The sequence below is a fragment of the Fringilla coelebs genome, assembly GCF_963513975.1.
Source record: "Fringilla coelebs genome assembly, chromosome: 28".
In the NCBI taxonomy this organism is placed as follows: domain Eukaryota; kingdom Metazoa; phylum Chordata; class Aves; order Passeriformes; family Fringillidae; genus Fringilla; species Fringilla coelebs.
The window spans coordinates 6,827,903-6,928,917 of NC_140054.1; the positions used below are offsets into that span (position 1 = coordinate 6,827,903).

The window sequence follows — 101,015 nt, forward strand, 5'->3', positions numbered from 1 at the left end:
ACAGCGCTGTGCCCCTGCAAGGACGGGAGCAAGGGGCCCGTCTGGTGGCAGGACGCGCACAGCAGCCGCCCGTCCTGCTGGCACAGGCTCCCAGGGGCAGGACAGACCCGTGGAAGGGCAGTGAACACCCTGCCATGCCTGGGGAATGGCAGGTGGCTCTGGGCTGTGTTCCAGGGGCGTCCCACACGCCTCCCAGGATGAGGTGCTGCTCCTGTGTGACTCAAGCCAGTCCTGTGTCCGTGGATTGCCCACTGGATATCAAACCCCTTATTTACCCCTTGTCCTGATAAAGTTGCTGGTGGGATGACCCTAAGATTTGGCATCGGTCACACCAAGCCACAAACTTCAGTGAGCTCTGGGAGTGGGGTAAACCATATAGACTGAGTCCCCCTGCACACCCCCTGAGCCCCCCGGATCCTGTGGGATCCCCCTGCACCCTGTCAGAGCCTCCCCAACCCTGCCTGAGCCCCCCGGATCCTGTGTGATCCCCCTGCACCCTCTCAGAGCCTCCCCAGCCCTGCCTGAGCCCCCCGCATCCTGTGTGATCCCCCTGCACCCTGTCAGAGCCTCCCCAGCCCTGCCTGAGCCCCCCGCATCCTCTCCGAGCCCCCCTGGAGCTGGTCCAGGCTCTGTCCCGGCTCTGTCCCGGCTCTGCCACACTGTCCTCCCACACAGCTGGGTTGGAGTGGGATCCTTCCCATCTCTCCAGAGCCTTCCTCCTCCTCCTCCTGCTCGCCCTGCAGTTAGCCCTCCCGGGTTAGCCCTCTTTCCCCTGTGGCAGTGAGTCCGGCCTCCCTTCTCCCTTCAGCGTTCTCACGGGGGCGGCGGGGCTGGTGCAGGCTGGGGACCCGCTCCCCGGCGGTGTCACCCTCAACTTGTCACCTCCTGACTCATCCTGAGAGGGAAGGAAGCCGGGCTGACCCCAGCTCGAGGGGTGCCCCACAGATCCATCCACGCACCCACCCGAATGCGGCTTGGGGCGTTCTGCGGCTCATCCCGCACCTCCCGCGCCCCGCAGGGCCCGCGTTGCTCCATCCCCGTCCGCGGGGCCCTGCCGGGACACGCCGAGCCCGGGGTGCCCGTCCCCCACAGGCACCACCCGGTGCCGGTTCCTTCCCTCCTCCTTCCCTCCCGACCGCCGCATTGGCTCCGCCGGGTTTCGCCGCCGCCGGCTCCAGCTTAAAGCCGCCGAGCCGGGGCCGGGGAGCCGGGTCGGGATGGGAGCTCTCCGCTGGCTCGTGGCCTCGGCTCTCTGCATCGCCGCCCGGGGTGAGTGTGAGCCCCAGCCCGGCGCTGCCAGCGCTGGGCGCAGCCCGGGCCGGGGAGGGAGGCGCGGGCACCCCGGCAGATCTCCTCCGCTGAGCTGCAGGGGAGGTCGGAGCCTGGGGAAGTGGTTTTACTGCTCGTTGGGCCCAACATTTGCAGTTCCTCCAAGACACAGCTGAGATGGGCGGCAAAGAGGGCAGGCGCCTTGAGGGCTTGGTGGGGCTGGGGGTGTGAAAATAAAACTAAATTGAGGCTTTAACCTAAGGGTTTTAACCCAACAAGGCAGGACAGACAAGTGTGAGGGGGCAGGGGTGGCAGGGCAGCCGTGGCCCCGTGAGACACCCCGTTCTGGGTGCTGATAAAGCCGAGCAGGGCTGGGAGGTGGCTGCACCCGTCGCTGCCTGGCGTGTGATGGGTACCGTGGCACAGCCTGGGCTGCTGCTGGGGGTCTGCTCGCCCCCGCCTACCCAGTGTCGGGGGGCAGGGCTGCTCCCGGCCCTCCCGGGTCTGGGTCCGGGCAGGTGCTGCCGCTCGCTCCCGGCGAGGAGGAAGATGCTGAGGGAGGGAAGGGCTCGTTCCCAGCAGTTGTGTTGGCGTGGGGTTGCGCAAGCTGGGAGCCCGGGGGGAGGCTGGGGAGGTCACTGGAAGATGCCAGGCAGAACTGGTAAGGTCCCTGGCACCCCTCCACCATGCCCTGTGTGTGGGGACAACGTGGCTGGGTCCCGCCTTGGAAATATTCTAGGCCAGGGCCACCAGTGCTGGGGGTGATACTGGGGCATCACCCCAAGAGTCACCCAGAAACTGGGGTTCCCTGGGAGTGCAACAGCGCAGGGCTTGCCGCGGTGTCACGGCAGGTTGTGGCAGGGTGTCAGTGCCTCAGTGTCCCTTGGATGTGCCTTTGGATGAGCTCGGGAAGCTATTTTGGCAAAGGAGGGAAGCCCCAGGCTGCAGGGAAGGGGGGCACTGGCTTGGCAGCCTCCCATCCCCATCTCAGCTGGGGGGACACACACAGCCCCCTCACCCTGCCCTCCCTGCCTTTCAGGACAGGACTATGGGCTCTCCCGCCCACCCCCCCAGTTCGGCTCCATCTACCATGTCCGAGGTAAGGGCACCCCCAGCCCTGGGCAGGGCAGCAGAGGATGTTCAGCACGGGTCAGAGCAGGCTGTCCCAGTGCCAAACTGGGGCACGCTCCCACAGCCGGGTGCTCTTCCTGACCCATCACCCATGGGGCTCTGTCTTGGTCAGCTGTGGGTCTGCAGGCGCTGGGGGGCTCAGGGAGGGATGTTGGGGTGCTGAGGCTTTGGGGCTGAGCTGTGTCCTGTGCAGGGGTCATTAAGCTGCCCTACGCCGAGATTGAGGAGCCCTTTGAAGCCTGGTACAACCTGACGGGGAACAAGAGCCGGATCCAGTACTACGGAGGTAAGAGGGGGCACCCAGCTGCGCCCACCCTGCGCCAGCAGGACTCTGTGCCTCAGTTTCCCCTTCCCTGGCACAGGGCAGGTGATAACCTACCAGCTGGCAGCGGTGAAGCCCTATGGGATGAGGTACAAGATCACGCCAGAGACTACCGAGAAGGAGGTGAACACCAGGAAGTGCTTCCAGCTGCCCGGCTCCAAAGAGGACGTGGTCACTGCTCAGAGCGTCTTCCCCAGCATGAAGGGCTTTAAGGTGGGAAACCTCAGAGCTGAGACAGGCCCTGCCTCCCAAAGCATCTCCAGGCTGAGGGAGGGGGTGCTGGGAGACGCTCCTCTCTGTCCGAGGGCTGCAGGCTGCTGGCACCGGCCAGGACATGTCCCCACACCCCAGGGTGCAGGGAGGGTCACTTCCCCACCCGGATCGGGGCCGGACTCCTGGCTCCTTTCCCAACTCCAGCAGCCGTGTTGGGACGTGTCACATCCCACACAAACGCTGGCATTTCAGCATGGTTTGGGCAAGCCTCTGCATGGCAACTCAGCTCCTTCTGGCCCCAGCCTGCGTCAGGGCTGGGCACAGCATGTGAGCAGTGGGGACAGCAGGTTGTCACTGAGCTGGACACATGCCTGCAGGGCGAGAGCTTGGAAACACACAGGAAAAACCTGAAATCTTTTCAGGTTTTTGGAGAAATGGTGCAGCCAGACTCCCTGCTATGGGTGCACAGATTGCTGTGCACAATGGAATGTCCCCAGGGCACCACTGAGCCAGACAGGGGGTTCTGCCCTGTGTTGCACCCCATATCCTTGCCCCAATTTCCATCACACGCATGGCTGTGGGCTAATGGCCCTGGAGCCACTGGATCCAGCCAGAGAGCACTGGGCTGTGCAAAGGGGCTGGCCAGGTAGCAGGTGGCCTGGGGAGGTTGGGGTCCCCTCCCTGAGGCCCTGTCCCCCCCAGTTCCTGCGGGAGGAGTACTACGAGGGCCGGTACTGCGCCGTGTGGCAGAACGTCACCCGCTGGGCGCAGAAGAAGAACGTCTACACCCTGTGGGTGACCAACTCCAGCTGTGGGGTGGCCCCCGTGCACTATGAGATGCGGGGGTACAACAGCCTGCTGGGCTCCCACTACGACAAGTATGAAATCGCCTACACGGACTTCGACAACAGCTACCCTCCCTCCGTCTTCGACCTCCCCGTCAATGGTGAGCCAGGGAGGGACCCCCATCCTGTCTGTGGGGCTCGGGCTGACAGGGTCCTTCCTCTCTTTGGTCCCCAGAGACCAAGTGTGGGGTGCTGCCGGGGAATGTGGCGGAGCACCGCGTGCTGGCAAACCCCATGGAGGACCTGGTGGGCCAGCACCAGCCCTGGGCACACCGGGTTTTCCACGAGTACCGCCGGCAGATGGGGCGGCGCTACGGCTCCGCGCGGGAGCTGGAGCACAGGCAGAGCATCTTCGTGCACAACATGAGGTACAGCTGGGGGGACGAGGACCCTCTGGGGGTGCTGTCACACCGAGGGGGCAGCGGCAGGGCCAGCTGGCGCTGTCTCCACCGCGGTGGCAGGTTTGTGCACTCGCGGAACCGCGCCGCGCTCTCCTACTCGCTGTCCCTGAACCACCTGGCCGACCGCACGCCGCAGGAGCTGGCAGCCCTGCGGGGCCGCCGCCGCAGCGGGACCCCCAACCACGGGCTGCCCTTCCCCACGGAGCTCTACGCCGGCATCATCCTGCCCGAGAGCCTGGACTGGCGCATGTACGGTACGCGTGGGGTCAGGGGGACAGCAGGGTGCTTCGGCAGCAAGTGCTCCTCACCCAGACCTGCACTCAGTCCCACAGAGCTCCCCTGCTCCCCATCACTAGGCTGAGGAGCCCGTGGGACTGTGCTGTCACTTGGGGGCACATCTGTGAGGTTGGTGAGGCACTGGAACAGGCCGTACAGAGAACCCAGGGCTGTCCAAGGCCAGACTGGGCAGGGCTTGGAGCAACCTGGGACAGTGCCTTTGACTAAAGGCAGCTGGGTCAGCACTTGGCCCTGAATTCACTCTGGTGCCCCAGGGACAGATGTGCCATCTGAAGCAAAACCTGGCTTCACCCGTGTCCCCATCAGCTGGGAGTGACACCCCCAGAGCTTGACCCTAGCCAAGGGGTCCCAGGTTTGCTAGTGCATTTGCTCACTTCTCAGTTAGCACCGAGATCTAGCTGTGCTGCCTCTGAACCTCAACTCCTGCCTCAGTTTCCCTTCCACCTGCCTCCATCCCTGGGTGTCAACCCAGTTTCTCCTGCCCTGCCCTGTTGTCCCCAGGCGCTGTCACCCCTGTGAAGGATCAGGCTGTCTGTGGGTCGTGCTGGAGCTTTGCTACAACGGGAGCCATGGAAGGTGCCCTCTTCCTCAAGGTGGGAGCAGGGCTGTGCCCCACGGTGCGGATGGGAGCCTGCAGGGGGCCTGTCCCCATCCCTGGGCTGTGTCCCCCTGCAGACCGGCGTGCTGACCCCCCTGTCCCAGCAAGTCCTCATTGACTGCTCCTGGGGCTTTGGGAACTACGCCTGCGACGGGGGCGAGGAGTGGCGAGCGTACGAGTGGATCAAAAAGCACGGGGGCATTGCCAGCACCGAGTCCTATGGTACCTACAAGGGGCAGGTGAGGGGGCCCTTGTCCCTGGTGGCCTTCCCAACATCTTGGGGCTTTTAAGCCATGGTGGGGCTGACCTTGATGTGTCAGAGGCACTAAGAGGCTCTTGAGATGAGGATGTCACCTTGTCCCCAAGGCACCAGGCTTCTGTGGTTCACAGTACTGTCAAAGCCAAGCCCCAGGGCTCATCCAGGCTGTTTTGTCACCGTGTTCCTCAGTTTCTCTTCTTGCAAAACAGGGACAAGGCTCCTCCATCTGTGCGTGGTGCCATGAGTCACTCCATGCCCCGGGGTACCCAGGGACAGAGCAAAGCTGCCTGGGGATGGGGATGTGGCAGCAAGATGCAGGCAACAGCCCTCCAGGGCTTTGTGTGCAGAGCCAGCTCCCCGCCTTCTGTCCTTGAGCTACTGGGAACACATCCCCAGCACCCTGGGCTTGGGAGGACAGTGGGGTCAGAGCCAGGATGCTCCCACAGCCCAAATTCCAGATCAGCGCCTGCATCCACAGGGTCAGGCAGGAAGGCAGGGTCCCAGCGAGGGATCCTGGGGGTGCTGATGACAGTGTGTGTCCCCTGGCTCTGCAGAATGGCTTGTGCCACTACAACCAGTCTGAGATGCTGGCCAAGATCACGGGTTACGTCAACGTCACCTCGGGCAATGTCACAGCAGTCAAAGCTGCCATCTACAAGCACGGCCCCGTGGCCGTCAGCATCGACGCCTCGCACAAATCCTTCTCCTTCTACTCCAACGGCATCTACTACGAGCCCAAGTGCGGTGAGACAAGCAGCACTCAGGGCATGGCAGTCCTGGGTGCCCAGGGAGATGCCAGAGCACCTGGGAACCAGCTTTTTGGTCAAGGGAGGGGTGGAGGGGATGAGCCCTGAAGCCCTCTGCAGCACTGGGGGTAGCCCTGGGAGCAGGGATGCTGTCTGGACTGAGATGTCCTCTGGACAGGGATCTTCTCCAGGCAGGGATGGTCTCCAGAAAGGACTGGTCTCTGTAAAGGGAGTCTCTCTGGACAAGGATGGTCCCCAGAGAGATATTCCCCAGACAGGGTGCTCTTCAATGAGCCCCTCGCCTGTCCTTCCCTGCAGACAACACGCCGGGGTCGCTGGACCACGCTGTGCTGGCTGTGGGCTACGGGGTCCTGCAGGGAGAGACTTACTGGCTCATCAAGAACTCCTGGTCCACATACTGGGGCAACGACGGCTACATCCTCATGGCCATGAAGGACAACAACTGTGGGGTGGCCACCGAGGCCACCTACCCCATCCTGGCCTGAGCCACCCTGGCTCTGCAGGGAGAGCCCTGGGCGGCATTCTCAGCACTCAGCCCTGGACCAGGCCCTTCAGTGGAACCATCAGGAAGCTGGGACACAATGGGACAGCCCTGTTCAGTGCTGGACGCAGGGCAGGATGGGGACTCAGCACTGGGCTTGCCAATAAAGACACTGGAAAAATACTGGATGGCTTCTACGGGAGGGATTCGATTGCTGCCCACACAGCTGTGCCCCCTGTGCCCCAGGGACACATCCTGTACAGATCCCTGTCCCCAGCCTGGTTTTCCTGGTCCTGTGGGACCCTAGGGGCCTCCTGGGGAGGGGACAATCCCACCTGGTAGAGCCAGCTGGCTCTCACAGCCAGTCCCAGACACCCGGGGCAAGGGGAGCGGCTCTTCCAGCTCTGAGGTGGAGCACAAACAACCCCAGGGATTTCTGCTGAGATGAGAAATTCCTGGCGTGGGGTGTTGGGGAGGGGGAAGCCTCCACCCTGTGTCCCACTGCCAGAGGGCCTGCTGTGGCTGTGGGGGGAATCTTTGTCACCAGGGTGTTTGCCAGTGCCACCAGCCAGGCCCCTTCACTCCTGGGGCTGCTCCCCTTGGCACCGTGGCTGTGGTTCAGCTGGGCTCTCATTTTGGGCTCAAGCCATCCTGGAGAGCAGGATCAGAGCGCAGGGATACTAAAACAGGGTGGGAAGTTCTCCCTGCCCTGATCCTGGTAGTCTCCCACCTTTTTGTGTGGGGTGCACAGGAGGTCTTGGGGTGCTCCTGAGCTGGTCACACCCCAGAGCTGTCATGCTTCTTCCATCTTTTCTTGCTCCAGAGCTCCACCCCAAAACCTCACAGCCATGGAGAAGCCTCACCACGAGCCAAGGGTCTGGTGCTGTTCCTGGGGTGCCCAGGCCACAGGTCAGCACAGTTCTGAGGGTTCGTTGTGGGGGTTCTGGTGCCATTGTGGTGATGTCCACCCTGGAGCTGGGTGGGCAGCTGCAGTGGGCAGCCCAGGGCTCCCAGTGAGAGCTGCTGGCACTTCCAGGCTCTGCTTCCCGATTCAAGAGCCCAGGTAGGAGCAGCCAGCTGGGAAGGGAACCTAGAAGAAGGGAATGTCACCCCTGACTTGTAGCTGCATCTGCATAGGCTCTACCTCCCCCCAAATGGGGTTTTGATAGTTGAGAAGGGGCATCCCCCACAGCTACACCCCAATTTTGTACATCAAACCACGGGCAGCACCCAGGGAGCTGCACTTCCCTCCAGGTGACACAACTGCTCTCCTCACTGGTGGCAGGTCATCATATTCCCTTGTTTTCTTTCACTTGTTCACCTGCTTATTTGACAATTTGCTGATTGTTGAAGGGGTCTTTAATCATTCCCAGCAGGGAGGCTGGCTGGAATTCATGTCTGGGAGAGGAATGATCACGGCACAGGAATAATGTGGTTTATTCCGTGGGAGTCCAGGTCTCCAGATCTTTGATTCTCTTGACTGCAGTCAATAAAACATGCTTTGACTTTCAGGGAACCGTGACTTTCAGGCTGCCTTTGGATAGTAGATGTCCTGAATTTGCTGCTGAACACAGAGGTGCCTTCGAGAGCTGCAAGTTTTGTATCCCCAGGAAGCATTTACTGAAATTCTGCATTCATGGCATTAGGCACATTGCAGTCCTGAGCGTGGGTAGTTCAGATGGCTGGGAACTTAAAAAACTATCTATTTATTATATTTGAAAGAGGAAAAAAATAAGAAAGGACATACCTGAAGGGAGGTTTGCTGTTTGCAGAGCCAGATGTAGGTTCTGGCTCCCAGCCCAGCTGAGCTGTGACCTCCAGACTTCCCTGGACACCCAAAGCTCAGAGCGGCTCCAAGTTTTGCAGAGCACAGCAAAGCACAGGCACTCTGAACCCTGCTATTTATTGGAAGCAAAGCTGGCCTGAAGCTCTGCCTTTAAGGTTTCCTTTGGGAGAGGCACCTTGCAGGAAACTCCCCAAATTTGATACATTGGTGGGGAAATACTAACCGAGGTTGGTGTTTAATGGAGTGAGCAGTGTTCAGAGTGGGAGCTGAGAGGATTTAGGACCCACCTTCCACATCCCACCTTGAGAACCCCATCTCCTCCTCAGTCTGTGGGGTGGTGAGATAAGCTGACACAGGGATGATCCTTTCTCCTCCTGCCCTGCATCAGCTCAGCCCTGGGATGGGGATGGCAACCTTGGGGTGATCTTAGCTCCATGCTGGGCTCTAACCCACCCACCCGAGGCCAGGCAGGACGTGGGGAGTGAGGCAAGACAGAGGTCACCACCACAAGCAGCTCCTGGGAGGAACTCTATTTCCAGTGAAACAGCTCCTCTGTGAGCGAGAGCATCCAGATCGGTGGGATCAATCTGTCCACACATCCAGAAACTCAGGGTGGGCCGAGTTTGCCAAGCTGAATTATTCTCCAAGGAAGGGCGGCTGGGATTTCATCTGGGTTTGGTTTCTCGCCCTGCCCTCGGCTGTCCTGGATACGGCATTTCCCTCCGGAGGCAGCTGCAGACCTCTGTGCAGCAATGCCAGGTGGCCAGAAAATGTGCTCCAGCCCAAAATCTGGCTGCCTTTCCCTGCTGGATGAATTATCTGTGAAAACCTCTCACGGCTTGCACAAAACAAGGTAATTATTCAGCAGGCGGGGGATACGCAGAGCCAGAGTATGAAATTATTATCTGTTAGTGATTTACAGAGAGCCACAGACGGTGTCAAGGAACAGCAGCTGAATCAAACTTGCTTTGGCAACCTCGTGGCTCCCAAATGCTCCAGGCGACCCAGAGGGGCTGATGGAGAGCTCACAGCCCTCCTGTGCCAGCAGAAGGGGTCCTGGGGGTCTCTGTCTGCCAGGGCAGAGCCAGGTGCTCCATAACGGGGAAGGACGTGCTTTACATAAAACCCTGACATCTCAGGATGGCAAAGACCATGACCCAGGGGGGACTTTTGCTGTCTCACACAGTAACCAGAGGTTTTTGGGGCACAAATAGAAGGTGTCCCTGCCCATGGCAGGGCATTAGGGAGAGAAAATCTTTGCAATTCCTTCTAGCCCAAACCATTCCACGGTGAAAGGGTGCATTTGATAGATCTGAGCAGCCTTCTAAACTCTGAAGGCTTGAAACTGCTTTGCTGCCAGTGTGGCTCTGCTGGAAAATCACCGAGGCAGGGGCTTTCCAAGCGTTTCTTCTCACACTTCCTTCAGTAGCAGCTTTACTAACTCTCTTCCTCAGCCAAATGCTTCTCCCTTGGCACCCGTGGCTGCTCTGGCAGGTTTGTTGTTCACATTCTCAAACCATTCCTTCTCCTTCAGCCCCAGCTATTCACCACTCCATACCCCCCCGATCTTTAGGTTTTAATTGACAGGATAAGGGGGAATGGATTCAAACTAGAAGAGGGGAGGGTTAGATTTTATGTTGGGAAAAAAATCTTCCCTGCGATGGTGGTGAGGCTCTGGCACAGGGTGCCCAGAGCAGCTGTGATTGCCTTACCCCTGCAAGCGTCCCAGGCCAGGCTGGACAGGGCTGGGAGCGCCTGGGACAGCGGGAGGTGTCCCTGCCATGGCAGGGGCGGTGGTCTTTGGGGTCCCTTCCAACTCAAACCTTTCCGGATTCCATGATTTACTGTACCAGAGCGCGGGCGGCGCTGCCCCCCTCCAGGTGCGCTGTCAAAGCCCCAAATCTGAGCGCGCCCAGTCCCGCACCTCCTCCTCCCGCAGAGCCTCCCCCGAGCAGCCCCCGAGCAGCCAGGAGGGGTTTGTTCGCCGGCACCCACAGCTCTGCCTCCTGCTTCCCACCGACGGACATTTCCCAATCACAGCCCGGAATCCAGCACAATGCAACTCGTGTCATGAAATTAAGAATTTCTCCTACACACAGCACATTTGCCCGGTGATTAAAACGAGTCCCCGAGGTAGCCAAGCGCAGCAGAATTCCGGTTCATTATGCACACCCACGCAGCCGAGCTGAAAACCCAAGACACTCCCCCAGTCCTTGGGAAAGCCTGAGCAGCTCAGATTTCAGCTTCACCACTTTCACCAGCCAGGACCGGGAATACTCTGTCATCTGGTGTAGGAAAAAAGGTAAGGACAGAAGTTTCCCAAAGATTTCAAGGTATCCCTTAAGGTCTCAGAAAGAGGGAAGGCTGTAGGAGCACAGGAACATCGAGCAAATGGAGCAGATCACACAACTGTGAGCAGTTGCTGCCTTTTGCTCATTCGATCTTGGATTTAGAATGAACTTTTAACACCAAAATGCCTTAATTCCCCCCATTTCTCAAAGCACCTGTTCTGTGTCACGTTGTACAAAACGACAGCTACTTGATGAAAATACTTGGCGCAATTATTGCATGTGTGCAGCGTATGATCTGTCCTTCCTGCAGCAGCTTGAGTCCAGCCTCATTCCCAGAATGAGACGGGGCCAAATCTCTTCCCTATTCCCACCCGGAGCTCTCCCAAGCTGCGGTGTAGGCACAGGGAGCTGCAGTTTGCTCCGACCGCGCTGCCCACGAGGGGCAGATCCAGCTGTGAACTCAGCCATGGCTGTGCCTGGTGGGTGAGCAGCTGCAGCTGCTGCAGTCACAGGAAAGAGGAAGCTGGTTCACATGAAGGTTTTCCTTTCCCCGCAGACACAACCTCCTGCCTCTCTCTCAAGCCTCCACCCACAGTATTCCCACTGCCCCTGCCCCGCTGGTGTCTCCAGCCCTCCCTGGAGTGGGTGGCTCTGCTCCTTTTCACCTCCATCTCAAGGCAGAGACGCCTTCTCCTCCTCCTCCTACTCTTCCTCCCACATTCCTCTGCTCCCTTCCTTCCTTCCGGCAGTGCTGACCCTCCTTACCCACCTCCACAGAGCAGCAGCTCCTCTCCCCAGCCCAGCCTAGGCCAGCTCCCACCCTCCTCCTCAGCCATGGATCTCCCTTTCACCTGGTTCTGCTTTCCGCTTCCCCCTGCCCTCAGCTCTTTCCTTGACCCAGCTCGGCTCAGCTCACCCAGCCCTGCTTAGCCCAGCTCGGCTCAGCCCCTTCTACCAGCACTGGCCAGGCTCGGTTCAGCCCCATCGACCCTGGCCTAGCCCAGCTCAGCCCAGCACAGCTTCTTTTCCCAGCCTTGGCCCACTTCAGCCCTGTCCAGCCCAGGTTCCTTGTCCACGTCCATCCCAGGCTCTCCGGCCCGGTCCATGTCCAGCCCTGTCCATCCCAGACTGTCCGGAACGGTCCATGTCCAGCCCTGTCCATCCCAGGCTCTCCGGCCCGGTCCATGTCCGGTCCATGTCCAGCCCTGTCCATCCCAGGCTCTCTGGCCCGGTCCGGTCCGGTCCATGTCCAGCCCTGTCCATCCCAGGCTCTCTGGCCCGGTCCGGCCCGGTCCATGTCCAGCCCTGTCCATCCCAGGCTGTCCGGCCCGGTCCATGTCCGGTCCATGTCCAGCCCTGTCCATCCCAGGCCCTGTCCGGCCCGGTCCATGTCCGGTCCATGTCCAGCCCTGTCCATCCCAGGCTCTCCGGCCCGGTCCATGTCCGGTCCATGTCCAGCCCTGTCCATCCCAGGCCCTGTCCGGCCCGGTCCATGTCCGGTCCATGTCCAGCCCTGTCCATCCCAGGCTCTCTGGCCCAGTCCATGTCCGGTCCATGTCCAGCCCTGTCCATCCCAGGCTCTCTGGCCCGGTCCATGTCCGGTCCATGTCCAGCCCTGTCCATCCCAGGCTCCCCGGCCCCGTCCGGCCCCGCCTCCCCGGCCCCGCCGGTGCCCCGCCCCTTCTCCAGTCCCCGCCCCCTTCTCCACTCGCGATCTCGCGCGACCTCCCCCGCGCGCCGCGTCACGCGGGGCCGAGAGGCTGCGTCACGGCGCTCCCCGTGACGTTAACGCTTCCCCGGCGCGCCCCGCCCCGCGACTGTGAGTGACGGCACGCTAACCAATGAAAAGCGGCTGAGGCGTGAATGATGCGGCGCGCGGCCAATGGGTGGCGGGAGGGGGCGGTGCCGCGCGGGCCGGGCGGGAGGGCGGGCGGGCCGCGCCTGTCAGCGGGGCGGCGGGATGGCGGCGCTGTACGCCTGCACCAAGTGCCACCAGCGCTTCCCCTTCGAGGCGCTCAGCCAGGGCCAGCAGCTCTGCAAGGTCCAGAAGAGGAGCTGGGGGCGGGCTGTGAGGGGGCTGTGCGGGGAGGTCTGCGAGGGAGCTTATGGGGGCTAATGTGGGAGGAGGCTGATAGGAGAGGAGTCTGAGGGGCGCTCTGAGGGAGATGGGGGGTGATCTGTGAGGAGATCTGTGGGGTGTGGTCTGTGAGAGGTTTTGGGGGGTCTGAGGGGTAAAGGGCCTCCTGGAGCATTGTTTGTGAGGGAGAGCAAGTAAGGGAGTGTTTTTAAGGGGTCTGGAGGCTCTTAGAGAAACTGAGGATAACTGGAGAGCTGTTTGTGGGGAGATTCTGGGAGTATTTATGAAGAGTGGGGCCTTGAGGTGTCTGTTTGGGGTCTGTGTGTGAGCAGTGGGAGGGTGTGGATGAGGCCCGGGAGCTTTGGGGAGGTTTTGAGGGACTGGAGCATGGGGCAAAAACCCAGGGGCTGTTAGGGGGACGTGCTGAAGGGCTCTTTAGGGGAGCTGATTGTCAGGGGGACCTGGGGGCACCGAAGGCGCTTTGGAGGTGCTGGAGTGCGAGTCACGGGGTTGTTGTGAGGAATAGAGGGGAGGTGGGAGCTGTTCCTGAGCAAAGGCCTGGGAGGATCTGGGGACCTCTCTAGGAGGTCTGATGGTGTCCTGAAAGAGTAAGGTGGGTTTTGGAGACAGCCCGACGGGGTGTGGAAGAACAAGATCGGGGTGGAATAGAGAACATGGGGCAGGAACTGGAGTAGCGTGGGATCACTGAGGCTGGGACAAGGCAGGTGAACGTAAGGGAATCTGGGGAAGCTGGGATGAGAGTAGAGCATGGCCAGATGTACAGGGGACTGGTGAATACCTGAGGCAGAGCTGTGTTCCTGCCCTGGGAGCTGGGCTGCCCCGTGACCCTGCTCTGTGGGTGTGAGGCACAGTGAGCCCTGGCTCACCTGTGACACATGGCATTCCCAGCACCCTTCCTCTTCTCTCAGCATGACTGTACAGGGAAAGAACGTTTGCAAGTGTGTGGATGTGGTGGGAGTGGAGGGCAGCAGGAGATCTGGGGTTTGGGGAGCAGCACTGGACCTCATGAAACACCTTTGTTGTTGCAGGAGTGCCGGATTGCTCATCCCATTGTTAAATGCACTTACTGCAGGACTGAATTCCAGCAGGAAAGGTAAATGCTTGCTGAGCTGGGGAGATCCAGGTTTCACACCTTGGGTCACACCATGGAGCTGTAATGCTTCCACACCTTCGGTGACTGAGCCTTAACCTCTAGATTGTTGCTGTGGAGGACTTGGGAGACCTTTGGCCACCTCCAAAGATCTGCTGGGCGAATTGGAGTGTCTGTAGTGCACTTGGATTACACTTTTTGCTTGGATTTATTTTCCAGTCTGAGCTCAGATGCATCTTCCCATGAGTTTTCCTCTCGCCTGATGTCTGATATCCAGCATTTATTTCCTGCTCTGTGTCCTTTAGCTGGGCTCATGTCTTTTTGCATTTTGACAAGTTGTGTAGCTGTCAGAGGGAGGATTGGTAAACCCAGGGCTGTGTGTGGCCGTTGTGTGAGGTGTTCCTTCCTGTGTTTGTTGGACAAATATACCTCTGCCCTCTCCTGCCATGACCTCCAGAGTGGAGCCTTCCCTGATGCTGAATCACTCATGCTGCCAATTAGTCAGTGATCAAACCCTGTGTTTGTATGGACAAAAACTGGGTGTCATCTGGGGATGTCTTAATTAAAAGACACCTCCTAGTAATTTTTGGCGATTTATCCTCAGCCAGATGAGGATAGGAAAAGGATTTTGGTGTCTGAGTCGCTAGAGAGGTTGAATCCAGCCTCACCACCAGAGACAGAGCCAAGGGGAGGCTGGGAGCCTAAGCAGGGATCCTGGGATCTGAGCCAGGCTTTCTAGACACAGAGGTTTAATTTCTGTTGAAATGGTTAATAGAATGATCTGTCCTTCTTCACAGCAAAACCAACACGATATGCAAGAAGTGCGCTCAGAACGTGAAGCTCTATGGCACAGTAAGTGAGGGGGGCTCAGCCTCCCCAGCCTCTCTTCCTTTTATCTCTCTTGTCCTTATCCTGCTGAAATCTCAGAACAGTTTATGGACTGGCTCAGCTGTAAGAGCATGACTGGTCAATAATATGGGTCACTCAAGCATAAAGCTGTGACTTTTTCTATTTTCTTAGCACAAAAAGAGCTTTGCGTCGTTTGAGGCCAGGAAATTATCTGTTTGATACCCAGTAGAAACAAGATTGTGCTTCAACAGACTGAGATTGCTGCAGGAAGCAATGATAAGTCTTTATTTCCTGCTTGTCTGAAACTGAAATAGAGATTTTGATTGGTTCTATTTTGTTGTTTTTTCTAAAGATTTCACAGCACTTGATAAATGGTCTGAGTGCCATGGCTAAATACACTTAGCTGGAGACCAGGGATCCAAATGGAGTTTTGTCTCTTGGATCAGCATTATACTCTGTGTAGAATAAGGAAATAAAAGTTTGAAATTATGGGGAGAATGGGAATGAGCAGTGTACTATTGTAGTTAGAAGGCTGTAGCAGTTGTTCTTATTTTTTAAAGCCAAAACCCTGCCAGTACTGCAACATCATAGCAGCGTTTATTGGAAACAAGTGCCAGCGTTGCACCAACTCAGAGAAGAAGTATGGCCCTCCTCACTCGTGTGAGCAGTGCAAGCAGCAGTGTGCATTCGACCGGAAGGATGACAGGAAGAAGGTCAGTATTTCTGTTAAAGAAGGCAGGAAAGGTAAAAGGGCTGTTCACAGTGGTCCTCTGTCCATCTTCTTTACATCTTCTGCAGCATTTCTGACAGGACAAGGAGGAAAGGCTTCCTGCTGCCAGATGGAATACTGGGAAGACATTCCTCCCATGAGGGTGGGGAGGCCCTGGCACAGGGTATCCAGAGAAGCTGTGGGTGCCCCCTCCCTGGACGTGTCCAAGGCTAGGCTCGAGTGGGAGGTGTCCCTGCCCATGACAGGGGGTGGGACTGGGTGGGGTTTAAGGTCGCTTTCAACTCAAAACATTCCATGATCCACGTCTCTTGGTTATGAAGTGTTTTCTAGAGTTGAGCTTTGCTCTGGTTTAGAGCTGTTTAATCTTTGAACCCCTGTGTTCCTCTGCCAGATCTTCTAAGAAAGACCTCTTGAATTTGGCTCAAGGCCTGGCAGGGGAGCAGAGAACTCTGAATGAAGTGTGAGGTTGCTATTTGGGGAGAGGGATGGGGAGTGATAGTTGTTCCGTGGCCTGAGGAGCTACAAGTGTCGTACCTCCACCAGGAAACCCCTTCCATGGCTTCTGTACACCCTTTGCTCAAACACCCTTAGTGCTGTGTAGGAGGTGTGTCTTCTCGAGGCATACTGTAAACATGTGTTGTTTGGAATGCTGCAGCCATAATCGGGGCCCTGCTGAGCCTCCTGGAGCAGACACCCCTGCTGTTTTGGTCTCCAGTGACTGCCTGTCCATTCAGAGGATTCTTTTTGAGTCTCTGCTTATTCATATGTAACCCTAAGCTTAAAAGTGTTTCTTGTCTTTTCTGTATTTGCTTTGTGGGCACGAAAAAAGACCAAAACTTCTTTCTGTCTCCCCTTCCAGGTGGATGGAAAGCTGCTGTGCTGGTTGTGCACCCTGTCCTATAAACGAGTCCTGCAGAAGACCAAAGAGCAGTGCAAACACCTGAGCAGTTCCTCCCGAGGCAGCCTGCAGGAGAAGGAGCAGTTCAGTAGGCTCAGCAGTGGCAGCCACTATAACAGGTAACCTTGGGAGAGGTTTGGACAGGGTCTGAGTTCAGGACAGTCTGGCTAAGTCACGCTTTGCTTGTTTGCATACCTCACTGTGCTGGTTCAGCCTTGTGCTTCTTAGTGATACAACTTACTGAACTTGTACACTATGAAAGCAAAGTTGCATTTGTAAAATTTAATGATTAAAATGCAGGTTTTAAGCAGGAGTTTTTCACCTACATGCTGCTCTGACTCATTGTTTTCTGTTTATTTTTAGTCTACAGCTACTCTTCAAGGAATAATTTTTTTTATCGTTATAGCACTGGGAAATACTGTTTTAATAGGATCAAAGTGGGTGGGAATATTTATCTGCCTCTCTGTCTTAGACTGAAAGTCATTCAGGTTCTGACATGCAATTTCCTCCTTTTTCTAGCCAGAAAACCTTATCCACGTCTTCCATTCAGAACGAAATCCCAAAGAAGAAAGCCAAGTTTGATGCCATATCTGCCAATGGTGACAGGTGAGCCTGTTACATGGGGAAATGGTGGGTGGGGGGTTTGTTTATATAAGTCAGAGTTGTGTGTGAATAACAGGAAGCTCTTATGCTAGAGCAGGGGCCTTGGGCTTTGAGACCTTGAGGGGCTGCCCTAGAACCTGGCAGGCCAGTGCTACCTGGAATCTAGACATAGATTTGAAGAGGAAAAAAATACTGAGCACCTGTACCTGCTTGGATGGAGCAGGATCGAGGTGATGTTGGCTGAGCTCCCCAACAGTCAGGAAAACTGCAGCCAGACCAACTGTATCATCTCTTCTGCAGCCACAGGGAGAGAGGGGCTGGTGAGGTCCGCAGGTTTTGTGCTTTGAGGTCTGTCAGACTGATCTGCACGGAGAGCCTCAGAGGACAGGAGAACATCCAGACCCACTTCCCATGTCCCCTCCTGCTTTTGGGGCTGAGACAAGCAATCAAACAGCTTTGCTTGAACGGTTGTGGACTCCCCATCCTGGAGGTGTTCCAGGCCAGGTTGGGTCATGAAGCAACTTGGTCTAGTGGAAGGGTCCCTTCCCATGGCAAGGGGATGGAACAAGATGCTCTTTAAGATTCATTCCAGCCCAAACCATTCTATGGTCCTCTGATTCTAGGAAAGCATCAACCCCCTTCTGTTGTCACACTTGATGCTGGATCATGTTGATGCCGGCCGCCTGTGCAGCAGAATAGGAGTCACTAGCAGAAACAGGAGATTGAGATGGATTTGTGTTTTTATGGTCTTGTGCATGCATATTTTCATTCCTGCCTTTCCTCTCTGATTCTCAGCGTTCCTTCCTCTCCCGAGATGCTTTGCCCCCTTATCCAGAGGGCCCCGTCCACGTTGGCGCAGTGGGCTGCTTCCCAACAGACTCTCGGGGCCCACCATTGTCCTGTTGCTCAAGGCATTGACATCCTGAAGTGAGATCACCTATTGTTTTCTCCCCTCCCTCCCTGGGAACTGCCTCCTACATGGGAACTCTCCCTCTCAACGCATCTCTTTCTAAACAGCAGGGATTTGGGAGCATGGACCAGAGCACAGTTAGTGCCAAAGGGTTTGTTAAAGACACTGGTAATTAATTAATCACTACCTGCCTTCAGTGTCTCTGAGATCCCAGATCTCTCCTATAGATGCTGTTGACACCTTGTCACTGTAAAATGCTCCCGTGGGAAATGCCTGTCCCTGGAAGTGTTCATGGCCAGGTTGGATGGGGCTAGGACAACCTCATCTAGTGGAAGGTGACACTGCCCATGTCAGGGGCAGAGCGAGATGAGCTTTAAGGTCCTTTTGACCCAAACCATTCTGGGATTCTATGATTCTGTGAAATAGAACTTTAATAATTTTATAGGGCAGTGGCACCCACAGAGTGGTCTGAAAGACCTTTTATCATCTGAGCAGCATTTTCAGTTAAAAGCTGGAAAAGTTTAAGGGCTAATTGTGACTAAGGAGCTGTGGCTGAGTGTGGAGGGGTTATAATTCCATTGCCTTCAGTACTGGTGGAGCCAGAGGAGAGAATGGAAACAGGGCCCTGGTAGAACTGGTGCAGCCCGTCAGTACTGGTGCAGCTTTCCCTCAGAGAGGCCTCTGCTCTGGGCTGTAGGACAGCACCAGCTGTTTTTATCTCCTCATTAAATCCTGGGCTGAGATGTCACAAATTGTTGTAACAGCCCTGCTGGCCGGAAAACACCCAAAAAGCAAAATGACCTGTGCTCTGTGTTGGTCAGCTGTGTGTTTGGAAAGCAGGAGCATGTATTGCAGGAATCAAGGGCCTTCCTTTTGCTCTCATGTCAGATATTGTCAGTCTGGCTCCTGCCAAGGCTGAAGGCCTTGCCACAGGCTTTTTTTGATGAGTTCCAGTAACAAACCAAGTGTAAATTTAGCAACTGAAGAGCCTCAGCGACATGCAGCAGAAAAGGCAAGCTGCAGCTGCCTTAAATAGACAAATGGCTGCATGTCTTGAGAGGAATAGTAATGAGGGTTCCTTAAGTGTGGGTTTGGCGTGGCTGAGGGTTCTTTTATGAGAGTGAGCCCCCAAATCCCTCCCCTTTATACAACTACCAGATTGTCCTTCCCAGAGTCATGTTGTTGTCTGGGACACAGCCTGAGCATGGAGTTAAGGTCTGCTGCAGCACAAGAGTGTTTGCAGCAGCAGCAGCAGCAGCAGCAGCAGAGTCTGGAGTAAACTGATTCAACCAGCACCTCCTCCCTGCTGAGATCAGTCCCAACATCCTGTACCCTGGCTCCAGCCAAACCTCTGGTGTAGCTCTCAACTGGGCAAAATTTGGGCATGTTTGAGCTCAGTTGACTTTGGCAACACCTTCAGTCAGGGTCCAGCTTCTCTGAAATTACTGCTTCTTCTTGGATATGGTAGAAATTCCTTTACTGTGTTGTACTGAATTCCCTGTTTACATATTTCAGGGTGGTTGTTGCTCACAATGGCTATGATATGCGGACAGGGTGATTTCCAGCAGTCATTTAAAGGGTGTTGAATGGTTTGTTCTGGATGAGTTCCGGGAGGAGCAAACAGTTCTCTCGCTGCTGCACTGGGAGTAGTTTTCTCTCCCAGTGACTCGCAGCACATCTTGCAGCAGACCTGGCCTTACTAATCCTTCTGTGCTGCCAGTGCCCCCTGGTCTTGTGCTGCCCAGCACACCAGCTTTACCTCCAGCCCCTGCAGCTCTGCTGGTCCTAACTGGGGCAGTCTTGGTGTCCCCATCATCTTGTGCCAATGCTGGCAAAGTGTTTTTGTGCTGCAGACTCTGCAGATGAGCACACTGCAGTCCTTTCTCCTGTCACTGCAGACAAGGTGCTAAATTGTGCTTGTAACAGCAGGCAGTGACAGCACTGCTGGCAGGGGGAGGGCAGCGGTGCCTCAGGATGCTCAGCAGTGAAGTTCATTTGTAAAAGATTCTTATTTGCATAGGAAAGTCCTGGCATAGTTTAAAGCTCTGTGACTTGGGCTGTACTGCACTGAGTGGAGGATGTTTTTTTCATAGAATCCCATGGTTTGGGTTGGAAGGGACCTTAAAGCTCATCTCATTCTGCCCCTTTCCATAGACAGGGACCACTTCCAACATCCCAGGTTGCTCCAAGCCCCGTTCAATCTGGCCTTGGACCCTTGCAGGGATCCAGGGGCAGCTACAGCTGCTCTGGGTAAACTCTGCCAGGGCTTTACCACCCTCACAGGGAAGAATTCCTTCCCAAGGAGTCTGTCCCTCCCTTCTGGCAGTGGGAAGCCATTCCCCCTTGTCTTGGCACTTCAGGCCCTTTTCCCAAGTCCCTCTCCAGCTGTCCTGGAGCCCCTTTAGGCTCTGGAATAGGCTCTAATAGGGAATAGGGAGGCAGGTGCCTTGGGAACAGCTCAGTTTTTGTCTTCTGTCTCTGCTGAAAACAATAGGAGCTCATAATTTCCCTTTAATTAGCGGTGTGCCTTTTAGGCTGTTTAGACATGGAGAGCTCATGTCCCCCTGACCTATCCCAAGGGGCTGGATCTTGAGTTTATTTGTAGAGGAAATGGCTTCTTTTTTTTTTTTTTTTTTTTGTTAGTTGTTTTAATTCTTGATCTGTTTGTTAAAGGAAAGGACTGACTTGTGTTTGGCAGTTTTCCTTCAAATTTTGGAGTCTTGGGCTGCTTCTGTGACATGTGGTTTAAGACAGAGGAACCTGTTCCCCTCTGGTGGATGCAGGAGCCCCAGGGATGGGTGCTCTGTGCAAGGCTGGTGGCCCTCCTGTCCCTTCCTTCTCCCCACTGGGTGGCAGGGCTGGCTCTCACCTTCCTGGCTTTGCAACATGCTGGGCAGCAGCAGTTGCCAGGCAGGGAATTTTTCATGCTGGAGCTGCTCAGGGAAATGTGGACATCCCCTGGCACTCTTTATCACCCCAGGGCATGGCAGGAGGGAAGCTGCCTGGGCAAAGGAATGATGTGTCTAGGGATTGTTTTCAGCCAGAGGGAATTAGTGAGGAAGCCTTTCTTTTCCCTATGCTGTTGTTGTTGGTTTTTTTTTGAATTTATTTCTCTCCTCCCCAGCATATTTGCACTGAGTGGGAAATTAAAGCTGCTGTTAATAATGTGTTTGCACACAGAAAGGTGCTGGAGCACACACCATCATCCTGTACAGCTTCCACTTGGGAAAACTACTGGGAAAGTTTTAAAATGGAATTGTTCTGTGCTAGTGTGTGGGTATGAACCTCTCTGCCTAGCACAGAGCTGGATCCAGTATGCCCAGAGAGCTGCCACATCTTAGTGTGTACTCTGCTGTCAGCATGTTTTAGCCATGCAGGGCTCCTCTGCTCCAGGCTGTGTCCTGCAGACCCTCAGTTCTGAGTTTTCCTCTGCCAGGTTTTCTCTCCCAGTGCCTCAGGGCCATCCTCTGACTCTCAGATCTGGGGAGCTGCCTCTGCTTGGTTTCCCTCTGTAGATCCCCAGCACAGTGGGAAGCGAGCCTTTTCCCCTGCCACATCCTTACTAATGAGTCCTGTCAAAGCAGGCTTTAGTGCTTTTAATTAGAAAATGGATAATTTCCAGGTGCTAGAGGAGACCCCATGTGAAGTGAGCAGCAAGTACTCTCTGCCTTAGGGTACAGGTTGGGGACTGGAAGCTCAGAGGTAGAAACATCCTTGAGAGAGGCAGAATTTTGGGTTGAGACCATGCTTTCCCCACTCTGCTGCAACTCCCAGCTTTAAAGCTGAGTGTTGACCTACTCTGGAGGCTTTTAAAAAAAGTCAGCTTTGGGTGACCCTGACTATTTATTTTTATTTATCTGATAACAGCCAGACTTGAAGTAATCTTCTAGGTGAAGTTTTGTTGTCTTATTACTGTTAAATTTTTATACAGCAGTTTCAGGTGAAAGTGGCTGGGAGGGTGCTGCCCACTTAGTACAAGGAGATAAAAATCAGCTTTAGGGATGGAACAGAAGGCAGGGAAAAATCAGGTGGGCTCCCCTGGGCCTTGTGGCTGCAGCTTGTTATATCTTATGGTCTGCCATATTCCCATAGCACAGGACTGCATGTGCCTGCCTGGGTCACTGGTGTCTCCTAGGGAGGTTTGTGGTTTACCAGTGCAGCAGTGACTCATGCACAGATAGCTCTGCTGATGGTTGCTTAGATTTAGAGTACCTGGTGGTGTACAGGTGATATGCTCAGCTATTTCTGTCTTCCTGGAGAGTTTTTCCTACTCTGGAATAATGAAGCTTTTCCCTAAATTGCTTTATCATGGCAGAATCATATTACAAGGTCCAGTATATTTTTTACCCCTTTTCCTTGCTCAGAAAAAATTAGCTGTTTCCTTTTGGTCTGTTTGTTGAACTTGGAGGTTATTTGTTTCTCTTTCATGTCCCCTCCTTGCCAGAATGTTTGTTTACATTCAGTGGGAAGTTTTGCAGTGCATCCAAGGACTGCTTGTGAGCAAAGAGATTTCCAAAGGGACGCATAAAGTTTAATTATCTCTCTGATTGCTGTCTTCAGCTCTCTGGTTTGAAAAAGGATCATGAATGATCATGAAATTATTTCCATTCTCCTTTGAGAGCATCTGTGGGAGTTTCCCTGCCTAGTGAAGAGGAGGGTTTTGTTGAGGGCCTCTCCCTGTTCTTTGGTGCAGTTTTTCTCCGGACCTCGCCCTGGACTCCCCTGGCACCGACCACTTTGTCATCATTGCCCAGCTGAAGGAGGAAGTGGCTACTTTAAAAAAGATGCTTCACCAGAAGGATCAGATGATTTTGGAGAAGGAGAAGAAGGTACAGTCCTTGGCTTGCTTCCTCCCAGCAGACTGACATGTTCTCACAGATCACACTCTGACACAGCCTGGCTTTTTATCTTGGGGTTAACATGTCTAGCTGTTTCCAGGCTGCCTCCTTTCCAACACCAAAGAGGCCCTCTGGACCCACACAAGGGATCTCATTTCATAAAGGGTCATTTCCTGACCACTTTCTTGGAGACCTCTGTGTGTGGGCAAGACTGGGAATAAACATGCTGCTGCTTGGAGAAATGCAGTGCTGGCCCTTGCTGTTGCTCTGTGCTCTCAGTGACACAGTTCTGGTCTCATTGCAGTCCCTCAGCACTGCCAGCATGTCTGTCACCTCAGCCTGTCCCACTTACCTTCTGTAGAGACACTTTCCATGGCAGGGGGGTCTGTGGTGAGGGCAGTTGTTGCCTCTTCCAGCTCACTTGCTCCTTCCTGGTTTCTGCACAGATCACGGAGCTGAAAGCCGACCTGCAGTACCAGGAATCACAGATGAGGGCAAAGATGAACCAAATGGAGAAGACACACAAGGAGGTCATGGAGCAGTTACAGGTGACAGCATTGTCAGTTTAATTTGCTGACTGTGTTGTATCCAGGAGTGACTGAGGACATTCCTGAGCTGTGTCCAGGAGGGACTGAGGATACTCCTGATCAGAACACCCTGTGAGCTACTGCACACAGAGCTCTGCTAATGTTTCTCAACCCTGTCCTACAGTCTCTGTGCTGCCAGGCAAGCTTCTCCTCAGCTCTGCATTGCATCCCAACCACCATTTACGCCTACCTTGCTGCTCTCTACTCAGGCTCACACTTACTGTGTTGTAAAGTGCTGTGTTGTGTCCCTTATGGACTGGACAGGAGCCATCAGACTCATTTTACTTATTGCTAAAATCAGGTTTGAACCTGTTTCTCCAGTCTGCAGAACCTTTGTCAGCTCCCTGAGCCTCTAAATCACCTCCCTGTGTTTTGTGTGAGCAGTAACCAGAGAGAACAAAGGAACAATTGGCAGTTCTTTTCACCCTATATCTCTAGTCCGAATAAAGAAGTCCCTGAGCTGATGGAAGCAGGGAGAGCAGGATTCTTGTCGTGGCTGTGGAAACACAGCAGACTATCAGCATGAATAGCTTGAGCCACCAAAGGGATCGGGTCAAAGGGGAAGAAATCAGACACAGAAATGAACTTTGCACCGTTTAATTACTTTGGGTATATAAAGATCTAAAGCCCCAGCAATGAGAGGTAGGAGGGGATGATACAAAAGGCCTCTGTTGCCTCTGAAGAAACAGCCCCTCCTCCGTCCACACCCACTCTGGGGAAGTATCCCAGTGGAAGGCAGGCTCCAGGCCCCCAGCTGCTCTCAGAGTGCTGGTGCCTGCGAGAATCCCTTCACAGGGCACGTGGAATGTTGGGATGTGGTGTGGAGAGGGCTGGTTGTGCTGTTTCTGAAGGTAAAGGAGCATCAGATCCAGGAGCAGGTGTGGCCCAGCCACCTCCCTCTCTTGGGGCTTTCCATGTCTGTGCTCAGATCAGGCTGGGATTGCCCTGAACTCTCTGGTGTCCAGATGTTTTATTTCTGCTGGTATTGGTTGAGTCTCTGGAAATCTTTTTCAATGACTGCAGAATCAAAGTTCAGATCCTCTCAGTGTATTGTAGGTGCTTTGAACTGTTCATGTGATTAGTTTTTGAACAGTTTCATGGGTTCTATCATTTTGTCTTTGTCTTTTCCTGTGGGGCTGGGATGGGAGAGCCCTCTCTACCAGGTTAGAGGTGAGCTCAACATCTGCCCCCCTTTCCAGCTGTGTGCAGAATGTCAGCAGCTTCTGCACCAGGATCCCAAGAGCTAATGATGATCCATGCCACTAAATACCCATTTCCCCATTTGCAGGCCAAGAACAGAGAACTCCTGAAGCAAGCAGCTGCCCTGTCAAAAGGCAAAAAGCCTGAGAAGTCAGGAGCAATAACCTCCCCTTAAAGCCAAGCCCCCAGCCTGGGAGCTTTCCCCAGCACTAGCCGAGGAGTGTGGGAGGCCTGCAGGATCGCTGGAAGCCCAAACCTCTGTCTTGTGGACTCCATGGGATTCCTGGTGCGTGTTACCTTCTGATAGCATGCTTGAGTGTGGCCAGTTTCAGTCCATGGGGAGAGGTCCCAGCCTTCCTAAATCCCCCCTGAAGTACTGTTTTCTGGAAGAAATCTTTTCCTAACCAGTTGCTACCACTGCCAGCCCTTTCCATGAGCAAACAGGAACCTGCTGCATTAGTGGCTCCTTGCTGGTTCCCAGCCTGCTGCTGTGAGGGAATTGCCATGGCCAGTTGTTCTGCAGATAAAATGGGAGCTGCATGTGGTGGGAGCTGGATTTTTTTTCCCTTGAACTGTTCCCTTGAACTGTTCCTTCTTCAAAAGAGAGCTGAGAACTCACCAGCCCAACAGGTGTTCCTGGAAGGTTGTGCCACTGCTGACAACAGTTGATCCAGCTTTTTGAAGATGCTTCCAAAATGGGGGCCATGTATTTATCTTGGAAGAGTTTTGTGTTTTGGTTTGGTTTTTTCTTATTTTCTCTGTCAACTTGGCAAACCAAACTGCCTGGTTTTGTGTTTCCTTGTTTTTCTGATCAGAGCTTCTGGGTTGGGAGCCAAAGTGGAATGATACAGCCCCCAACCCACCCAGAATTCCCCCCACCCCCCTAGCGCCCTGGTTATGTGGTGACCTCTGGGATTTTGATGATTTCTGCAGCTTGGTGCGATCAAGTGTCTCTTACTCCATTTCTTTACACAGAGAGTTCAAGGCTCGGATATTCCCTCTCTTCCCCCTTTCCCTGCCCCTTCCAGATGCAGGGGCCAGGTTGGCTCCAGAAAAGCACTTACTCAGGCAGCAACCCGAGCCAGGGAGTGTTTTTTGGGACACTCCACGGATTTTTCTCACTGCTGATTCCAAACCAGCAGGATCAAAGGGCTATGAGAGTTCCCTGTACCAGGGATGTGCTGCCCCAAAACAGCACAGCTGCCACTGACCCTTACAGCCAGACCAGCCGGGCTAGGTCCCCCCAGGCACCTCTTTTGGGGTGATGGTGGTGGATAAAAAGCACTTGGAGGGGGAGCACCACACAACTCCGGGCTGGCAGGAGCTCCTCAACATCCCGACCACCAGTCAGGGAGTGGAGAAACATCTCAGGGCTTGGAGACCCCCGACAGGGGCTGGAGGTAGGTAAGAGAACTCATGCTTTTGCTGCAGGGCGGCTGCTCCGTCAGGGCTTTGATGAAGCTTTTAACTAGAGCTTGTGATTACTTCTTTCATCCTTTTGTTTCTTATTTGTTACTAAAGCTGATTTTACTCAAAGGCACTTTTTTGGGATGATGTTGGCTTCTGGCATGGAAGGAGCACATTTCATCGGACACTGCCATGGGTTTGTTTTTGGTTTTTATAAGAGACTTTTGATGTGAAAACAAGCAAAACCAGAAATTGTTACACTTTGCTTGAGTGTGGCAAAAACTCACCCAGTTTTATACTTTTAGAAAATGAAGTGCATTGGTGGGAGTTTTTTTAACTGTGGGCTTTGCTTTTTTCCTCCCCTCAACATAAATAAAAGAGGGAGAAAGGCCCTGTAAATACTGTTCAGTAGGGTTTTTAATCGTGGTAAATTGCTCCTGCCGTTGCATAGCTGATTTGTAGCACCAACATCGTTACTTTGTATGTTTGTAATGATGAGATTTTCAAGGGATGCTTTGATTTGTACAAATGACACCTGTAAAAGTGGTTTAAAAAAATCCTCATCTGTGACTGATAATTTGTTTGCTTTGAAAAGGGAAAAAAAACCAAAACAACCAAAGTACCTCTCCCTGCCTGGAGCTGATTTATCTCCTGCTCTAGGGCTGGGAGTTTGGGGAATGAGACAATATTTTCCCGTTGTTTGCTTTGCTCCTACTTTTTTTTCTATCTTTAAATCCTCCCATCAAGCCTGTTGCTAGGATCCTGGTTACTTGGTTGCATCCAGCTTCCCAGGACCCATCCGGCTGTATCTGAGGAGATGTATTCCTGATCTTGGCAAGGGGATACAACTGGCACAGACAGAGGGACCTGCTCCTTTGGCATGGAGGTTTTCCCTTTTCCCATGAGATTTCCATGAAGAAAATTTTGCTGCCTCTCATCTTTTTCCAAGGAAATCTCCAGAGATCTGGGAGTCTAAAAGGATTTTAGCTTTGGCTGTTTTCCTTATTCATATCCAGTCTCCTTGACCACATGGAGCATGCTGATCTTCGAGCAGAGCATGTAAAGAAAGGAGACACTGAAACAATATTCCATGTCTTACCTGCCCCAGGTGTTCCCTCAGAGTGTCCCTGTATGGTCTCTGCTGCTTCCCTTCCTTCTCAGAATTTGGGCCGCCCAAAATTACCAGCTGGTGAAAAAGGCAGGAGTTGTCCCCAGCCAACCTCCCTCCAAGGTAATACATCTTGAGCAATTGGCCTTCCCTTGCTGTTCAGCTTTCCTGGAGCACCAGACTTGTCCAGTCAGCAGGATGGTAACCAGGGCACTGTCAATCCCAAAATAATTACCCACTGTTGCTTGTTTTTATGTCCCTGGAGAGATTTAAAAGCCATGTGGATATGGCACTTGGGGACATGGGTTAGTGGTGGCCTTGGCCGTGCTGGGGCAATAGTTAAACTCGATGATCTTAGAATGCTTTTCTGAACAGAACACTTCCATGATTCTCTGGGGTGCTGAAGCTGTTTTGCACTGGCCAGCATGGCCTGCTCCTGGCTCCCAGCCTGGGAGGGTGGCTGCTTCCTGCAGCAGGCTGCTGTGACAGGAGGGAGATGCTGCTGACAGCCCGAGCCAGCTGCTGTATGAGCAGGAGCATCAGGAGCCCCCTGGGGACTCGTGCTTGCCAGGTGGGCTGACCTGGGGTGAGGAACAGATGGGGGATCCTGTGCTGCCCCAAAACCTAGAGCTCTGTGCCCACCCAGCTTGGCCCCTCCTAGCCCTGCTCGACATGCTGGAGTTGTCTGTGGGACAAATGTCCTCTTGGCACAGCCCTTCGTGTCTTCTGATGGGATATTTTTATATTAAATATTTGGCAGCATCTCCAGCCCATCTCTCCAGCTGGATCATTGCCTGATGCACACCCACAGCCCTGTCCCTCTAATATCCAGAGCTTTTTGGGGAGCAGAAAGGGCAGAACAGAGGCAGCCTCCCTCTCTCTGCCACCCCCGGTTTGCTTGCTCTGTGTTGCCTTTACTGATGCAAAGGAAGAGATGTGTTTTCTCCTCCAGGCTGTTGCATTCAGCCAAGGCAAACACAGAGCTCATGGCCTCAGGTGGAACTGCAGAGTCATCCTGGAATGGTTTAGGTTAGAAGAGACCTTAAAGCTCATCTTGTTCCACCCCCTGCCATGGGCAGGGACACCTTCCACTAGATCAGGTTGCTCCAAGCTCTGTCCAGCCTGGCCTTAGACACTTGCAGCCACAGCTTCTCTGGGCAGCCCCAGGGCTCTGCTTGTGCCCCTGTCCTGCAGCTCTGTGGGGTGTGACAGTGCCAAAGGAGCAGGTGACAGAGCTGGACTGGGTTGACAGAGGCTAAACCAGCACCTCTGACTCCTGGTCAGTGAGGGGCCGTGTTCCCTTGGATCAGGTACAATGAAGCCCCCAGAGTGTGCCTCTGAAATGACACAAATGGAAATACAGAAGTGGAAACCTTGAGGTTGCCAGAGGCACTCAGACTCCACAGCCTCAGTACAGAGCTGTGTTTGCAAAACACCCTAAAAATAGCCCCAGGAAGGGACAAGGACAAGGAGCAATGCCCAGGGACGTTTCTGACTGGCTGTGCCCTCCTCCGTGCAGAGGCTGGGCTGTGGGCTGTGCTGAGGGTGGCTGTTCCAGCCGGGGGCTGTGCTGATGGTGGCTGCAGTGCCAAGGAGCTCTGAGGTTCCCCTGCTGGCAGGAGCTCAGCCCGGAGCCAGAGGAGGCTGTTGCCAGGAGAATCCTGAGTTGTTTGTGCAGTGACTCCTGTTTGCTGGACTTGTCTGTGCTGGGCTATCAGGCAGCACCAGTGCTGTGTCTGGGACAGCCCATGGTTGTGAGGGTGGATTTTTATCCTTTCTTTTTACCTTTTTTTTTTCTCCTGTACCTTTGGAAAAACACCGAACCCAGTAAAAGAGTCAGAGAATCCCAGATCATTTTGGTTGGAAGAGATCTTAAAGCTCATCTCATTCTGCCCCCCTCCGATGAGCACTGTCACCATCCCAGGCTGCTCCCAGCCCTGCCCAGCCTGGCCTTGGATACTTGCAGGGATCCAGGGGCAGCCACAGCTTCTCTGGGCACCCTGTGCCAGGGCCTGCCCACCATCACAGGGAAGGATTCCTTCCCAATATCCCATCTATCCCTCCCTTCTGGCAGGAGGAAGCCATTTCCCCTTATCCTGGCACTTCAGGCCCTTTTCCCAAGTCCCTCTCCAGCTGTCCTGGAGCCCCTTTAGGCTCTGGAATAGGCTCTAAGGTTTCCCCGGAGCCTTCTCCAAGCCGAACACCTTCAGCTCTCCCTTTCTCCAGTGCAGAGGGTCTCCAGCCCTCTTTGGAGCATTTTGGTCTCCTCTGGGCTGCCTCCAGCAGTTCCATATGCTTGTGATGGCCCTGCCCGGAGCTGGGGCCAGCTGAGCGGCGCAGAGGTGTTCGCTCGGGGGGTTTCCCTTTGGCCCCAGGACGCGTTTCCAGCGCTCCCAGTGCGGGGTCGGGGAAGCGCGGCCGGCTCTGGGTAGACCTGATGGCTGCTTGCTGGCCACGCCCTGTATTGTCATTGGTCTGATTGTTGCCGGGTGGTCACGCCCGCAAGCTCCCATTGGTCGAGGCGGCCCGGGGGCGTGTCCCCGGCCCGTGCTATGTAGGTGTGGCGGGCGCGGGGTCCCGGGGTCGCTGCGGAGCGCGGGGGGGACCGGGGGGATCGGGGCTGTCCCGGGCTGTCCCGGGCTGTCCCCACCGCCCAGCCCCACCCTGATGCTGGTCGCCGGCTCGCCGTGCAGCCCCGCGGGGTCGGAGGAGCACCGGGGCTGCGGGGCCCGGCGGGGCGGCCAGGTAAGGGCTCCCGGGCTGTATCGCCCCGTCCCCGGGCGCACACGGATGCAGCCCGCACGGGTGTCCCCCGGAGAGGCGCTGCGGTGTGCCCCGCTGCCCGCCCCGCCCGGCTGCAGGGAGGGGAGGAGCCGGGACATGTCCAGAAAGCGGCCGAGACAGGAGCAGCCCTTTGGCTGCACACGGGTGCTCCAACCCTGAGGAGTGTGGGGCAGAAAGGGCCCGAGCCCCGTGCTTGGAGCAGGGGCAGCCCTGCGAGCGTGGGGGAAAATCGTGATGTTTTGTGGCATTTTGTGCCCAGGCAGGGGTTAGTGGGACCCCGGAGGAGGCCGTAGGCACTGTGCCGTGGCTGTGCTGCTCCTGATCCCCAGTGCCGTCCTGTGCCCCGTTTCTCCCTGCTGTCCCATGGCGGTGCTGCCCCACGCTCGGGAGCGGTGTCACAGCTGGCTGTCCCGGTGTGTCACACGCGTCCGGCAGCGCAGCAACATCCCAGCCCGGTTTCATCAGGCGCGGCCAGCCTGACGCAGAGGGTGTGAGGACACGGCCCCGCGGCCCGTGCCGGTGTCTGCCTGAGTCACCCCTTCCGGTGACGCCGACGGGGATGTTCCGTGGCTCCGGTGACTCCCGGCTGTGCCTTCCTTCCTAGGAAAGAGGAACCGAGGCCGCCCGGGAGCTGGCGAGGGGCCCCAGCACCTTCATTCCCCTGGGAGAGGTAAAGCCATGAGGATTGGCTTGGGTGGGGGTCTCCTCCCTGCTGGGGTCTCCTTCACCCTTCCCAAACCCCCGATTCCTAGTGCCTGGTCGGGGTGAGATGCTGCGGATGGAGTGGAGAGGGGTCACCCAGCCCAAGCGGATCCTTGTGGCATTGTAGGGGGTCGTTCTGGAGATTAGGGGAACAGCTGTATTTCACCCTGCTGTTTGCTTGCCCTGCCTGTGCCTCAGTTTCCCCACTCAGCCAGATACCTCTGTGATGCAAAGACCCATACCCTTGCCCTGCCTGACCCCAACATTCTGCCCTGACATCCCCAGGGCACCTGAGCCCTATCTCAGCGCCCACATTCACTCCTCCAGATGTTCCTCCTCAGGCAGAGATAGCGCCGTGGTTTCGTCACTGCGCTGGGGGCTGACCCCCCTCTCCTGCCCTGCACTGCAGAGCCCAAACAAACAAGCCAGCCCACAGGCTGAGCTGGACGGGCTGTGTGGGTTCTGTCATGGAGACCCCCAAGCCCCCTGTGCCCCCCGGGGCTGGCGGTGGGGACACGGGCAGCGGGGGCCCTCGGCGGTGCCCATTCCGGAGGCAGGGCGCTTCCAGTGAGGTGAGGATCCAACCTTGGTGCTCTTGGGCTCCTAGGTCCTGCTTGTTGGGGGGGTCTCCATTTAGGTTAGGGGAGGTTGGAAAGAGTGGGGGCCTACAGCTGACAGTCCCTCACTTCCCTCCTCTCCTCCTTCTGCAGATCCCACAGGAAGGCGGGGAGAGCAGCCTGCACCAGCTCCTCAAGGCCTTCGTCTCAGCAGGCAGGGTGGACCACGTCGCCATGGTCATGGGGCTGCACCCCCAGTACCTCAGCAGCTTCTGGAAGACCCAGTACCTCCTGCTGCGCATGGACGGGCCCCTGCCCTACCACAAGCGCCACTACATCGCCATCATGGTGAGCAGCAGGGCCCTGGGGCGGTGGGGACACAGGGGCTGTGTGGGGTCCCAGCACTGCTGCTCAGGAGGCATTTGGGACCCCACAGATAGGACCCTTTCTGATCTGACATCCCAAACCCCTTTGGGGCTGGTGCCCACCCAGGGTAACCCAACACCCTCCCTCCAGGACCCCTGGGGACTGGCACTGACAGTGGGGGGGGAAATCCCCCTGTCTGGAACTCCTGTCTCCAGGGAGAATCCTCCAAGAGGGATGTGGGATGAGTGGGCTCCCTGCCTGGGCCTCTTCAGGGGCTTGTATCAGGGTGGGGGCCCCCAGGCAGGGCTGGGGCTCACTGCTGGCTCTCCCTGCAGGCAGCAGCCCGGCACCGGTGCTCCTACCTGGTGGGGTTGCACATGGGGGAGTTCCTGCAGGTGGGTGGCAACCCTGCATGGCTGCGGGGGCTGCACTGTGCCCCCCAAAAACTCCGGAACCTCAATGAGATCAACAAGCTGCTGGCACACCGGCCCTGGCTCGTCACCAAGGAGCACATCGAGGTGAGAGCTGATGCTGCCAGCACAGATCCCCCCAAAACACACTGATTGATCCCGGGGGTCACCTCCTGTGTGCACAGCCCCCAGGTTTAACCCTTTCAGGGCGGAGGGAGGCAGTGGGATGGGAAGGGGTGACTTGCCACTCACGGGTCTATGGAGACCCCAGCAGGGAGGAGACCCCCACCCAAGCCAATCCTCATGGCTTTATCTCTCCCAGGGGAATGAAGGTGCTGGGGCCCCTCGCCAGCTCCCGGGCGGCCTCGGTTCCTCTTTCCTAGGAAGGAAGGAAGGGCTGTGGGGGGCGTGCAGCTGAGGGCTGGGGGTCTCTCCAACCCCTGCTGTGTGTCACAGGCTCTGCTGAGGCCGGGGCAGGACAGCTGGTCACTGGCAGAGCTGGTGCAGGCGCTGGTGCTCCTCACCCACTACCACTCGCTGGCATCCTTTGTCTTCGGCTGCGGCATCAGACCCGAGGAGGAGCAGGACGTGGGGAGCAACTGCTGGGCCCCCTCACCCCACAGCAACAGCAGCCCTGCCTCTGGGGATAGCATGGGGGGCTCTGGGGTAAGAGGGGCTTTGCCTTGCAGGGGTGTCAGTGTACCCTGGGATGTTTTATGGGGCGGCCCCTGGAAATCACAAATTGGCTTGGATTGGAAGGGACCTTAAAGCCTTGTTCTACCCCCTGCCATGGGCAGGGACACCTCCTACTAGCCCAGGCTGCTCCAAGCCCTGTCCAGCCTGGCCCTTAGTACTTCCAGGGATGGGCCAGCCACGGTTTCTCTGGGCAAACTCTGCCAGGGCCTCCCCACCATCACAGGGAAGGATTCCTTCCTAATATCCCATCTATCCCTGCCTTCGGGCAGTGTAAGCCATTCCCCCTTGTCCTGTCCCTCCAGGCTCTTGTTCCAAGTCCCTCTCAAGCTCTCCTGGAGCCCCTTTAGGCACAGGAAGGGGCTCTAAGGTCTCCCTGGAGCCCTCTCTTCTCCAGGCTGAACACCCCCATCTCTCCCAGTCTTGTCTCCAGAGTAGAGGGGACCAGCTTTTGGAGAATCTCTGTGGCCTCTTTTGGGAACAGCTGATCCTTTAGAGCCATGCAGTACTTCCCACATCCTTCACAGGACTTCCCCCTCCTCCCTTTGGGGGCCTGGGGATGGGCTGTGGGGGCTGCTGGAATCTGGGCAGGACCAACCCAGAGGGAGATGCCCAGGGGTTCCGTGCTAGCAGATCTGGGGTTGGGGGTCCCTCTGGTCGACCAGGGGCAGGTTTGACCCTGCCCTGTGCTTCCCCAGGTCACAGATGCTGTGCAGGAGGTGGAGGTGCTGATGGAGAGGATGAAGCTGCTGCAGGAAAACCAGCTGGAGGAGGAAGGAGTCACACAGGAGGAGATGGCAACGCGCTTCGAGCTGGAGAAGACAGAGAGTTTGCTGGTCCCTTCCTCAGGTGAGGAGGTGCAGGGGGCAACTGTCTGGGGGCAGGAGGTCCCTGTGGGCCAGGGGAGCCCAAAGGGGGGAAAGGAACCAGAATCTGGCCTGAGGGAGAGCAGGATCAGCTCCCCAGTGCAGTGCTGACTCCATCTGGGCTCATGGCCACTGCGTTGGTGCCTTGTAGATATTTTGGATCCCTCCCTGCAGTCCAACATCCGCTGCTTCCTGGAGGACCCTGAATTCGGATACAAAGACTTCACACGGAGAGGGGAGCAGGCCCCCCCCACCTTCCGTGCGCAGGTGGGTGCTCAGCAGTGGCTCAGCTCCTGTTTATATTGGGGTTGTTCCCAGGATTGTGGACAGTTCAGGTCACCTGTCCTGGCTATGTTCCCTCCCATTGGCAGAGCCTGAAACGAGGAATAAAGTCCTTGACTCAGGATAAACCAAATTTAGCAAAAAATCCAGACCATCAGTGTGTTACCAACACCTTTCTCATTCCAAATCCAAGACACAGCACTGGAACAGCAACTGAGAAGAAATTAACTCCACCCTTCCTGTAACCAGGACAAAGGGACTCCACTTTTCCCCACCAACCCCCTACCCTAGCATCCTTTCTCCACCAGGATTACACCTGGGAGGACCACGGCTACTCGCTGATCAACCGCCTGTACCCAGACGTGGGGCAGCTCCTGGATGAGAAGTTCCAGGTGGTTTACAACCTGACCTACAACACCATTGCCATGCACTGCGGCGTGGACACCTCCGTGCTGCGCCGAGCCATCTGGAACTACGTCCACTGCGTCTTCGGCATCCGGTGCGCGCCCAAAGCCTGGCTGGGCTTTCTGCTCTGCCTTGGGAAGGGCCAGGAGCAGGTCCAGTCACTTGGTCTGGGTCAGAGCGCTGCCGCTGCTGCTTCCCTAAGGCAAAGTGGTGCTGGTGGCGGGCTTGGCTGAGGTTCAGAACAACCCTGGGAAAGGAGAATTTAGTACCAAGTTACAATAAGGGTGGTGAGGCTCTGGCAGAGTGTGCCCAAAGGGATGGTGGAATCCTGATCCCTGGAAGTGTCCAAGGCCAGGCTGGGCAGGGCTTGGAGCAGCCTGGGACAGTGGGAGGTGTTGCTATCCATGGCAATGGTGGGACTGGCTGGGCTGTAAGGTCCCTTCCCACCCAAACCATTCTGGATTCTATGAATGCACAAGGCTTGTGTCTGCAGTAACACACCCTGCTCTCTCCAGCTATGATGACTACGACTACGGGGAGGTGAACCAGCTCCTGGAGCGCAACTTAAAGGTCTACATCAAGACAGTGGCCTGCTACCCGGAGAGGACAACCAAGCAGATCTACGCGCAGTTTTGGAGGCACTTCAAGCACTCGGAGAAGGTGCTGCCCCGTCCCTCCCCCTGCAGGGTGCTCGGGGTGCTGACCCTGTGCCTGACCCCCTGTGCTCTCCCCGTAGGTGCACATCAACCTGCTCCTGCTGGAGGCACGCATGCAGGCGGCTCTGCTCTACGCCCTCAGGGCTGTCACCCGCTACATGACCTGACCTGAGCTGCTCCTGCTCCTGCTCCTGCTCCTGCTCCTGCTCCTGCTCCTGCTCCTGCTCCTGCTCCTGTTCCTGCCCTGGCTGTGCAGGAAAGGCCAGGGGCAGGTGGAACCCCGGAAATTCAGCTGGAGTATTGTCTCCCTGCTTCACGGGCTTAGAGCTGTGGAAGTAAAGTGGGAGCTTCCCTGTGCTTTCTCCCAGGAGAGGGGAGCCCCCAGGAAGCTGTTGGTGCTGGGAAGACCCCCAAGTGCTGCCCTGGGCTTGACAGACCTGCAAGGGCTCTGCTGCTCCGTGCCTTTTTGGGGTTGGCCAGAGCAAAGCCAGACTGGGAGGTCTGTGGCTGCAGTGCTGGTGTCACACCCCTGTGACGTGTCCTGGCACAAAGGCTGCCACTGAAGAAGACTGTTCCCCTGCCAGAGATGGCAAGGGATATCATGGGCTTCATCCCTGCTTTTTGGGTCCTGCTGTGCTGGGAGACATAGCTGCTGGTGGGGGTGCTGCCCAGGTACCCCCTCCCCACCTTTCTGCCTCATCCCCTGCAGTTTGGGATGTGAAGTGCCTTTAACCTAAGTGCCAGGGCAGGAGCAGGGAAAGGATAGGAATACCTGAGTGTGTTTTACACCTTTTTGCATTGTTTTCCAACCACTGGCACATCTCCACTGCCTCGGCTTTGGTGGCTGAGGTGGGGAGCTGTGCTGGGGCATGAGGCTCCCTCAGCCCCTCTCCTGCTGTGAGGGTGGCAGGGTGGGATGGGCTGGCCATGGCTTCATCCAGACATGCCAGAGCATTCCCAGCAGCACCTGGAGGTGCCTCCTGGGAGCAGCATCCAGGACCAGCAACATTGCCACCCTTGGTTTGGCTGTAGAATGATAGCTCCAGTTAAGTTATTTCTATTTTTTTTTAAATGTATTAACTCCTGACTAGGCATGGAAATGCCTCTGTAACTTTGCTATTTAATCTTGTTTGAAAAAAATAAAATAATTATTTTTCAATCCTTTTTGCTTTTTCACTTTCCCCTTGGTCAGCGAGGGGCTGTTGTGTATGGCAGGTGTAGAGTGCAGGGGTCCTGCTGCCCTGGGAGTACCCAGGAGCATCCCCGAGCTGTCCAAGGGAGGATATGGGAGGTCTGAGTACGCCCCACTCGCCTGAGGGGCATGGGTTTGACTTCAGTAAACTCTCCTTGAGCTGACTGCTTCAGAACTTCCTGGCTGTGGCACCTTCCTGGGAAGCCAGGATGAAGGCACAACACTCATCCCACTGCGTGTGTCCCACGGGCTGCTCTGCCCCTCTGCAGTGGGGCTGGGGGGGCAAAGCAGAACACACCAAGCCCACGATGTGGAGCCCAGCACGTATCAGGGTGTGGGCAGGAGCCCCTGGGAGCTGCTGATAAGATCCCTGGGGAGGGCCAGCGCTGCAGGGAAGGCGCTTCCCGAGGAGGCAGATCCTGGCCCTGGGGCTGCCCCGCTGAGCCCGGGGAGGGCAGAGGGGCTGGGAGCGGGACCTGGTGAGAGTTTGCTGGGGATGCGCGGGGCAGAGTCTCCCTTTTGGGGGAAAGAGGATTGAGGGCAGCTTTTTGAGGAGGCAGGAGGACAGGGCTCCCTGGGCTTTGCTGGTTGTGCAGAGTTCCTGGTGGAGATAAGAGCAGAGCCCCCACAAAGTGCTGCTCTTTCAGGGTGTCACCCTGTAGCCCCAGAGGACACCTGGATCCGCTGCATGGGCTGAAATGGATAATCACAGAGCCCATCTCGAAACCCAAAGCCTCACCGCACATTCCTAGCAACCCCCACCCAAAGCCCGACAACCCCACCCACGCCCTGACCCCAAAATCTCATGCTCCCACCCCAAACCCCCATCACCAGTCACTACCTGGCCTTAGAGCCTCCCTCCAACCTCTCCCAGCACCTCATCATCCTCCTGACCCCAAAGCGTCGCTCCAAACGCCCCCAACCCCAAATCCCCGTGTCCCACCCGGTCCGGGGGGCGTGTCCTCCCCTATCGGGGGGCGTGTTCGCCCGTCCCGGGGGGCGTGTTCGCCCATCCCGGGGAGGCGTGTCCTCCCGTCCCGGGGGCGTGTCCTCCCGTCCCGGGGGGGCGTGTTCGCCCATCCCGGGGAGGCGTGTCCTCTCGTCCCGGGGAGGCGTGTCCTCCCGTCCTAGGCGTGTCCGCGTCCCCCGCACTACATTTCCCGGCATGCCCCGCGTTCCGCTTCCGGCGGCGCGTCCCGGCAGCAGCGGCGGCGGCGGCGGCAGCAGCGGCAGGGGCAGGTGAGGGCGGGCGGGGGCCCGGGAGCGCCGGCACGGCGGGGCAGCCGCGGGCCCGGATAGCCCCGGCCCGGAGAACCGCGGCTCGGCCCTGCCCAGCCCCATGCCCGGCGGCAGTGCTGCGGGCCGGGGGCGCTCACGGAGGGGAAGCGGGGCGCCCCGGGGATGCCGCGGAAGGGCCGGGGCTGTGCGGGCACCGCGCCGGGGGCGCCCGGGGAGCGGCTCCAGGGAGTCGGCTCGCGGGTCAAACGCAGCCGCTTGCTGGCTCTGAAGCAAGAAGTGGAGTGCGCTGCTGTCCTCCGAAGGGCGATTCGGGAACCCTGAGCGGCTTGGGCTGGCACTCCGGTAAAACCCGGGCTTGGTACCTGCTGCCCTCCCGTGCCTTGCCGGGAGTGTTTCCAGCTTCCCCAAAGTTCCCTCTGAGGCAGCCCCGTTGGTATTTCTTTGTTTGATCTCTCCTGCCTTGATGTTGACTGAAATTTGAAACGTCCCCGTTGTGCTTTCTGGCTTAATTGTTCTTTCCCTCTGTTTGCACGCAGATGAATTATTTACCTCTGTGCCTTGCATTGGGTTGTATTTGTCCAGGTGGAGGTGGGTGAGGGCTTGGTGCCCTTCTCTGGCGCTGAAATGCTGCAAAAAAAGTAAATGAAGTGAGACGGTGCTCAGCTGAGGCCGAAATAAACTATAAAGTTTCTTAAGCTTTAGGATGTTTAAATGCTGCTTCTGCAAGCCTAGAAAGAGAAGTGGGAGTCAAGGAATCCCAGAATGACTTGAGTTTGAAGCGACCTTAAAGCTGCTCCTGTTTTCCCACTGCCCCAGGCTGCTCCCAGCCCTGTCCAGCCTGGCCTTGGGCACAGCCAGGGATCCAGGGGCATCCCTGAGTACCCTGTGCCAGGGCCTGCCCACCCTCACAGGGAAGGATTCCTTCCCAATATTCATCTAAATCTCCTTGTTGTGTTTAAAACTGTTCCAATCGTCCTATCACTTTCTGCCTGTATAAAAAGTCACTCTCCTTCTGGTTAGAATCTTCCTTCAAGTATTGGAAAGGTGTAGTGAGATTTCCCAGGAGCCTTCTCCTTGCAATTGCTTCTTTATTGCTTAAAGAAACCTGGAATTGTACAGGCATGAGTGCTAAAGTTTTGTGATGCTCCTGTTTTTTAAAAGCAGCGGGGAAGGGGATGGATGAAGTTTCCACAGCCCACTCTTGGTGGGTAAAGGATGTTCAGCTGAGTTAGTTTGATGTGCTGCAGAAGATGCAAGGGAGTGTAACTGGATTCCTCTCTCTCCCTGCTGGGATTTCCTCCAGATTGCCTGGTGCTCTTCAGGCAGACCTTTTAAATTAATCCAAACTGCTTTTAAGAGTCAACAGCACCTAAAATCGGCAACTTACATGGTTTAAATTCCTTTTTGTGAAGGAAAGGGTGAAATAGAGCCAAAATGAGGCCGATTGTGAGGGATGGGGCTGTCACAGTTACGCCAACTGAAGCTGAGTATCTGGACAGTGATGGTAACAAAACCCCTTTCTCATTCAGAGTAGTTTAAACCTGTTCTTGCCAACAGTGCTGGGAATGACTCTGCTGTTCTGTCCCAAATCAAGGTGGTTTCAAACGTGCCAGTGTGTTCCTTCCCAGGTGATACTTCGTTATCTGATAATGTATCAGAGTGTTTTTGCAAGGAGCATTTTCTTGATTACCAAGGACTAAGCTGTGTCTGAGGCACAGGGCATACCCACTCCCTGGGAGATGGAGTGGGAGTCCTGTTGGGAGCATGAGGCAGTGCCACAAACAAGGGGAATGTGATTGCATCCTTGTTTTCATGCTGGATCAGTGATTATACAGCCTTCTACTTCATTCAGTCACTGGTTAATTTAATTTCCAGTTCAATTTGCTAACAGTTTTGAGAGCCAAATAATTTGTATTTAAACAAATGGCTTCTATTTTGATCAAATTTCATTGTGTTTGGCATGTGTTGGAGCATTCTATGTATTAAAAATTGCTGAGACTCTGGTTCCTGCAGGTTTATTAGCTGGTGATGAATATTTAGTTACAAGCTGTACGAAACCTGTGTGTGTGGGGGGCTTAAAACAGAACTGGGTTTTTTCTGGCTGGTCTCAGTGATACCATGAGTGAAGAAAGCTGCAAATATCCTTGGGATCATTTGGATTACCTCAAAATATGTCATTTTCCAGGCAAAACCGGAACTTTGGGCTGCAGGGAAGCTGGTAGGGCTGTTGGGGGCAAAGACATCATCTTGTTCCTGCATCCATTAAGGTGGGAGTGGAGATACTCCAGGTCATTCATAATCAGTTCCCTAATTCTCTTTTGCAGTGATTTTCTGCATGCAAATGCCATGTGGATTTATTTTTCTGAGTGTGAGAATGCTTTTATTTTTTGCTGGCAAGTTTGGAGCCTGTGGAAAACTAATGGATGTGCAACTGTGGCAGAGCTGGGCCTGGGCTTTGTGTCGAGGGGAAAAAAGCCCTTTCAGAGATCTATTTTTATCAGTTAATTAGTCGCTGTTGCTGACGTGTCAGCGCTATGGTGATAACTATTCCCACTTCTTCCCTGCTCAGTGGGGTCATGGTTGGGCAAGGAATGCAGCAGCCAGCATGGCTGCTCATCCCCATGGCTGAGTTTAACTCCTTCCAAACTGTGCCCCTGAGTCCAAGGGCAGATTCCGTGGGAGGAGCTGGCATGCAGCTGTACAGAAGTTTGTCAGTCTTCAGCAGAGGTGCTTTCCCATCGGTGACTGCCCTTCATTTTCCCTCTGCCCAGAGGATTTACTGTATCTCGGTAGGAGCTGAGGTGGGGAGGGTGTTGTGGTTTGCCAGTGGCTGAGTGACAGGCCTGGCACCAGAGGTAAATGGCTGCAGCTTTCCCAATTCTTGCTCTTATCTGCTGATTTTGAATGACTCAGGATGGTCTGACTGGGTTGGAAGGTGACCAGGCAGAGCATCTAGTGATTACACATGGGTATTTTGCTTCTTGTAGATGAGGAGTTGCTGTTTTCCTGATTTCAAATTGATGAAGCCTTTAATCTGAAAATCCTTGTGTTGTTCCTTCTATTGCTTGTGGTGTCACTTGTTTTTGATCCTCAGCTGTGCTGAGATAGGGAGGTGAGAGGCAGCTTTGGTTTCAGCTATACTCTGCTTGTCACTGCCTAAATTTCTTTGTTTATTGGTGACTCTCTGCTCTTTCTGCTGAGGATGGGATGGGGGAGGGAGGACTAATTATCTCCAGAGAGAAGCTTTAAATGCTATTAGCCAAAAGAGCAGGCTTCATCTCCTAACTTGAATGAGTTGAGAGAATAACACAAAGCACTGGTGGCAAAGATATGAAAATTGAGAGCAGTCCAAATGGTTTCTCTCTGCTGAACCCTGGAAATAGATTTATTATTTCTTTTCCCTGAGCCTTTGGCTGGTAGCAGCTTTGGAGGAGTGAGGGAAGGGGTAAACAGGTTGCTAACTTTACTCTTTAGTGTTTGTGCTTTTTGCATACTGATTCCAAAGCACAGCTAGGAATCACTCACCTACCGGCTTTGTGCAGTCGTGATGGGCAATTCATTATCAAGGACTAATTAACTGCAGCTGCTGAGTGTCATGGGGCAAAACAAGGTGCATACTGATGAGGTCGATTTGTGCAAGCCTGGCACTTCTGTGCAGTCGATGCCTTTTGAAACACTTTTGGGAAAGATCACTGGACTTCGGTAAAGTTTACTGCTGTTAGAGGTTTGAACCTTTTCGCTGTCAGTTCCAGAAAGCTGCTACTAAAAGCAGGAATCTCTTGGCTGCCAGTACCTAAAGGATTTCCTTTAGTTAAACAAGCCCCAAAAGTGAACCCCTTCATTACAGCTGTATTGCCACAGACTCAGTTGTCTAAAATACATCAAGATTAATCCCTACCACTGATTTAAACTGTAGGCTGCCCCATATGGGCTTTCTTCATCACCTCACACTTGCCTGTGGGAATGGTGAGCCTCTCTTAATGTGCTTTTCTCTCCCTTAGCTTTTAAGGGTGTAATCAAGAAAAGTTTGGCCCTAATCGCACAGGAAAGCCTTGATTTGTAAACTTGGATCAAAGTTTGGGAGGCACTGACTTTGGCGTCTGCACAGTGTTTAGCGGTGGGCCACGCTCAGACCTCTCGCTCTGCAAACACTGTGTTGCAGAGGGTGACTTAGCAAAAAAAGAGATTATTGCTGGATGTGGCCTTGAGGTTGGGATCACAAGCGGTGGCTCAGGCTGTGCTCATGGAGGGGAAGCTTCCAGAGGTGTTTGTGAATGGGGGATAAAGCCAAAGGTTGTTGTCTTCGGAGTATTTGAGCTTTGAACAAAGCATGTCGCTGTGCCAGTTTTCAGGGGACTTTGGCTGTAGTCACATGCCTTTGAAGGTTGTGTTCTCTTGACTAATCCTTCTGTCCCACTCAAAATCAAATCTGGGATGTCTGTCACCAGCTGAGCTCCCTGCTGTAGGTCGGGGGCTCGGCTGTTCTTACTGTGCCTGCTGGAAGGGGGCTTTGGGCACTGCTATTTCTGTGTTGGCAAGAGCTCCCCTGCAGATGCACAGAAATGCTGCTGGTGGGGTGTTATCCATTCCTCTCCTCTCCAGAGCTGTCTAAAAGTTTTTGCTGGTTTGCTGCAATGCCAAGATCCACAGGAAGCAGGTTTGCAGGTACAGCTAACACCTGCCAGCCTTTGGATCCCAGTGCAGTGGAGACTTAAGTGGGTTTGAGCAGGGATGGAGGCAAGGTCAGGAGGATTTGAGCTGGTCTTCCCTCGCTGCCTCAGGTTCTGTGGGAATTTTTAAAGCTGCTCTGCTGCAATGCTGACAGTGGAAATCTGGATGGATCCACAGAATAACTGCTCTGTGTTCCTGGATGGATGACCTTGTGCTGATGAGGTTATCTTTATCAGCTGGGACTGAGGAGGAGGATAATTACTGAAATAGTGATGACAGATTTGTGCTAGTAAATTTTGGCTTATTTTTGGCAATATTAAGTTTAGTGTCTGTTGCAAACCAGGTGAAAGAGGAGAAGCAGGAGAAGAGCTGTTACAGAATCATGGAATGTGCTGAGTTGGAAGGGAACCCATCAGGGTCATGGAGTCCAGCTCCTGCTAGATTTGTTCCCTTGTAAAGGGTGTTTGTGTGATGGCAGAGGAGAACAAATAATTGTGGGATGAAGGATTGTTGTGAGGCTGCTGGATCCCCAAAATCAATGTGACACTAGTGATTACACTAACCAGTATTATTCCACATCTCCTTCTAGCCTCCAAGTAAAGCCTTCAATCTGTATTTTAATGACTGTGTTCTCTCTGCTTATCAGCTGTGAGTCCAGAGAAAATAAGGATGCTCAGGTGGGCAGGAGGCTTGATTTAGCTCCCAGCTATGTTGCTGTTGTGGTGTTTGATGTCAGGCAAGTCACTTTTTCCTTGTTTCATCCTCTCCAAAATTACCTGTGGTTAGTGAGGATGTCATCCTCCTGTTTATAGCTGGAGGGACAAATTAATTCATCTCAGCCTTACGGGCCATAATTAGCAGCCAGGTTCTACTGGTCTAGTCCCATCCTGCTCTGTGTCATACGGTGTGTAGGTGGGCCCTTTAGTAAACAGAGTATGAATAACAGGAGGAAGTGTTTGGGTATGTTGGGTAAGTCCAGCATCAGCTGTGTTCAAGGAATTGTTTCTTGATTTTCACCTTCTCCTGTATTTTGTGAATGTATAATTTGAAGTTTTAACCCTGCAATGTTTTTATTTAAATGCTTATTCAGGTTTCACACTGGGCTTTCCTGTCTGTGGATCTTGCTTTTTGTATTAAGTTCTTTTGCAAGGGGGGATTTTTGAGAGCTTTTTCAGTGAAATAGAAAAAAAAAGTTTGCCTTGATTCTGCATGAATTCCTGGTGCTCTTGAGAAGTGGGATTTATAAAGCTGCTGGGCTGTATTTCAGCATGGAAAGGGAGGTGGTGGAGAAACTACCAGAAATCTATTTCTCCTTTAATATGGAATTGTATAGGTGATACTCTTGCATGGAGAGCAGCAGTCCTTGCATAAGCACTGGATACATTAACATTTCTAACTAGTAAATTTATGGATAATCTCTTCTTTTGGAGGATTTATTTAGATTTGAGAGCATTAGCCTCTGGGAAAATTAAACCTCTTTTAAATCCATTTTGTTCAGAGACTAGACCGAGGAACTGCTGCTAAGCCCTGCCATCTTCCTCCCGTGTTTCCGTGGGCTTGATTGGAATTGCAGTGCAGGGACACAGCTGGTCCAGAGGCAGCAGGGCTTTGGTTTTAGCTGCTTTATCCAGTTGTGGCAAAATGGATTTGGAGCCTGCTTGCTGTTCCTGCAAGGGGCATGTGCAGCTTTAAGCACTGCCACAACCAAGAGAGCCCCTAAAACAACCAGCCCCAAAGGTAAGAAAGATGAAATGTTTGTGGAGCTGAAATGTCTGGGTTAATCTGTTTTTCTGCATAATGTCACAGTTTTGGGGGGCCAGTTGTGACTGAACTGTCAGTGTGCTGGGTGCTGCTGTGCCTGCCGAGGTGTACCTTCGTTTCAGGTGGCTGATTCATGGCTCTGTGTATTTAATCATAGTTTCTATAGCAGTGAGATCTTTAACAAGCAGGTGGAGTTTGCTCTTAGTCCATTGCGGGCTCGCATGAATGTCGTGGCCGATTCATTCCTGTCTTTTTGCTGAGCAGAGTCATTTCAGAGGGGATAACATTGAAAGCTATTCTGTGTTTCTGGTGCATATAATGAGTACTGAAACAGCTCTTTCATTTTAATAGTATTACTATTTTTAATGTTATGTCGTGAGCATTGCTTTGTCCTGTCATGTGTGGCTGCACTGCTGAGTAAATGCAGAGTAGGATTCCTTATGCTGATGTGAAAGTTTATCTTACTACCTTTTGATTATCATTTAAGATAATTGAACCTGTGATTGTAGACTTCAGTCTTCCTATGTTCTCCACAAATGCATCCCTCAGGGTTTGATATTACCTGTTGGCTCATAATATGACTGTAGTTTGGTCCTGTTGTACTGGAAGCTCAAATTCTTTAATTCTTTGGTGTTTCCAAGGTGGCTTTGGTGCAGGAAGCAGTTTTCATTCTTAATGCCAGCAGCAAGGGGTTTGATTTGCATCTTCAAGATTATGTGGGTAGTAGTTTTGTGTGGATTTAGAGCCACATGTTGCCTTGCTCTGGTGTCCTACAAAATATGTTGTGTTCTTGAACTTGGAGCAGAATGCTGACCTGGAGAAGGGCACTGTTGGTCCCTTAGTGGGATGAGAGTTCTCTGGGATGGCTTACAGTGCTGCTGATAAGTTTGGCTTCAACAAAACCTCATTTGGAGCTGCTGTTGACGTTGCTTTTGGGGAAGTGTGAGAGTTTAACATTTGCCTGCATTGATCATACCCTCTTCATCCTTGCCCTCTTTTGAGCATGAGCACTTTAAAAGCAAATAAAGCTTCCTTGTCAAAAATTCCCGTTCTGATGTGGCATGTCACTTGCTCGTGACAACTATTACAGATGAAACAGGAATGTGGTGGGAATGGATTTGTATCCCCATTAAACAGGAGGGGAATCCTTTGCCAAGAGTCTGTTGGAGATGTTGTCTGGAAATTGTTGTGTTGAACTTGCAGTGCGTGGGGATCAGCAGCAGCAGGCTGACTTTTGCCCAAGTGAATGTATGGGGTTAACCTGCTGTTCAAAATGCAGCACTAAAGCATTTGGGAGTGCAGTGCATGGGGAGCTGGGGTGGTAGATGCCAGCACTGCTCAGCTCTGGGGGTGCAATTCCTGTCTCCCCCTTCATAGTGAATAGCTCCTGTTTTATTGTGGGTGTCCCTTGGAGCTGGAAATCAGAGAGCCTTTGCCTATTAGGCACACTGTGTGCAGGTGGAGTGGAGGTCCTGGTTTATTTACCATTTCTGTTAGTGTTGAAGGCAGGAACACTTTGTTCCCTGCTTTTGATTGTAGCAGTTTGGAGTGCGAGATCTTCCAAGTTTGATTTTGTGAAGCTTTCTCACAGTTGCAGGCTTGATTCTGGAATTTAGTGATCCTATAAGCTCAGTCTTCAAAAGGAATTAATTCTTGGGAGGCTGTGTTTGTGCTGGCTGATAGGAACCTAACTCAGCTACCTGTAATCACTGTCTAGGTTTGAAGTAGCCATTGTGGGTGAAACGTTTGCTGCCTTGCAGCAGAGTGCTTGTCAAATAGTCTCATTTAGTGCACCCAGATTTTTAACAGATGGGACAGATTTCTGTGAGCCTGGGCAACCACTACAATTGCTTTGCAAGGTGAGACATTTCTGTTTTGATGGGTGGGAGAATTAATAACGCTGTGTGATTCATTGCAGTGATGTGTCTAGTTTTGGATCGGATTTGGATTTTTTGTAAAGGATATTAGCATTTGTCTTCAAAGAAAGCTAACTTGAAAGGCAAAAGATGACAGAAGCAGTTCCTGAGCTGTTCTGATAGGATGAATTAATCTTGTGGCTAGAGATCCCTGTACACTTGAAGGGACTGGGAGAATTGGTCTTGGACAACGTGATCACTGTGCCCTGGATCTCTTCCCCTTGTGCTTGGGGTGCCAAGAGGAAGAGAGTGGCACCAGGGCAGTGCAGTGTGGATAGGAGGGCTGTGGGACAACAGCTCTGCCTTAGGTCTGCAGGGACAGCGATTAAGCACAGCAGGAATCTGTCCTGTGGGTAGCCAGGTCCTGATGGAAGCGTTCTGCAGATGGCCGGACTTGCTGAACAGCACAGAAACCACAAGCCCGGGAGCAGGGAAGGAGATGTCAGTGTCTGGTGCTTTTGGAGCTCAGTGTGCACTGCAGGAACAGCCTCTCTGCTGATTTTGTCTTGGCAAAGGCAGCAGTGTCTGAGTGAGTATTCAGCAGTCTCTGGTGGCCAGGCTCCATTTGCCTAGCCCTGTTCATGCTGTGAATCTGAGGCCACCCTAAATGCCACCACACTTGAGGGATTACAGGGCAGGTCCAGCAGGAGTCAGCAAGGCAGAATTCAGGCTCCATTTTAGTGTTTTATAGCCTGCTCTTGGGGCTATCACTTCCTTTGCAAAGGGGTTATTTACTTCCTGCAGAATTGCCTTGGACAGAAGTGGGGTGTGCAAGAAAGTGAAAATCTCTGGTGATGACTGAGCTGTTCCATGTTAAATTTAATCATGTGGGGACATGTGGGACAGGTGATGCATTAGTCAGATCTCAGGATGTGATCTGCCAGTGGAGGGATGTGGTCCCCAAAAGCCAGAGAGTGCCTATGTGTTTTAGCAGATTGCAATTTAAGTGTGCTAGGAACAAGTCTGAACTGTTTTTGTGGCTGGAGGATTGCTGGTTTATGTCGTGATCCCTTAACAAAACAACTCTGATGGAGGCAGCCTCTGCCATCAGGCTTTGTGTCTCAGCTGGACAAAGGCTGTGCTGGAAGCAAAGTGGGTGTCTGTGCCTGGTGTGTCCATCTGTGCTGGCTGGAAGAGAGCTGGAATTTGGAAATGCTTTTAACTGTGTGGGGGGAGCAGGTGGCTTTTCATCCCAATGAATTGTTTATTCTGGTATAAATTGGGCAGGGTTTTGTTGCCGCCCATTGTTCCAAGAAAGTGGGAGGAAAGAGGGGTAGAAAGCATGGAACTGGTTAAACTGGAATTCCTGGGTAGTGCCTGCCCTTGAGGTATGATCAGCAAGGACCTGCTTATTCCAAACCTAGGGCTGACAAATCCTGCTGCTTTGGGATCAGTTGGTGCTTTAGGTTTTTGCTCCTAGGTGTACTGGAGGAGTTTGAGAACAGTTTTGTAGCAGAGAACTCAAATAATCTTGTAAATATGAATAAACAATCTTGGTTTGTCACAGATGCTCTGAGATTATGCAGGATAGGTACTCGTGGCCTGGTGATCAAACAGCATGGGGAGATAAGGGTGGCACCTTCCCTGTGGTGTTTGCAGTGGGACAAGGGACAGGAGTGAGCAGGATCTGTGGTTCTGTCAGGTTTTCAAGGCTGTTTGGTGCTGGGAAGCCTGACTTGATGACTCGATGTCTCCCCAGCCCAGTCCTAGCCTTGGCTGTGAGGACCAACACTGCAGCCCTGTGTGGGGCTGCAGCTGTGTAAACTTCCAAAAGCGCTGCAGCTGCCGAGCAGCTCCTGTGTATTCGCTCCCTTCCCTTATTCTCCAGCAACTGCTTGTGGCCCATGTGACAAACAAAATGAGGAACTGAACTGCATTCAAGCCAGCTGCTTCTGCACCAGGCTGGTTTTGGCTGGGGTCAGCTGCTCTGTGAGATCTCTGGTTCCTGTACAGGGAAGGGCTGGCAGCTCCTGGATGTACCTGGAGTGCTCCTAAGGCATGTCTTGTGGAGCATCCCCTGCTTGTGAAGCAGGGCTCCTCATGCTGGGTATGCAGAGCCAGGTCCAGCGTCCTTCCTGTTAATACAGCCCATCCCACAGCATTTCCTCAGCGCCTGTGCCTCGAGAATGTTGAGACATCTATGTTGTCTCTAATTTTAAGGTCCTCTCTGCTCCTTGGTGTTATAATGATTCCCTTGATTTAATTTGCACAGCTGGAGAAGAGCGTTTTTTCCTGGTTGCCTTCCTGGCCCAGGTCAGCTAGCCTGCCTGCAGGGCGCGAGGAGAGATTTGTCCTTCAGTTGGGTGTTTTTTCAAGCATTGTTACTGTGGAAGGTCCTTTTGTGGCTGGAAAGAAGCCCTGATAGTTTTGTTGAGCTCTTAATGCAGCTAAATGTGTTGGCTGGAAAATGTCATTTCTAATGGAAAGTTAGAGTGGTGATGAGAGAAGAGAGCTGAAACATTCCTGTTCTTGGGGGAGTTCCAGGAGATTACTGTCTTTAAGATTATCCCACTTAAGATTTAATTAAAGATTATTTGGAGGAGTGTATCAGACCAAAACCTAAAATATGAGTGACCGTGTGCTGAGCAGCACAGTCTAGTAGAAGATGTCTCTGCCTATGGCAGGAAGGTTGGAATTAGATGATCCTTAATGGCCGGCCCTTCCAACCCAAACCATTCCACAATTGTGTCCCTGCCTGAAAGCATTTGTAAGAGCACTAGGAAAGGCACAACTTCCACCTGAGATTAAAATCAACTTCGGCCCAGTAGGTCAGATGGCTGCACTAAGCGCCATCCCCAGTGTTGCCGCTTCATAAACTCTGTGCGCAACCATGACAACTACAACAGATTTTATTTTTTTTGTTTTGCTTTTAAGAAAATGTTCTCATTAAGAAGCTTTATGAGCTTGTTTTCACAATGGGATGCCTCGCTGCCTAACTTATGTTATAAAGACTTTGCCAGATCAGTAGTGGGAATTAATTTCTCTATTGTCATAGTTAAAGCTTGGGCACCTTTTTATTAAAGCTGGAGCTTTGCAAGAAAATAATTGCCTGAGGAGGACTTCTTCAAGGAAATTTGATATCTTAATCAGAAATAATTAGAAATTATGCTAGTGAGTCTGTGAAAGAAAAAAATAAGGCTACAACTGAATTTCAAACTACCTGAACTGCTTGGCAAAGTCTGCTTCAAAAGGTGAAATATAATGCTCCTATAGATTCAGTGATGTAATTCCAGAGTGTCAATTCAGAAAGAGCTTTAGTTTTAAACAGGTGAGCTGTTCCCAGTTAAAAAGCGTTCACTCTGAGAGTTGACTATGACACCTACGCAGCATAGGTTTCCTGTATCTCGTATTTTTTCAAGTGGGAACGTTGCATTGCTTTTGTGGAATTTGCTCAGAGATGCCTGGTTTATGTGCTGGAACGTGCAGCAGGGAAGGCACAGAGTTTAATCTGATTGCACAAACCCTGTGGGCTGTTTATCCCAGGAGGCAGTTGAGCATTCAGGGTGCTTTGGGAAAGACCCTTATGGCAGGATTGCAAATTCAGCTCTGCTGCTGCAGGATTTTTGGAAGTTCAGGTGAGCTTTCTAACAAATTCGTTTTAGTGCTTTGATGGTGGTTAAGCTCATTCCTCTCACTTTTTAAATAGAGGCAAAAAGAAGCACTTTTCAGACGGGCTCTGCAGTGGCTGAGAGTAAAAGTGGCCTCGTTCTGGGGAGGAAATGGTGGTTGCAAATGAAATTGTCTATAGAGTCATAATTACAGGGGCATGACCACAGCACCGTGTGAGTACTCAGCTGCTAAGTTTTTATTCAAAGTTTGATGAAAATGGAAACCACAAAATGAAGGCAGAGGTGGTTTGAATTTTACCCCAGAAGCCAGAGGTAAATAAGTAACCCTGTTATTTTGTGCCTTGTGGGAGTGTGCTATAGAACTGACACAGATTGTTATAGTTCAGCCAATGCGTGCAGCCCACAGTCCTCAGCTGCTCTCCAGAATGGTGGGTCCAGGATGAGAGGTTTGCTCACTATCCCTGGAGGGGCTCAAGGAACAGCTGGATGTGGCGCTCTGCTTGACAAGGTGGTGATTGGTCACAGGCTGGACCCAATGATCCTGGAGATCTTTTCCAACCTCAGAGGTTCTTTGCTAGAGCAGTAAGGATGCGGGGTCAGGAGTCCCACTCCAGTGTTCTGCACAGCATGTCCATGAGCACTTTCAAGATTTACTTTTGCCCAGGTGTTGGAAAAAGCTACTCACCTTCCCCGTGGTGCTGCCCTGGGGGATTCAGCTCTCTTCCCTTTCCAGTTCCTGTCTGGTAACCTTATATTACTGTGCCACCCACAGGCAGCTACTGAGCTGCTGGAAAACATTTGCTGTTTGCATGGGGAGCCACTTATCAAACGTTCAATCTGTGACAAAAAGCTGCTGGTTTCATTGACTGTAATATGAACTGTATTGAGGTTTTCAGTCCTGGTTATTCCAATTTTCTATTTAAATTGCACATAGAGTTGTTATGCTAATGTCTGATTTTTCCACTTCTTCCACAAAACCCATTCCTTGTACTAAACAGCTGCTGTGCTCCTGCTCAAAGCCATTGCTTCCCAGCAAGTGCAAAAATGCTTGTAGTGTTGGGATCCTTGGAAAGAGAGGGAAACTGCTGGGCTGCTAATTAGTGGTGCACCCCATTAATTGGCATGTTGCCACATTAGGCTGCAGAACAACTGGGTTTAATCTGTGTGGTTTTACTGAGGAGGAATATTCTGATTTCCCTCCAACTGACCTCTCCGCTGCTCTCTGTGTGATTAGTGCAGAACAAACTGGGTCAGCTGAGGCTGCTCAGAGGATTTTGAAACCACCATTTGTAGTTCCAGCAATTTGCAGAAACCAGCAAATGATGCTCAAACCATATGAGCAAACCGAGACTTTTAGGTGGAGCTGATTTGTTTTAGATGGAGTCAGAAAAATACATGAGCTTTTTGGCATCCACTGACTTGAAAAGGGGCTTGTGCATCTCTTTCCCTTTGTACACCTCTATCCAACAAGAGGTTAATTATACCTTTACACCTTGTCTTGTAATCTGTACTAGGGCATTTGGCATGGTTGATCTATTTAGGCTTTTAAAGAATTTCCCTTGTAATACTTAAACTCCAGTTGTGCACCCATTCTGTAATCTCTCCTTTGGGAGAATACTTTGGTGCTGTTGAGGTATTCTGCTTTGTAGAACAGAATTTTAATATTGTTTACTATGCTCTTAATCTCACTGCTGGCAGATAAAATGAGTTTCTTTAGCCCTCTCCCTGAGGACCTGATGGAGCTTCATGGCCAACAGACCCATGGCATTAGGCGGAGTTATCTCAGCTTTGCAAAAATCCGCTCATCTGTCTTCCTGGAAGGAGTAATTATTGGTGAGAGAATAAAATATTTGTTTTATTTTTGAAATTGCGTTTATAGAAAGGAATGGGCAGCCAGGTCCATGGGCTGGTTGGGGAGGGTTTGTGAGTCTGGTCTTGAGAAACATTTGCAGCTGGGGAGAATCCTGATGGCTTGGATCAGCCATTCGAGTGGAGTTTGGCAAACCAGGGAGGAAGACTCAGGATGTTCTCTGAGTGATGAAGCAGAGCCTGCTCTGTGCATGGCTGCCATCTCCCAACTGGCCTTATCCTGGTGTCTGCTTTTTCTTGTTATGATGGGGAGCTGTTGTAGGCAGCCTCAGCTCTTTGCTGGGCTCTCATCATCTGCCCCAATGGGAGCCTTCTGGGTACTGCTGCAGTAATGTAGTTTTTTAAGTAGTGTAAAGCAAAGGGCTGAAGTGTCAATAATATAATATTTGTTTATTGGCTGTTACTAGCACCATATTAGGTGAAAATGAATAATCATCTGGGAGTTGTCAGGTGAGCTTGTTTAATTTCATGGGTCATGGTCTATATTAATGCAGGACCATGTTCCTCAACTATGGGTGTGTATTAACCCTTCCTTTCCCTCCAACTGGTGGATATAGTTCCAAACAGTTATAAGAGCATCCTTTTTCTCCCCCAGATGCGTTTTTTTCCAAGACAGCCTTGGGTTTTGTGTCTCATTACAGTAAAAGCCCTGTAGTAGCTACCCAGCTGCTGTTGTGTCCCTCTCTGGGATGGCAATTTAGAGCTGAGCCAGCATGGAAACTGCGTTTCCATGCCTAAGGCAAGCCTGTTGGCAGCCACTGTGGAGAAGTAATGTGCCACTTCTGCTTGGAAGAGTTGTCAGTTTTCTAGTTTAGTTGGGGAAAACAACCAACACTGGCTTAGGTTTTAGCTGGACTTTTGGAAGTGTGCTGTAGCCTTTTGAAGGAAGCTGTTCATGTTACCGGAGGAGATGAGCAGTGAGGACAGAAGGGTCCAGCTAATGAGCTTCATTCTGAAGGAAACGGAATGCTTAATATTCCAGAGGTCTGGGCAAGGATTGCTGAAATTAAGATGGTGAGGAAAGGGGGAAGCTGTACAAGGGAATTCGGTAAAGCTTATGGATGTGGATTGCCCAAGGCTGGAGCAAACAGTAGCACCTTGGTGTGCAGCTTTGGCACCTTGGTGTGCAGCTTTGTGGTCCTGTCAAGGTCCGGTCATCCCCAGCCCACTCCTCTGGACATGCTTGGTGTGCATCTGGGTCAGCTTTGTTCCCAGAGCAGCTGCATTGATGCTGGTACAAGGAATGGGTAGGAGGGCATGGGAGGAGATTCAAAATCTGAAATTGGGCCAGTTTGTGTTGCTGGGGGAGAATGTGACAGAGCTGAGCGCATGGGTAGAGCTAGGAAAGACAAAATTCCCTGTGCACAAGGGAGTGTGTTAAGACTGAAGAAATAGGGTACAAAACACTCCAGCATTGCTGTGAAACAGTCCTTTTCTATTGTGTGTGGATTAGCTGCCTAGCTGGAAAGAAGCCATCGCCTTTCTGCAGGAGTTCAAAGCCGGGTCAATGGAACAGGAATATATTCTTAGAGTGGTACAAAGAGCTGGGGAAAAAGCTGTAAAGTGTTTGAAGTCTAGAGGCAGGCAAAGACCGTGGTTCTGCTGCTCTGGTGGCCAGAGTACCAGAGGGGCAGGGGAAGGTCCTGAGCTGTGCCAGCAACAGGGCTCTCAGGAACAGGAATTTCACACAGCTGTCAGGCCCAGGGAATGTAGGACACTCAGAGGACATGAATATTCAGAGGAGCTGTGGCATGTCATGCTAGAGGAAATGAAAAAGCCAAGTTTTTTCAGAAAGAGGTATCTGGGAAACATGTGACAGTAGGGGATAAAAGCAAATTTCTGTTCCGTGGAGTAGGTTATTTCAAATATTATTCCAGAATACATCTTTCCAGTTTGCCACTTGTAGTTAACTCTGGTGGCAGGATCTGCACTGCTTAATCCATTTCTTTGGTGAAAAGTGCCTGTTCCTTAGTGCAGGCAATGTGCTGCGGGAGTGCAGACTTTGCTCCTTCTTCCTCTACCCTGGCATCACTTTTTTTCCCCCCAGTGTGCCTTTTATGCTGGTTCTGTTGATAACCAGATACTGTGGATTTACTGTTCTGCTCAGAAAGAGCCTCCCAGCACAGGCTGAGGTGCTCCCAGCTGTGCCATCAGGCGATGACAGATGTCTGGGGTGTGCACAGCGAGTGTCCAGCAGTGACTGCTGCCAGGATCAGTATTCCAGGCACAAATGTGCCCCTTGCAGTGCAGAGCTCAGCACAGCCTGTGCAGCAATGCCCTTGAAAGTCAAATTAAACCCAGCTCCTGGGGAGCAGTGGGAGCCCTGCTGTCATTTGTGCTGAGCTTCAAGCAGGCCTTGAGATGGTGGTTTCAGTTTCCCTTCTGCTTTCCTTTCCCACAAGGGCGTGCTTGAAAGGGCAGGCAGGGATGGTGGTGGCTTTTCTGCCTTCAGTGGGGGAGCATTCCCTGGCAGGAGACTGGAGCAGATGAGGATCAGGCTCTGCACGCAGGAAGTAAGAGACAGGATAAGAGAAAACAGACTCAAGTTGTGTCAGGGAGTTTTAGGTTGGATATCAGGGAAAATTTCTTCACCAAAAGGGTTGCCGGGCCATCCACAGGCTGCTCAGAGCAGTGTTGGAGTCACCATTCCTGGAAGTGTTCAAAAACATGTGGGTGTGGCACTTGAGGACTAGTGGTTGTCTTGGTTAATGGTTGGACTCAATCATCTTAGAGGGCTTTTCCAGCCTAAATGATGCTGTAGTTCATTCATTCCAGGTCTTGCAAATGGTGTCCGTGATGCAGCACATGGATACACCAAACTATGCATCCAAATGCATGTGAAAGCTGTATTTTAACAGTGTTAATGGATTAGACTGTAGGGATTGAGGGTGTTTCCCAAGCAAGTTGTGGCTGTCTGCCTCTGAAGTCAAAACCTTCTGATGTTCTTGATCCACTCGTTTGCTGCCCAGAAGCCTGTACAGATACTTGTTCCCTTTTCTAAGCTGTTTAAAGCTGTGATCCCCAGTTATGTTTTGAGGGTTTAATGGCTCTGTTGAGGTGTTTCCCCCTTCCATTCCAAGAACATCACTGAGATGGAATTTGAGCTGCATCAGAGAGAAGTAGCCTGGAGCATGGTTGTCTGATCCAAAGCCCCACTGGCATAGCTTCCATGGATGGTGTGTTGTGGTTGTCCCCACTGACACTGCAGCCCTGGGATGCTCTTGAGCAAGCTGAGCACGTGCTGCACACTCAGCAAGTTGTCACATGAAGATGACGAGCTGATGTGATGTTAAACTAAAGCCAGCAAACTGCGCTTTGTGCTGGGGACCAAAGGGGATGAGTTGACCTGGGCTTCATGAGGAGAAGGTTAGGCTGAAGTGAGCTATGGATAAAGGCTGGCTTCAACTCCTCAGCGCTGGAACAACCTGATTTTTTTAGTTCTTCCCCAGTCACCCCATGCTGTTCCTGCTGACATGTCCAGTTGTGGTTGTCATCTAAGTTTGAACTGCAAGATTTTGAGGACAGAACCTCCCTTTTTCTAAAATACTGAGCCTGTTTTTTTGTTCTGCAGGATTTGTCAAAATCAAGAAACATCATGATTTCCCCAAACTTAGTTCCCCTGGCATCTCATTTCAGAACTTTCTCCAGAAAAAAAAATGGCTTTTCTACTAAAATTCTGGTTCCTTTTTTTTTTCTTCCCCCTCCAGTATGTTCAGAAGTGCCTTGATGCTGTGTGACATCTGAAATACTTCCTGTGCATGTGCTGTGCTGCCTTTGCTAGATAAGCAGTAGGCTGTTCCCTTTTATAGCAGGCGCATCCCTTCCTGAAGAGGCAGATGTGGAATGTTTTCCCTGAGAACAAATATTGCTGCCTTGTAATTATGTCACCTTAATTTTGTTTCTCTTTTCTTTCCATCACAGCATGTGTGTGATTAGAAGCTTCTGATACCTTCAAAGAGGGGTGACAATGTCACACTCTTCCTAGTTTGGGGCAGGATTTCTGCTCTAGGTCCCCTCCACACTGGTTTTGTGTAGGCTGAGCAGAGCTGATAGAGAAATAAAACTAAATCTGAGCTTTGTTCACACTTGGAATTTTGTGTGTTGACTTTGTTTCCTGTTTTTGTAGGAATTTTTCTGGATACTAGTGCACAAGAGGAATGGAAGAGAATGCCGGTGAGTACAGTTTTAGGTATCTTACCACAGATTATGGACCTGGCGTGTCCTCCTTGGTTAAGCATCATAAAGAACCTGATTACTTTAAACTTGGAGTCTTCATTTCAAGTGTAGAAGGTGATTAGAAAATAATGTAGTTTGGCAGATGCATCAGCTGCATTTGTACTGTGGTGTGGACCAGATCTGACTGAAGCTCTGTACGTATGGAAGATCTTTTTTGGAATCTCCCATCTGTGAAACCTGGAATACTGGTCTCTTGGCTATCCCAAGTTCTTGAAAACAGGTATCATCCCCTTTCTTAATAAGGAAGAGGCCAGAAGCAATGAGCTGGTTTGAACAAGGCACATGGCAAGGCATAAAGGAGGATCAGCTTCTGGTTGTTCCTGTATTTATTCCTTTAGGCTGCTCTGTGTTGCAGAAGATACAGGATTTTTTTTTTTTTAATTAAAATTTAAATCTCTTGCTTTAGGCAGTGTGTAGTGCTTGCCCTGAAGCAATCAAATTCATTGCTGGTAGGTTTAACTGATGCAAGGATATGGTTTTAACTAAAACTCACAGATTTTTTGCTTAGAGATTGCCTGGAACAGCTTTTCCATCTGTTTGCCTAAAATGGCTACAAGAAAGGAGTTAAATGCCCATTTTTTCTCTGCCATTGACATGAGATTTGCATGAAAGCTCTTGCCTGCACTGTGGGAAACCAGTATCCATGCAGCATATTGGCCTCCCATCTTCTGGACTGTGATACTGCAGTTGGTGATTCTAACTCATAAATAATATTTCTAGGTTATTCTATGCAATCAGGTGATGCCATCCTGAAAGCTTTGGGAATGGTTGTACTTGTCAGCAGGGCAGTACACTTGGTGAGGCAGATGAAGGCCAGTTTTTTGGCTTCATACAGAGCTGGTGTGTTGGAGCCCAGTGGCCTGGTTAGATCATCTGTACACCAAGAGTTCCTGCACAAATGGTTAGGGTTAGTCCTGGTGGCAAGAACTGCTGTGCCCCCTCTTTGTCAGGCTGTAAGGTGCACATTTAATCTGTGGTGATTGCTTTCCCTTCTGATTTGCTCATGGCAAACTAATTCCAAAAGATGACTTGTGGAGGAGGTGGAAGGTGAAGTGAGTGTGGCACTAGCAGCTGAGGCTGGAGCAGTGTCTGTGGAGGTGGCAGCTCCTACTCAGCCCTGGGACACAGCAGAGCAGGGCCATTTCTCAGTCTCTAGAGCTTCAGTTACTGGGATGGCTTTGAGCAACATCAAGGCCCGGTTGCATGAGGCTCTGAGCAGCCTGGTCCAGTGGAAGGTGTCCCTGCCACAGCAGGGGGTGGAACAAGATGTTCAAAGTCCCTCCCATCCCCAGCCATTCTGTGGTCAGCGAGCTCTCCTCATTCACCAGGACTCGGCCTGTGCTGGGACTGCCATCAGCCACCTCTGTTCACATCACAAAGCTTTGTGTCCCTTTTCATGAGCAGTTGAACCCCATTTTTTGGCTAGATCAGTGAGACACAGAGCTGGAGCCTTTTGAGGTTTGTGAGAGTACGTGTTTTGATGGGTGCTAGTGGCCTGGAATGTGAAAAGCTGTATGTTCTGTTTGCATTTTGCCAACTTTACTGAAGTTACTTCCCATTCCTCTCTGAACAACTTGAGCAGTGCCAGTTTGGGATGGAGGATCCATCCTGGATCTTTGCATGCACAGACACTCCCCATGGCTGGTCACGAAGCTTTTACCTCCTTAGTGCTGGAAGCTAAGAGCCCTGTATTAAAGACAGAATAAAAAAAAAGGATCTTTTATTATAATTTCCTTGAAATTCCTTTGCTTTTATGGCTATTCTCCAAGTGCTAAGCTCAGGACTACTGGGTTGATCCTGGAGATGAGGTAAGATGGAGCTGAGCTGAAGTCCAAGTCACTGCCCTTTGTTCCCTTCAAGCCTGGCGCTTTGTATGCATTGCTGTCCTTCCCTGGTTGGATATTAACTGCACTCACAATGCTGCATGGCTGGTGCTTGTTTGAGCTGGTGTGCTTGGAATGGCCACTGGGAATGCACAGGGAAGCGTAAATCCTTTTGAGCTGTCAGCCTCCACCAGCCATGGGTGGGTGGGGGAGCTTTTCTTGGCTCACTGCCCTGGCTAATTAAAAATGAAATTTGCTGTTGTCTTCAGATTTTAATTCATGCTCATCCCTGAGGACGAGTGGAAGCCAGGTCTCCAGGCAGCTGCAGTGAAGTTTCAGAGCTGTCCATACATGGTATTCTAGAACAGGTACGCAGCTTAAAATTTGTTCACAACCCTGCCTTGATGTGCACTAACTTGCAAGCAGGTTGAAAGGCAAATTCCTGCTGTTCCTTAGGCAGGTTACCAGAGTCTGGAACTGATCTCAGTGGAAAGCATTTGTCTTTTAAACAAGGTGCAGCACAGAGCTTTTCCTTACCTACCTGAAAGCATTACTGGAAATAAGTTGAGTGCACTTGACAGGTTAGCAAAATACTTTGAGACATTATCCTGACAGCCTTTTGTTCTTAAATTTGTTCTAGTTCTTAGTGTAATTAATGTACTGAGTGGTGTCAGGGTGCTTGGGGCACTCGATGGCGTGTTGGTGTTGTTTTTCTGCCTGCTGTATTTGCAAGTGGTTCAGCTCAGCCATCCATTTAGTTAGCATGGCATTTCTGAAAATTAATACCCAATAATTCCTCCCTGAACAAGTTGAGGAGGTGTCTGAACTCTTGCTGCCTTTCCCTCCTGAGCTACAAGCCAAATGTTTTACAGAGATTATTTGCGGACCTGCCAGAGACCTCGTAACTCTGTGACACCCCATTTTGAGCGACTTTTGAAGGTGGTGTGCTAAGTGGTCATGTAGTTTGTAGCCATATCTCTGGCTGGGGGAAAGCAGAGGTTAATTCTGCTGGTTTTGTGGTTTCCTGGCTCAGCTGTGGATGTGCTGGGATGGAGATGCCTCAGCCTCCAGGCTGGTTGGAGCAAGATAGTGGCAAAGGTTGATGTTGAGTGAGAAATGTCTTTGCTGAAGTGCTTCATGACAGAATTGAACAATCTTATTCCTTGTGTGAAGAGATAAAACCTTGCAAGACATGCAATCAATCCTTGGGCAATTCAGGGTGATTTGCTGTGAAACAGTGAGTGTGGAGTTCCTGTGGCTTAGTAAGTAGGGCATGGAGCAGGGCAATAGGTTTCCAGAGTTCCTAGTTTTCTTTTAAAACTTGTTGGACCTTAAATTCACCTTGCTCCTGGAACATTGCCTGTAAATTCTGTCCAGGGACTTTAGTAGCTGATTTTATTGGGTTTGGGAGTGGAAGAGGAGCCTGCCTGGAACCAGGGACAAGCGGGTTTAGTATAAATGTGATTTTTGTTTTTACTGTTTCTTCACACAGGAGCAATGTGTCCAGGTTGAGTGGCAAACCTGGCCTTTTAAAAACAAAATACCGAATGTTCTCATTATCTTGCTGCCTTTGTGAGCTGTGGCTGCCAGTGTTAGCTGAGCTGTTGGCTGGACAAAGCTACTGCCAGGCCCTCAGGCTGGTCCTGAGGTGCAGTCCCAGTGTGAACACTTGGATGGTGTCACTGCTGACATCACCACTTTATCTGCCTGGCTCTCCTTTGTCTTGGAAAGGAGCCCTGGCTCTGGCTGCTGAAGGTGTCTTTTGTATCCTGAAACAAACAAGAAACCAGAGATACCAGGTGGCTTTTTTACAGGTTGGACCCATCCAGCTGTGTGGAATGAGTGGATAACCATGACTTGCTTAGGGAGAACACGGCTCTTCAACCCAGCCTGAGTTTGTCTCGTTTTTTGAAGCAGAGATTTTAAGATTTCAAAAGGGTTTACTGTCTGGATTATGATAAATTTATCCGATAAATTTGCCCCGCAGGGTCCGAGGTTCGGCCCCGGGCCCCTCAGGCTCCGGGGGCCGCAGAGCTGCGCTGTGGCCGCCAGAGGGCGCGCGGAGCCGGGCCAAGGCGGGCCGGGCCCGAGGGGGCCGGTGGGGCCGGGCCAGGGAGACAATGGGGCCAGGACAGGGGGACAGGACAGGGGGACAGGACAGGTGAACGGCTGCCCGCTGCCCGGGGCAGGGTTGGGTGCGGTGTTGGGAAGGAATTCTTCCTTGTGAGGGAGGGGAGGCCCTGGCACAGGCTGTCCACAGAAGCTGTGTCTGCCCCATCCCTACAAGTGTCCAAGGCCAGGTTGAACAGGGCTTGGAGCACCCTGGAATAGTGGACTGAGATGAGTTTGAAGGTCCCTTTCAACTCAAACCATTCTAGAATTTTGTGAATTGCATTTCTGTAGGAGATTTTCCCTCTCCCCTCCCTCTGCTTTTTGCGGGGGTAGAAGAGACAAACCATGACAGTGCAGCCAAGCAGTGCCTGTGGATATTGGCTTTCATAGGCAATGCGGTGGGGTTGGATTTGGCATCATGTTAGGCTCAGTGCAAGCATAGCAACGCTGGCTAATTGGTATAGCACAGCCTCCCTCTGCATTTGAAAGGTAGAATTTAATAGTGTTCTGCACTCCATGAGAAAATCCCCTATAAAAACACAATCCCAAAACACAGCTCTGTTCCCCCACATGGTCGGAAGCAGCTCTATGTGCTGTTTGCTTTGTGTGCTTTCCCTTTCCTTTCCCAGCCTCACTGCTCTAAGGGACTCGTTTCCAAGGTGAGGTGAGCAGCAAGTCATGGCTTGGCAAGGAAAATTGCTCCTGGGGGCTCTGTGGTGATTCTGGTGGGCTGATCAACCCCCTCTCCCCAGGAGGGCAGAGTTAGGCAGGGATCTGGGGCTGAACCTTGATCTTTGAGAGGACTGTAACCAGCCTTTGTCATGTTTTTTTGTTGAAATTCAACCAAAATGATGAAAAAAACTGCCCTTCTCCCCTCCAGCTCTTTGGTCTTAACATTAACTCTTGGAAACTGAAGTGGCAATTAGGAAAATAAACAAGGTCCCTTCCTGCAGGGAAGGCAGGGGTTTGTTCTGCCCAAGCATTGTAGATTGCAGGGGTTAGGTTGCATTTTGCTTTGGGAGAGGAAAGGAAAATATCTCCAAGTAATTAATTTAAGATGCTGACGCTAATGAAGGGGCTTTCAAGGCTGGAACTCGTGGGGGGGTGATGGGAATCCCCTGCTGAATCAATGACATTAGGCTGTAGGAGTGATTCCGCAATTATTAGGCTGAAATTATGTTGAACATGAAGTTAATCCTGTTATCTCTCAGATACTGAGCAAACTGAGTGCTGTGGATAACACTAATGGGATTATGTGTGTCAGTCTGGCACCCTTGCCCTGTTCAGGGCTTTTTCTCATGTTCCTTTTCAGGATAAAGTATTGATAGGCTTCCTAGAGTTAATGTTGGGAGGTGGTGGGTGTCTGGGGCAGTGTGTTGCAGCAGTGCTGGGGTGTGGTTTTTTTTTTTTTGTTTATTTTTTGTTTGTTTGTTTGTTTGTTTTTTAAATGAGTTTGACAGCAAGGATCCCTTAAGCCCATCCCTAAAGAGATGTTTAGGAAAAGAACTGAAGAACAAGGAGTTTAAAAGGAGACTTCCCTGTGTTGCACCTTCCTGGCATCCAGGATCTGCCATTCAGTGAGGTGATGTCATTCTGTGATGGGGACTTCTCTGGGCCATCACATTTGCAGAGAATAATTAGTTCTGGCTTGAAAATCACATTTTGCACCCATGATAGCCTGTTGTGGTTGTTCTAAACACAAGTGGGGTGGGGTGCTTAAAAGGGATTATCTGTAGCTTGGTTTTAAGCAGTGGGATAAATTGCAAGGTAGCCATTGTTAGGAAAACCCAGGAACTAAAATGATCCTGGAAGGACAGAAAATCCATAGTGCATGTTCAGGCACTGGCTGTGGCCATTACAGCCAGGTTGTTTTCCTCTTGGGCACGGACCTCTGACTTCCAAGCAGAGTTTGAATGAGCTGGAATGGTGTTGGTGTTGTCACTGCCAGGGCAAGCTCCAGCAGGGGCTGCAGCAGCACAGAACACAGTGACTGGAGAAGACCACGTACAGTGAAGAGGTGAAGCCCTACACCCCATTGAGAATAGAATTTGGGTTTCAGAGTCATGGAAAATGTTTTTCTCTGCTCATTTACCAGTAAACCAGGCCTCTTGGTTTCAGCATCACCAGAGTATAGAAGTGATACTTATCACCCCCACTAAAGGAGCAAATGTTTTTGTGGCAAACCAGAAATCTCCATAAATACAGGAAAGTTCTGTTATTAAAGGATAAGTCAGCTTTTCATTTCCAAGCTTTGATTCTCTCTCTCTTTTTTTTGTTTTTTAAGGGCTGATCTTGTTAAGAACTGCAGATTTTTTGGTGAGGTTTTATTTCTATTCTTTTCTGTTCCCTTGAGGAAGGTGAGAATTGTTTTGGAAGATCCAAGGAGCTCATTTAGTGCAGAAACAGCCTTCAGCGTTGCTAATGACAAAGTATCTGGGCTGTCTCAAAGAAGGCACCCAGAGGATGTGGGGGTTGGTATAGCCAAGGGGCCACCTGGGATTTTGGACCAGTTTAAGTGCCCAGAGGCCAGCCAGCCCTGCTGTTGATAAGGTGACAGATTTAGATGGCATTGCACTAGCCTGTAATTCCAGGGACCTCAGGGGATAATTCTCACAGCAAAGGAGTCAGCACCTTCCACTTTTGAGATGGGAATTCAGCACAAGAAAAAAATCCCAAAAAATCCCTGATTTCAAACCCAAAGTGCACAGAGAAGCAGTTCAATATTTGTGTTTATACATCATAATTTGTGTACCACACTGCTGCTCGTGCTGTACAGACACAGGAAGGGAATGAGGTGAAATGAGGAATCTGGGAACGTGTGAAGGATTGTTCCTACAAGAGAGGGGAGCAACTCAGAGAGAAATAGCTTCCTACAATGTTAGGATTCTGTATGTTCAGAACTGCTGGTGTTATCTCATCTCTTGACGTTTCCTTTAATTCTATGAAAGGACCTTGACACTGTAAACAATTCCCATGGCATTGTCCCTGCACTCATGTGAGTCAGTGTGATGCATAAACAGCGCTGGGTTTGGGGGGCTCAAGGTCTGTATGGTTTGGGACGCAGTCATCCTGTCTGGCTTCTGTGCCTTCTTCCTGGATGGCTCCTGGTGCCTGTGGCTGCCTACACCTTGTTTTCCCAAGTTCTCTTGCTACTGGCAGAAAATAGGAGCATCTGGGGTTGGGCTTTCAGGATAAGGCTGAGGGGGCAGATGGAGTGCTCTCTTTTTTTTCAGCTCCTTTGGGCCTCCATAATTATCTCCCCAGTTCCAAAGGGGAAGAAGGGGATGTTACACTTCACTGCTTTATTCACATTAGCAGCAATGTTTTACTCGTGTTTCCATCTTCAGCCTGGCTGCTGCTCAGAGATACTTTGGTGGTTGAGCAAGGGTCAATATTTGAAGTGGAGGTTCACTCCCTGTATTGCTGATGGCTCTTGTCTGGATGTGACCTGAGGTCTGGCTGTGCCACTGTTTAGGGTGGCCCATGGCAGATCTGTGAAACATAATTTGGACAGATGCACTTCCTAAGCGTTATCTAGTTCCTTAAATAGAGAATAAAGCTTGTATCAACATGAATCACAGAGTTGATAAACTGGAATGGTTCCTCTTGGAGTTGTCTTCTTGTATTGGGCAAATATTTATCTATGTTGTTTCCAAAGGCATATTTGTGCAATAGAAGGAGGTCAGACCTGTAATTACCTGTTAGGTTTACTCTGGCAGAAATGGCTTGTAAAAACACAGTACAATTGAAAGGAAGCTTTTAAACCTTCTCTGTGTGTGTGAACCTAAAGCTGTGGTTTAAAATTTCAAATGTTGTGAGAGTTTGCAGTTGCAAGGGTACAAAAAGTATTTTCCTTGCTGAATTTAAGTGCCCCAAGTGAAACTGATCCATCCCTTCTTTTAATTCCTGAACTGTGGCAGGGAATTTGGGTTTCTCTTCCAACTGTATCTGCGGGCGATGATCAGAAGCTGAGGTTGTGTGCCAGACTTGCCTTGCATTTTAATCAGGAGCTCCTCGCCTAGTCAATAATTAAAGCAGAGCAGGTGCAGAAAATTGGGTGTTCCCCAAAAACTAAACCAAGGCGCTTTTGTAAGCTTCCCTGAGCAGAGCCAGGCGAGTGAGGGGGGTGGTAGGATGCCCTGGCACTGCCTGGCTTGTGCAGTAATTTGGAAAAAATGTAACTTCAGACTGGAGAGCTGGAGGTGTTGAAGGATAATTTGGATTATTGGTGCGGTGCGGCTGCTGCAAGCCCTTTGGGTTGGCAGAGCAGAGGTGTTTGCTGCAGTTTCAGCTTTGGGTATGAAGAGCAAATCCATTTACTGAGATTTTAGTGAAACATTTAAAAGAGGAAACAACTTTTACAGAGGAATCTTGCTGCCTTTCTTTCCAGTTACTGTGTGGGCAGAGAGGCTTGCAGCTGAAGTTTGACATCTTGAAGGATTAGAGGTAGGAAGAGAAATTTGGGATCATGAGTCTGTGGACCTTGACCTATACACTGAAGACTAACTTAGAGTTAAATACTCCTACCTCTTAGGGTTAATTGCAATGTAATCTGAATTTGGAGGTTTCATATTTACTGATACTTTTGCTGTTAGCTTTTGTTGTTAGTTTGCAGTGTTGTGCAAAACACAGTTTGTCCCATGGGTTTTATAAGTGGCATAGATGTACTTACTCTGCTGGAGGACTTGTTTATGTTGGATAATGTCTGCACAGAACTGTAAAGTATTAAGAGTTGGGTTTGTCCTGTAAGGCTATCTGTGACTGATGGGATTGTGCAGCAGCCACTCTCTTGGGAAGAGCGCTGTGTGCTGTGGTGGGCCAACTCTAAAAATTTGTGCTGGGCAGTGCTTTGGAAGGAGGGGAATATATTTTGATTTTTTCATGCTCACGTTTTGAAGTAGGGGGCCTCAGGTGATGTCAGTTTATACATTTTTCTCTGAGTATCTTGAGTTTTTGCTGCAGGAGAGGGTTAAACAAGAGTTAAGCTAAATGTCATTCCTGTTTCTTCTCTAAACAATGCAATAATTAATGTAATTTTCTTCTCGGTGTTTTTGCTTAATGCATTCCTAATAATGTAGCTGGAAGTGGCAGATGGGTATCCTGCCTCTTAATGCTTCCCTGTTGGGAACATGCTGATGCTTTGCTAATGCCTGATGCTTTGCTGGAATGTATCCTATATGTGTGCTTCCTTTGGCTTCTGACCAGACTTTCTTTTAATGGTGCTTCAAGGTGCTCCAAAGAGTTGTTCATCAACTTTGGAGTTTCCCTTGCCTCGAGATGGCAAAGCCATGAATCACCATAGTGATCAAATTAGGGTTAGTCGAGTTAGCCGAGATGTGACTGAATCTTTAATTTTGTCAAGATGACATTCCTCAGCATTCCCTCACTAGTAAACAAGAAAATACTTGGCCTGTGTTGTAATTGCAGGGAGTGGTGAGGAGACATTGATGTTGAGGCTTTTCCAGTACTGGCTAAAGCTTACTTCCAATGGAAATTGTATTTCCCCTGGAAAGCAAGGCTGGGGGGTATTTTTGCCTTAAGCTCCTCTGGGCTCAAAGCCCAGTTTAGTTTACAATTTTTTGAGCCCATTCCTTGTGTTCCAGCCACCTTCCAGGGGCACAGCCTCACCTTCCCCAAGGTGGGGCTGGAAGTGCTGTCAGTCAGCTCCTTGGCACAGCAGTCTCTTCCTCCAGCTGTGCTCAGTTGTGGTCCACATCTGGACTGCTGTGGGACATGGCATGCTCACCTTCCCAGCACATGGGTGGTGGCACCAAGCGCCTGACATGCTGGATCTGCTGCTTTTTGCTGTCTGAGGTGGAGCACCATGCTGACTAACTGGAATGCTCTGGGAAATAGGAGTTTCCCTCTTGGAAATGTCACAGGAAGCATGAAGGAAGTCATGTGGTGTAGGAGCAGTTAGCTCCCATTTGTCTCATCAGAACCATCAAAGTCTGCAGGACGCAAACAATGTGATGCCAGCTGCCTTATAAATAACCCATTTTCCACTTCCACACTGGCTTTTCAGTCCATGGAAGGGGAAAGGAAGAGTGTGACGTTGTGCTCATTTGTTCAGAGTGACTCCTTGCCTGCTGCCCCTGCTCTGTTGCCCTCGGTGATGGCTGCGCTGCACAGAAGGGTTCATCTCTCTGGGCAGATACAGCTGTTATGTGAACATGTAAGATTTTTTCATTTTCTTGTTCTTCTAAAGCTGAAAACAAAAACTGTGGTGAAACCAAGCTGATTAGAGGGCTGAAGCACCTCTCCTGAGAGGAAAGGCTGAGGGGAGCTGGGCTTGCTCAGCCTGGAGGAGAGAAGCTCTGGGGTGACCTAATTGTGGCTTTTCAGTACCTGGACGGAGCCTGCAGGAAAGGTGGAGAGAGACCATTCACAAAGGCCTGGAGTGACAGGACAAGGGGGGATGGCTTCAAACTGCAGAGTAGGGTTAAATGGGAAAAATTCTTCCCTGTGAGAGCGGTGAGGGAGTGGAATGGATTTCCCAGAGGAGCTATGGCTGCCTCTCCCTGGAAGTGTTCCAGGCCAGGTTGGACGAGACTTGGAGCAACCTGGTCTAGTGGAAGGTATTCCTGCTCATGGCAGGGGTGAAATCAGATAGACTTTAAGGTCCCTTCCAACCCAAACCATTCCATGATTCCATGAAGCACATCCAGAGTCGTGGTGCTGCCCTTTTTCTCCTCCCTGCCAGCCCTCCTGGTGAGGTGGTCCCTGCATGAGGATTTTAGTGGGTGCATCTCCCACTGAAGGCAGTGAAAGACCCTTTAAGGCCCTGTAGCTCCTGCTGACTCTGGTGATGAGCTCTGAAGGAAAACGCCCAGTATCACTGGTTTAAACAGCTCCATCGGCACGGATGGGATAATGCTGGAGTCCTTTTTAATGTTCCTGTGGCTGAATCATGGAACACAAATGTCTGACTCACCCTGGGTGAATGTAGCATTACACGTCGGTGTGAACCGAAATGTGAACAGCACTGCCTTTATTAGAGGATCTAATATTGGGCTCATGGCTTTCATTAGATTTTAAAATGAAACAATACAGAAGAGTTTCTTTTACAATGTATATAAGCAGATTATTAACATGGAAATGTCAGGGGTTTAATGGGATGCTGGGCTGGATGGAGAGAAAATGAAACTTCAGAAGAAGGCCATGTACCCCATGTTTGAGTGTTTGCTGCCTGTTTTTTTTTTTAATTTCAGCCATCTGCCTCTCCTTAAATCACATGAATTTTCATGTAACTGGCGTTTCTTCGTTACTATATTTTAAAAGCAAATGCTGAAGGGACAATCAGCTGTTTCCTATTTTTCTCTCCTTTAGAAAGCTCTTTGCTATTCCAACTTTTTCTTCTTAAAAAAGTCATCACCTGTCCCTGAGGAGTAAAACAGTTGCTCTGGTTTCTTGTGGTTGCTGTGCAGTAAAGTCAGATGGTCTTTCTCATTATTATGGGAATTTTTGCCTTTTATTACTCTTCCTTGCTTAAAGTGTGGGTTTCCCTTTATCCTGGATGTCCAGTGGGACGAGGGCAGGTTGCTTTGTCCTGTATTTTTCCCCAGTGGTGAAACAAAGCCCTCTGAAAACAGAGGGTTTCTTAGGAGCTGCTCTCATGCCCTGACTTCAGGCTGCAGCTGAGGCAGGAACATTTTTTGGCATTTTGTTTTCTGGGACAGAATTTGCACCTTTCCTTTCAGATGTGGAGCTGAAGGATGGACTGATGGGTTTTTCTGGCCATGAGTTCCCTTGAAAATAATGATGCTGGTGTTACTTTTGGATTTGTGGTGCTTTGTGCACGTTGTCAGCTGTTTTCTGTTGGGGTTTTGCTTTCTCCCCGAAAATAGGAGAGAGTGGCTGGTACTCCTGAATGATGCTTAAGGCCAGAGCCAGCTGCAATGTGAAAGACAGATTTGTATCTTTGCTCCTTGAGCACCACAGCCCTGCTTTTAATGAATAAAGATTTTCCTGCTTCTCTGTTGTAGGGCGTATAGGGAAAACGAGTTGTAGGTTACAGAAGTCCTAACCCAAATTATAATGATAAATGAAGGAATCCAAATGGACATATTTAAACTTTGGAGATCTTTTATTGTGAGGCAGATGGCTGAGGGAGATGTTTGTTACCTTAACCATCAAGCTGTGACACATGAATAGAAACTTAACTTTTACTTTCCTTGTTAAATTTAAATTTTCCATTGTTGAATTTAAATTACACGAGAAGACACGCTTCCTGGTAACTTTAGTGGAGAGGGGAATTGCATGAAATTGTATTTTTATATTTGGCTAGATGCATATCAGCTCAGGCTGTCTTTGAAATTCCCTTTGCTTGGGGGTACTGCAGCTCCCACAGCACTTAGAGGGTGGCTGTCTCATCCCTGACTGCCTTAGTTTGTGTTTAGCTGGCACAGGTAGGCTGTAAATTCCTTCATCCCATTTTGGGAGCTGAAACCCCTTGCAGTGTTGCTGTGCACGGATTCTCCAAGCCCATCCCTGAGAAGATCACTCTGCTCTCCTTCTCCTCACTCCCAGCTTTTCTCTCTTCTTGCTAAACTGGATGGGAGGAAGGAGCGAGGGGTGTTGATAATTTGGATTGTGCAGCTCAGTGGCTGGATCCTGGCTGGCTGTCTCCTCCCCTTCCTGAGCTTCGCCCTAGCCAGCTCGGCTCTGGAATGACAGGCATTCCTGTGTGAAGGGAGCTGGCACGGACACTTATTTATGAGAATCAAGTGCCCAGCCATGGGGCACAGGGCGAGCAGGACCTGTGCTGGACCATTGGACACTGTGGCCTGAGAGCTGGGAGTCGCCTCCTCGCCAGCCTCTTTCCTCATCCGGAGTGTGGATTTACCGTTTAAAGGGTGAAGTGTTCTCAGCGTAGACTTTTCCTCTGTTCTCCTCCCACCTCTTCCCGGAGAGTGCTCTGAACAGAATCCCATGGGGCAGCCGCACTTCTCGAGACCGGTAAATCCAGGTGCTTTTGGTGAGTAATGCAGGGCAGGGGAGACCAGGGAGCTGTGGGGCTGCAGCAGGCCAGCACTGCAGGTGAAACTGAGGAGCTGGGAGGAGTGGAATGTGGAACTTGTGTAACCTGCGCCCAGCTGGGGAGAGAAACCAGAGAAATAACTCCATTTCCTTCCTTTCTTTTACTGATTTCACATGCAACATGTTCTGTGGTCTTCAGACCGGCTCCAAGCTGCTGTTCTAAGGGACAGCCTCTGGCTGGCATGGATTCAGGGATACCACCTTTGCAAAGGACTTGGACAGTGGGAACATTCACCTGCATGGGGCAGGAGTCAGCCCCAAGAGTGAGCCCGGACCAAAGCCACCAAGAATTGCCTCCCTGTGATTGATGTCACCTGTCTTTTGGGGCAGCTACAGCAGTTTCGGGGGGAGAAGGGCTTGGCAATCATCTCCCTGCTTGTTTTCCCTCTCCATTGTGAAGTATCTCAGTAACAGGCTGGAGAAAACACAACTCTGTAAGCTGTAGGAGCAGCCCCACTTTCCGAGCACTCTGTGGGGTCGGTGTTGCTCCAGATCTGTTGTGGGTGCTGTTCTCAGCACTGGGGCTGGGAAGGCACTGGCTGTGAGGAGACTTTCCACATCCCGCTGTTGCCTTTCTCTCATTCCCACTTGCTGTTAGCTGGCTGGGCTCAATTGTTCACCCTCATCTGTAAAGTGGAATTTTCTGATTTTCGGAAAAGAAATGGACATTGGCAGACAAAGATCACCTCAAGATACAGACTATTACTTTCATTATTTTTCACTTCTGTAACTTTGACCCTATCAAGCATTTTTAGGGCTCAGATGAAACTACCACCATTCTCTTCCCCACCACCAGTTCAGTCCAGCTAGTCTGATTCAAGAGTTGCTAAAAATAATGTGGAAGGGAAGTAAAAACTTAAGTTGTCTTTGTACTGTGGAGATTAACAGCATCATCTGCTTGGATTTATTCACTGTTAGAAGCTGACCTGGTCAGTCCTGGGCTCCTTCTCTCATCAAATGCCAAGAACAGTGGTAATTTCCAGGGAAGTGGGCTTGGTGTAATGATATTGTGCTTTCTGGAGACTGGGGCCAGCAGACCTGGTGTTTCCTCAACTGCTTATTTGCTCCCTGAAGTGTTTTTTCATGGTATAGCTCTCAGGGTTCCTACTGATTAAATCTGGAACTTGAAGAGATGGTTCTTGCATTAACTGTGTCAGGATGCTGTTAAGGAGAGTCCTGTGAAGATTATGGTGATTAGAAACATACAAAACACAGGGAAGCTGAGGGCTGGGACTGTTTGAGGCTGTTTTGTCACCACAACCTTTCATTCCTTTAAGGTCAGGATTCACGTCTTCCCTGGACGATTCAGGAAAACACACCACGTTTTTAAAGCTGGTTTAGGGAAGCTTAGAAACATTTACCCAAAGTGCTTTTTGGATACTTTTAACAGCATTTCACTCAAAGAGCGTTCGCTTTTTGAGTTGTTGCTGTTTGCTTGGAAGCTTCTCGTATTCTTGACTGCTCTGCTGGACACAGCAGGGTGGGAAAGGAGGAGTTGGGTTCTCTCCAGCCTGTGCATCCACATTGCGTGGTGGCAACAAGAAGGCTTGTGGCAAGTGCCTTGGTGCTGGCTGGGGGCTGTGGTGGTCCCACTGGAGCTGCAGGTACTGGGGTATTCCAGGTACCTGAGGGGTGTAAGGAGCAGCCACATTCCCTGCAAAACTTCCCCTGCACCTTGTGGGCCTGCTCGATGGAGAACTTCAGGGATGTGTATATTTCCTTAGGGAAGGAAATAAAGGTGATTAAGAAGAGTTGCGGCACTGAAGTACCTCATTTGCCCAGAGACAGAAATGCCCAGCAAGCTCCATGTGAACAGAAACTCCTACAAGAAGAGATGGATCAGGTTCTGGGTGAACTCTGGTTTGTGGGTGGAAGGAATCTGGCCCAAGCTCCAAGTTTTGGAGCAGGTGACACATCACCACAGTCACTTGCTGAGGGTGGGAGAGACCAACTGTGGGTCTCTAGCTCCTTCCACTGAAATGGTTTCTCTGTTTTGGAAAAAAAACCAAAAAACTGGGGTCACTCAACACCAAAAGATGCAGTGCAAAAGGAGCTTTTTTTATGCATGAAATTTAACTGCAAGATTTGAGCAAAAACTTATCTGCAGGGCAGGGTTGGAAGGACCAGGTGGCCAGGCACAGCAATAGGGAATTGCATCCCAAGTTGCTTGGCACTGCTGGAGCTTCCTGCCTTCTTGTGTGTTCAGGCTGTGCCAGTTTTGTGACGTTTCCCTAGATTATTTCAGTCTAAACATTTTGAGTTAACATAAATCTGCTGTTTTAAACAGCTCAAATTCACCTGCTTGTTTGGATAGAACGAAATCAGAACAGCTTAAGTGTTTGGGAGAGGGGATCTGAAATGGCAGGAGGCTCTGGCTGGGAAGCAGCTGGGGCATCATGCTGTCCCTGGACCTGCTGGATTCTGAGCTCCAAGTGTTCCAGGCCATCCCCTCTGGAAGCATCAGGCAACGTGTTGAAGTTGCAGCATGTATTTTATTCCTGATTTTTCCTCACCCAGGGTTCTGTTGGAAGATTAAGCCCAGCATCCAGCTGCCAGGGTGGGCTCTGTGGGGCTCTCCCAGCTCCAGGGTGATTTTTCCAAAACGTGGGCTGCCACTTCTAGAAGGGTTGAACAAGGTCCTGCTTTGGTGTGGGGTCACTTTAGGGACCTGCCAGCTAGGAGTCTCTTGACCTTCTCATGAGGACTCTGCTGGCTTCACCCAGAGCTGTGTCAGCTCATTTAACCTTTTCCATGTAATTAAAATGGGTTTTCCAGCCTGGCACCATGGTGAGGGTGAGGCTGGTCTCTTGGACAGCCTTGCTAACAGCCTTGCTGCTGGTTCATTGTCGGGTGAAGGCATCGGATTCCTGATGCTTTCCACACTTCTTTCCAAGTGTGGGTCCTCTTTTTTTGCCCTATTTCATTCCCCTAGCATGGCGCTGTGGTTCCTTCGCGGTTTTCCAGTGCATGACTCGATAAGGAGAGGTTTCCCTCTTGCATTGCAAAGCAGCTTAAGGACCCTCCTTGTAGAGCAGAGCAGGAGGAGGCACAGCCTCAGCAAGGCGGATTCTTTGCCCTCACGGGGAAGAGATGTCCTCTCTGCACCATTTCATGGAGATTTGAGCTGGAAATGGGCTGGGAAGGGAAGGTCCATTTTGGAAGGAGTGTGAGCACTATCTAATGTGAACAATCACTGAACAATAAGGTTATTTGAATGCAGATCTGTGACTCTCACCTCCAGCTGCTGATCCACCCGCTCATTAGTCCTCAGTGTCATAATTGCTTCACAACAGACTGCTTTAGATGTCTGTGTCCCTGTGGTAATTGGGGATGGGAAAAGGAAGAGTGCTGTGGAAGGATAGGACAGGTTCTCCTGTCATCTGCACAACAGGACAGAACAAATCCCAGTGAGGATCAGGGAAGGAATTGCTTTCCTGGCTTCAGTGTGAGCAGTGGGCTGGAATGGTCTCAGAATGTTTAGTAACATGTCAAGTTTTATTCTACACAGAGCAAAAGGGTGGTGGAAATTATTTGGACAGTATTGTGTTCTAGTGTACATGTCTCCCCCTCTCGCCTGGTTGCTTTTGGGCATGGAACTGGTTATAAAGGAACAAAACCAAGTGTTTCCATGTTGGAGAACACCTGACTCTCAGCAGGAGCCTGTGAGCAGTTGTAACACGGCCGGCCGAGGGAGCAGTGAGGCAGAGCAGCAGGACCGGGTGATTTGCTCTTGATGTGAAGGTCTTGTGAAACCTCCTGTGTTCACCTGCGTGGTTGCAGCTCTGGCAGTGGAACTCCACCCTGGGAAGGTATTTGCTTTGACAGCTGGACCTGGGCTGCAGGAGCTGCTGGAAGAGGTTCTGGCAGAGGTAGTCACATGTGGGTTCTCCCCACCCTCTCTGCTCTTAGCTGCTCCTCCTTTGGAGGTACCGTGCGGGTCCTTTCATGTCCTCTGCTCCTCCCTGGCTGTTCCGAGGGGACTGCGGCTTGTCATTCTCCTTCTAACTGCAAATGGAGACATTCCAGGGTGCTGAGGGCTCTTCATTAATCCTTGGAGCTGATGGTTGAGTTTTCTTCTAATAAATTACTTCGCTTAGTGCAGCACTCAGACATCTTGGGTGGTAGGCAGCACATAAGTGACATTCCTCAGAGCAACTCAGGGAAAGGGTAGATATAAGGCAAGCTTGGTACTGCTGTCTTCAGCACTGTTCTCCTTGGAAAGGTGAGGGAAATGCCTTTGATGACACTTGGGCTTCAAATTCCACCTACAGCCTGTGCTTGGCAAGCACTCGTGTCTGCCTGGTGAAGTTTGGGAATGCTCTGTTGAGCACAATGAATACTGTTTGTTAAAATTGCATGTACAACTTCAGGGCTTGCAGTGCTCCTGTCTCTAGTGCTGAAGCTGAGGGATTCTGGCTCTGGAAATCCTGCCATGGAGTGGGCACCAGATGGCTTCACTTTCAGCTTGTGCACACTGATTTGTTTTTTTGCAGGCAGTGCTAGATTCTGCTCACTGTAAGTGCTTCTCTGTGTTCCATCAAATACCCCAAAACAGCAACATCAGGCAAGGCAGGATCAATAGTCCCCAAATAAGTGTTTTGTGCTCTGGTTCTGCTTCAAAAGTGGGGTGTTTTTTTTTGAGTTGGAGATGGTTTTTTTTTGTTTTGTTTTGGTTTTTTTTTGTGTTTGGTTTTCTCACATGCCCCTTCCCGCCTCCGTGTCCTTCTTGTGGTGCTCTCAAGAGACTCCTGTGCAGTAGGTGGAGCACAGGCCTGCATTGTGTCGCTTTCCTGTGGAGTTGTTGCTCTTGGCCAGCTTTGCTGCCCTTATTTATAGAAGGAAAATCAGAGAGGTGAAAATCCAGCACATCCAGCTGCTGGAATGGGTCTGGTGACTTCGGGGTGCAGACAGTTGTGAATGTCAGCTCAGCGAGCTGGAAGGTATTTGTGGTCATGAGCTTCTGTCCAGCACCAGTTGCTTCCAAATGAAGATGAAAAAATGTAGGGAAGTGGTTTGTGTTCATGAGCAAAGCTGTGACACTGCAAAATTAAATTAATATGTGGCTGAGAGAACTGGGGGCACTCAGCCAGGAGAAAAGGAGGCTCAGGGGGGACCTTTTCACTCTCTGCAACTCCGTGACAGGCTGGTGCAGACAGGTGGGGGTCAGGCTCTGCCCTGGAGAACAAGGAACAGAACAGGAAGAAACAGCATCACGTTGTGCCAGGGAAGGTTCAGGTTGGACATCAGGAGGAATTTATTTGTTTAAAGAGTTATCAGTCCCTGGCACAGTCTGGCCCATCCCTGAGGGTGTCCAAGGAACAAATGGATATAGCACTCAGTGCTCTGGGCTGGTGACAAGGTGGAGGTTGTTCACAGATTGGATTCAACAATCTTGTAGGTCTTTTCCAGCCTTAATGATTCTGGGGTTCTGTAATCTTTGTCTCATCAGGAAGGCCCTTATCAGTTTCCCTTTGCTCTGTTTATGTTGAGAAGCCCACTTGTCTCCCCCAGCTGATGTGAGGGCTCAGTGGAGCCACAGACAGTCTTGCTCCCTTTTCTGCATGAACGTGTGCCACCACTCGCAGTGTGGGGTGGGTTGGTGGGAGATGGGAGCTGTTACCTGCAGTACATAAGTAATTCTTTATTCTTTTCCTTCTTTTCTGTGCAGCTGAAGACGTGGATCACGCTCCAAGTGATGCCAGCATGGGGGTAGATGTTTTGGAATCAGGTGACACCACACCTCCTACAAAGAGGAAAAGCAAGTTCTCAAGCTTTGGCAAGATTTTCAAACCCTGGAAGTGGAGGAAAAAGAAAAGCAGTGACAAATTCAAGGAGACTTCAGAAGGTAAAGTAACAGGGGCTGGGTGGGTGTCCCTGCCTCCATCCATCTGAGAAGGGCTTGCTGTCACAAGCCTGAGTGCTGACATGTGCAAGAACCAAAATGGGACTTTGGTGATGGGCTGGCACCTGCAATCTCTCCAGAAACACCTTGCCATGGAGCTGTAGTTTCAGGCAGATTAATTCTTTTCTTTCAAGGAAGTTCCCCAAGCAGCTGTGGGGAGGGAGGGTTTGCTCCACAATCAGCAGTGCAGTGTGAAATGCAGGTCTGAACATGCAGTTCCTTCTCTCTCCTCTTAATCCATGCAAAACCAGTGAAATTTGAAGCCCTTTTATTTCCTCTAGAGAACCTCTTTAAAAGAAAAAAAGTCCTTCATAACTTCGAGCTTGCCCTGTTTTCTGAGTGCTTTTTTTCAATTTAATATCAGTTTTAGAACGAAAGATTTCTATGCGAAAGCCAAGAGAGGAGCTGGTAAAAAGAGGGGTTCTGTTGGAAGAGCCTGAGCAGGGTGAGTCTGCCAACGAACTTCTGTCTGTGTCTGTGTGGCTGATCTTCCTCTGGCCAAACCTCATCCTTGGGAGACAAATCTAGGGCCATTCTTCTGAAGTGCTTCCTGTCTGCCTTACCCTTTTCAATGCTCTCTCTTGTCTGTTTTCCTACCTGGGAGGAAGGCAGCCTGCTCAGGGAGGGAGATGGTGCTGAGGAAGTGCAATGCCTGTCTGAAACACCTTCCTGCAGGGAGGGAGGGCTGTGCTGTGGTCACTTCCCATCCTGTCCTTCTCTGTGTTCTGCTCCAGATACGTTGTGCTGTGCTGCCAGCCTCTGCTGTCACACTGTCACTCACCATCTCCTGCTGATCCAAATGGGAGAGGTACTGCCCCTGGGGCTCAGGCTTGGAGAACAATCAGCAATGGGTGAATTCTGAGCTGCTTGGATAGGGGCGTATTTTCCAAGAGATGTTTCATGGTATGGTGTCATAGTAACCACTAGGCATATTAAAGTTTGCACTGCTGTCTAGGAAGTCTTATTCCCTTTTCTTTCATCTTTGGTGTCTATAAGTTGGGATCATGCTGCCAAAATAAGTTATCAGATCACCATCCACTCACCTGGCTGGGATTTGTGTGATGTGGAAAAATGCTGAGGAAAGCTGGATTATGCTATTCCTGTCTCCCTTGCTAAAAACTTTGGATAACCAGAGACAGTTGCTGCCATATAAATCTCTCTCATCCCTTGAGTTCCAGCCCTGGCTGGGGAGGAAACACCCTCTTGTTGCTGTTTGTGCCTGCTGCATTTCAGGGAAGGGGGGCAGTGAGTGAGCGAGGCAGCACCGTCTACCAGCTCCTCACAGGAACCGAGGCTGCTTCTTGCGGAAAAGAAATCCTGGGAAGCTTCTGAATAACACTAGGTTAGGGAAGGGGAGGTAGCGCTTTGGTGGGAGAGGAAAGGTGAGGAGGGCAGGGGAATAAATTACCAAAAATCAGAACAGCAGTGTGCTGGGGTCTAGCACCTGGAGAGCATGGATGCCACACACTCCAGTTCCTTCAGAGATGGCAGACTGAATTGAAAAAGATTTTTAATCAAATGGGTGATATATTTACTTAAGTTTTCTTGAGTTGAAATTCAGTCCAAATGGGCAATTTCCCCTTAGAGGTGGATGCTGAGTCCTTTTTTGAGAGTAATACTGTCAAAAATTTGTCCTGTCAGGGCAATTACCAAGAATGGTGGAGTATTTCCTCATGGGGATTAGGAGTTTCAGGACCCTCAAAAGCATTGGTTGGATTGGATGGGGTCTTATCCAAAAAGAGGTCTTGCTTTTAACACTGGGAACCTCCATGCTAGAATTTGTAAAAGCAGAAATAGTCAAAGTGAGCTACGTAAAATTCTAGAGCTGTGTCATTACATATGATTAAAACAAAGGTAAAGTGAGGAAATCTGCCTTGCTTATGTTTTGGGTTGAACAGTGATTTTTGTGCCAAATTCAGGGTAGAAACAAGGAAACCAGAGGTGCTTCTGCAAATCTGAAGACTTTATGAAAGTCCATTATTGCACGTGCAGTAGATGACTCGGCTCATGTTGGAATCTGCAGTGCAGCAGGGAATTAGTGACTGTCCGTGATGGAGGGTGGATACAAAAGCTGCTGGAGATTTATGACTTCAGTTACAGCTTCCTTATACTGCAGCACAGCACTGAGCACACTAATCTGTAACACAAGAGCAAGGGCAGGACAGGGAGAAGAAAAACCCTTGATAGCATACAGTGCCGTGTGATTTACTCATTGATAATGAAATCAGGGGCTCTCAGCTCCAGCTGGTTGGGTTGTGCTGTCCTGTGCAGAAGGTGGCTGAAGCTGTTTCAGAAGCCAGAAGGAAGTTGGTGTGACTCCATGGTGGTTGAGTCAGCTCAGCCACCTCTCCTCTCCCCTGCCTTCTCAGTGTTTTCTCTTTGCTTCTGTCCTCCCATCCCCTTGCAGATGGTGACGAGCCAGAGAAGCTGAGCCCACCTGCACTGAAGAATGGCCACACTGTCCCCATTGGGGACCCTGGGATCTGTAACCTGCCCAGCCAGGAGGAAGAGGCCACAAAGCCACCCAGCCTTAGGAAGCCTGTTCCAGTGGAGGAACCAAAGAAGAGGCAGGGTAAGAAACCAGTCGTGTGCAAAATCAGGGCTTTACATTCTCCTGTAACCAGTTCTGAATTCTCATCTGATCCTTCCCACCCTCTCTGGGCCCCTCTGGTGCCTTAAACCAAGCTGCCTCCCTTTGCAGGCTCCTCCAGCAGCCACCCTGCGCCTGAACTGGAACCACCTCAGGAGCCACATGTTCCCAGACAACCTCTTCTTCCTCCAAAGAGACCTCCCTCCACTTCCCAGGAGGCAAACGAAGTACAGGCAAAGGATCCAACACCTGCCAGCAGCACTGCAAGAACTGCCCCCTTCAGCACAGCCCCCACAGCAGCAAAGACAGTCAGTTCCACAGCTGCCCCTTCCTTAGCCCCCAGGACTGTGCTCCCTGCTCTTGCCAGTGCCAACACTACTGCTCCCACCAGTACAACCAGCACAGCTCCTGCCAAACAGCCTCCCGTCCCTCCTCCCAAACCCGTCAACAGAAACAGCAACTCACTAATAGGTAAGTGACCCCATAAGCTGGTTTTTGTACTGCTCCAAGACTCTCTTCCCTTCATAAGGGAAGATTTTTAGTTGCATCAGAATGTCTGACCATCTTTCCTGAAAACAGTCCAGTTTGGAGTCAAATCTGCCAGTGTTTAGCTAAGACACATGTGTTCCGGGAACAGTGTAATTACTGGAGTCTTCTGCCATGAACTCTCCAGTCTGTTCCCAACAGCTACCTGCAGGAAGGAATCCCTGCCTGCCTCTTCTCCGTCAACTCTGAGACAGTGTCTGAATCTTGGTGCTTCAGTGGGGGCTGGGATTGGGGAATGGTGGATGGGGTTTTGTGGTTAGTGACAATTCCTTCTTTCAGCTGCTTTTGAGGGGGAAAAAAAACCACCAAAAACCAAACCAAGAAACAAACCCAAATAACCCACATCCCACCAATGTCTGGCATGGCTGTCACTGCCAGGCCATGTGATTTCCACTTAGGGCAGGAGCTGGTAGGGACAATTCAGACTTCCCTGGTTATACTCAGGCACCTCCTCTAAGGTCTGTGGCTGGGCTGTTGACATATGAGTCTTGTCCCTGTGTCTTGTTCCATGGATAAATCAGCTCAACTGTAATTTGAACTGAATCTTCCCATTTAGAGAATTAAATGTTTTTATCTCTGTAATATTCTAAGCAGAAGATTTGGTGAGTGTTTCTTAAAGCTCATTTAATCTCTGTTCTCTGTGGGAGTTCTGGGGATCTTAAAGATGCAATTTTGAGAGTTGGTATGACTTCCATGCAGCAATGGCCTGTTGGTGTTTCAGGCAGTTCTTTCACAGACACCTCCTAATCTTTGGACAGGGTTAGCAGAGGTTAGCACAGATCAGGAGGGAGGCTCCTGAGAAGATCAATCTGACAGGTTTGCACTGTTATCACAGAAACTGGAGGTGTTACCCAGGTGTGGTTTGAGAGGCAGTGCTGGATGTGCAAATTGCCATCTGAAATAGCCTGGGCCACTGCTTTCAGCATGGACAGATTGCTCTGCTCTGCTTGGGGCTTACCTTGCTCTGGCAGGTTTTGCAAGTGACCTTGGTATGGTATTAACAACCCCCATGTGCCAGACCAGCTTGATTAGCCTGACCATGCTTGAGCACTCCATGAAATACCTTCTTGTTTTCTTTAAGCTGCTTGCACACACTGCAGGTGGCATTTGAAATGCCCCAGCTCTAATTGGAGGAGGTACTTGTGGAACAAAAAATGTGGCTGGAAACAGCAGTGTATCCAAGGTGTTAAGAGCCATCCTGCCTCATCCCAGGCAGCATGGGCTGGGCTGCGCTGGGAGCAGCTGCGGGGTGTGCAGGGGAGGAAAGAACCAGCAGTTCTCTTTTGTTCCCTGGGTATGAACTCAGATATAGAGGAGGCACCACAGCTCTCTTGTCTGGCACAGCGGACCTGGAGCTGCGGTGTTGTTGTGTGAGCCTTGTGTTGTCACTGTTGTTGAACAGCAGGAGTGGAATTTGCTTTCTGAGCTCTCGAAGGGTCTGGTGCCTGCTCTGACTTCAGGGGTGTCCTTCTGTGCCCCTGTTACAGCCTGAGGTCTGAGAGGGTGTTACTGTGCAGGTCACCCCTTTGTCTGTCCTCGAGATGCTCATTCACTGAGCAGTTTTGTTGTCTCAAGCAGCAGCTTCCTTCTGCCAGTTCCTCGCTCCCTTTCAAATTTTGCTTTTACCCAGACGTGCCTCAAACCTGGTCCTGCCAGGCTTGAAGGGCTGCTCAGGAGACACTGGAGTCCCTTGGGCAGGAGCTGAGGACACTCTATTTTGCACAATCTGGCCCTTAATCTACAAGGGGAAAGTCTAAAAATGCTAAACATGTCACTAATGTGCCCACCTCTCTCCAGTTATGTGGCCTTATCTTGGGAAGCTCTCCCACTTGCAGCACCCTCTTGTGGTGTCTGCCCCGCAGAATCCCCCAGCTCTATTCTGGGGGCATCCATGAGTCACCCACCCGCTCTAGGGAAATGTGTAGCAAGTCTCAGCTGCTTTAGGCAAAGCCTCTGCGAGCCCCAGAAGCCATGGATACATGGATGTTAAAAACTGCAAACTCCTAAAGCAGCAGCAGTCTTTACTGCTGCAATTTCCCTAGGAACAGAGCGGGGTTTGAGGATCCTGTGACTGCCCACTGCAGGCATTTTTCATGTCTCTATTTCTTCATCTCTTCTCCATCAATTGACAAATATTTAAGACTAAAGGCTTTAGGTATCTTTCGAAGTTTTTCTAGTTACTTTGTAGTGGCAGATGAGTTTATACCAGGCTTAAGGAACAGAGTTCAGAGGGTGTAAAGCAGAACCTTATCCTGAGGATTGCTGGCAGTGGGGTGTTCTTGGGCTGGGTCTGATGGATGAACACGGGGGGGAAGCACACTGCTGCCCGCAGCTGTGCTGATTTTTGCCTCTGAGCAAAAAATAAGACTTTAAGACTTTGCGTCTTCCCAAGAAGTTCTTTAATGTACAGGGGAGCTGTTAACACAACTGGAGTCTGGGGCGTCCTGGATGTCTTGGATTCCTTTTATGCTGTAAATACAGCCATAAAGTGCCCACATAACTGCATTCCTGGTCAGGCTCCTATGCTGTCTTTCAAGGGCTGGTGCCATTTCTCTCTCTCTGAAGCAGCAGGATGCACAAACCTGTCTCAGCCTGCTTGGTTTTGGCTGTTCACCCAAGTCTTACTGTTGCTGCTGGAAGGACAAACTAGGGCCTTGTAACCTGGGTATTTCTGGTATGATACTCCAGTAACAAGTAGCAGAGAATGCTTAGTCCAAGGCTCTGAGTGCATTGCCATGCCTTTTCCACACTGATGAAGGTTATCTGGAAAATGCCCTGTTAAACATTGTGGCTTTTGTGGTTTTTATTTTCAGCTGAACTTTCCCAAGTAATGACCAGTGGTACAGCCTTGTCCAAGCCTTCCCCTCCTCTCCCTCCAAAGAGAGGCCTCCTGCCTAACAACACGTCAGAGGCTGTCACCTCTAAACCCCCAAATGACAGGACAGTGACAGCGAGTCGCCCTGCACCAATTCCAGTGCACATGACCTCGGCTTATCCGCCACCTTCGCCCTCGCCACCGCTGCCCACCCATGTACCCCCTGAACCTCCACGCGTGGCCCTGCCCACCTCCACCCCTGTCCCAGACCCACTGTGCTCCCTGGACCTGCCCAAGGAGACTCCTCCTCCTCTTCCTGAAGACTTCAGGTCCATGGAGGTGTCGAAGAGGACAGCAGAACAAGGCTTTGGTGAACCCCATTTGCTGCCTCGCTTGCCTCAAATCCCACTGCACATTCGTATCCAGCAGGCTCTGGCCAGCCCTCTGCCTGTCACCCCACCTCCCGAGGGGTCCCACAGGGCTCACTCGTTGCTCTTTGAGAACGATGGTTTTGGAGAAGACAATGGCACCCTGGGGAGGACAAGATCCCTGCCTGTCACCATTGAGATGCTCAAAGTGTGAGTACTTCCTTGTATGTGTGCCGGCTCTCCCAGCTCCTGCAGTGCTGGGCAGGGCTTAGCTCTCCGCTGAAACCATTTTCCCTGTTGTCCAAATCTGTGCTTCAGGCTCTTAAGAGCCATAGCATCTTCCCCATGAAATTACCCCTGGCTTTGGGATTTTCTTGCTCACAAAGGGAAGTGGGTTCCAGACTACAAACACAGGCTGATGCAGGAATCCAGGCCTGGACTGTCTATAACTGCACCAAGACCAAACAAGGTCCCAGATTCCATTCATGTGTGGCCTTCCTTAGCCTTTCATTTTGCTAAACATAAGTGGGAAAAGAACTGTCTTGGTTTATAGCAGAGCTGAATCTCCAAGTCACAAAGCAGTGGGGTCAGAGGGCAGTTTGGTTCTGCAGAACCTGCCTCTGTCCTTTCCTCGGCCAGAGCTCCCTGTGCTTCGAAGACAGGGGACGGTGCAGGATCCTTTAGTGGCTCTTCCACCTGATCCTGCAGTGGCTCTTGCACCTCTGGTTTCTGGGCTTCCGTGAGGAGAGCTAAGGGTACATTGATTCTAGGGGTATTCTGCAGGCCCTGTGCCAAGTGTTCAGAGGTGTAATAGCGTGCATTTCGTTAGTCCAGACGATGAGGAAGAGGAAGATGATGACCAGGAAGAGGAACAGAATTCAGGTCCTCGTGTGTATATTGGAGATGTGCCATCTGTCACAGTCATCCCCAAACTGGTACCCCAGGTCCTCCCGGAGGAGCAGGAAGGAGATGAAGGGATGAGCGACTCTGACTCGGAGGGGCCCGTCCTGTATAAAGATGATGAGGATGAGGAAGAAGATGAAAGCCATAACAGTAAGGCTTTGACATTGCAGGTGTCATTTTTATTGCTCTGCTGAACTTGTGCCTGGCTGCACTGAGAGCTGGATGAAAGCTCCGGTTCCCACAGTGCCTCAAAGCAGCTGGTTCTTGGTTGCATGATGTAGCACATGTCCTCTGCCTTGCTTTTTCCAAGGCTCTGCAGCCAAACCCATGCAGTCACCTGCTGAGTGCACCCCTTCAGTTCCTGATGGCTCCTGTGACAGCCTGTGCTGTCCCAGCCCCTCAGGTAGGACAGTATTAGGTGAGCATGTGGTGTCACACAAAAAGTGCTGGCTGCTGCTGCTGTGCAGTGAGTGCAGAGCTTGGGAAGAGCAAGGAGAGAGGACGGCTCTCCCTCAGGGAGAGCACAACTCCCAGGAGCACAGGGCTGGGATTGCTGTGGCAGGCTCGGTAGCCTTGAGCTGCATCCTGTGCTCTCCCTCTTCACAGGCACACTGGCCAACAAAGTGAAGAGGAAAGATACGCTTGCTATAAAGCTGGGGAACACAATTGCACCACAGGAGGAGAAGAGCATCTTCCCTAGGAAGAGCAAGGAGGAGTGGAACGAAATCCGTCACCAGATTGGGACAACGCTGATCAGGTACAGATAATGATGATGATCAGTGTGTGGGGAGTGGGATTGCACAAAGTTGGTGCCTTGTCCAGGCAGCTTGTGCTGGAATAGGGTGGATGGTTGGGCATGGCAGCTGGAGCAGGGCTAGGAGGTTGTGTTGTTGTTCCTCCTTAGTTAAGGGAGAAAAGGTGGGAGTTCCTCCTGGAGTCGAACAATATTCCCCTGACAGGCCCCTGTTTCCAGAGGTTAAATGGACTGAGAGGGGAAAATCTCAAGGATTACAGACATGTAAAACACAGGCGTGGATAAAAAGGTGTGGATGGATGCAGGGTGGGTGCTGGTGGCAGTCCAGGCTCTGCTGTCTGAGCTCCTTGCCAAGCTGCTTCTGAGCTGGAGAGCCCATAGGCCTTCCCAATGCTGCCAGTGGCCGAGCAGCTGTTTGACAAGAGCATAGTGTAAAGCAGGGCAGCAGTGATCCTCAGTGGTGAGTGAGGAGTGTGGAGGAGGCTGTCTAGTGCACTGAAACCAGGCAGTTTCATCCTTCATCTGCTGTTGATGAGTGACCGGGTACAACATGCTGTACTTGTCACACTTCTCTTCAGGCGACTGAGTCAGAGACCAACTGCAGAAGAACTGCAACAGAGGAACATTCTTCAGCGTGAGTAGCATTTCTCTGGTGGTCCTGAGAAATACCATAAGTTTGCCTTTAACATCTTAATGTATCAGGTGGGGATGGTTTTAAATTGAAAGAGATTTAGATTAGATGTTAGGAGCAAATTCTTCCCTGTGAGGGTGGTGAAGCCTTTGGCACAGGTCGCCCAGAGAAACTGTGGCTGCCCCATCCCTGAAGGTGTCCAAGGCCAGGCTGGTCAGGGCTTGGAGCAGTCAGGGAGAGTGGAAGGTGCCCTGCCCATAGCAGGGGGTGGGACTGGGTGACCATTGGGGTCCCTTCCAACCAAACCCATTCTGGGATCATATGATTACTGACAGAATAGCTGTCCCATGCCTGCCACCTCAGAGAAGAGTGTGTGGGCTGGTTCAGGCTCTGCTGTTACACAGCAAGGACTGTGAAAGGTGTTTTTGTTTGGGCTGGACTTCTGTGTTGCAGACATTACAGCATTGGCTTGCATGATCTCTTAAGCAGCAGTGCATCACAAAGTCAGGACTGTTTCTCTTGGCCATATCTTGTTCTGCAAAAGTTTTAAATAAACATTTCAAGGAAATGGGAATGTCAGTTCAGGAAGTTTCCAGTTAAAATATTTATCTGTGCTCTTATTTTCTTTTGAACTATAATAGCTTTGTGAAGGAGCAAGCTGCACAGTGGCTTGGATGTATTTTGGCGATAATCGTTGAGGTGAACGACTCATTGGTGCTGTGTAAGGGGAATATTTGCCCCTGCCAGTTCAGGAGGTGACACAGGGTATTGAGCTGTACTGCACTCTGCCTGTCGTAAGCCTTTAGATCTGTAGATAATCTGATCCAGCTCAATACTGTCCTTTGTTCAAGCCTAGAAAGTGCTTTTCAAAGCCTGATGCTTACATGAAAAATATTTTTTTCCCCCTTTGGCAGCGAAAAATGAAGCTGACCGTCAAGCTGAGAAGCGCGAGATCAAGCGCCGGCTCACCAGAAAGGTACTGCTGGCTCCCGCGGTGACGGCCACCTGGCCGGGCTGCCGGGCACGGGGGCACTGAGCACGCTGTCGGTGCCGTGCTGCGGGCCAAGAACGGGGCTCTTGTGTAAGTGTCCCCGTGCCCTCACACTGCAGTGACTTTGGAATGTGGACTGTCACCCACGGTGAGCCATTGGCACCAGGGCCGTGTTTTTTGTCAGTGACAGATCTGAGCTGGCAGCGAGCGTAACAAGCAAGATGAGAAGTAAATTTGGTGCCTGATGCTTTAAAGGTTTGCTGGCCTGGCTGCTTTAACACAGTGCTTTAGCAGCCATCACTTCACACCAGGCTCCCTAAAATCCATTTCTAAAGTAACAGCAGTGTGGGAGCTGAGCAGAGTAACAGCTGCTTTTGTTGCTCATGGCTGGGAAAAGCTTCCCCAAGGCCTGTGGGTGTGAAGTGTGAGTGCTGCCATTGTTGAAGCTGTGTTTAGGGGCGTCATGCAGGGCTTGCCCTTGTAGCGGCTGTTCCCACACCCCTCAGTGTCCTTCTCCATGAGAGTGTGGCCCAGGTTCTGCCCTAGCCTGGCTTTGTGATCCCAGTGGGAGTATCCAGTCCGTCAGGTTTGCCTATTCCCTTGCAGGCAGGATCTGGTAGTATCTGTGCTTAAGGCACAGTGAGGGAACTAGTTTTAGTTTTGCTTGGGGTACTTAGTCCTGGATCTGCTTTGTGGGCAAGGCTCAGACTTACCTCCTTTGTTTTTCCTGGTGTTCAGCTTAGCCAAAGGCCTACAGTGGCGGAGCTGCAGGCCAGGAAGATCCTGAGGTTTAATGAATATGTGGAAGTAACAGATGCTCAAGACTATGACCGGCGAGCAGATAAGCCATGGACAAAGCTGACACCAGCTGACAAGGTAACTGAGTGTCCTGTCTCCAGCTGGGAAGAGGAGCCAGACCCGGGTGGCCCGCACAAACGGGTGTGAGCCAAGGAGATTTGCTCTGTTCCTCTGGCTTCACCTCTCCATCTCTCCCTCTGCCACCCCACCTGTGCACCTTCACTTGCATGTGCTGTCCGAGCTCTGCTTCCTGCTGCCTCATGGCAAGGCGGGGCCCAGGTGGGCACAGTTTGAAAGCCAGCATGGCTTCTGCCTCAGAGTGACATAAGAATCTTAAAATCATGGAATTGTTAAGGTTAGAAGAGGCCTTGAAGATGATGGACTCCAGCTGTTTACCCAGCACCACCATGTTCACCAGTAAACCATGTCCCCAGGTGCCCCACCTGCACATTTTTGAATAGTTCCTGGGATGGTGATTCTACTACCACCCTTTCTATGAAGAAATTTTTCCTTGTATCTCATCTAAACTTCCTCTGACTCAACCTGAGTCAGTTTCCCCTTGTTCTGTCACTTGTTACCTGGAGAAGTGACCAACCCCCGGCTCTCTTGACCCTCCTGTCAGGGAGTTGTAGAGAGTGAGACGATCCCCCCCAAACCTTCTTTTCTCCAGGCTCAGCCCCCCACCTCGCCCAGCTGCTCTTGGTGCTCCAGACCCTTCCCCTGCCCCATTCTCTTTTCTCCACACAGCAAGGATGCTGAGTATTGGTCATAGGAATGCAGTTCCCTGCACGTTCAAGAAACTGGCAGGGAACTATCTGTCCTTGTCCTCCCAGGCCACCTCTGGGGACTGCCCAGCCCTCACAGGGAGAGGCAGATTAAATTCACCTTGGTGCTAATGGACTGTGAAAACTGGGTGGCTGCTCCAGTCTGAGCCCTTTCCTTTACCAAAAAATCTCCCTCTGTGTGCAGGCAGCCATCAGGAAGGAGCTGAATGAGTTTAAGAGCTGTGAAATGGAAGTACACGAGGAGAGCAAGCAGTTCACAAGGTGAGAATGTGTTAACATAAGAGGTTTCGACCTTTTAGAGCTGTCAGAGCTGTGCTGCAAGGACAGTGCTCTGTGGCAAAACACTAAGACCTTAGAAAAATTATTTGTGCAGCAGTTGGAGATTGAATGTCGCTTTCTGTTTCAGTCCTGGGGGGGTGACAGGAGCAGCAGCAGACACAAAGTGGGTTGTTTTTCCTTAAACTGGGGCTTCCATCCTGGAGGCTAAGTGACCAGTGTCTAGTTTGAGGTGTATCTGAAACTAGGGTGAAGCTGCAGCTGGAGTGAGCTTTTCTGGGGCTAGAGATGTGCAGCCACAGCCACAAAGCAACTTGCTAATGATTTACTTTGGATGTAATCTGTGTAGTCAGGTCCGGATCATGGCCCCCGTGATTCCTTTCCTTCCAGCCCTGTGTGGCAAAGTTGAGTGCAGAGCACAGGAGGTGAAATTATTTGATGTTCACAGCTTCCCTGAGGGCTGAGAGTTCTGAGATAATTCAATTTACTCTCTTCGGCTATCTGTACTGCCCAAGTAACCGTTTAACCTGAGTTCCAAGGATAACACTCAGATTTTTCACTTGCCTTTCAGATACCATCGACCATAATATTCCAAGGAGGGAGCAAGAAATCCGCAAGGGCTGGAAGTTCTCTGCATCCCTCTCCCAGGCAATACAGTGAGGGTGGAGCCTCAGCTCTTCCAAGATTTGCCTTCCAAACATATCCAGAAACAGGCTTTCGGCCAGGGAAGAGGAATCCTGTCTGAATGTAGCATTTCACTGGAACAAACACATCTCTTATGCCATCAGGCTGGAACTGACACTATACCTCGTGTGGCTCAGCAATAAGACTCTGCCAGGAGACCGTGCCCAGGGGAGCGACCCCTTCCTCCCCAGGTTGTACAGACTTGTCCTGGGGAGTGCAATTCCTCATTTCCTTCTCCTTTCCATGAGGAAGGGAGATTAAAAACAAAGGCAGCTCTAATGTTGGGAAGCTGAGGACAGCATGTGCTCAGAAGCACATGTGTGTATATTAGCTGTGTACAGAGAACCCTGGCACACAACTGACGTGGCACTCGCTATTTTTTGGAGGTTTTGCTTTTTTGTCATGTCCTTAATGCCCTGAATCACTACTGACTGACGGTTTGTTGTCCTGGAAGGGAATTGTGTAGATATTAACATATGCTGCATCTTTTTGTTTAAAAAAAAAAAAAAAGGAAAAAAATCCCAACCCCAACATATGTATAAATGCTCTGCACTCTCTCACACTTGCAGTGATCTTAATAACAGATCTTGAGATATTTAGGCTTGTTTAACAAATTACAGAACGAGGAAAAATTACTGTTGCCTTTTTAAAACTTTTTAATTTGGGGAAACTGTGAGAGTAGTCAGTCTTTTTTATTGTGGCTTTCTCTCAAACGTTTTTTACTCTCCCAAATCAGGGTTGAAGCTTGCCTTTTTCTCATTCTTATGGCTAAACCTACTGGAAACTTGATTGTTTCTCTGTGTGGGTCAAAAGGAGGGGAAGAATAGGTTTAAAAAGTGACCTTAAAAAGACGGTATTTCTCTTCTGAGAGAAAAATTCTTCCTCAATGCGGGTTAGGGAAAAAAAAAAATCTGGTAGGGCCACTGCTGTATTATGCACAAAACTAAACTATCTGTGAGATACCACTTGTGTAGGGGTTTGGGGTGGGGAGGGGGAGAAGAACTTTGTTTTGTTCACAGACCAGTGTGGCAACATGGCCCAGCATCCGCTGGGGGCTCTTCCCTCACAGCATCCCCTGTACAGCTGCCATTACATTGTATATCAGTCTTCGCAACAACAGATTTTAATTATTAAATAAAAGTATTTTAGAATTTTTTTCTTAAACCCTGCTTGTGTGGTCGTGTCTTTTCCGCTGCTCTCAGAGGGAGGGAGCCTGACCGGCGGCTCCTGAGGGGGTGGAGGGCGGGTCAGCCATGGCGGCGCCTCCCCGGAGGCCGCGGCTTTTCGCGCCCTTCGCACTGCGCATGTGCCAACCGCCCTTCTAGCCATTGCGCAGGCGCGGTAGGTCCGGCCCTTTCCGCCGGATGTTGGCTCCGCCCCCCTCATGCCCATGTACGGTTTATCCCCGCCCCCTCACGCGGACGCATGCGCACATTTCAGCCCCGCCCCCGTGCACTATAAAAATCGCCGCGCGAGGGGCCTCGGCCTCTTGCACCGTGGCTAGCGAGGGAGTTGTCAGGTACGTTTTGCCTTACTTTTACCCTTTTAACAGTTCGTACGCTCTAAACCCTTTATTTTGCTGTGGCGTGAACTCGTGCTGTCCGCGCAGTGCTGTGTTTTAGCGCTAAAATACGCCGTGAGATACACGTGGCTGTGGGTGCTGCGGAGTCACCCCGCGCAACCTCAGCCGCCCCTCAGAGCCATTTCCATTTCCTACAGGTTTCACCAAAGCCACTTTAAGCTTGGTTTGTCCAGCCCGCTCCAACGTAAGTACCTTTCATGTGGCCCCGCCGCGTGGTCGCGGAGCTGGGGCGCGGGGGGCCTGGCGGGGTTAAGGTGGTTAGAAATGTTAAGCAAATTCCCAACGTGGATATCCGGAGAAGTCGCTCTCTCTCGGCACTGTCCGTGTGGCGCATGGGAGCGCAGGCCCTCGGGCCCGTGACGTAGAGTCCCTTTCCACGACGTTGGAGAGCAAGCCGGGCCTCGAGCCTGCAGCCTGCATATTCCTACTGCTTCTCTGAGCCCTTGGGCTGTGACAGAGGAGACAAACCATGCAGGAAACACTGACACGCGCGGTGGGACGGGAAACGCGTGCCGAGCTGGGAGGGAGAGACGAAAATGGAAGATCATAAGCAAATCCTTAAAGTACCTTTTCTTTTTTTCATTTCCAGTACCAAAATTGAAAAAGTTCAAATGAAACACGATTTTTGAAGGTAATTGCGTTTTTAAGTGTAATATTCTGTGTATTTCAAGGATATTCTAGAATAATAGGGCAGTTTAGTGATACAATTTCATTCCGGGTGATATAGGTGATAGTAATGTAAGTTCAGGTTGGAGGCTCCTAGCTTTAATGATAGTATTCGATTTTGGATAGATGGGGAAAAAAAAATTCCTGAGTCTCGAAGGAGAAAAAGAAAAACTAGTCACAAGTCTTACATTAAAAAGAAAAAGGCTGGAGATAAATTTGTGTTTTGGACTTAAAGCTACATTGGTGTATTGTATGACATCTGAAAAAAGCAGAAAAAAATACCTTTTTCCTAAAACGTTGCAGAAACTGCTGGGGTGAAGTGACAAAAACGCCTCAAGTGGGAGCGGGTGAGTATATTAAAGAGTTTGCCCAAGTTAGGTGGTTGCCCAGTTCGTGTTAGCACACTATGTGTAATGACACTGTAGCCACAGAAATCAAAACGGATGGAACCAGGGATGCGTGCTTGTAGTGGTCTTTTTAAAGAGTGTGCTTGGAGCACGAAAAATAGCCACGTGTGGCTGTGGTACCTTGTGGGACATGCACTTGCTGGATTTTGTGGAGCAGGGCCTGGAGTTATGGTAAGCTGCACGGGAAGGAGAGGCAATCCACGGGGTGAGGGGCTGGCTGGTCCGGCAAAGAGCTGCTTTTGGGATGCTGCAAACTAGGGAAGGGGGTGGGGGGAAGCGTAAGGGGAAAGTATGTAAGGCGTGTGCTTTCCTGTGGAATACACTTCACAACCTTCCCGTCGATTTGCCCTTGTGGGGCCAGGATGTTACAGGGAAGATGATACCGAAAGTGGGTGGATTATACATATAAGTGGGTGGATTATACATATAATGTGGATGGAAGCAGCAGTTTGTGTTTTAAGGCTCTGAAATACCGCTCTCACTCTCATGTTGATGTCCAAATCTGTACCTGTCTACAGTAGACAACTTAATAAACTGAACTTGCCTTTGGCTTGGTGTCTGTTTTTCGTGGGTGGTCTAAATATTAAGGAGAATTTCGTGCTCTGGGTGGTGCTTCTCTTGTGTAGTAGCATAATTCTTGTTTGCTGCGGAACCATCGCAAAATGTAGAGAAATGCTGTGTGGTGCTGCATTAGGAGCAGATCCTACCTGCAGTCAAGGTTTGGGTACAAAACCTTGGTATCAGGGGCTGAGTCGAGACTGACGAGGGTGTGGCATGGGGTGGGGGTAAGGAGGGAGGGGGATCACACGTCTTTCCCTAGCCCTTTTAAAGGGGAGTACTGCTGATGGAGGGGGGGGGTTCTGGGAGGTGTGGATGTGGGTTGGATGAAATGGGCATCAGCAGTTAGCCAGATGTCCTGTCCCTGGCCATGAAGTCCTCTGGGAAAGGATCAGGGAGTGGCTGTGTATCTGCTCATCAAGTCCCAGCATGAGCCTGGGAGAAATGGGGTGATTACTCCAAGATATTCCAATCTCATGGGCTGTAAGAGACCCCTGGGGATAACGGTCTGTAGATAAGCAGATAAAGGCTGCCATACCAGCCAAGATGTTAGGAGCACTTTATTAGTAAATAAAAGTAATCTGGCCAAATGGAGGCCTCTGGACTGAACGTCAGAATTACATTGGATGAAAGGAAAGTTTGCTGTCCTCCCATTAACTGGAGAAGTTTAGTTTAGTTCCTGTTTCAAGGGTAAAAGTATTTTCCACTTTAGGTAGTAGGAGGTTGCTGGAGAAGATGGTATCTCAGACTTGCTGGATTTCCATACTCTGTTATCATTGTTCAGCGTGTTTAATTGCCATTTTTTTGCAGCAGCTCTATTTTATTACGGCTGGCTGGGGCCTGGGAGGCTGAAGGCATCTCTGCCGGTTGGAAGCAGGATGCGTTAGTGACGCGAATTTATTGTCCGGGGGCCAGCGTATTGCCTACCGCGAGCTGTGCCTTGTGCTGCCTGTCCTGTGTCTTTCAGTCCCCTTGTCCTGCACCACCTGTCCTCGTTTCATCCCTCTGTCCCGCCCGTCCGTCTGTCCCGCCCGTCCTGCCGGGGGAGTGCCCTGTCCGGGCGGGGCCGCCAGGGGGCGTAGCTCCGCGAGGAGCCGGCGCGCGCATGCGCAGAGCGGAGCGCGGCGGCGCCGGCGGGCGGTGAGGGAGCGCGGCGGGGTCGAGCCGGGCGGAGCGGCGGGAGGCCCCGGTGGGCGGGCATGGGGACAAGGGGGCGGCCGCGGGGGTCCCGGCGGACCCGGGGCCGTCCTCGGCGCAGCCGACCGGCCAGCGGGAGGAGCTCCAGGCGGCGGGAGGAGCGGCAGGTCCGGGCCGTGGCCTCCGCGGCCCCACGTGAGGCGGCGCCGCGGGGAATTCGAACGGCGAGAAGGGGCGGGGGCCGTGCTCGGGCCACGCGGAGCGGGGGAGGGGGTAAGGACGTAGATACGGCTTAGCTCCGATTCTTCCCTTTTACTCCTTTCCCGTTTTCATTCTTCTCCTTTTTTCCCTTTCCTCTCTCCTCGCCTGCCTGGACCCGAAATCTGGAGAGGTTCACATCTGCGTAAAATAGGGAGTATGGATAAAACACACAAAGGAAAACTTTCCGTTTTCCCAGAGTAGGAAAAGACATCAGTGTTCAAATCCCAAGTCAGTCACCAGTCCCTCATGTGGTTTTTTAGGGTGTGAGGGGCCATCCCAAACAGTGAACAGCCCGGTTTACTCGGTGGGTGACTCCTTACATGCTGTTTTTGGCATTTAGATTCCATGATGCCAGGAAAACGCAGAGTGCAGATCCTGGTGCCAGAAGAAGCGTCTACTGAGCTGAAAAAGGTTAAAGGTAAGAAAAATCTCTTGCAATTTTCCTTCCACTTTCCCAGGGGCGATTTTCACCAGGAAACTTGTACCCGCACATGTTCTTTCTCCCCCTCCCACCCTGCAGTCAGCTGCCCATCACATTGCTCACAGCTTGGGCCAGTGCTGACACTGAGCCAGGGTAACCTTGGCTCTTTTTGGCATTTAGATTCCAAGATGCCAGGAAAACGCAGAATGAAGATCCTGGTGCCAGAAGAAGAATCTACTGAGACAAAAAAGGTTAAAGGTAAGAAAAATTCCTTGGAAGTTTCCTTCCACTTACCAGGAAACTTGTACACTGACATGTTCTTTCTCCCCCTCACACCTCACAGTCAGCCACCCATCACATCGCTCACAGCCTGGGCTGGTGCTGACACTGGGCCAGGGTAATGTTGGCCAGCTGGGTCTAGGTGAAGACATCATGGAGAGGAAGAAGCCAGCTCTGGTCACGCTGCCAGAGATGGTGGTGCAGGTGGAAGCTGGAGGGATGCACACGGTGTGCCTCAGCCAGACTGGAAAGGTAAGTGCAGGGGGTTCTGGGTGTGTTCTGGAGCAGGGGGTAGGAATCAGCCACTGCTCTGTCCGCATCTTGTTCCACCTCTAGGAGTGAGCATGGTCTCATGGACAAAAGTTAAGGGGTCAAAAGAAGGACCTGAAAGGAGCCTTTGAGAGAACTGGAGAGGGACTTCTGACAAGAGTGTGGGGTGATAGGTCAAGGGGGAACGGCTTCACACTGACAGAGTATATGCGTGACACTGTCATTTTAGATGCAGTATTGGGAAGTTCTTCCCTGTGAAGGTGGTGAGGCTCTGGTACAGAGAAGCTATAGCTGCCTCATTGTGTGGGGATAGAATGTAAGAAAATAATGATAGTGCAGAAGGTAATCTCACTCCTGAGGAGTTGCAGCTGTGCAGATTAACCAACGATTAGGAACAGGCCTGCCATTAACAGGCCACAGCTCTGTCCAGTATGGATGAGTGCTATAAAAGAGTGGCTTAGCTGGATGAGGAGAGAGTTGGAGTTCATTGGCTGTGCTGTGAGGAAGGAATCAGTGCTGCAAGGAGCTGCCCATGAGAAATTACTGAGGAGGTACGGGAGCTTCGCAATAAGATGACAACGCCTCATCCCTGGAAGTATTCCAGGCCAGGTTGGACAGGGTTTAAAGCAATAGGAATAGTGTGGCCAGTAGGAGCAGGGAGGTCATTCTTCCCCTGTATTCAGCACTGGGTAAGGCCACACCTTGAGTATTGTGTCCAGTTCTGGGCCCCTCAGTTTAGGAGGAACATTGAGATGCGTGAGCGTGTCCAAAGGAGAGCAACAAGGCTGGTGAGGGGCTTGGAACACAAGCCATATGAGGAACGACTGAGGAAGCTGGGATTGTTCAGCCTGGAGAAAAAGAGACTCGGAGGTGACCTTATCACTCTCCAACTTCCTGAAGGGTGGCTGTGGTGCGCTGGGAGTTGGTCTCTTTCTCCAGGCAACAACTGACAGAACAAGAGGACACAGTCTCAAGCTGTGCCAAGGGAGATACAGGCTAGAATTAAGGAGGAAGTTTTTCACAGAAGGAGTGGTCAAATACTGGAATCATCTGCCCAGGGAGGTGGTGGAGTCACCATCCCTCAATGTGTTTAAAAAAAGACTGGATGTGGCACTTGGTGCCGTGATCTAGTTGAGGTGTTAGAACATGAGTTGGACTCGATGATCTTAAAGGTCTCTTCCAACCTAGAAATTCTGTAATTCTGTGAACCTGATGTAGTGGAGGGTGTTCCTGCCCATGGCAGGTGGTGGACTGAAATGAGCTTTAAGGTCTCTTCCAACCCAGACCATTCCATCATTCTGTAGTAATTCAGCCTCGTGAGTCTCTGTCCCCTATCTTCATACTCAGCCTGTTGCCCCTCTGGGCTCTATCCTGACCACTTGCACCCAATCTGCAGATCTACACCTTTGGCTGCAACGATGAAGGTGCCCTGGGACGTGACACCTCAGCTGAAGGCTCTGAGAGCTCTCCAGGGCTGGTGGAGCTGCAGGAGAAGGTGGTGCAGGTGTCGGCAGGGGACAGCCACACGGCCGCGCTGACGGAGGATGGCAGGGTCTTCGTCTGGGGCTCCTTCCGGGTATGCTGATTCCTCAGATGCTGGAAACTCTGCTGGTGGCTGCTGCTCCTGTGGCTCATCCCTGTGTCTCTCTCTTCCCTCAGGATAACAATGGAGTGATTGGCTTGCTGGAGCCCATGAAGACGAGCACAATTCCTGTGCTGCTCCAGCTCGATACACCTGTCATTAAAATAGTTTCAGGTGAGCAGGTGTCATTGTTGAGATGGTACTAATAAACAGAAGAACACCATGTATTTAAGAAAGCTTCTCTCTTTTATTTTAGCAGCATGCTGTCTTTTCTATACCCTCTCACACAGTTTATACCTATTCATTAGCCACAATCAACATTGTGCATTGATGCAAGGTGGTCAACACCACTGTTTTCTGTCAAGATCTAACTGCAGGACCTATTGTTTATCTTTTCTTCTCCTCTGTTTCCATGCTGGCAGCCTTGGTAGGACTTGGTAGGTCCTCAGGACTTGCTGGAAGACTTCTCCATAACTTCTCTTTCCTTCCTGTCCCAGGAAATGACCACTTGGTGATGCTGACAGTGGATGGTGACCTGTTCACGTGTGGCTGTGGTGAACAGGGCCAGCTGGGCAGAGTGCCAGCACTCTTTGCCAGTCGAGGAGGACGGCGAGGACTGCGTGAGTGGATTTAGTTCTCAGAGGTGCATCCTTTGGTTTTGGCTCTGCCTTTGTAGAGGAACAAAGGGACCCAGTCCCTGATGCTCAAGGGCTTATGTGTAATCAGTGACGTAAATGTAGTGAGCCAGATCCTTAGATGCCGGGAGGGTGTAAATCCTTACTCCTTGTATAACACCTTGTCTCCTGCCCCAGAGCGGATGCTGGTCCCCCAGCTTGTCCCTGTCAGAGGCAGAGGGAGAAGAAGCAAAATGCGCTTCCAGGACGCTTTCTGCGGGGCATATTTCACCTTTGCCGTCACGCGCGAGGGACACATCTATGGATTTGGCCTCTCCAACTACCACCAGCTGGGTGAGCTTCACCTGTGTCCCTTCAGATCTCCTTCCAGTCCACTGCTGCCCCGGCTTGGTGGGGGAAGCTGCTGGATGCCCCAGAATCTAAACACTGGATACACCAGAGCTGGAAATGGGGGTGGGGTTCGCCCTGAGTAGCTCTGGGTTTAGGTCCCAGCCCTTGTGCCCCCTGGGTTTGAGCAGAAATTAGATTTTGGGGCTGGGCAGCTGTATTGGTCTCTGGTAGGGTGAGCTCCAGGGTGGACAGCTCAGTGCTGGAGCTGTCTGTGCCCATGGACCTGATCCACCTGGGTTTGTCTGTCCTACACTGCAGGGACCCAGGACACCGAGCCCTGCTTCTCCCCGCAGAACCTCACGTGCTTCAAGAACTCCACCAAGTCTTGGGTTGGGTTCTCTGGCGGGCAGCACCACACCGTCTGCGTCGACTCTGAAGGTGAGTGACGCTGTGACAGGTGGGATGGGACTCACACAGCAGGGTGGGGAGATCCCATGGCCCTCAACCTGCCCAAGGAGCTGTTGGGATGAGGGTGATGTGCTGGAGCCCTCTAAGCTCTCAGTGTTCAAGGAAACGAGGTTTGTGTGAGATTGCAGCGAAGGGAAGCTGAGGACTCAGTTGTGAACTCTGCTCTTGCAGCTATCCACCTTACTGATTTTGGGGACCTGAAGGGTCTCTATCGCACCCTGCCCCTTCTGGGCGGGTCTCAGGGTGTGGTATGCAGGAGTGATGCTGCTTCAGGAGTCAGACCTGGGAAGAGGTCCTGGTCTGCTTTGACCCTACTGCAGCTTCTGCCATGCTCAAGTCTCATCTCGTGTATCTGCTGTGTTCCAGGTAAAGCCTACAGCCTGGGCAGGGCAGAGTATGGCCGGCTGGGCCTTGGAGCAGGGGCAGAGGAGAAGAGTACACCTACAGTTATCCCGGAGCTCCCCAGTATCGTCTCGGTGGCCTGCGGAGCGTCAGTTGGTTATGCTGTCAGCAGTGATGGTGAGTGCCAGGGTCTGGGAACCCTGCCTTCTGCGCTTTCTTCATTCCTTCATCCAGCCCTGCACGCCGTAACCGCACACTGCCAGCTGGTTTGGGACTGGAGCCAGGTCCTGGTGCCCATCTCTCGGGGGCAGCTGGACAGTGGCTGCTGAGATGCATTTGTGGGCCTGTTTGTGGGCAGCAGGGTCGGTCATGAGGTGCTGACCAGGAGGGGGTCGTTGGCCTGACAGTCTCTTCTCTGACTCTGCCGATGCCAGACCTCCGTGCTCTGGTGCTGCGTCTGCCTGTGTGCAGTGTCTGCAGGAGGGAAGGTTTGGAGTGGGCTGTGGGTTTAGTTTTCTCCCCCAAAGGGATGAAAGTTCCTTGGCTCTGTGATGGAATGCCTGTTTGAGTTGCCAGTGCTTGTCCTCTTCCTCCTGCTTGTGTTTTGGACTCAAAGAAATGCACTGTCTGGGTGCGAGGTCTTGGAGCTCAAAGCTTGCTTCACCTCTGTTGCAGGACGAGCGTTTGCGTGGGGAATGGGCACTAACTACCAGCTGAGCACCGGGGAGGAGGATGACGTCTGGAGCCCCGTGGAGATGACGGGGAAGCAGCTGGAGAACCGGCGGGTGCTGGCCGTGTCCAGCGGTGGGCAGCACACTGTGCTGCTGGTCAGTGACAAGGAGCAGAGCTGATGAAGCAACACTGCAGCTGGGCCCCGCGGAATCACAGCACCCCCAGACCCCCCACAACTTCTGCCTGGCTTGGGGAGCCGATTACTTGGGGAGAGCAGGAGGCTCATGGAGCTCGGCCCAGCAGCACCTGCGTGGCTGGAACAGGGTGCCCGTGGGTTCTCCCTGCAAGCGTTTGTCTGTTTTCCTGTGGTGTCCAGTGCTCTGTCAGCTGCCTGGGTCAGCTTGGTCCTAAACTGATCCCAGTTCTGTGCCTGGATGGATTTCCCCTTCTCGTCTGTTTATTTTAACATTTCCTGGTCGAGCAAAGCTGAGGGTTTTGTTCTTCACTCTGCAATCATGTTTGGTAACAGTCTCCCTGAGGTCCCCATGTTTCCCACATCTGGATGCTCTTCCACCCCCTTCACCAAAATATACCTCTCTGGCCTGGATTTGTCTGCTGCCACCCCCCAAACCCTTCGGAGGCTGTTCCAGGTGGATCTAAGTCCAGCAGGAATGTGCCCAGGAAGCTCTATCATCTAATCCAGAGTTTGTGGCTACTGTGGATAGATTCTGCCTGGTGAGGGAGAATGCTGCTGGCTGATGCCTAGCACAGTGTGACTGCTAGAGGCTCCTGCCTCCCATCTCCTCAAGCTGAGCCCCCCCACCCTAGGCAGTGAGGCCAGGAGCAGGTTCCCCACTACCCTGGCCTGGAGCAGCCACCTCACCGCTGCTTTTTGCAGTCCTGGCCACTCCTTTGCCATTGCCTTTGGAAACCCAACCAAATCCATCCCACGGGTGGAAACACTGTTACTTAAATTTTTCTCTCACTTGCTGAGGAAGGTGGTTCATTTGCTGTTAGGGTCTTGATGAACAGACACCCAGACCCCACCTATGCCCGGAGTCGCTGAAACAACAGGACTCGTCCTCCCCATTTCATCCCTGATCCAACTGGTCTTGATTCCTGTGCCCAGCCTGCTCCATCCTCTCCTTATAGGAGGTACCTTCTAGGTACCTGGAGTGAGGAGGGGTCTGCAAAGAGTTAAATTATAGCAATAGGAGGGGGGGTTGTGGCTGGGGAGGGAGGTCTGGGGGGTCTGGGGTTACACAATGGTTCCAAAGGGGTTGGATTTTTTAGAAAAGAAAATGTATTTTGGTTGATTAATCAAGGCAGAAAGGACAAAAAAAAATCTTTTAACATTTGGAATAAACTGAGTTTTGATAAACCCAGGCTTTTCCTGCGCCTTGGAGGGCTGGGCAGTTCTCCCGTGGGGACAGTCGAGACAGGTATCTGCTTTTTGGGGCGCTGTTCTGGTCCCGGCTGTGTCCAAGCGTTCTGTGGCCGCCAGGGGGCAGCAGGAGAATGCGCTGGCAGCTGTTGGGCCATGGGACTGGTAGAACTGGGACGGAGAGAAGGCATGGTGCCTGTCATCTCTGTCACCCCCGCTTCAGTTCCCTGCCTGTCTGACGGGTCACCCTGGTATCTTTGGGTCTCCAGGAACACAACCAAGCCTGTGGCACAGCTGGAAGGATCCTGGCATGTCCATGCTGGGCGCTCCCAGCTGGAGGTGAGCCATACGTGTTTGGAGACTGGAAGCCACGGGGCAAATTCCCACATGCTGGTGTGACTGGAGCCCCAGGTCGCTGTTTACACTTAATTCGTTTGGGCAGGAGCAGGTTCCTTAATGAGCCTGGGCACTGAGAGCTGCTCTGCTGCTCCCATGTGGGATGATCTTGGATTTACGCTCAGGGATGGCCTTAGTGGGTCCAGCTCTGTCTGGGGGGCTGGGGGCACCCACCTCCCATCAGGTGGGTTTGTTCTGGTAGTTGCAGTCCTGGGCTTGCAAAGGACTTTATTTTTCCCTCTAAGCATAAGGTTGGGATTTGGGCCCACAGGGAATGGCGTATTTTGAGGGATCAAACCCATATTTTGCCATTACTGCAGGCTGAACTGTGTGTAAGTGCTCTCTAATCCCGTGGCTGATTTTGCTCCCTGGGGACCATCACCATTTGATACTGTTAATGAAATGTGACCTGCTGGATACCTGATGGAGAAACTGCTCTTTGACTTGGGCTTGATTGCCAGCAGCAACATTTACCCAAAAACAGCCTCAGCTACTGGGGAGATCCCACGTCCCAGTGCTCCCAGTTCCTCCCTATCCCCAACACTGGCAGGTTTTTGCCTCTATCTACCACATTTGGGCAGCAGGAACAGGATCAGTGGTGTGGACACAACAGGGTTGGATCCCGCCAGGAGCCAATGCAATTCTCTACTCCAGTTTCTCCAGTTTCTACTGGGTTTCTGCAGAGAAAACCCAGATCATTCCCAAATAAGATGGAACTGTACCCATCCCTGAGGGATTGTTTCTGGAAAGGGGAAAATGTGTCTTTGTGAATGGAAAGCTTGTTGGTATATTCAAGAAACAGGGGAAAAGGGCTGTGGGAGAACAATAAGATTTAAAATATTCTGAACTGATGAATAAGCAATTGTCTTGGGAACTAGTGATACTTCAGTGGGAAGCTGCTGGAAACTGGGGGAGGATGATCCCCCACACAAGGGGTGAGAGGGTGGGTAAAGGAAAACAGCTTAATTGTGAAAGGGAAATGTCTCATTAACAAGGTTTTCTGCTCACAAAGTGAACTGAGAGTGTTTTGAGGATTAGGATGAGGAATTTGGGTCTTGTGGAGTGGACCCCTGGCTGTGTCAGGATCCAGCCATAGTAAATGGGGGAGGTTTTCCAACGCTGACACCTCTAGACTCTCCCTCATCACCAGCTGGCAGCTCCATTCCCACACTCTGGTCTCCATCTGTTGCTATTGGAAGCACATAAAAGGCTTTTGCTTTACAGACAGAAGCTGGGAAAGTGGAATTTGAAGGATTTAGCATCCCTGAAGGATGAGGCCTGGCAGTATGAAGATCTTTTGGGCCCAGAATAAAAGCACTTTGAGTATTGTTTGCAGGGTTTGTGAGGGATTTTTTCATGTTTTTTAACATGTTGCTGTTTTAGATAGAAAATTTCTGCCTATGCAGTGGTGCTGCAGGATCTACAGGGAGAGAATTGCATCTTCAGGAGGGTTTGGAGGATACTGAGATTGTTTTCTTGTTATTCCTTTCCTGCCTGGAAGAGGAAATGAGCTTTAATTATGACCAAGCAGCCTGTGACAGGGTTTAATTATGGGTCTGCAAGTGACAGTTTGGTCATTGTACTGGGCTGTCTCTCCAATCATTAAGGCTGCTCCCTGACCAGTATATCTCAGGATAACTGGCATGTGCAGTGCTCTGGTGTGGCTCCTGGTAGAAGAGTATCTTTTGTCTTTTTAGGATGAGAATTGGGCTGAAATAGTGATATGGTGGTGTCTCTGCTCCCTCCCCAAAGTGCTGACGTCCTGGTTCCTTTCCCATTACAACAGGCCAAAAATAAGGAAAATCTCATATGGCTCACACAACTCTTGGGAGCTGGGGAAGGGGATCCTGGCTCTGTCCCTGCCTGGAGGAGCTCCAGTGCTCACACAGTGTCCCAGACATCCATCCCCTCCCTGCCTGTTCCTCCTCGTCCCATTTGCTCAGGGAATAAAACAGTACAAATTAAGCAGAATTTGTAACTCTGAAAGGAGAAAAAAAATCCTCTAGGAATTATTCATAGTGATTTTCTTTCCCTATTAAACGATGAATTGCAAGACAAGCAGCTCTGTTGAGCTGAGAGCCTGGGTCCACCCCAGGCTGCTCTGGGGTCAGGAAGATGGGAGCTCTTGCTCCTGTCCTCCCCAGGAAAGCCAGATCAATTTATTTCCATCTGCATATTATTGCAATTACAAAGTCAGCCTAAACCTGCAGACAAAGAAACTGGCATCATCATAATTAATCACAAGCTCAATACATCAGGGTTCATTATTTGGTGAATTAGTCAAAGAAAAAAAATTGGGGAAATGATGTTTCCTGCAATAACACATGTTTTTGGCCTGCAAATGTCCCTGGAAATAGCTGGTTGGCATGGGCCAGCACAGGTTGCTGCATAATTAATCTGGGCTGGCTGCTAGTTTAACAGGGCTGTGAAATCTCCAGATTTGGTGCCTGGCTCAGCTTTCCCGCAGTGCTGGGTAATGGACGGGGGTCCTCAAGTGGTTTTCACATCCGCTCTGCACTCTTTATGATTTCCTCTTCTTTGGGAACTAAGAAACCTACACTGCAGAAGTGATCAGTACCTTAAAGTCCAAAGTATTATTAAGCCAGAGCTAAGTTACAGCCTCCAACACCCGTTTCTGTTGCTTTTCCACTAAATCCTCATTTGTATTTAAATTACAAATGTAATTTGGGCCAGAATTTGGGCTGCTAGTCTTTTAAAATAAAATTATATCATGATGACTGTTGGCAGAAGAGGTTTTTGGTGACTAGGGCTTGCAAACAATCTGAGCTAAAGGGCTTTGGGTGTTCACAAATGTGAGTTTTTCCAAGTCCAGGTGAGTTTTTAGAACTTGAATTCAGAATCATGGAATGGCCTGAGTTGGAAGGGACCTTAAAGGCCATCCAGTTTCATGCCCTGACATGTGCAGGGACACCTTCCAGTGTCCCAGGGTGCTCCAATCCCCATCCAACCTGGCCTTGGACACTGCCAGGGATCCAGGGGCAGCCACAGCTTCCCTGAGCAACCTGTGCCAGGTTATCCCCACTCTCACAGGAAAAGAGTAAATTTAGAGATAGTTTCATCACTCCCCAGACCACCCCCACTGAGCCAGACCTTGCTCATTTTTGATGCCTGGGAGTCACAAGAGAGCTGGAAACTGCTTCCTATCTTTAATTTTATTTTACTTTAATTTTTAGAAAGCAGGGTTCTTGTACAGAAATGCCACTGTAAGGCAAATATCCCAAGGGTCAGAGCTGGAAATAGTGTCTGAAGTACTTTGTGAGATGTTATGGATCCAGCATATTTGACTCCATCACACATGTAGCAGCTGCTGGAGTGGGAGGTGTGATGGAAGGCCTTGGGGTCAATTTAATTTCATATAGCTGCAGATAGACATACATATATATTCATAAAAGTACACAAAGAGTTCCCTTTGAGCATCCTGGCTACAGCGTGGCC

The 101,015-nt window shown here is 51.2% G+C and overlaps 5 protein-coding genes across 17 annotated transcripts; all 5 read left to right on the forward strand.

Moving 5' to 3' along the window:
* Window positions 1-1,955: 1,955 nt before the first annotated feature.
* On the forward strand, window positions 1,956-6,686 carry LOC311163626 (digestive cysteine proteinase 1-like; the record flags this gene model as incomplete). Its single annotated transcript, XM_084222630.1, has 11 exons — window positions 1,956-1,977; window positions 2,309-2,368; window positions 2,594-2,686; window positions 2,763-2,935; window positions 3,638-3,881; window positions 3,956-4,148; window positions 4,242-4,435; window positions 4,980-5,071; window positions 5,154-5,315; window positions 5,890-6,079; window positions 6,400-6,686. The coding sequence occupies 11 exons, from the start codon at window positions 1,956-1,958 to the stop codon at window positions 6,585-6,587; spliced, it is 1,611 nt and encodes a 536-aa protein (XP_084078756.1). The 3' UTR covers window positions 6,588-6,686.
* A 5,923-nt stretch (window positions 6,687-12,609) lies between these two features.
* Window positions 12,610-26,400, forward strand: FAM76A (family with sequence similarity 76 member A). 2 transcript variants are annotated; one of them, XM_084222668.1, is made up of 10 exons: window positions 12,610-12,701; window positions 13,787-13,851; window positions 14,646-14,700; window positions 15,258-15,410; window positions 16,287-16,444; window positions 16,845-16,931; window positions 17,724-17,855; window positions 22,532-22,667; window positions 23,123-23,224; window positions 24,552-26,400. In XM_084222668.1, exons 1-10 carry the CDS (start codon window positions 12,621-12,623, stop codon window positions 24,636-24,638), a joined length of 1,056 nt encoding a protein of 351 aa, XP_084078794.1. In that variant the 5' UTR covers window positions 12,610-12,620; the 3' UTR covers window positions 24,639-26,400. The 2 variants fall into 2 exon arrangements, with proteins under 2 accessions (XP_084078794.1, XP_084078795.1); XM_084222669.1 differs by lacking the exon at window positions 17,724-17,855.
* Window positions 26,401-29,578: 3,178 nt separating this feature from the next.
* On the forward strand, window positions 29,579-35,850 carry SESN2 (sestrin 2). Its single transcript, XM_084222618.1, has 10 exons — window positions 29,579-29,723; window positions 30,367-30,432; window positions 31,175-31,369; window positions 31,723-31,905; window positions 32,254-32,463; window positions 33,189-33,339; window positions 33,508-33,623; window positions 33,947-34,137; window positions 34,559-34,703; window positions 34,780-35,850. The coding sequence occupies exons 1-10, from the start codon at window positions 29,646-29,648 to the stop codon at window positions 34,864-34,866; spliced, it is 1,422 nt and encodes a 473-aa protein (XP_084078744.1). The 5' UTR covers window positions 29,579-29,645; the 3' UTR covers window positions 34,867-35,850.
* Window positions 35,851-37,083: 1,233 nt separating this feature from the next.
* Window positions 37,084-87,129, forward strand: PHACTR4 (phosphatase and actin regulator 4). Of its 7 annotated transcripts, none has more exons than XM_084222474.1 (15): window positions 37,084-37,130; window positions 55,043-55,089; window positions 57,245-57,343; window positions 73,795-73,971; window positions 74,393-74,473; window positions 76,436-76,600; window positions 76,730-77,089; window positions 79,978-80,557; window positions 81,177-81,400; window positions 81,857-82,007; window positions 82,583-82,638; window positions 83,550-83,611; window positions 84,365-84,502; window positions 85,394-85,470; window positions 86,057-87,129. In XM_084222474.1, the coding sequence occupies exons 4-15, from the start codon at window positions 73,830-73,832 to the stop codon at window positions 86,070-86,072; spliced, it is 2,052 nt and encodes a 683-aa protein (XP_084078600.1). In that variant the 5' UTR covers window positions 37,084-37,130; window positions 55,043-55,089; window positions 57,245-57,343; window positions 73,795-73,829; the 3' UTR covers window positions 86,073-87,129. The 7 variants fall into 7 exon arrangements, with proteins under 7 accessions (XP_084078600.1, XP_084078599.1, XP_084078601.1 ...); XM_084222475.1 differs by lacking the exon at window positions 37,084-37,130 and adding an exon at window positions 55,227-55,372; XM_084222473.1 differs by lacking the exon at window positions 57,245-57,343 and having other exon boundaries at window positions 37,104-37,130.
* Window positions 87,130-87,657: 528 nt separating this feature from the next.
* On the forward strand, window positions 87,658-96,982 carry RCC1 (regulator of chromosome condensation 1). Of its 6 annotated transcripts, XM_084222602.1 has the most exons (14): window positions 87,658-87,688; window positions 87,889-87,935; window positions 88,341-88,382; window positions 88,721-88,764; window positions 91,121-91,198; window positions 91,382-91,459; window positions 91,545-91,732; window positions 93,147-93,326; window positions 93,410-93,506; window positions 93,830-93,952; window positions 94,145-94,300; window positions 94,616-94,735; window positions 95,132-95,284; window positions 95,783-96,982. In XM_084222602.1, the coding sequence occupies exons 5-14, from the start codon at window positions 91,126-91,128 to the stop codon at window positions 95,956-95,958; spliced, it is 1,344 nt and encodes a 447-aa protein (XP_084078728.1). In that variant the 5' UTR covers window positions 87,658-87,688; window positions 87,889-87,935; window positions 88,341-88,382; window positions 88,721-88,764; window positions 91,121-91,125; the 3' UTR covers window positions 95,959-96,982. The 6 variants fall into 6 exon arrangements, with proteins under 6 accessions (XP_084078728.1, XP_084078729.1, XP_084078730.1 ...); XM_084222603.1 differs by having other exon boundaries at window positions 88,341-88,764; XM_084222604.1 differs by lacking the exon at window positions 88,721-88,764.
* The last annotated feature ends 4,033 nt before the right edge of the window (window positions 96,983-101,015 follow it).

Bases quoted from the DNA above. Each gene is read 5' to 3' on its own strand.
- RCC1 (XM_084222603.1), top strand. From the start codon at position 91,126: ATGATGCCAGGAAAACGCAGAGTGCAGATCCTGGTGCCAGAAGAAGCG. The intron at 93,327-93,409 runs GTATGCTGATTC...CTCTTCCCTCAG, and splicing joins TCGTCTGGGGCTCCTTCCGG to GATAACAATGGAGTGATTGG. The intron at 94,736-95,131 runs GTGAGTGACGCT...GCTGTGTTCCAG, and splicing joins CGTCTGCGTCGACTCTGAAG to GTAAAGCCTACAGCCTGGGC.
- PHACTR4 (XM_084222472.1), top strand. From the start codon at position 68,019: ATGGGGCAGCCGCACTTCTCGAGACCGGTAAATCCAGGTGCTTTTG. The intron at 76,601-76,729 runs GTAAGAAACCAG...CTCCCTTTGCAG, and splicing joins GGAACCAAAGAAGAGGCAGG to GCTCCTCCAGCAGCCACCCT. The intron at 81,401-81,856 runs GTAAGGCTTTGA...CCCTCTTCACAG, and splicing joins AGAAGATGAAAGCCATAACA to GCACACTGGCCAACAAAGTG.
- FAM76A (XM_084222668.1), top strand. From the start codon at position 12,621: ATGGCGGCGCTGTACGCCTGCACCAAGTGCCACCAGCGCTTCCCCTTC. The intron at 12,702-13,786 runs GTCCAGAAGAGG...TTGTTGTTGCAG, and splicing joins AGGGCCAGCAGCTCTGCAAG to GAGTGCCGGATTGCTCATCC. The intron at 15,411-16,286 runs GTCAGTATTTCT...CTCCCCTTCCAG, and splicing joins GGAAGGATGACAGGAAGAAG to GTGGATGGAAAGCTGCTGTG.
- SESN2 (XM_084222618.1), top strand. From the start codon at position 29,646: ATGCTGGTCGCCGGCTCGCCGTGCAGCCCCGCGGGGTCGGAGGAGCAC. The intron at 29,724-30,366 runs GTAAGGGCTCCC...CTTCCTTCCTAG, and splicing joins GGGCCCGGCGGGGCGGCCAG to GAAAGAGGAACCGAGGCCGC. The intron at 34,138-34,558 runs GTGCGCGCCCAA...TGCTCTCTCCAG, and splicing joins CACTGCGTCTTCGGCATCCG to CTATGATGACTACGACTACG.